Source organism: Myotis brandtii, unplaced genomic scaffold, assembly GCF_000412655.1.
Source record: "Myotis brandtii unplaced genomic scaffold, ASM41265v1 scaffold678, whole genome shotgun sequence".
NCBI classification, from domain to species: domain Eukaryota; kingdom Metazoa; phylum Chordata; class Mammalia; order Chiroptera; family Vespertilionidae; genus Myotis; species Myotis brandtii.
Window position 1 is genome coordinate 200,644 of NW_005370648.1, and position 109,817 is coordinate 310,460.

A 109,817-nucleotide genomic window follows, 5' to 3' on the forward strand; every position below is an offset into this window, starting at 1 on the left:
GCACCCCTGGGATGTGTGGGGGGCTGGGGGAGGGGGGGCTGGAGGAGGGGGAAACCGCAGGAAACCGGCGTGAGCGCTTCCTTCTCGGACTGGGGGTGCCGAGGAATCCTGCCATCTGTAGTTAGTTGGCGGAGTGGGGGCGGGGGCATGAGAAGGGGTAGTGGATGAGGAAGTGAGGAGCGAGAGAGGTACAATGGACGGGCTTGGGTTCCCCTGAAGAAACTGGGTTAGAACCCGTGCGGTCGGGAGACACCATTCTTTCAGAGTGGCGTAAGGACCTTGCCCGGCGGAGGTAGAATGACGCATGGATACAGTGTGCGAGTATGAGATGTGCCTGGGGTGGAGTGAGGCGGACGGGGGGCGATTGATACACGTTTTAGGAGGCGGGGAGAAGATGCAGGCACATTGGAAGCAAGTGTATGATGGCGAGAGCATACTGAGTGGAAAGACACCAGCTATTTGCACCCAGGAAGGGTCCATGGAAGCTGAATTAAGACCTTGGAGGTAGAGGTAAACAAGGGTCAGAGTCTTGATGGCAGAGAAAAGTAAGGTGGTTACCCCCTGACATTAATTGGGGGGCTGCTACTGTTTAAAAGGGGAAGGCGGGCTTTAAAGTTGGGTCCCTTTGTCTTTAGGAGCAGAACCAAGAAAGGCAGGCTTGTTACCACAAAGTGGTTTCATACCTTGCGGAGGAGGAAATGGGATGGGGTAGACGTCTGAAATGAGCAGAAAAGTCACTTAAGTTGTTTAGCGAAGTGAAAGTATTGATGGGTTGAATGCCAGAGTTTAACAGGGACAGGGATCCGCACAATATGTGTGCCCCATGACTTATAGGGTATTTGGAAGGATGTATATCAAGGCCCTTTTCTTCTCCTCTGATACCTGTTTATTGTTTAATATGTCAGATAAACAATACACCTGCGGGAAAGATCTGTGGTAGATGCTGTAGAGGGGTGGGTATGGAAACTGGTCATCAGGATAGTCCTTTTTAATTTTAAGGAATTTGCAGTTTAGTATGCATTAGGCAAGTAAATAAGTAACAGCACAGAGTGAAAATGGTGTCATAAAAGATGCCAGGCGTTATAAAAGTCCAAAGGCAGGAGATTACTTGAGCACTTGGTGGGAATCAGGAAAAATGTCCTTTCCTCATTTACTCATTCATACACTCATGAGTCATCATCAGTCATTTTGTTGATCACCTATATAGGAGACCTTATACCAGCTGCTATGAAGAGAAAAGGAAGAACTCCACCCGCTTCTTACAGAGTTTACAGTTTGTTAGGCTTCAAGGAGAAAATGGCACTTACAATGGTCCTGAAGGATAAACAGTATCCAATAATTTATCCAAATTATTTATCTAATATTAAAAGTATGGGTTGAGAAGAGTGGAATCCAAATGAAAGGAAACTGAGCAGAGATATGTAGATAGGGAGGTTGGGGGCTTGGAGAGGTGTTCAGTCCAGTTATATAAGAACATAGAGCAATGCAGCTGGAAAAACATAGTTTTATAAGTTAAGTTTTACACCTTCCTTTTACAGATGAGGAAATATAGCCCAAAGAAGTTAAAATTGTTGAGGATTATATATACACTGGTATGTGGAAGCTCTGTAACTCAAATGTAGGTCTTTTTAAGTCCAAATCAGCTGCATTGTGCAAAATGTCTGGGTTCATCCATTCTTTCCACAAATATGTATTGAGGCACTGAGGATATTGTGGTGAGCAAAATGAACAGATGAATAGGTTTATCAGGTGGTGACAATACTAGGAAGAAAAAAAAGCAAGAGAGGGTGACCACTTGATAAGGGGCCCATATTTGAGAGGGTCTTGACTCTCATGATATATAGTTTATAGTTAAAATGAATGGGCAATAGAGAATCTGAGTTGATTTGTTTAGAAGGAAATTCACATGTTCATAGCTATATATTAGAAAGATGAACCTTTGTAGTGTAATGGGCAGTTAAGGCCAGAAATAAGGTGGTGGAAGTGGGACTAGAAAGATACGATACAAAGCAGATCGGGAGAGTGGGAATATTAATGGGAAGATCAATTGGCTTTGAGGGGCTTCTGTGTTAATATATCTTATATCTTATATTTTGTAAGTCATCATGGTCCAGAAGACTTATCCTTAAGATGTGAAATCAGTGGTCGGCAGCTGGAGATGAATTGAGTTCTTAGAAGAAGGGAGAAAGAGTAAGAGTGAACGCAGTGTTTGAATAACCTTTATTTTCCAGCTAAAGTTGAACAGATAAAATGGAGCTGGAATAAGACCTGGAGTCCCTTAGAGCAGCAGTCGCCAACCGGTGGTCCGAGAGGTCTGAAAGGTTGGCCACCGCTGCCTTAGAGGTTTCTGGGAGCCAATCTTTTCTCAATCTTGCACATCTGTCCTACGTAAATAAAGCAAGTCTTAGGGCTAATAATAGTCTGGGACAAGCCTTTCTAATAAAGAAAGGCTTCCACCAGCCCAAATGTCCCCTCTCCCTTTAAGGTAATCATTCTATTAAAAGTTTGGTGTGGGGAGACTAGGGAATGTCTTCAGGGAAGCATTATGTTCACTTTTCTTTGATGAAAAAGGAACCGTTGGTTTTTATAGACAACTCAGGGAGGATGCTGGGTAGTGCCGAATGAGTATAGTTGAGGGTATAGCATTTATTCATTGTGACCTTGACTTTAGGTCTTGTCTACCTTTGTCAGTATAAGACCATGACTGGGCAACTTTTAAACTGCATAGCTACTGATCTTCCCCATGTAGATGAAAATTAGTTTTGTCTCAGCTGGATTAATTTTTAGAGCAAGTGAGCTCGGTGTCTCACATTGAAATGGTGGGGTGGTGGCAAACCAGGAGCAAGATGGTATAGTTTCAAACGTAAGAAATGAGGATATGAGGTAAGAAGCAGCAGTAAGACAAGGAAAGAAAAGGGATTCAACATCAAGTGGACCGAATTGGTTTGAGTTGGTAGAAATAGAGCAGATTTGAAAGATAGGAAAAACTGTTTTCTGTATGGGAAAGGAGGTGGTGATCTGGGCAAGAAAACATGAAACTTTTTTTTGTTAGAAGGGATGTGTCATTTAAAAAAAAGTAGCGACTGACAAGACTCCTATCCAAATGAATAAGTTGAGAGTACTTTCCTACACTTTATAAAATAAGACATGGTCTTAAATATAGGGGTTCTAGACTGTAATTGGAAATTTATTACCCAATTTGAAAAAAAATGTCTAACACCTGTTGAGTAAAAGAAAAGGGTGTATTGAATATAGTTGATATGATAAGGGTGGGAGAAGGGTGAGAATAGGCCATAGATAAGATAGTAGGTGAGGTATAACGTCATGCTTTAATAGAATAGCATTTGCAATAATAGAAATATAAAAATTAACATGTCAGATTTGGAGAAAAGGGATTCAACATCAAGTGGACCGAATTGGTTTGAGTTGGGAAGACAGGGAAGACATCATCGAAGTTGTTTTGGAAGGTGAGAAAGTAGGACAGTCACAGCCATAGGGAACACCGGTCACATAGGGCAAACCTTGTTAGAAAAGGCGGCACAGGTGCCACTGAGTGACATCTGCTACCTTTGCAGGAGCCAACTGTTCATACTCTGTACCCCTCTAACTTTCTTCCTCTCCTTCACTGTGCTCTTCTTTTTGTCTTTAATTTCTTTCTGTGCTGTATGTTTTTCAGTGAGATCTACTTGAAGTTGATCCCTGGTGTTAGTCCCCTTAACGCAGTGGTTCTCAACCTTGGCTGCACATTAGAATCACCTGGGAATCTTTTTAAAATCCTGATTTCTGGGCCTCATCCTCCGGAAATTCTGTTTCTTTGTTACTAATGTTGTGGCCCCACCCCATAACAAAGAAACAGAATTTCCGGAGGATGAGGCCCAGAAATCAGGATTTTAAAAAGATTCCCAGGTGATTCTAATGTGCAGCCAAGATTGTGAACCACTGCTTTAACAGGAAAGGTCTACAAATTATCTGTTGTATTGTTGTCGTTTTTTTTATGATACTTTAGTGAAGAGGCTGCATTCCAGTGGCACTTTCTTTGTCAGTAACTTTGTTTCTTCCTCTAACCAGAGGTAGAAATAATATAACAGCAACAAGGTTGATGTTTAAATACTAATTAAAATATTCAGTATGTTGTAAGAGAAAATATATCACTGTAAATCTTGGAACAGAGGGAGATGAAGGGAAGGGATGAGGTTGGATAAAGCAGAACCTTAACCTAGCCTGGGGAGAAGAACAGGGATGTTAGTATATATATTCCCCCATTTGGCCTGGCTATTCACCATCTCTGAAAACCAAGAAATCCTATAGCACATACTGATAATTCATGTGGTGAAGAAGTCTTACCCCTGACCCATTCACCACCACCTCTCACCATGTACAGGATTTTAGCTTTGGTCCCAGAAAATCAGCCCAACATGGCTGATTTATCAAACATGGTAAAATTGTTTGAAGAAGAAAAAAAAAAAAAGAAACTCTCTTGAGGCTTATAAGTCTATTTTTTGTTATAATGGTATTAATAGAATTTTACCTGCTTGAATATTGACGGGCTAAATTATTTTGGCAGTTAATTTCTGCTTCCCTTGTGGTTTCAGTTAGACTCAAAATGTATACTTCCTGTCCTAGTGTATGTTTCACTGCTATCCTTCAGCTGTTACAGTTTACCTTCATGGTAGATGAAGCAATTGCTGAGTTTTTGTTTTGTTTTTTTAAGATATATAGTGAGCTCTGGATACATTATTATAGTAAGTTTTTTTTTAAGATTTTTTTTAATGGCAGTTTTTAAAAAAAATATACTTTATTGATTTTTTACAGAGAGGAAGGGAGAAGGATAGAGAGTTAGAAACATCGATGAGAGAGAAACATCGATCAGCTGCCTCCTGCACACCCCCTACTGGGGATGTGCCTGCAACCAAGGTACATGCCCTTGACTGGAATCGAACCTGGGACCCTTAAGTCCGCAGGCTGATGCTCTATCCACTGAGCCAAACCAGCTAGGGCCATTTATTTTTTTAATTGGTTGCATGAATGAGTACCTGAAAGTTTAGGTGGGTTAGTTTAACTGATTGCTCATGTTTAGAGCATAAATTATTAAGGAGATGTCTTTCAAATAATAGATTGCTCTGTATGTGGGTATTTTGATAAATGGTCATCAGATTGCCATTTAAGATTTTAATCAAGCTATATTTTAATTAAGTTCAGTTGTGTGGATAGACTTATCAGTGGTCCAGGAGATTGTTTAACTAAGAAGGGTTAATCAGCAATTATAGAAAAACACAGGGATGGAGTTTTGGCAAACATGTCACATAGTAAGTGAGAACTTGTAACCAACTCCTGTAGAGGAGGAAAGTTAGAGGGGAGGAGGAAAGTGGAGCTGTGTAGGAAGGTTGTTTTCTCTGAATCTCCCTTAGACCCAATTTTTGCTCAGTGGGAAGAGTAGGTAACTACTAATTGTTTAAGAAAATTTTAGGAGTCTCAGGTAGACCACGTAGCAATTTTGTTCCGAGTCTTTTTTCTTCTTCTTTGCTTCATTTACAAGGGTTTCTTAACCTTGACACATACTGGCATTTTGGGCCAATTCTTTGTTGTGGGGAGCAGTGCTGTGTGTCGTATGATTTTAGCAGCATCCCTGGCATCTACCCTCTAGATGCCAGTATCATTCTCGTCTATTTGTGACAACCCAAAGTGTTTCTACACATTGCCCAATGTTCCCTGTGGGTGCAGATTCATTTCCAGTTGAGAACCACTGATTTAGGAAGATATATATGCACAGCATAGATGTATTATTTTTTTCACCTCCTTTAAGCCACAGATTACTTCTTAGGCTTCTCTTTACAGTTTTCTCTTAGGTAGTAATAGGCTAGTTACCATGTTTAGACTTTACCCATAAAAACTTGCACATGTTTAAGTGTATTTTTTAATCTCTGTTTTATTTTATGGGAAATCATTGAATACTTACTATGTGGGAAGCACAATTATAGGGGTTTCGCCTTTGGGAAACTCAGAGATACCAGAGAAAGACATTTAAGTCACTAAGAGCAGATGAACTGGTAAGTGCTATGTTAGAGGAACAGAAGTACTGTGTAAGTATAGGGAAGAACTTCCAATAGAGGTAGAGGTGGGTGAGGAAGTGAGGTATCTTGGAGGAGGTGAGATTTGATCTGGGTTTTGAAAGATGGATGGACTTTTAAAAGTAGATATTGGGCAAATTGATATTTTATGCAGGAGGAACATCTCATGGTTCCTTTATTCCAAATACATTTTTAAAAAATTCATTCACTCCCATGTAATACATTCTGGCCAGGCCTTTCTAAGTTTTTCTTAGAAAAGATAGGTTATGGACAGAGTAGAGATGTGGAAGTGGGAGTTCTGAAGACTGTGGGTGTCGAAAGGGGAAAGTGGTTTGATTAGAGTCTGCAGAATCTCCTCATTGTCTTCTGAACCTGTGTAGCCATTCCTCTGTAATGCCACTTCCCAGGCCATTTCCCTTGTAGAGTACCATCCTCCTCTATCTTACTTCAGCTTCACTTTCTCTGAAAACTTCTTGTGCACACCAGTGATTTCTGTATTCTTTGAACTTTGTGGCATTTTCTGTCTCTTCGTTATTTGGTACTTAAAATTTCCAAGTTTGTAATGATCTCTTTTTTTTTATACGTGAATTATCTCTACAGCTAGACTGAGTGTGGTAGAGACCATGTCTCAGCATTTTTTAAATATACAATGTACATAATGGTATTGAATGAAGTTTTTATGCTTTTGTTTTTGTAAAACACAGAATACTTAGAGATACTAGTACTAGGCTCTGAGAATATAAAAACAAATAAACAGATTTTTGTTCCTGGGGGAAATGGATGTTGCACATGTATTTCAAATTCAATATAATGAGGCAACTACTATGTTAAATGTTTTCATTTTATTTCATTTAAGAGATGCCGTTACTTTACTGAGGGAAGTGGAACTTCTGTCTGGGGAGTGCAGAGAAAGCTTCTGGAGTTGAACCCCTAGCTCAGTCTTAAAGGATGAGTAGGATTAGCTAGATGAAGACAGAAGGGAAGACTGTAGTAGGCAGGGGAACAAAATGAGTTCAATGCTTGGAGCAGTGCATTTGAGAAACTCTAAAAGGTTTGGTATTAGGAATTATAGTTCTCTTGATGTAAACATCATGATTAGATCAGACTGGCAGTCATGTTATGTCATAAATTAAAGAGATTTTGATTAGTCACTCTCTCATCCTGTGTTTCCTTTGGGAGTCTAAGGTTCTTTCTACAAACCTGGTCATTAATCTTATGGGAGCAATTTATGTTTGAATGGCTGATGTTGATTGTACATGTTCCTATTGGAATAGGGAGGCACAAAAGAAAGATATGTATGTAATGCCTGCAGTACTTCCTTTGAAGCATATAAAGATTTAAATTTCCTTACCTTACCTTTGAAAGTAGCTTCATCTTTGGCAAAACTTAGTTATTTGGAACATTATTAAATTATTATGTAGGAGATGAGAATTTTAGTAAATACATGTAATTCTGAAAATATCTTTGAATTGATAGGACTTTATACAATCTTCACCAGTTGAGATCAGACATGGAATGGAGGTAGAGGTGAGATAAGGGGGGAAAGACATTATTAAGTCTTTTTGGATTTAACTTTTCAAGTCTCATAAAAAATTTTCAGACCCTTTTTGATGATTAACATCTTCACAGTTCTTGATGGCATTTTTTTCTTTTGTAGTGTCGGTTTTAAGTGAAATGTGTGATTCTAAAATCTATATTTAAAAAACTGCTGTATTGGTGCATTAATATCCTGTTTTCTGAAAACTCCATTGGTTCACTAACCACATAAGTTGAATCTCCCCCCCCCCCCCCCCCCCCACACACCTGTATTAGTTAGGCTAATTATTACAATGTGTTTTACTAATAATGCCTCTTAGAAAGGTCATCAATTATTTATGTAGTTTGTTTTTAATCAGGTGCCAACCTAACCAAATTTTCTTTGAGATACTATGAAGTGATGAGATATCTGTAATAAGATAATCAGTAAAGTGATGCTGTCAAGTAGTGTAATATATGTAATTTAGAGGGTTTCCTAGCAAAGCAGCATGTTTTAGTGAATTGAATGAGCAAGGCCTGTGAGTTAAGATTGGCCTAATTTGTAATTAGGTTGTTCCAAGTTCAGATTCCAGCACTGTATAGCAATGTGACCTTGAACCCCTGCTCTGTATTTTCCTATCTATAAACTGACAATGATAGAATTATTGGGAAAATTACTTGAGAAGATGCATATATAAAAGTCAACATAGTTCCACGTTGGTAAAGAGCCTAATTTATGCATTGTATTCATTTTCTGCATTTCTGCATGTATCAGTATTTAACTTATGAACTTGTTAATGTATCCTTTAAATTGGGTGGGAGCAGTTGTGTCTTAAATAGTTATAGGGTGGTGGAAGGGTCTTTACTGTGAAGTGATCTACTTTATTCTTCAAGGGTACCATTTTACATTTTACTAGTACTTTATACTTTTCACACGTTTTAATATAATTTTCTTCTTAGCTCTCCTGTACAGTAACCTTATGTTACTGGATTGGCATTTTGTAGAGAAGGAAAATGATATTCAAGGTACCTAATTAGTGGCAGAGTTGGGATTGGCTTTTATTTTATTTTTCATGGACACTGTACATGTCCTGCTGGAAGGATTAGCTTTAATCTGCTCCCCTTTTGACCACTGTACACATTTGGGCAGTGCTCTTAAAAATGAACTTTCCATTTTGTTATCTGTGTTTGCCATTGGCACTGTCAAGTAGTATAATTTATGTAATTTATATGGCTCACAATTAGTGGTTTCAAATTCATGTATTAAAAAGCATATTTCTTAAAAGTTAATTTTTTAAAATTTCAAGTGCTGACATAGAACTGGTTCATTATTATGAAAATGCTATAATGAACATTCTTGTACACACATATCCTTATGTACACTTGAATGACAGGGTGTGTACATTTAAAAATACTTCCGTTAAGTGTGGTAGGCAGAATAATGTGCTTCCCATACCCCCAAAAGATGTCTACATTTTGATCCCCAGACTCTAATAATCTATTATGTTACATGGCAAGGGGGAATTAAGGTTGCTAATCAGCTGAGTATAAAATAAAGAGGTTATCATGGATTATTTGGTAGGCCCACTGTAATCACAAGTATCCTTTAAGTGTGGAAAAGGGAGGCAGATGGGGGTCACAAGCCAAGGAATGCACACACCCTCGAGAACCAGACAGGTAAAAACTGGAATTCTTCCCTAGAGCCTCCTGAAAGCAACATAGTCATGGTGACACCTTGATTTGACCTTACTGGGACCCATTTAGGCTTTTGACTTTCAGACCTGTAAGATAATAAATTTGTGTTGTTTTATGCCACTGAATTTGTGGTAATCAGTTACATCAACAGTAGAGAACTAATACATGGTAGATGTTGCAGAAAATTCATACTGTTTATTCTGGCCTTAGCACTATTTAAAAAGTACCTGTATCCTTATATCCTCACTAGTACTAAAGGTTTCTTGCATCTCACTTTTTTTTATTTATTTTTTGAGGCAGATTCAATGATGTTTTTATTTGTCTAGCATTTCTCAGAATGCTTTCTACTGAATGTTAATTCTCTGGGAAATTCATAGATGTTAGGATTCTCAATATTGTCATGGCAAAAGAAATGTAAGAATCCTGGGTTAAACTGGATTCTTACTTAGGGCTTCTCATAGTTTGTAACATGCTAATGTGATTAGGAAACTTTCAAGAGGGAAAGTTCATTGTTTTCTGAAAGTTATGTCACATCTGACAAAACTGATACTTTTTGGGGACACTTCTTTGAAAATGTGGCTCTCCTTTTTTTTGGTTCTTTTATCTCTTAATCTTTGTCTATAATACAGTGACCTTCACATATGCCCATATCATATCTTAGACCTTGTCATTCTTTAGAATTCTTCTACCTCTAATCACTTATTACATGCAACCTTTCCATTTTGACTACAACCTCATCCCCATTAGTCCAACTGCTTCTATTTAAGTCTTCTAGTATATTGGAATCAGAGGGAGAAAGATCACACTAGTGAGTTGAAAGAGGTGATTAATTAGGAGGTTCCAGTGAGAAATGATGGGGGCCAGACTGAGTGACTAACATACATGTTCATCTTCATACAAGAACCCCGTTGAAGTAAGTGCTTTTCTTGGTAAGGCATGAGTTACTTTCTTTGGCTTTAGACCCAAATGTGGACACAGTTTCTTTAGGTTATTCATTTCAGGTTCACAGATTCCCAAGTAAGGTAAGATGGAAAGAAGAGAATAATTTGGAATCTGAGAATTATGGCCATGTACTGTAAAGTGAGTTTAAAAATGATATAATGCAATACCAAGCTAATAAAATAACCTTCCAGCTTTCTGCTTTCCTGTTTGTTACCTTCACTGTTTCTTCATACCTGTAATAACAATTAGTCTTTCCTCTCCACTATTTTTGGCAGCTGGTATGAAGCTAGCTACAAGGGATAGCAGCACTTAGAAATGTGTCACCATGAGTAATTCTCTCTCATTTTAAATGCTAACAGGGAATTGCTTTCTTTTGTGTGAGGATTTAATTGTTTGTTTGTTGCATTTGGGGGATGTGTGCAGTATATCCTGATTTTGTAGCCCTACAGGTATAACGGTTAATATAAATCTTTGTGAAACTTTGAAAGGGAATCATGAGTTAATATCCTTTATTTTAAATTGATTGCTATGTTATTTTATGATTTTATAAAAAATATTTTTAGGAATCATTTTGACCTGCTTGTTGTCTAAAGCAGCGGTCACCAACCTTTCGGATCTCACGGACCACTGGTGGTCCTTGGATCACAGGTTGGTGACCGCTGATCCAAAGGTTTCCTTAAACCAGCGGTCGCCAACCTTTTGGACTTCACGGACCACCGGTTGGTGACCACTGGTCTAAAGGGCTTCTTAATGTTAATGCTCTAGAGCAGGGGTGGGCAAACTTTTTGACTCGAGGGCCACAATGGGTTCTTAAACTGGACCGGAGGGCTGGAACAAAAGCATGGATGGAGTGTTTGTGTGAACTAATATAAATTCAAAGTAAACATTATTACATAAAAGGGTACGGTCATTTTTTTTTTTTTTTTTAGTTTTTTTCTTTTCAAACCGGCCCTCGGGCCGTAGTTTGCCCACGGCTGCTCTAGAGTTAGACCTCTGCCATATGGGTCCTGGATTAGCTTCCAATCACCTGTAATCTATTACCTATAAGGCATTTAGTTATTTATTTTTAATGTGTTAAATAACTGGATTATATTATCTTATTTATTTTTGGGAGATACAGTGGTTGCAAAGAATGCTTTTAAAAAAGTATTGAGTCTAGTAGTGTTGAAAACCATTATTCTGGTATACTTCATCTAATGTTAAATTTTAGTTGAAGAGAAATAGTCTTCCAGTTGTTGATAGCTTAATCTAACTAATGTAGGTTGTTGGACTTACCCATGTTCTGTTTGAGGTTTCAAGTTTTGTATTTCTGTAGGATTATATAATATACTGTATATACTAGGTAGATCCCAATGTGAAGAAAACAAAATCTGACTAAGAGAACCAAGTAAATGATCATGGACTTCTTTAATTGACTGTGTGAAATGGTAGGTTTTCTGAACTTAAAAAGAAGTATGTTGCCTAGCCAGTGTGGCTCAGTGTTTGAGCGTTGACCCATGCACCAAGAGGTCACAGGTTTGATTCCCAGTCAGGGCATATGCCTAGGTTGCCAGCTAGATCCCCAGGAGGGAGGGTGCAGGAGGCAGCCCATCGATATTGATGTTTCCCTCTCGGTGATGTTTCTATCTCTCTCCTTCTCTCTTCCTCTCTAAAATCAATAAAATCATATTTTTTAAAAAAAGAAGACGTATTCCTAGTTATCGGATGAAAAATCTTTTAAACTTTTTCTGGAAGGCCTTTGAAACTATTGCCAGTTTGAGAAACCTTGAATTTTTAGGGTCTTAGCCTTTAGATGCTGTCTAGTCCAAATTAATATAAGCTTATTTGAGCAACTTGTAGTCTGGCAGGTGCTGTTAGGCACTGAAAATACAAGGTTGAATGGGACAGTCTCTAGAGGAGGAAATGTGTAAACAAGTAACTTCATTATAGTGCATACAGTAATACAAGTGGGCATTAAGATGTACTGGGAGTGCTTGGCTAAGCCAAGGCCCCTTACTGAAGTTGCTGAATCTTAAAGTATAAGAAGGGGTTAACCTGACAGGAAGGGAAATGGGCAGATTGAGTGAAAAAGCATGAATAAGCAAGGAACTAAAAAACTAATTTAGTTTTATTGGGTCATAAAGTATAAAGTGGGGAGTTGTGGGACCTTACATACTCTGTTAAAGAGCTTGGGTTTTGTCATAAGTTATTTTTTGTCAGTCTTTTTCACTAAAGTACAACTGAAGTCACAGGCAATTGGATACATGCTTTGGAAGTGTGGAGATAAAATCCACATAAACCTCTTGTATGCTTGAAATTTCTCTTAAGACTAGTGTTTATTGTTTTAAAAGTATGAATAACTTTGTCTTTTATTCTATAATTGATTATTAGTGTATCTAGCTCATAGAAATTACCAAATCATTGTTCAGTGAGTGAAAATTTAAAAATCTGCCATTACCAGCTGATCTTAGGATTTAAGCATTATTCATACCTCCTGTAATTGCTTTACATGTTGTTGTGGTGGGTTGTTTTTTTTAAGTAATTAAACCTGTGCTTTAATTGCTTTACATGTTTTTCCTTCAGTAAGCAGTCCTGCTTGGACCAACCATCTGCTCCTGTGTTCCACAGGGCACTCTCACCTTGGTACTACAAGAACCCTGCTGGGTAACTGGTATCTGTTCTGTAGAGATCACTCTGCTTTAGACACAGTGGGAGATTTTTTTTTAATCTAAAATAAAAAAATCTAGGATCACATTTTTATCTAAAACCAAAATGCTGGAAATACACAGAACAATTTAAAAATGTGTTTTTTAAGAAACTAAATTTCAAAAGGAAAAAAGCTTTGATATTCTTTACCTTTGACATGAAATCATTTCAAATAAAGAGAAAATAATTTAATTTTCATCATGTAGTTCTCCATTATGGGTTAACTCATATTTTCCTCCTCTCCTCTATCTAGAATGTCTTAAAACCATTCTACCTTATGAGAAATTGGATGTTCTTGCAGATAGTGGGAGGAAACGTTTCATTTAAGTCCCAGATGAGGACCGGAAACTTGAAATCAGAGGAGCATCTGAAATCAAGTAATATTAGGTAGGATAAAAATTACAAGGGTTTCTACATGTTTGTGTTCCTTTTAGAGATGGGTGTATTTTAAAGTACTCTTATTCTAAAGTACTCTTCTATGAACACTAATAGAAGAATTAGAGACTTTCTGAAGCATTTGGTATTAGCCAAGATGGGAGTGGGAAGTGCTAAAGACATATTTTTTTTTACTTATGTGATTTCATTAAGAACTTCGGCATATGTTTACTTTCTCATGAGCATTTGTATCTTATACTCCAAGGAAGTTTTCAAAATATTTACTAAATTAAATTTAAGAAATCTTTGTGTTTATGTATGTCTGAATATTTATAAGCTTAAGGACATGTGCTTCGTCTTGTAGATTATCCTTCCTACATTTTGGGTTACATGTGTAGCAGTTCATTTGAGTGTAGGGAGCATCAGCTCTTGGTTCTGTTTGTCAGCATGGATGCAGTCAGTGTGCAGATAGAGAAGCCCTCTCTAACCACACGGTGAGTAGTAACTTGTCCCAGTAGCTTGTACCAGTGATAATGACAGAATGTGTGAAGGTGCTTGATCTCAGAGATGTGGCTTTTAAGTGAGAATTGATAGTTGCCCCTAGAAGTTGATACCATGACAGTGACACATGTAGGACATTTCTCCACCCCACACTACTCCCAAATTCTCCTAGCATATTTCTGTCTAACCTTACCTTCCTCTAATTCATCCTGCCTCTTTTTCAAAGCCTGTTCTCGCTTCTAGCCTTATTAAGGACATTCTCGCCCTAACCGGTTTGGCTCAGTGGATGGAGCGTTGGCCTGCGGACTGAAGGGTCCCAGGTTCGATTCCGGTCAGGGGCATGTACCTTGGTTGCGAGCACATCCCGAGTTGAGGGTGTGCAGGAGGCGGCTGATCGATGTTTCTCTCTCATCGATGTTTCTAACTCTCTATCCCTTTCCCTTCCTCTCTGTAAAAAATCAATAAAATATATATATATTTTTTTTAAAAGGACATTCTCATGTCCTTTATCTTTTCCAGAACCATGCTCTATCAATTTTGTTCTCATTTTCTTATATCTTCAACCTTTCTTTAAACTTAGTACTGGTTTAAGTCAACTTAAGAATTGACTTAAACTTCTCCCTCCCATTTGTTCCTCAACCCCCTTCAGTTTGATGTTTTTTCTGGCAAGGCTATTGTTGACCCGTATTTCACTAAATCCAACACTTTCCAGTCCTTATAGTACTTTTCCACTGCTTTTATTTTGTTGACTTCTTTTTATTTTATTTTCCACACACCACTCTTCTCTTGCCCTCATATATGTATTTGACAGTTTCTTCTTCTTCTTCATGGGCTCTTTCTTTCATCTGCCCCTTAACAATGAAGATAGGGAGCTAGCTCCATCCCTTTGCCTTTCTGGGCTATTAACATTTACTCTCATGCTTTTCTTTACCATCAATGTGCTGTTCACCCCAGCACTGTATCTCTAGTCTTGCCATCTTCCCTGTACTTGACACTCTAAGTGCCTGCTTAACACAGCTCCACCTTTTCATACCACCAGCTGTCCAATCTGGGAATGATTTTAGACTGTTTCTTCTGCTGATTTTACTTCTAGATATCTTTTTATTTTGAAGTTTTTCCATACATCTGTAGTCTTCCTTCTAGTCTTACCCTTTGAAAATCTATCTTCCATGTATCCTGTTGGAAACTTTTAAAAATGCAATTCTGATAATGCTATGCCCCTGCCTAAAACCTAGTACTGGTTTCCTATTAGTTAAGTGGTTCCCAACCTTTTTTTGGCCATGCCCCACCTAAGCATCTCTAAAGTCCTGATGCCTCACCGCCCACCGCCCCCCCCCCCCCACATAGAATTCTTATTATTCAAAAAGTGAACTCCTATTCATATGGAGGAAGCCTAAAAGGCCATTAACTTGGTCTAAACAAGCTTCCAAATACACAAAACATGGCATTCATGAAAGAGTAAAATAAAAGAACGAAAGGACAGTTGAAGAACTAAGGAAGAGATCACTAAGAAATTGTCCTAGCTGGTTTGGCTCAGTGGATAGAGCGTTGGCTTGTGGACTGAAGGGTCCCAGGTTCGATTCCAGTCCATGGCTCATGCCAGGGTTGTGGGCTTGATCCCCGGTGGGGGACATGCAGGCGTCAGCCGATCAATGGTTCTCTCTCATCGTTGGTGTTTTTAGCTCTCTCCCCTCTTCCTCTCTGAAATCAATGGAAAAAACACAAAACACACACACACACACACACACATACACACACACACACACAAGCCTAAGCGACTGTCCGACCATTCGACCGTTAGCTATGAACGCACTGACCACCAGGGCACCAGGGCTCAATGCACAGGCATGGAAACATGGAACAGACTGATGAATCTCAGAGGGATGAGGGGAGGGAGGAAGAGATTAACCAAAGATCTTATATGCATCTACACCGATGGGGTCCCTCAGCCTGGCCTGCGCCCACTTGCAATCCAGAACCCCTCAGGGGATGTTGGACTGCCGGTTTTGGCCTGATTCCCCCAGGCCAGGCGCAAATAAAGTTTTAAAACATATAATAGAGAACTGAAATGCATAAATATGTCACAATATATATTTCTATACTGTATATGAGGCCCCTAGAACCATAGAAATACAAACAATTCACTCTTAATAACTCATTCTTGAATTGCCCCCCCCTTAAAAATCAAATTGCCTCTCTGTGAGGCATGTGCCCCATGTTGGGAACCACTGTATTAGTTGAAAGACAGAATCTGAGCTCCGTAATATGTCATGCAAGGCCTCACAATCTGCTGTCTGCCTTGACTCTCTAGCTCACCCCCTGTAGCCTCCTGCTTTGTGTCTACCTGCTTTACTAGCTTTTTTTCCCCCCCTTTTATTGTTGTGCTACTTCCTCTGCCTGGAAGAATCATTCCTTCTCATCCTGTGAGATTTCCAGACCAGAATAGGTCCTTAATTAAACTAGTTACATATTTTTAAATAATATAGATTATAGATTGAATATTGTAGGGTATTGGAGTGTCAGGAGATTAGAAAATGCATGACAAACTATAAAGTGCCATAGAGAGAAAGCAAGTTAGTATTTTTATTACCTTTTACTGAGAAAAGCTCCTTTAGGAGCAACATTTTCCCTATATGTTCTTTTCTATGAAATTCAACAGCACATCAGCAATACAATTTATTTTTTAAAAATATATTTTTATTGCTTTTTTACAGAGAGGAAGGGAAAGGGATAGAGAGTTAGAAACATCGATGAGAGAGAAACATCGATCAGCTGCCTCCTGCATGCCCCCTACTGGGGATGTGCCCGCAACCAAGGTACATGCCCTTGAGTAGAATCGAACCTGGGACCCTTCAGTCCACAGACCGACGCTCTATCCACTGAGCAAAACTGGTTGGGGCAGCAATACAATTTATTTTTTTCTGATTAATCCATGAGATTTGATGTCTTAGACACAGTGGTTCTCAACCCTCCTAATGCCCCTACTCTTTAATACAGTTCCTCATGTTGTGGTGACCCCCAACCATAAAATTATTTTTGTTGCTACTTCATAACTGTAATTGTGCTACTGTTATGAATCGTAATGTAAATATCTGATATGCAGGATGTATTTTCAGGGGTCGCGACCCACAGGTTGAGAACCGCTGTTAGAGATCTGTAGATTATGTATGCTGTGTACCTGAGTGTATGAACATACTTGATAATGTTTGGCCTATTATTTTAGGTTATTATGCTTATGATGATAAATTACGAATACTTATTATCTCAAATACTCCTTAGTACTGTATGGAATTAAGTAAATAAATTAACTTGAAATAAAACTATAGCTTTTATTTAAATTTAAAAAAATTGTCTAGCCTTGCCTTCCCAAACAAAAGAGGATTATTCACCTTTCCTTAGCAATTGTGAGTTTAGAGGATGTTGGCTTATATTTCTATGATCTGCTCATAGGAGAAAAGGGGGTTGAGAGTTCAGGTAGAGGAATCTTCATTGTATCTACCCCTGATTTGGAACTATCTTCTATTTTTAAACTGAGAATCTTAATATGTGTCATAATAATATGTTATTATCCTATGTTACCTTGCATTGTTATATAAGTGCTCTGTATAATCAAGGTATTTGTCAAAGAAGATAACCATTAATTTTAGTGTTTTTCCTTTAGTGACATTTTTAAAAATGGTTATAAAATGCTAACTATTGAAAGCTCCAGTTCTATGAGCTATTACTAGCAAACATTCTAGATTTTTTTCTTATAATCTTGTATAAGAAAGGGACTGTGATATAATGGTTAGGAATTCGCTTTTGGAACCAAACTGAGTTCAAATGCTATCTGTATTACATACTTTCTAACTTGATGACCTTGGACATGTTATTTAACCTCTATCTCCTTGCATTTCTTGAGCTATAAAGATGGCAATAATAGTTTAGTGTGGATTAAATGATTACTTTATGTAAAGCACTTAGAACAGTGTCTAGTGATAGTAGTGCTATTCATAGCGTTAGCTATTTCAGTACCTAGTACATTAAATTGCATTAAGTGTATTTATAGATCTCGATGATCATATCGTCTCCAAGAGTATTGTTTCACATTGTTAACTCTCAACATATTTGGTTATCACTGAATGTTTCAGATTTTATTTAGTTTTTAATGTCTTTTTCTTAGTATACATGCTTAATTTCCCATATTGTTTACAAATTGAGACAATATATTGAGTATTTTGAAAACTTTATCTATATATATAAAAGCCTAATATGCAAATTGTCTCCTCGGGAGTTCAACTAGGAGATCGGGACTTCGATTGCTTGCTATGATGTGCGCTGACCACCAGGCCTACGGACCCTACCTGTGCACAAATGTCATGCACCAGGCCTCTAGTATTTTATAACTATTTAATAATGCTATTTTTAAAATTATTGAAGGCATGATGATTTTAACTCTTAGATTCTTGGTTTATTCATTTTCTTTATTGATTCCTTCAGCTTAAAGTAAGAATATAAAGGAACTCTAGTTGCCACAAATTCTACCAAGAGAAAACATTTTAAAACTCTTACCTCTTTTTAAAATATATATATATTTTTTTATTGATTTCAAAGAGGAAGGGAGAAGGCGAAAGAATCATTGATCAGCTGCCTCCTGTACACCCCCTACTGGGGATCAAGCCTGCAACCCGGGCATGTGCCCTTGACCAGAATTGAACCCGGACACCTCAGTCCACTGGCCAACGCTCTACCCATTGAGCCAAACCAGCCAGGGTGAAACTTTTACCTCTTTAAGCATTGGCTATAGGCTATTAACTGTAATATTAGTCTTTAACAATATTGGTTTTTAGCAAGAGCAGTAGGTCAATTGAGATGTAGTACTTTTTTCTTTATAAAGTAAAATATAATCAAATAACCAATTTTGTGCTAATCTTTATGAAAGTTTGAATAAGCTAATCTTTATGAAAGTTGGTATAAGATCACATATCTGTTGACTTGGTTTCTTGTATATTATGCACTGTAAAATAAGAAAACTAATGCTTGTGATATAAACAATTCTTAGTTTAACCTTTTTTCTCACCTGCCTAAATGGATATATTTGGTACACAGTAAAAAGGAAGAATAAGTGGATAATCCTATATGATAAAAGCCTAATATGCTAAGTGTCCGGTTGTCCCTTCAACAATCAAAGCATAATATGCTAATGATATGCTAAGGCTGCTCAACCGCTCGCTATGACATGCACTGACCACCAGGGGGCAGACACTTCGACTGATAGATTAGCTTGCTGCTGGGGTCCGGCCAATCGATACTGAACAAGAGGAACCGGACATACCCTGGAGCCCTCCCGTGGTCCTCCCCGGCTGGCCAACCTCCCATGTCCCTCCCCCAGCCCTGATGGTGCACCAGTGGGATCCCTTGGCCTGGCCTGCGCCCTCTCACAATCCAGGACCCCTCGGGGGATGTCAGAGAGCTGGTTTCGGCCTGATCCCACAGGCCAGGCAGAGGGACCCCACTGGTGCATGAATTGTGCACCGGGCCTCTAGTAGTATATAAACCCAACCTGGTTGGGCTCGATCTCCAGTGGCTGGTAGGAGGCAGCCAACTAATGATTCTCATCATTGATGTTTCTCTCTCCCCCCCCCCCCCCCCCCCCCGCCTTCTTCTCTGGCATCAATTAAAATATATTTTAAAAAACAAAACAACAACAAAAAACAATTCACAAATTATATTTAATAAAAAAATATGACATGGCCTGTAAACACTAACTTTCTGGTTACATGAAACTATTTTTTTAAAAATATATTTTATTGATTTTTTACAGAGAGGAAGGGAGAGGGATAGAGAGCCAGAAACATCGATGAGAGAGAAACATTGATCAGCTGCCTCCTGCACACTCCCCACTGGGGATGTGCCCACAACCAAGATACATGCCCTTGACCGGAATCGAACCCGGGACCCTTGAGTCCGCAGGCCAACGCTCTATCCACTGAGCCAGACCGGTTCTGGCAACATGAAACTATTTTTTAACAGTTCTCTTTGCCACAGGATTACAATATTAACTAATAAAAAGATTTCTTTGCTCTGAGGAAACTATTATTGATTATTCCTCGTGTAGGAAAACTATTTGGTGTGGGAACTTACAGATATCTTACTTCTCACTTTTTTTTTTTTAATCAAGTAATCCCTAGAGCAGGACAGGCAAACTTTTTCTGTGACGGGCCAGATAAATGTTTTAGGCTTGGTGGGCCGTGTGGTCTTTGTCTCCACTACTCAATTCTGCCCTTGTAGCAGAAAACAGCCATAGACAGTATGTAAATGAATGGGCAGGGCTATGTTCCAGTAAAATTTATTTACAAAAAATAGATGTAGGGTGAAAGAGGGAATTTCACCCAAGGCTGACCACTGCACTAGAATGAGTTTTACTTGTAGTTCTTCTGATTAAAACTTAGATATTTATTTCCTAATGTGAATAGGTATCTATAATAATAAAAGCATAATATGCTAGTTAGACCAGACGTCCTTCTGGACGAAGCCAGGGCTGTGAGGGAAGCCCTGGTCTCGGGTGGCTGGGGTGCCTGCTGGCGGCAGCCGGAGGAAAGCCCAGGTCCCAGGTGCCAGAGGGAAGCTGGTGCTGGCAGCTGGGGGAAAGAAGGCTTACTTTTGCACGGATTTCATGCATTGGGCCTCTAGTTTTCATATAAGATAGTTGACTTAAATGTTAGTGTTTAGTTGACCGTACAAAACTGAAACTAGATAAGTCTATGTCAGCTTTTTATGTCAGAATTTTTATTCTAATTTGAAAGAAATAGAAATAACTTGGACTTTGGTGTCATAAATAACTAGGTTACACTTAATTGTGCCTAATTGCTTTGTGATGCTGGACAAATTTGTTTTACATTTCAGAGCTTCAGGTTCTTTGTTTATAGATTGGGAATTAATAGTAGCTATCTCCGAGGGTGGCTGTATTTTTCATTAAGCTTTCTTTTCATCATTTCAGTTTAGCAAGACTATTTTAGTCATTAGCTTGTGTCTCTTCTAGAACCTAGTAAATAACTCTGCGCAGAGTGAGCACCTCTACTCTTGTCAACTGAGGAATCAGAACTCCTGGGATTTCAGAATGATTTAACATTTTATACCATGTTCTCACTTTTGTTAGTGCTTGAATTTTTTACTTTTACAGTTCTCCTTGGACAGATTACATTATATAAAAATACAGTGTGAAGTTCACTGGAAGCCTGGATCAGAATCTCTTGGAATTATAGATCTCCTTTTACTGACAGCCTATAAGAAAAGCAGATTATTTGTAAATAGTTCTTGTTATATATGTTCAATATAATCTTTGTTTGACTGGAAGTTGTTAGCATACTGAAATGATATTGTTCATCTTTACAGGCAAATCTTGTTTGGAATGAAAAAGCAACCTTTAGGCACATGATCCTAAGTATAAGTTATCTTGTACATGTATGAACTTTTAGCTAACATATGGAAGCATAGTAAAATACATCATCCTTTTCAGTGCTAATTCATAATTAGCACCAGCCTTTTCAGCATAAAGTTCATAAATTAGTACTCCTATAGGGTTTCAGGGGGAGGAGAGGAGGCTATTGTGACAATCATAGGGATAGGATATGTATTTTGTTAGGGCATAAGCCAACCACCTGTGGAGAAAAAAGTTTTAATGGCAAAAGTTTAATATCCAAAGCAAACAGTGAAGCTAGGCTGTGTGGATAATGAAATTTGATGTGATGTTATATTTTAGGACTAAGTGCAGCTGTTTATTTAGTATTGTCTATTTATACTGATAATTCTCATATGTGGTTAACACTATAGCCCTGTATTATGATTCCATTGTTTGAAAATGTAATTTTAAGAAACCTATCTTTTTAAAGGCTAAGAAAATAAAAAGGTTTATGTTACATTTTGATAAAACTAAAATTCATAATTGATATTAAATACCTAAAAAATTATGTAAATGAATAATTTTAGTAAATTTTTTAGAATCTCTGAATATTCTCTAGCTTTATGTCATTTTATTTTTAGAAATGGAAATCTCTTAAGTTTATGTACTTACCTGCTTAAATAGAATATATGAAGTGATTTATTTATTTTTTTCCTTTCTTCACTTACAAAATATTTATTGAATGCCCACTGTGTGCTAGGCAGCTGTGCTAGTAGGCATAGGGGTTGTGATGGTGAGCATTCTTAAAATCTGATGCGTACTATGAAGGAAAAAATAACCAGTGCTTTGAGAGCATAAAACAAGAATATCTATGTAGGGTTCAAGTAAGGCTTTCTGAGGAAGCCAAAGATGAGTACTAGTATGGAACCAGACAAATGGTGAGGAGGTATGCTATGCCCTGAGAGTGTGAAGGGAGCAGAGCACACCTACTATACTAACCAGAGGTCCAAGGACTAAGCACAGAGATGAGGGAGAGAAGAGAGTCATGGTAGAAGTAGAGCACATAGAAGGTTGTAGGACACTTTAATGATTGTTTTTTAACCTGAGAGCAGTGGAAATTATTAAATGAATTTTAAATGAGTAGTTGATAAGATCAGCTTTGCATTATAAAAGAACCCTCTGACAGCAGTGGGGAGAACAGAATGAAACGGGGCAAGAGTGAAATGGAGAAAACACTTAGGTAGGTGCCTTTGCGTCCTCCAGGAAAGGGGGATGGTTGTAACTTGATTGAGTGGCTGAGGAGGAGGTAAAGGGAAGCCAGCAGATTCACGGTATAGTTAGCAGGTAAAATTCTCTGAAGTTGATAGATTACCAGGGATTTGGAGGATTTTGTGATGGGTGACTCCCAGGTATCTATCTGCCTTTCACAACCAGAAAGCTGTGGTACATTTACTCAGGTAGAAAACACTAAAAAGAGAACCAGGGATGAGGTGGAGCTAGGTCAGTGATGGCGAACCTGTGACACGCGTGTCAGAGGTGACACGCGAACTCATTTTTTTGGTTGATTTTTCTTTGTTAAATGGCATTTAAATATATAAAATAAATATCAAAAATATAAATCTTTGTTTTACTATGGTTGCAAATATCAAAAAATTTTTATATGTGACACGGCACCAGAATTAAGTTAGGGTTTTTCAAAATGCTGACACGCCGAGCTTATTTATGACTGTCATTTAGAGCTACGTCATGAGTTCAGTTTTGGATTCTTGAATCCAGAAATTCTTGAAGAATTTGGGAGAGAGAAATGAAACAGCAGTTTAGAGGAGAATATGGGATAGAAGGTTTTAAAATCTGGGAGACTCGTGCATGTTTAAATTCTTAAGAGAAGGAAATATTCAATAGAAGGAAGTTTTAAAGTTATTGAAAGAGGAGAGGGAGTAACCATATGAAAGGCTGGAAAGAGCATACTTAGGTGGAATTACTGGTATTAAACAAGAGGTGCAGTCATCTAATATTTTAACAAGAGGAAGGAAGAAGAGGGTTTTGTGAATGTAGTTCTTAGTAACTGGGTATTGTTTTTCCTGAGGTACAGGTCTACCCTTTGCTGAAAAGAGTTGAGGCTAAGGAATGGGACAGGACTCAGCAGCCTGAGGGGAATGGATATTTGAAATAGTTACAGTGGCTAGTGAATTGAGAAACAAGATTTTGTGGCCCCGCCCATTTAGGGCAAATTTTTATTTATGACTGTCATTTAGTGTTATCTTAAATCTATCCGATTTATATGCAAACAGCAAGAAAGTGGACTCAATAAAAGAGTTTATGATGACCTGTAAACTTAAGTAATGGCATCAATTTGCCAAGACCTAGTGCTACTCTGGATGAGAAAGCAGAGGGACTGTTTGCAGTGCCACAAATAGAGCTGCTTACATCCTTATTGCAGTAGATAAGCTCACTTAACTGAGAACTCGTAGTGTTAATTTTGCTGGGTACACCTGCTTTGTTTCTAACTGCTCTTCTCTTTTTCCTTTTTAGGCAGGCAGAAGTCCTGAAGGCTGACATGACAGGTAGTGGCTGCTCCTTTGTTTTCTAGAACTTACTTTATACCATTAAATTAAGCAAAGGGATCTTTATGACTTATAGCACTTATTTGCTTTAAATATTTATTGTTTTATATTTTGAATTCTTACTTAGATCATGACCAGTCAAGAATTTTATATTAGCTGTACTACAAAGGATTGAATATTACCTAATTTACTGCATAGAATCATTTAATTTTTATGAACTATTTATCAATGATTTCAGACATACAGAAAAAAATTCACATCCTATATAAAAAAAGCCTAATATGCTAAGTGTCCAGTCATCCATTCAACCAATCAAAGTGTAATATGCTAATGATATGCTAAGGCCACTCAACTGCTCGCTATGATGTGCACTGACCACTGGGGGGGATATTTGAAATAGTTACAGTGGCTAGTGAATTGAGAAACAAGATTTTGTGGCCCCGCCCATTTAGGGCAAATTTTTATTTATGACTGTCATTTAGTGTTATCTTAAATCTATCCGATTTATATGCAAACAGCAAGAAAGTGGACTCAATAAAAGAGTTTATGATGACCTGTAAACTTAAGTAATGGCATCAATTTGCCAAGACCTAGTGCTACTCTGGATGAGAAAGCAGAGGGACTGTTTGCAGTGCCACAAATAGAGCTGCTTACATCCTTATTGCAGTAGATAAGCTCACTTAACTGAGAACTCGTAGTGTTAATTTTGCTGGGTACACCTGCTTTGTTTCTAACTGCTCTTCTCTTTTTCCTTTTTAGGCAGGCAGAAGTCCTGAAGGCTGACATGACAGGTAGTGGCTGCTCCTTTGTTTTCTAGAACTTACTTTATACCATTAAATTAAGCAAAGGGATCTTTATGACTTATAGCACTTATTTGCTTTAAATATTTATTGTTTTATATTTTGAATTCTTACTTAGATCATGACCAGTCAAGAATTTTATATTAGCTGTACTACAAAGGATTGAATATTACCTAATTTACTGCATAGAATCATTTAATTTTTATGAACTATTTATCAATGATTTCAGACATACAGAAAAAAATTCACATCCTATATAAAAAAAGCCTAATATGCTAAGTGTCCAGTCATCCATTCAACCAATCAAAGTGTAATATGCTAATGATATGCTAAGGCCACTCAACTGCTCGCTATGATGTGCACTGACCACTGGGGGCAGACAGTCAACTGGTCGCTATGACATGCACTGACCACCAGGGGAAAGATGCTCCAACAAGTAGGTTAACTTGCTGCTGGGGTCTGGTAGATTGGGGGCTGGACACGCCCTGGAGCCCTCCCACAGTCCTCCCTCTCCCCTCCACTGGCCAACCTCCCGCATCCCTCCCTGGCCCCAGTCGTGCATCGGTGGGGTCCCTTGGCCTGGCCTGCACCCTCTCCCAATCTGGGACCCCTCAGGGGTAGTCGGAGAGCTGGTTTCAATCCGATCCCGCAGGCCAGGCCAAGGGACCCCACTGGTGCACGAATTCGTGCACCGGGCCTCTAGTACCATATAAACACTAATATCCTTTGGTATTAGGTTCTTATCTTCCTATTTATAATTCCTCAAATTGGAATAATAGGTAAACCTTCAGAAAAATATTTGCAGGAAAACTGCTGACATGTTTGAAGTTGAGTGAACTGTCTCGCCACATTCCTTTTTTATCCCTTATCTTTTTTATTTTGGATAATAGCCAAGGTGTTTTTGAAAAAAATAACTGGACTTAGTCACTGAACAGAGCAGATGACTCTAACCCCCAAATGAAGAAATAGGGGAATACTCTAGTGATAAGTATGCTCTCCATAATAGCATACGCCATCCAAAAATGTAAGAGAAATATGTGATAATGGACCTTGTTCTAATTTTGAGGAATTTAGTTCTGTAATGAAACCCACAAAGAAGAGTTAAACTATTGTGATAATCAGCATATCTGCCAAAATTTATAATGAAAAGGAAATGGACTGTTTTGATGTCTTGTTCTCAATTTGTAGAATTATAGGTTAATGTTCTCTAAGAATTTGTGGGTAATCTCATTGTCACCTTGTTCAAGGGAAAAAGAAGAAAAAAGTTCCAAACACTTGTTATAGGTTTACTTAGTATAGTACTTCAGTTCTTCCTATTGTTAACATAATTGTCATCATTTCCCATACTGTGGATATCAGTTTCAACTCTGAGCTACTGTGTTATGCTCTTGTGATAGCATTATAAGTACAATCTTAAGTATTAAACACCCTTAGTAAGAATGCCTGCCCAGTAAGATATTAAGTCTATTCATTTAAATAGTAGTCTCTTTGATAGATGAGATTTAATTATCCTTTCCAATCATTTCCCTGCCATTGACGAATTGAAGCAGAGCTGAAAAAATGTATAAATATTATTGATTTAACCATTAAACATTTAATAAGATCAAAAAGCTGATATTAGACCCTAATTTTTTTTTTTTTTTTTTTAGTAGCCAACAAACTCTTGTGAGGATTAACTCAAATATCCAGAAGATTCTTGTAGAATAGGATTATGGTGGCTATAGAAACTAATAGCAGACCTAAAAACAAGAGTGAAGATTATGCCATTGCACAGCAGCAAAATATTAAATTCAACCAGACAGCCTAACAGGCAGTTGGAAATATATATTGAAAAGTCCATTATTAAGTTCTACTGAGGCAGCTCACTGTCAATTATTGCACTCATAAGCCTACTTTTCGGAAAGGCTAATGTGCCTTTTAGGACTCTGGCAGACAATATGGCCTCAATTTGAAATTTTGTATAGTAATAGCCTGATTTTGTGATTTCATTTTGCAATGTCTCATTTGGGCTCTTGAGCAGTTTAATCACTGTCTGTCCTCGTTTACATTAAATAGCAAGTATGGATTGCTCACAAAAGTGTCTTGGCAAGCATCCTACCAATCGTTAAAATAATGCTCACTATCCTGGTTTTATTGGATTGACATGTATATAGTAGGAGTAACAGCAGAATGCCCAAACAGCTGCTGGATTATGAGCTGATATGAAGATTTCATAAGGACAATTGTGAGAATGATTAAAAAATGTTTTTAAAAAGCTGCTTTGGGCAAAGAGAGGTATAGTTGTGAGAGTAAACAGACCAACTTGGCAGTCCATCATTTCAAAGAGGGTGGCTAGTGTGAGGGATATGGCTTCCTGTGATATGAATACATAGAAATCCAAGCCCAAAACAAAGGGCATACCATTCTTTTTTTTTTTTTTTTTAGCCTTTTTCATTTCATGGTATTATTTTAAAGCTAAAAGACAAATACAGAAGCATACAGATTTAGTCAGTCAAAAGGGGAAAGTCATTTGAAATGCAGTAGTATAAAACTTCAGCAACCTATGGTACATACTTGTACTTACAGCAGGTTTTTACTTTGGGGAATGGGGAGGGGAAGGAATCATTGGTGTGGTACAATGGTCTTAACTGTCTATTTACCTGTCTACTGTTCTGTTTTTGTTTTGTTATTCAGATTCTAAGCTGGGTCCAGCTGAGGTCTGGACATCCAGGCAGGCTCTGCAGGACCTGTACCAAAAAATGCTAGTTACTGATTTGGAATACGCTTTAGACAAGAAAGTAGAACAGGATCTGTAAGTATTATCATTTGGGATGTCCCTGTTGAGATCAAGGATCTCACCAAGACTTTAGGATAGAAAAGAACAATTTGGTTGTTTCTTTTTAACCTCTCTCAGAGTAAGCTTTTTCAGTGAAAATAAAAAAGAAAAATTTATAATACTTTTGGTTTTTTTTAGGGGGGAAGGGGGGATATTTGACCATTGGTATTACCTTCACATAGAGTCTTAGGTGGCAAGAGAGATGTTCCGAATTGACTCTTATTAAGATCTTTGGGGCATTTCATAAAATAAATAGGTATTTCCTTTTTTCCCCCTCTTAATAAGACTAAAGAAAGATTTTGTATATTTAGGCTATCTCCACCCATTTTTTTAAAAATACGTTTTTATTGATTTTAGAGAGAGAAAAAGGGAGAGGGAGAGAGAGATAAAAACATCAATGAGAGAGAAACATTGATTGGCTGCCTCCTGCACACCCCCTACTAGGGATTGAGCCCAAAACCCTGGCATGTGCTCTGACTGGGAATCGAACCGGTGACCTCTTGGTTCATAGGTCGAATGCTCAACCATTGAGCAACTGACCAGGCTGTCGCTCAGTGGTTGCTCCTTCTTTCTATGAGGGGTGAAATGGCAGATGACCAGATTCCCAAGTGAGTAAATAAATGCCTTTTGTGGAAGGCCTTACCTTTTAACCCCTAGAGTGCCAGGGAGCGCGATCGCGCTCTTCCTGTCTTTCGCCAAAAGTGCCGGGAGTGCTATCAAAGCTTCGAAATGGTGTCCAGTTCTAAGTCTGCTTTTATTAGTGATGATGATATTGCTAAATATGTCAATGTAACAAAGGTTTCCTTAAGTTTTTGAATATGTAACTTCATTTACTTGCGATTCATAATTTTTTCCCTAAACTGCTGTAAAATCAGCAAAAATGCCTTGGCAATTTTAGCATAGTTCCTAGGATATTGGTTGGCACTCAAAGGGTTAAATTGAAACAAGGACATTGGCCTGATGAAAAATTTAAAATTAGTAAGAACATTCTATTTAGTAATGCCCATTTCCCCAAGTTGCAGTGAAGATTTTTTGAGACCTAGTAATAGAGCTTAATCACAACCACTCAAAATCCATATCTATGATATTAGAATCAAGGATAAGATGTCATCAAAAATTCTAAGGGAATGATTGACCTCATAAATCATTAAAAAACCCCAGTGCTCTAGAGTCTTAAAAGTTGACATTGATAAGAGTTAGGTATTTTCCAGGCAGGCTGTAAACCCTTTATCTGTTTGCTTCCTTGAATCAAGCCAGTAATATCATCCCTTCATCCTAGTTCTGTTTTCCCCCCCTCATGTGATTTCCAGGTTAGAAGGTGGCTGTATTTCACCATAACTGAATTTAAAATGATTCTCTAAACAACTCGATTAATGAAAGGCATTTTATAACAGGATTTTAGTATGCTGTATTTCAGTGTTGTGTTGTTTCTTATTTTTAAATAGCTAAAATTAAAATGTAAAAAAATGACCTTATATTTCAAGTTCTAAAGAAAACAACTCCAAGAGAAACAAACTATTAATTAGAAATAGAACTGTGAGTAATAGATTTTAGGGAAATAAGGGATATAGCTTAATATTTACAAAACTTTTTCCCCCTCTTTATATGTCACTTGTTAGGGTACACTCAATTATTTTTGGCACAGTGTATGCAAATTTGTTAATAGCTTATTTTTACTTTGGTGTTACCACTGTAGTTCTGATTTTGTACTGGGATTCCTAAATAGGCTCTAACTTTAGTAGCTCTAAAAGATTAATAACTAAAGCCACAATCTGATTATTCAAATATTTGGTTAAGTGTTTACTAAGGCCAGTTGGATTCTACTGCGTGTCTAGTCTTGTTCAAAGGGGAGCCTAAAGTTGTTTAATTAAGTCACTATCTTTAATGCAGGTTTACTATCTAGTGTGTTATAATTATAACAAACAGTTCTTTCTTGTTCTCAGGGGGACCAGTGTCTGCCCAGTGAGTCACTGCTATACAAATAGAATTACATTTTGTTTTCAGCTGGAATCATGCCTTTAAGAATCAGATCACAACACTACAAGGCCAGGCAAAGAATCGAGCAAACCCGAATCGGAGTGAAGTTCAGGCAAACCTCTCTCTGTTCCTAGAGGCAGCTAGTGGCTTCTATACTCAGGTGAGTTCTACATTGTATAACAATTTTTCTAGAATTCTCTTTGTACACATCTTGTTGTTCATATAAACACTTTGTGGCCCTGGCTGGTTTGGCTCAGTGGATAGAGCGTTGGCCTGTGGACTGAAGGGTCCCGTCCCGGGTTCGATTCCGGTCAAGGGCATGTGCCTGGGTTGCGGGCTCGATCCCCAGTAGGGGGCATGCAGGAAGCAGCTGATCAGTGGTTCTCTCTCATCATTGATGTTTCTATCTTTCCTTCTTCCTTCCTCTCTGAAATCAATAGAAATATATTTAAAAAGCAACACACAAACACCCACTTTGTGTAACCACTATGTGGGCCATCCAGTTGATCACATATAATCTCAAGTGAATAACAATGCCCCAAATTGTATACCATAAGAAGCCAGATCATAATGGATTAAGGAATGAATAGGAATTGAGAAAGCAGGTATAGCACGTGTGGACTCGTTTGAATGAGTTCGGCTAAAGTCTTTTTTTAAAAAAATATGTTTTTTATTGATTTTTAGAGAGAGGAAGGGAGAGGGATAGATAGAAACATCAATAAGAGAGAAACAGTATTGATCGGCTGCTTCCTGCACACCCCCTACCGGGGATCTAGCCTCTAATCTGGGCATGTGCCCTGACTGGGAATCGAACTGGGGGCCTCTTGGTTCCTGGGTCAGTGTTTAACCATTGAGCTACATTGTCCAGGCACTGAAGTCTTTTTTTAAAAATGCTGCCATTCCTTTTAGATGCACATCCTAGATTGCTCAAATACTTACTTGAGAATTCAAGAGAGATGATTTGTAATGAATGCTTCTAATTACCATATGAAGGGTTTTACCATATGTACAAGGGAAAATGAAAATAAATGATTGTATCATGTATAATACAGTATTACTGTTGCTGTTGTTATTTGCTCCTATTAAAAAAGAAATGATTGTTAAAAAAAAGAAAAGAAAGGTTACCATAAAATTTTCTTGAAGTCCTTGCTCACGTCTCAGCAGTATGTGATATTAAATGCATATGTTGAAGTATACAAGTTTTACTATAGAGCACTTCTGACTTGCCAGGTCTGACTTAATACTAAATCTTGCTATGTTTTCCTTTCAGTTATTACAAGAACTGTGTACAGTGTTTAACGTAGATTTACCATGCCGTGTGAAGTCTTCCCAGTTGGGAATTATCAGCCATAAACAGACGCATACCAGCGCCATAGTGAAGCCACAGTCCAGCTCCTGCTCCTATATCTGCCAGCACTGCCTCGTGCACCTTGGAGACATTGGTGAGCCTTTGGTGTGAAGGAATTGATCATACATTTATAATACATTTATCCTTTTCTTTGGTGTGGTCATAGAGGGAAGCTCGATTTCCCTGTAAACTGAGCATGCAAACACAATTTAGATGTGGTCGTAAGAGGAAACTATAAAATATATTTTAAGGTACTTAGATTGTCTCATTGTTTTGACATAGGCAAGGGATCTTGAAGGAAGTAACTTTCATGTTAAGATTTAAATTTTATTCAGATTTGTGCAGATGTAGGCAAATGATAAATAGCAAAAATGTAATCAAAGCTAAACTTTTCAAAGTGGTGCCATAATATTTTCTAAATTAAGTCTGTACTGTTGGAATTGTGAGGTTTATGAATTATACCTTCTGAAACCAGATTGCCTTCTTTCCTTCCTGCCAGTGCATTAAAAGCTCATTTCTGTTTCCTTTTAACAGTTAAATTTGTATTCCATTTTATATATATTTAAATCTGGGAATGTTATGTAACTTATTTCTTGTTCATTCCTTTAAGGTGACCTAAAAAAATGGTTGTAAAACAAATTAACTATAGGATTATGTTTGCTGTCCTCAAATAACAGGGAATTGAGAACATTACTACTTTAAGTTCAAAGATTTTAAATTTCTTGATGTCATAAGTCACTAACTCCATGAGGGGTCACATCAAAGTAAGCACCAAGTTCTGCAGGAAGATTCAAGGAATAGTGTATTTAGGTTGTTTTGCTGTCAGTGTATTCTTTGCACACACATACTTAATATTGCAGTAGGTATGAGCCATTTTTCAAAATCACTTTATAAATAATTGAAAGAAATACATAATTTTCAGATCATCTTGTATAGTGTTTTTTGTTTTGTTTTGTTTTTAAGTGCCATATAACTCACCCCTTCTTGGCCGGCTCCAGGTCACCAGCATAGTCCGTAGTGAGAGCTGGTGATGCATGACACTGGAGGACCTGAAAGTGGGGGCTAGGTAAGCTTTAAAATTGGTTACATGCTGAATGTCCCAAATAGGCAAGGCTGGATGGACACTTCACACATAATCCTATAGTTAATTTGTTTTAAAGTCTTTTTCTGTCTTTAATGCTCTTAAATCAATTTTAATGTGTTTGTTATCTTTAGAATTTAAAACAATAGCCTGTTTTGGAAATATTACCCTAGTTATTGCTTTATTTGTTTGTTTGTCTTTAAACTACATTCTTTTCTTCCTCTTCTCAGCTCGATACAGAAACCAGACCAGCCAGGCAGAGTCCTACTATAGGCACGCAGCTCAGCTTGTCCCCTCTAATGGTGAGTGAGTCTCTCCTGTCAACTGGTGGACAGTGACACTTCGTTCAGTACAACAGTATGGTAAATAACTGAAGGCTTATCTTGCATGTTTTAGGAGTTTTGGTATTGATTATCATATTTTCCCTTTTAACTGTACATTCTATATAACTGGAAATGAAATTTCTAAAATAACTGTTGTAAATTAAAGCAGTATAAATAGAATATCCCCTAATATGATCTAAAATTATTTCAACAACTCTGACTTCCATAATTACTTATAGATTAATTCTCTCTTTAATACCACCATTTCGGTCCCAGGAAAATTATCTCATTATCTAAAAGGTAGTGTTCTTGTATTTTGATGGCCCCTGAAATATGTGTTAGCAGTGATTCTTGAAGTAGAGAAATTACAACAGATGTGTGATGATATAAGTCATTCTTGTTAAGCCACATTAAAATTCCTCCAGATTCTAAAAGGAGCCCTTGAGGGAGCCTCAAGCAGGGATGGTAGTCTGCAAACTGTTTCGTGTTGTCTGTGGCTGCTTCCCCACAGCAGTGGCAGAGCCGGGTAGTTGTAATAGAGACTCTGACTCCCCAAAACAAAACATATTTATCTAGCCCTTTCTATCAGTTGTATTTGAACTTATAGTGCTGTCCACCGTAATTATGTGGCTTTTTAACCTAAACATTTTATGTTTCATTGCTGAGGTGTGGTGGTTTACATTATGCCTATTTGTAATGAGGTGGTCGTGACATTTACTTTATCCAATACTCCACCCTATTAATTTAAAGGCTTGAAAACTGATAATTTGTTTTCTGATAGCAAAACTTGGTGCATCTTTAGTTACTTTAGAATTTTGACTTTCTCCTCTAGGTCAGCCTTACAATCAGTTGGCTATCTTAGCTTCTTCCAAGGGAGACCATCTGACCACAATTTTCTACTACTGCAGAAGCATTGCTGTGAAGTTCCCTTTCCCAGCTGCCTCCACAAATCTACAGAAAGCACTTTCTAAAGCACTGGAAAGGTAGGGCTGACTTTCCCAAGAGGACTTAGTGTAACCTGGTAGACTTCACCCCTCAAATTTAGGCATATAAGAAATAATGGCCAGTTGCCTATGCTTCTCTTGTACTTGCCTGATTTATAAACAATAGTAAATAATAGTTTTGTATGTAGTTTTTACCAAATTTTGACCAATCAACAACTGATTTGTTCCCAGTAGAGGAGTACAGGCTGCTGATTACTGCCTCCACCTGTGGGTGTCACATTTGAAAGTCAGTGAGGTGCAGAATCCTCTCTAGGTGTTCAAACATTGTAGTTTTGCAAACTGAAGCCGCCTTTAAGAGATTTTAGCCATTTTGCTGCTTAAGATTCATGGAAGTTTTTCTTTCATTTCAGCCGGGATGAGGTGAAAACCAAGTGGGGTGTTTCTGACTTCATCAAAGCCTTTATTAAGTTCCACGGCCATGTGTACCTGAGTAAGAGCTTGGAAAAGTTGAGCCCTCTTCGAGAAAAATTGGAAGAACAGTTTAAGGTTAGATTTCAAAACCAGAGAATTTATTGTCTTGTTTAAATAAGCATAAGATTTGGAGGAAGATGACTCCCAGTTTTCACTCCATTACTTAACTGTGAACTGTTGGTAAAAATTAACTTTGAAATTAAATATGAAAGTTTTGCATACAGCATCCTCTTTATTTAAACTAAGGCGCTGTTTATACAAAGAAATACATGCAGCAACAATGGGCTAATAAGTAGCTGCGGTTTGGCAAAAAGTATCCAAGTGGAAACAACAACTCCTTTCTCAGACCAAGCACATTTATTTCTCAGTTTGGAAAGTACTGCTTTTGATGGATTAGATATGGTTTTGTTACCTCCTTTATAGATATTTCCATTCTGCAAATGAAGCTCATTTCTCTTGTATTTTGATCCATCAAGATTTGTGGTAGTTTGAAGGAAAGGAATAAGAAATTTCATTCAATTATTTTACTCAATTATTTCTAGTTACATATGTGAAAATTATCTTGGGTTAGGTTAGTATATTAAATTAGCAGTTTAAATGTAGTGTATGATATGTAAAATGTGAAAGGAGTCAAAATTAAGTATTAACTTTATTTTTAATTTATTCAACAAATATTTGATTGTTATATACCTGTCACTGTTTTAGTCATTGGGATCAACGTTAAACAAGACATTCTCAATGAGCATTTTTTATTTCTTGGTTACTTCTGGGTATCTTTACATTTTGGAATTGTCTATAACAGCTGTCGCCAACCGGTGGTCCCCGATGTCTGAAAGATTGGTGACTGCTGGTCTATAACTTCTTTATAGTTTTACAAATATTATAAAAGTCTCACAATTCAGAGATTGTAGAACTTAATTAAGAGACATAAATTAGCCAAATGTAATAAATGTGAAATGGTTTTTACAGATAATCAATTTTTAGTTGATACTTTTACATAAAGTATAAAAGTTAATTGATTTCAGAGAGGAAGGAAGAGGGAGAAAGAGATAGAAACATCAATGATAAGAGAGAATCATTGATAGGCTGCCTCCTAACACTGCCCCCCATTGGGGATCTAGCCCACAGCTCAGGCATGTGCCCTGACCTGAAATTGAACAACAACCTCCTGGTTCATAGGTCAACACTCAACCACTGAGCCACATCAGCCAGGCATAGTTGATACTTTTTGTGTGCAAGAGAGTATAATAAATAACTATAATAGAAATAGTTTGTTTTAAAATAAGCTTCTAAAATAAGAGTCCCTTGCAGTTTTCTGCACCTCTTAGTGGTGGCATATGTAAACTTAGTCCATGATTTATAGAGGGGGGTGCATGAAAGCAACCACTTACTTTGTAATGCCCTCAGCTATTCAGCCTGGAAAGAACAAACAAGTCTCAATAGCTTCATTATAGGTTTTCAGATATCTGAAAGATTATTTTAAGATAACATATGTTTGTCTTTCCTGGAATCAGAACTAAAATTAAATCTTAGAATTTGAGTAGAGATATGTAGGGTGTTGCTGAGGACTCTCTTTTGAGAACTTAAAAGTCAGATTGACAGCTATCTTCTTGGATGGTGTAGATGTAGTCCTGTTACCTATCGGGATTGGACAAGATGACCTCGTGAGATTGCTTCTAGCTCTCTTGTTCTATGAAAGATACACTCTCCAAATGGGGAGGGTGTGGAACCTACCTTAATGAAATCCTCTCCATGTAAGTTATTCTAGTCTAGAGTCTAGTCAGTTTTGCATTTGGTTCAACCTCAAACACTAATATTCTCTTCAAATATATAATTCTGTATGTGAAGTTCTGGTGGGAGTGTGTGGGCAATTGCGAAGTATCATTCCTACACTCTAAAATTAAACACAGGATGAGGCAGATCTATTTTAAAACTTACCCAGTACTAAAATGTCAGAAGAACATTGTGGAGTGAAATTTTAGCATAGTTGAGTAAATATTCAAAAGTATTTTAAAAGTATCCTATATAATAAAAGGCTGATATGCAAATTGTCCCCTCAACTAGGGGTTCGACCGGGAGTTTGACCAGGGGGCAGGGCTGCCTGCCCATGGCCCCTCCTCCCAGCCAGCCCCGACCCCCCCCACCCATCCTGATCCCAGGCTGGGCCAGCCAACCAACTTCCCGCGTCCCCTCCCCCTGGCCGGCTCTCTGATTGGCCCCAATTGGGGCCAGACAGACAGACCCCACCTGTGCACGAATTTGTGCACCAGGCCTCTAGTTTGTAGAGAACGATGTAAACTTCAGTGTGTCTGTCTAACAGTCATTAGCTACTAAGAAACATTTACCAAGTTGAGGTTCATTGAAGGATTAAAAGGCCTGGAATTTAGGAACTGAGATATAAGGTTTTTTATATCTGTCAAATGTATGCTGTTTCTTAATGGTATTTAATTCAGTGTTTTCCTCAATTGCTGTTGAAAGTGTCTTTTAGGCCGAAACCGGTTTGGCTCAGTGGATAGAGCGTCGGCCTGCGGACTGAAGGGTCCCAGGTTCGATTCCGGTCAAGGGCATGTGCCTGGGTTGCGAGCACATCCCCGGTGGGAGGTGTGCAGGAGGCAGCTGATCGATGTTTCTCTCTCATCGATGTTTCTGGCTCTCTATCTCTCTCCTTTCCTCTCTGTGGAAAATCAATAAAATATATTTAAAAAAAAAAAAAAGAAAGTGTCTTTTAGTAGCAATATGTCTGTTCCTATCTGATTTTGTCCAGGGGAGACTCTGCTTACTTCAGTACAATCTAAGTTTTACAAAAGTACAATTGAATAATTACACATTGACTTCCAAAGGTGTGAATTATTCCTTCACTAAGTATTTATTGAGTACCTGTTGTGTGCCATGCACTTTTCTAGGCCTTTGGAGATACAGAGGGAGAACAAGACAAAGTCTGTGCCTTTATGAACTTAATCTTACATTTGCTAGTACCAGGCTACACCATATGCATCAATGCTTCTGTGCCTACACTAGAAAGTCCTTTAAAGGGTCAGGATTCTGTAATGTAGGACATTGCCTTCTAAAATGAACGCCACATTGCTATATTGTACTTGTAAGAAAAAATGCTTTTTGAAAAATACAAATTAATATTCTCATTTTATGCCAGTATCATGCATTTGTGTAAAGGCTGGATGCAGATATTGAAAATTTTGTGGGAGGATTTTGGAGAAGAGCTAGGATTTCAAGACATTTTCAGGAAAGGAAAGGAAAATGCTTAAGGCCTTTGGGAAAGAAGTGAGCATTCTAGATGTATATATGGGAGTGACAGATGGCAAGGAGGCTGAGAGATCTGATAGGGAGAGTAGAGTTAAAGTGGAATGGAATTGTGTTTTTCTCCAATGATCATGTGAAAGGTCTTGCTAATGAATTATAGATCTTATCCTGTATCTGTTTCCCACCATAAGGCAGTGAGTCCCCATTGTCTGCACAAATTTTCCTTGGGGACAGAGACAGGTTGGCTATAGCTAAAATGTAGGGTGAAGTCAGGATGTCATCTTTGTTACCAACTTTGTTAGGAGCTTGTGAGGCCACCAGCTGAGTGCATAGAGGTGAATTCTTCCCTATAGTGCTGGTTAGCAGGTCTTTGTGAACACATGGTTATTAAGTAAAAGAAGTTGATAATGAAGGTCATGGATGTACCTTCCTTATAGGGGGAAATGTCAGTGTAATAATTTGTAGAAGTACCTCTAATATATTAATGATTGCTTTAGATATCATTTGCCCTGTGTTCCAAAGTATGTTCTTGCTATGTACCTCGTTTATCAGTAAGCTTCTTTAAGTATGTCAGGCCTTTGAAAGAGTAAATTTTATAATAAATTTTGGAAGTCATACATTATGTACCAAGAGTTCAAAAACATATGTTTTGAGTCTCTTTATTTGAAATTTTGTTTCTTACTATATGCATGTACTTTTTAGTCATTGGTCCCAATTTGATAATTTTAGTGTGTATGCATCTCTTATAAAACAGCTTCTAATGGATGGAAGGCATGTGAATTTGTAGATGGATACTGAAAACTTGTGAAAAACAGTTCAGTGGTGTCTGGGTTAATTTTTTCCAAGATGAATGGTCAGCATGAGAAACATCAGACCACATTAGACTCGATTAAAATACTGGGATTAAAAGTGGAACAGTTTACTCATCTGTAATTTACTGTAACCCATGTGGCTCTAAATGCAGACTGACAGTTTAATTCTTGTGTTGAAGATGGCTCCTGTTCTCGATAATAGTATATGCAGTGTTCCCTGTCTTCTTTTACAGAGGCTGCTCTTTCAAAAAGCTTTCAACTCTCAGCAGTTAGTTCACGTCACTGTCATTAACCTGTTTCAACTTCATCACCTTCGTGACTTTAGCAATGAAACAGAACAGCATAGTTACAGCCAAGATGAGCAGCTGTGTTGGACACAGTTGCTGGCCCTCTTTAGTAAGTATTAAATCGTTTTAACTTTCTGTTCCATCTTCTTTGGCCTTTTCATCATAAAGTATTAGTGCTATATAAAGAAGTGTCTTGTATGTCTTAATATTGAATCAAGAGGCCCATACTCTAAATTCTGTTCCTTATCTGCTGACATCCATCGTCAACTGTATCTGTAACAATTTTTAACTTGGGAAAGAAAATGCCCTTTTAGAAAGAAACTGTGAGACTGATAACACAGTTTCAAATATCTTATGCTTTCTGTATACATTTTTTCTTTTGAGTGTCTTTTCTTGGCATCCTGTGCAAGTGTCCTCTCCAGAACAAATCTCAGGAGGAATCCCACAATGCCTATCCCCTTCCTGCAGTCAAGGTCTCCATGGACTGGCTGAGACTCAGACCCAGGGTCTTCCAGGAGGCGGTGGTGGATGAAAGACAGTAGTGAGTATCTTAGAGTTTCATGTCAGCTTTTGTGCTTTGTTTGTTTGATATTCAATGATATGCTGAAACCACCTTAGAAAACACAACATTTGAACAATGGAAGGCTGTATTTCCCACCCACTCTTTGGAAATTGAACTGAAGACCTCTTTATGTGCTTTCCCTTTATTTGTTTGAATTCTTCATGTGAGGCACAATCTTAAGGATTTCTGACTTTTTGATCCCCCTGTCCTTGGTTGCCATCCTGGGGAAGTGGCATTTTTCACATTCCAAAGTGAAATGGAGATAAAACCAGTTTGTTTCTTATCCACTACAGTATGCTCCAATTTTTGTTTAGGAATTAAAAGGAAGAGATTTTTTACTTCTTTCCATTATTTTCTATACATAACCTGTTTTGTGTTGCCTTATAGTGACGCCCAATTTGAGTTATATTTGTTTGTTTTAAGCATAGAATATTTTGGTCATCGCCATTTTCTCTCTAATCTCTACTTAGAATAATTCTGACAGTTCTTAGGAACTATTGGTTTTAGAGTGACAAATGAAAGCCTTCAGCTTACCTTTGATTGTGGGAACATTGTCAAGAAGGCTTTTCAGTGAGTAGGAAGTTCCTCCCCTACATGTTTTGATGGTGGATACAAGGAGAAGCTCTCTGACATTTCTGCTTTGTGTCCTAGCATCTACACTTTGACCAAGGGCACAACCTAGAAAATGTCCAAGCCACATTTAAGACCCTGTGATCCCTTTACTTAATTCTCTTTCCTTTCCCCCTTAAACCTAACTATAAGTTCATTAACTCTGTGAATAGAGTTTAGTAACATAGCACAGCATACCACACATCTCCTTTTCATGTCAGTGTGAGCATTGTAAGTAATGTATATTTTTAAACATTGCTTCCTGGCACAAAATTTTCATTTCTTTATCCAGAGGCTTTATCATCCTCCCCTTCTGTACTTTAAAACCCAGAACTTGTGTTTGGTATAGGAAGTTGTATCAGTGACTCTATGAAAGAAGAATTCTGTGTTTTACATTTACTTGAGAGTTTTTATGTTTATGGGCAAGGATTGATCTGTTGTGTTTTTGTTCCTGCAGTGGCCCTTTTGGCCCACTTTGTGCATCCCCATTTCAGAGAGGAAGGGAGAGGGAGAGAGAGAGATCAATGATGAGAGAGAATCATTGATCGGCTGCCTCCTGCATGCCCCCTACTGGGGATCAAGCCTGCAATTTCGGGCATGTGCCCTTGACTGGAATTGAACCCGGGACCCTTCAGTTCGCAGGCCACCACTCTATCTACTGAGCCAAACCAGCTAGGGCTGCATTCCCATTTCTTAGCATGGCAAAAAGGTTATTCAGCCAGAGGATATTTACAAACCTTTTTCCCCCTCTTTCTTTCGTATCATTTACTCTTCCCCCTGCCTCCTATCAGATATATCAGGATTTTTAGACTTATGCCCTTGCAGGTTATTTTATTCTATTGTAAGTTGTGTTACAACTCATTTTAAAGACAAGTGTGGGTTATTTCTCTAAAACTGGAGATTTTCTTTATATGTTTCTCTATATATCCTTTTGTACTTCTTTAAGTGGCATATTCACATATTTCAAAGTGCACAAGCATTAGTAGTTGTTAACTTCCAGCTTTTCTCCAAGTTGTGATTACTTAAATCTAATTTCTGTAACCTGGGCACCTTGATCAAGCCTTTTTATCACACTTTTCACCAATATTGGTTATAACACATTCCAAGAAAAGCTTAATGTTGCCTTAAGTAGAACATGATTGTTTTAAATATTTTTAATATTTTAAGTAAACATTAAAATTTTTAAAAATATTTTACAAACTTTCACAAAAATAGTTTGTGTATTAGGAAACAGAGTTTAGAGGTAGGGATATTGTATTGTCAGCGTGTATATTCATCACGTTGACTAGAAAATGTGATTTGACTGTTGTAACCATACCCTGTTTCACATTAAGAACTAAAAAGGGATTCCACTTTTTAGTGATGATATAAGTGAAAGCTCTATAAAAATATAAAAGCGTGTTGCTTCTCTGGTCAAAGTTTTCTCAGTAAATACCAATTTTCAATGTTTAAAACGGAAAAATTATTAAACTTAACCAGCTGTTAAGTTAGGAGCCTGGGAAACATCTGCAGTAGTATCTCATGGAAATGTAACACTCTGGTGTATCTTTCATCTAGACATCTTTGAAAATATGTTTTAGGAGTCATACAGTCTTTAAAATGCTGAAGCAAGGAGAAAAATGCATGAAGTCTAGGTCCTCGAGATAACATTTTCATGGCTTATTAGTGTTCTGCTTTCTCTTGTGTGAAAATAAAGTGTGCACTATCACTTTCATTTTCAGCATTTGGCCCTGGCTGATTTCTCTTCTAAATAGTTTCCATCCCCATGAAGAGGATCTTTCAAGTACTAATGGTAAGAGCAACCTCAGCCTTGTGCTGTTGACATTGTTCTCCATCGCTAATGGTGGGCTTAAGGCCACAGAAAAGCAGGTTTGTGTTTGATGTTAAATTTAATATATTGAAGTGACTTTGAACTCTATCCCGATTGAGTGGGTGGAAGTAGAGGTGATGTTCTTCCAGCAGCTTATTCTCCTATTTAGTTGCATCTGAACAGGAGCCCAGAGAGTGCAGTACCTTCAAATTCTTTCCATCCTCCTCATTCTCGTAATTTAAAAAAAAACAACACAAAAAACTAATGTAAACAGCATTACTCTGTCAAAGTAATGCCTGGTACCATGAAACATTTGAGAGATACAAATATAAGAACACAAGTCACCTATGGTTCTCTCACACAGAGATATGGGATAGTGTGTTTTCTACGGGCCTTTTTTTATGTGTACATACACAGCCTGCATGTGTTTGGTATCAAATTCAGCTTTGTACTTGCTTTTTAAATTTAACATTATATTGTTAGCAAAAGCTTTGTCATTTAAACATTTTGAAACATGATTTTTACTGGCTGCATAATAGTCCATACTATGGATATGCCATAATCTATTTAATCATTGTCTATTTGCTTTAAAAATTTCCCTGTTATAAATAATTATACACTGGGGGGAAAAAGGGGAACAACTGTAATAATCTGAACAATAAAGATTTATTAAAAAAAATAAAATAAATAATTCTACACTGAACAATCGGTAGTTGACTTCTTTCTGATTATATTTCTTCCATTAGATCTATGCTCCTCAAGCATTAATTTGCAAATGAATCTCCTGGGACCTTGTTGAAAATGTAGTTTATGATTCAGTAGGTTTGGGATAGTGCCCAAGATTTTACATTTCTTACAAGCTCCCAGATGATGTCAATTTTGTTATTCAATACTTTGGGATTACTGCACTGAGGCTGTGAAATTTTAAGACTGCTGAGGAAAAAAAAGGCATCATACTGCAACTCAGCACTGGGTATAGGTGAATGTTAGGGCAGTGTGCAGGGCCCAAAGGCAACATGCTGGGCTTTGACAGGTAAGTTACTATAAAGAAGAGCAGGGCACTATGAATAGCCTATAGTTTCTCCAGAGACTTTTTTTTTCCACTTCGCAGTATTCTGCTAAACAACAGGATTTTAATTAAAATATTTACAAATCTTGATTTCTACCCTTCTCTAGCTACACCACTTCCAGAGGAGTTTGAGTTACAAGGATTCTTGGCTTTGAGACCTTCTTTCAGGTGGGTGGCAGCTGGAGGAGGCGGAGTTCGTTGCTAGTGGTTGCCCTATTAAAATTATCAAGAATCGGGCTTGGTTGTGGAAGCTCTTAATCTTTCTTAGCTTTTCCTAACGGCAACTGAGAGTCAAAGTTTTGATGTAAAATGGATTTGTATATGTTGTGCCTTTACTGCCTATGTAATACCAATACTAAGTGCTTAAAAAGTATGGAGGAAAGGAAAGAGAATTGCTTCTTCCAAGTGATACTTATTTCCGTTTATACTTCCCTTGAAATCAGAGGGAAAGTCTCAAAATGGCAACAAAATGGAAACCAAAGGGTATTGCTTGACATATTTCATATTAAAATAAGAATAAAGCACTCTGTTTTCCCAGTCATTTTGTCTCTGTTCCTTCTCTTTCAGAGGAATAACTTCTTACGCCTTTTCAAGTCTAGCCCTTTCATCTGTGTCCTTGATCTCATCCTTTCCTACCTTCCTAAGAACCTTGTTCCATCTATCCATCTCTCTCTGCATTGTATTTTCAGTATCTTATTTTTTAACAACCAATTGCTTCCTTTTGGCCTAGTAGCATTTAAGTATGCCCTATTCTTTCTAAAAAAAATAAAATTTATGTCTTGGCCGGGTGGTTCAGTTGGTTAGAGCGCCGTCTCATGCACCAAAAGATTGCAGGTTCAATTCCTGGTCAGGGTACATGCCTAGGTTGTGGGTTTGATCTTAGGTCAGGAAACGAATGGGAGGCAACTGAACCAATCGATGTTTCCCTCTTGAATTGATGTCTGTCTCTCTCTTCCTCCCTCTCTCCCTTCCTTTCTAAAAATCAATAAACATATCCTTGGATGAGAATTAAAAAAAAAAAAGTAAAAATCACAACCTCAGCTTTCTCTTCATCATTAAACTTCTAAGAGTTGTGTGCACTAGTCTTGCTGACCTGCTTCACAGCCAGTTATTTCTCAGCCTGCTGCAACTGTAAACTCAGTGCTCTCTCTCCTAGTTAGCCAGTTGTATTGAGTTCTGTATAATTTTCATCCTATATAATTTTTTTTTAGCATTGAGTCTGTTAGTCCCCTTCCTTCATGAAACCTTCTTTCTCTTAGCTCTGGATCATCGTTCTTCTCCTTCTACCCTTAAGAGACTCAGTTGCATTCTTTCTTTTGTATTACATGCCTTGGAATATTGGTATTCTCCAGGGTTCTTCCCTTGCCCTTTCCTTCCCACTCTACGTTCTTCTGGGTGATCAAATCCATCCTTTTGTCTTGAGCTTTCACCTCTGGGATACTAAGACCAAAATTTTCAGTTCTGACTTCTTTTAGAGTTCAGACTCATATTTCTAGCAATTTTAAACTTTGACATGACCAAAAATGAGCTAGTATTTTCCTGTTTGGTCAGTAAAATATGATCTTTCTAAATTTATCTGTATGCCATTGTCCAACTACATAAACAGTTCTTATTTCTGTTTATCTTTCTCACCAAATCTTTGTAATTCTGTGTCCAAAATGCCTTTTAGATACAACTCCTCCCATTTATTTCCTCATAGTTCAGGCTTTTATCACCATTTACCTGGGGTAAAAATGTTTCCTAGTCACCTTCCCTACTTAGAGTCCCTCTCTTTCTATAGTTTATTTCTACCCTGTTTCCACATTATATTTTTAAAGTGTAGACCTGATGATGCCCTTTACTAATATAGAAACAGTTCAAGTGGCTTGCTGTCCAAATGCTTAGTTGTTCAGCATATTTTCTATCACTATGCAGTGTAAGTTTTCAGCCTTATTTTCTACTTAACACCCTCCTCCCCACTAATACCTACCTATACATACTCTACATTCACTCTGTTATCTTCTTGAATAGCTCTGTGTTTTTATTCCTCCAAAACTTTTCATACTATGTCTAGAACATTTCCTTTTCCTCTTTGTCCTTCCCTTACCAATCTGTAAGTGCTCACTCATAACTAGTCACGCTCCAGCTCAGATACCAGCCATGTGAAACCTTTTCAGAGCTTATCAGAAGGAACTAACTCTCCTTTTTCACTCTGCACTCTAATTCTTTCCATAGTGTGTTTTCCGCTTTGCTTCATTGGATTTAAATCTTTGGGAATATAAATTAAAACAAATGTAGTTAATTACATCAAATAGTTAACCTGTGTGGAACAATCTGAAGCCATTTCAGTTAAGTAGATGCATTTGGTTGCCTGGGAAATATCTTTTATAACTTGCTTATATTAATTTTAGGAACTTGGATTTTTCCAAAGGCCACCAAGGTATTACAGGAGACAAAGAGGGTCAGCAACGACAAATACGGCAGCAGCGCTTGATCTCTATAGGCAAATGGATCGCGGATAACCAGCCAAGGTATTTCATCAAATACACATACACAGCCACCTATGTTTTAGTCTTTGGTATAATGCTACTGATTATAAACTCAGAAGACAAAATGATGGTAACATAACAAATTATAACCCTGCTGATCATTATACTCTTAAATCTCTCTTCTCCCCATTACCTACCTATTGTAGAGGAATTGGCCTCACCCCCTGTTTATCATGAGCTTCTGCTTTAATTCATAAACATTTATGTAAATCTAAGTTGTACATTCACAGTTATGGTGCTTAGTATTGATTGACAGGGCCATGGTGATCAGTTTCAATCTGAACAGACCAGGATGGAGCTACTGGCTTATTAAATACAAAGCACATAGGGTAGTTGGTGTAGTGGAGGGCACAGGTCTTAGAGTCAGATCCGTTTAAATTCAGCTTCTAATTCTGCCACTTCCCCTGGTCTATGTCATTGGGATCCTCTGCTTGATTATAACCTTTCCAAAGTCGGTCACTATTTCATAGTCATTTTGTACTGAGGTTCCCGTCATACTGTGAGCATTTAAAGTGGTTGCATGTTTGAGTGAACTTACTACCTCTTAGCTTAGTTTTCACACCTATAAAATTGGAGTTATAAATAGCTACTTAAAGGGCCTAATCTAGTACCTATGTTTAAAACATGCTCAGTATTTTTAATTGCTGCAATTATTGGAAAACATTAAAAGGGCACAGATATGTGTTGTAGTGTTGAATATGATCATGAGAATCTGAGTCTCTACATAACTACTTTTTGTGTTACCTGAATCCACATTGTTATTTCCTGCTGTTTCCAAGTTTTTAGGGCTGGGAATCTTTTGACTGTTGGATCCATACACAATTCAATTGTACTGTTTTTTAGGTTTATGTTTTTCATATATGGATTTATTTTTACTTTTTTAGGCTGATTCAGTGTGAAAATGAGGTAGGGAAATTATTGTTTATCACAGAAATCCCAGAGTTAATACTGGAAGACCCCAGTGAAGCCAAAGAGAACCTTATTCTGCAAGAAGCATCCATAATAGAGTCACTGGCTGAGAACGGGAATCCAGGACTGAAATCGGTGCTGTCTACGGGCCGAAATCTAAGCAACAACTGTGACACGGGAGAGAAACCAGTGGTCACCTTCAAAGAGAACATTAAGCTACGAGAAGTGAACAGAGACCAAGGAAGAAGTTTTCCTCCCAAAGAGGTGAGAAGGGACTATAGCAAAGGAATAACTGTAACTAAGAATGATGGAAAGAAGGACAACAACAAGAGGAAAACAGAACCCAAGAAATGCACCTTAGAAAAGTTACAGGAAACAGGAAAGCAGAATGTGGCAGTGCAGGTAAGCTGTATTTGAACTATAAAGCAGGTAGAGGAAGGCTCACACAAAAGGCAAGATTTTTCATTTTGTTCCTAAAGCCTTGACAATTGGCTATTCTAGAAGCTTGAATGCATTCTTCAAATGCTTCATAGTAAGTCTTGTAAAGAGCTGTGGTAGGTGGTTACTTCATTGACCCTTGGGAATTATCATATGAGTGAAAGAGTCTTAACTTGTTTGACATGTTTATCAGTTTTGTTCAATTTACATTGTTTGAAATGACCAGTTGCAGAGTTGTCAGTTCCATAAAAACTTACATTTTCTTTTGAAAATGTAATTGCCATTTGTTAATGCTGTAGTGAGAAATTGGGGGTCTTTGATAGATCCAATAGAACTAAAAGTAGAGTAAGGCTGGTATAGGTGGTGTTGTTTTTTTAGAGTCACTGTACAAGATAAAAGATGAAGATGAAGCTCTTTTCCTTGACATTTATACCTGTTGCAGCCAGTAGCATTATTAGCACTTCAGTGTTACCCTGGCCATGGGAATTTGTAAAGCAAGAACCCAAGTCTCCTGCTGGGAAAAGAGAAACACCTCTCAGTTATTTGCATCTTTGGGGTGTATGTTTGTTTTAATACCTTTCCAAAGCGGTACAGATTACTTTATGTAAAAGGAAAGGGGTCCTTGTACTGGTTTTATTAGTACCATTAATGTTTGAGTAAATGCCATTTGTTTTGTTAACACATTTTGGCAAATATATTTGTTGGTAGTAGGCATGAGGAACCTTACATTATTGGAGGCCTCTTGCAAATAAACTGCCTTCAATGTGTTTCTCTTGCAGGATTTGGGGGCGGGAGGGAAAGGGAGAAGTAAGAATATAATAGTTCCATTTTAAGATTAGTAGAGGGAGAAACAGAAAAAACATGGTAGAAATTAAGAAAAGAAACGGAGTAAGACAGGTGCAGCGGAAAGGTAAGGGGAAACCCAAATGAACTATAAAACTGAGGTCTCAGTGCTTTAGGGATAGAGCCCAGCATTTCCTGCCTGCTCTGCCTCCATTCTCTATAACTGCTTCCCAGCACAGTTCAGTAGAAATAAAATCTCTTCCTGATCTCTCATCCCTCTTACATCTGCCTGTAGATGAGTAAAGAGAGCCTGGTAGCAGTCAGTGGATCACCACCCTCTGTACCTCATCCTAAGTTTTCTGTAAACGGTGCCTGTTTTCCTGCCTTTTACTCATCTTTTTATTTATTTATTTATTTATTTATTTATTTATTTATTTATTATTTATTTATATTGTCTAAAGTTTTACATATGTCTCCTTTCCCCCCTGACTGACACCCCCCACCTTTTACTCATCTTGAGCAGTGCCTGGGGTGTCCACCTCTTCTGCTCCATGTGCAGGACTCAGGGCCTGTTCTTTAGAAAGTATCCTATCTATTCTGAAGGGTGGTAAGGTGCAAGGTGGAGGGTGAATGCCTCACTGGTACCCTTAAGGCTGCCCAGATGAAATTAAACTGAAGGCCAAAGTGGGTCATCATTAATTTATAGTTTATGTAAGTTATTTAATGAATTAGAGTAATTCATAAAGGGCCCTGGAACCTATAACAGGCAACTTAAGATCATAGGCAAGCTTTTAACCTGTTGGCATTAGGTGTCTCATTTGTAAAACAAAGGAGCTCTCATGTCCTTTCCATATTTAATATTTTTATGATTTTGTGAGGGCAAAATAATTATATGAATAAAATGAAGGCATGTATCTTTTATTGGCAGTTAAATCACCTACTTTGATTTCCTCTTTGTAATTTAATCTTCAGCATATACTTTTTTTTTTTTTGACGTAGTGGTGTTTTAAATACTTTCCTAGAGTAGATGCTTCTTTCTGACACGTTTGAGTTTCAGATTATTACAGTTTTGCTTCTGTTGATCACAGGTAAAATCCCAGACAGAACTAAGAAAGACTCCAGTGTCTGAAGCCAGGAAAACACCTGTCACTCAAACCCCAAGTCAAGCAAGTAATTCCCAGTTCATCCCCATTCACCACCCTGGAGCCTTCCCGCCTCTTCCTAGCCGGCCAGGTAAATATGCTTTGTAACTTCTACTTAATACCTCTGTGTAGGAGTTTCTATTCATTCATTGAGTAATTCATACTCTATTGGAGTGACATTACTAACTATAGTGTTAAAGGTAGGAGGAAGGAAGGTAAAGTGGGAGACATCTGTAATACTATCAACAATAAAAATATATATATTTATTTTTTAAAAAGGTAGAAGGAAGTTAGGTTTTCCCTAATGCTTATGAAATTATTTTGGAGCCATTTCTCTGGTAGTTTATATACAAAGGCAGGTTTGTTATGAAGGAATTCCTGTCACTAAACATGATGTTTAGAACACTCCACTTGCTTAAGTGGATAGAAGTAGCAGTCAGTAGTCTATGTTTAATTTTTGAAATGAAATTAAAGATTTTCATTTGATCAGTCTTGATGGTTGACCCCTATCTTTTAGAACTTATGAGAAGACCCCCTCCCCACCTTATCCCAACCCAAATGACTTATTTTTGCCTTTTTTTTTTTTTTGCTAAGTTTCTTTAGAACTAAAGCTGTGTTCTTTTGTTTTGAAGGGTTCCCGCCCCCAGCATATGTTATTTCCCCTCCTGTGGCATTTCCTATGGGCTCAGGTTACACCTTCCCAGCTGGTGTTTCTGTCCCAGGAACCTTTCTTCAGCCTACAGCTCACTCTCCAGCAGGAAACCAGGTGCAAGCTGGGAAACAGTCCCACATTCCTTACAGCCAGCAACGGCCCTCTGGACCAGGGCCAATGAACCAGGGACCTCAACAACCACAGCCACCTTCCCAGCAACCCCTTACATCTCTACCAGCTCAGCCAACAGCACAGTCTACAAGCCAGTTGCAGGTTCAAGCTCTAGCTCAGCAACAACAATCCCCTACAAAAGCCGTGCCAGCTTTGGGGAAAAGCCCTCCTCACCACTCTGGGTTCCAGCAGGTAGGTGACATTGTACCGTCCAGCTGACTAAGGAGGGGAAGGCTGAAGTTAGTCAGTATTCAGTTATTTGAAAATGCTAGTTATGCTTTCATAACACCTCTTAGACTTGTAATGATGATGAGAATATAAAAGTATTCTCTTCGCTGATTAGGAAAGTGTAAATGTTTTCCTTTCCACTTTTGTAAAGGATAGTAGATCTTAACTACTATTTGCTGCTACTACTTGTTAGTTTTATTGGAAAGTATTTTCTAGAAATGTTTCCTGTGTGAACATAAACTATAGAAGGGAAGAAGAATCATAGTCTTGATGAGATGTTAAGAAAGCTGTGACACCAACCTTAAATATTGTCCTCCACATAGCACTTGAAACCGGAGGGAGACAGACACACTCACTAAACCTCTTAAATGATTGAATTGAAAGAGCGACTATGAGTTCAGTGTCCATAATCTGTACCTAGATGGCTTTCTGTGTATTGAAAAACCTGAATGGTAGAGGAACGCGCTGCATTGCCGAGAGTGGTGTTGATTGTGAAACCAAGTGCATTCTGTGATTCCTGAGCACTGAGTGTCGGGGACATTGCGTTTCATCCTCATCCTGATGACAGGCTTCTCTTTTTCAGTATCAGCAGGCAGATGCCTCCAAACAGCTGTGGAATCCCCCTCAGGTTCAAGGCCCATTAGGGAAAATCATGCCTGTGAAACAGCCCTACTACCTTCAGACCCAAGATCCCATAAAACTGTTTGAGCCGTCATTGCAATCTCCTGTAATGCAGCAGCAGCCTCTGGAGAAAAAAATGAAGCCTTTTCCCATGGAGCCATATAACCACAATCACTCAGAAGTCAAGGTCCCAGAATTCTACTGGGACTCTTCCTACAGCGTGGCTGATAACAGAGCTGTGATGGCTCAGCAAGCAAATATGGACCGCAGGGGCAAGCGGCCACCAGGAGTCTTCCGTCCAGAGCAGGATCCTGTGCCCAGGATGCCCTTTGAGGTGTGTGTCCTTTCCTGTCACAGGCGCTTGAGGGAGAGGTCTGGGGCTGCAAATCTTTTGAATTTCCCAGTAGCTGTTTCTAAAGGTCACTGATGCATAAGTGTCACAGAATGCTACTGGGCAGTGGGCACAGCGCCTGGTCTCCTCTTCACAGTTGCACAGTATGTTGGATTGGAGGAGCTGAAGGGTCCTGTTACTGAGTTTAAACTTGACAGTCTGGCAAAAATGTCATGTGCGGGACTCTCTCACCCACATGTTGGAGAATTCGGAGACAGCTCCCTGTGTTGGGCTGAATCATCTAAGTTTAAAAATAGTTCACTGCACATTTAAACAAAGTGCTTTCTGAGAGGAATAGTCAGCCAGTTATCTTTAATAGTGGAGTTCCCCTTCCTTGCCCTTCCTATTCCTGAGACACAGGGATGTGTTTGTAAGTTGGTCATTAGCACAAGGTAAGTTAGTCACTTTGCTCCTTTGCAGTTTGACTCATGAGCCACTTTCACCTTTTATGTTCTGCTCCATCAGTATTTGCTTCTTTGTATTGTCTTGATCTTTGTCGCCCACTCTGTGTCAATTTGCTTTTGTGTTTCAGAGCCTTTTCCTTTGCATAATCCTGCTTCACTATTAATGACTTCATCCCCCAATCATGCCACTGCTCCTTTGTGCTTTTGTCATCCCTATGGCCTCTCACTGTGCTCCTTTCTGTCACTAGGACCCCAAGGGCTCCCCTCTGCTTCCTCCGGACCTGTTAAAGAGTCTGGCTGCCTTGGAGGAAGAGGAAGAGCTGATTTTTTCTAACCCTCCTGATCTTTACCCAGCTCTGCTGGGGCCTCTCGCCTCTCTCCCTGGAAGAAGCCTCTTTGTATGTATTTAACCTAATTCTTGCTCTAACCCCAGCTGCTTTTCTGAGATTTTAGAATAGGTGATTTCTTCTTTTGGGGGGCTTTTCTTTTTTACAGAATTGTAAAGTTTATTTCCCAACAGCCCAAACTGGCCTTCAAATGGTAGTAGAAATAGCAAAATGTTTCTGACGGCCTGGTTCCCCAAGACCTTACATTCGTGACTTTGTTAAGACCATCCTGAGGGCTGGACACACACAGGTTGTGATGCTGGAAATTTAACTTACTTCTCAAGTGGCACTTCCATCTGGACCCAGGAATGTCCAGTGTCATTAATCTTATTTAGAATAGTGAGATTTTTTTCTCATGAACTCAAAATAGGAAATGAAATATGTTCTAGACAGTTTACTGATGCTTTTGAATGCTATGTGGCTCTTTTCTGTTTGGTTAACTAAGAGCCGTGATCAGAGCCAGAATTGTATAAACAGAATGCTAAAAAGAAGCGTCAGAGTGCCATAAATGAGTGACTACAGCAATAAATAACTACAATGACAAAGTGTAAGACTTCATTAGTTGTATCTTTTTAAAAAGTCTTCTAGATCCTAGTCTGCATTGCAGAGGATATCATGCTGTACCTATGCCAGTGTTTATATTTACTAAGATGGGGAAGTAAAAGAAAAGTGTGTGCTCTGGTTGTTTTTTTCTGCCCTTCACCCCATCTTAATAAAATGTGACACAGTTCTGAGATTTACTTTCTTCCCCATAGACATTGGGCAAGAAAATGTAAAATTAAAATACGTTGATTTTTGTACTAGGAGAAATAAAAGCTTAATGGCACTGGTGACAAGCTGCCGTCCCTGGCACTTGAAGTTCCCTTAAGAATTTGGCTTGGTGAGTGGCCATAGAAAGCTCCCATTCTACCCCCCCCCCCCCCCCCCCAAGTTAGGAGAAATAAAATCTCCTGAAAACTGAAGTAGTGGTGCCCTGACTGCGCCTAGAGGTGTGGAAACCCCAGTTGCTGACCTGCTGTCGCTACATGTCGCCTTGCTTGCTTTTCACGGGTGGCTGGAGGGTTTGTGGGAGTGTCTTCCTCTCTGTCTACCTGCTTCCTGATCCCTTGTTGCTATTGCACTTGCCCCTTCCGTAGGAAATGAAGCTCATGGAACAGTTGGGGAGGGGCATATTAGTGTTTATTTGTTACATGTTTTTCAAGAAAAACCTTGACTATAACCCTTTCTGTATTTAACATTGTTAATGATACCATGTGTATGAAAGTGACTTGTGTGTAGTAGGTGGTTAATAAATGCATGTTGATCAACTATTCAATGACAGCAAGCATCAGAGATTCAGCTTTTTTCCCCAATAACTTTCTTGTAGCTTGACTTTAGCAACTATGTATTTCAGTACAGGGTGGGGTAAAAGTAGGTTTACAGTTGTTTGTATGGAAAATAATACAACAATTAATAATAATACAAGAATAAACTCTGTGTTTAGCACACTCACTGCTGTAAACCTACTTTAGTCAACTGCCGATAAAGCTGCGTAGGGACCATGTTCACAAAACCTGTTGTCAAATGGATTTGAAAGGCTTTTTCTTCAGTCGTTAATGTTCATGTTTTTAAAAACTTGGGGAGAAAACAGTGCCAGATCCGTTCAGCATCTTGAGAGTATTCCAGGGTCACTGGTCTCTGCCGGGATCTCTGTGCTGGGTTAGAGGGCCTGGTCGAGGAGGAGAGTCTATAACTCCCTGTGGCCACTGGCACTGAGCTGGCGTCGTGGCCTTAACAGATTTGCACTCACATCTTATGAGCCTCATGCTGTACACTACGGTGGATACAAGTGCGCTTACAGTACATTATGGTCTTATACTTGGGCTGTATAGTGTCTTAAAATTAATATTAAGGAAATGCAAGGCATAATCTAACTACCATTTTTTTTTTCCGGGATTGTGAAGAAATCCTTATTGGAGAAGCCCTCTGAGCTCATGTCACATTCATCCTCTTTCCTGTCCCTCACTGGATTCTCTCTCAACCAGGTGAGTAAACAGTGAAGAATCCTGCTTTGCACTGTCATTGTGAGCTCCCATGTTCCTTCCTGTCCTATTTCAGTATGTCTGCTTTTCTCTTTCATATATTGGCACCTTTTGGATTCTTTATTTTATCCCCTCTCTCTCTGATTGGGTACACTGGAGACTTGTATGTTACAGGTTTGAATCCTTTGACTTCTCAATATTGAAATCCTTAGGGCTCTGTTTCACTTAATAAATTATTCATACTTTTTAACGTCGGTGGTTTACATAGATAGAGCAAAAGTGTGAGGGAAAGCAAAGGGAAATTAACAGGAAAGCTGAAAGAAACAAATAAAAGCCTTCAAAAGTTTGCCTTAAGAAAAGCTTAAGGTGTCCCAATCATCTGTGAACCTGAACGTGGCATTTTCTAAATACTTTTCCTTCCTTGACGTGCTTCTGTAACTTGACTGTCATTTCTTTCAGGAAAGATACCCAAACAACAGTGTGTTCAATGAGGTATATGGGAAAAACCTGACAACCAGCTCCAAAGCAGAACTCAATCCCGCAATGGCCCCCCAGGAAACATCCCTGTACTCCCTGTTTGAAGGGACTCCGTGGTCCCCATCACTTCCTGCCAGTTCAGGTATTAACTAGTCTTCAAGGAAAGGTAGACCTTGCATTACCAGTAAACTCAAATTGATTAAGAGTTAGAATGATTTTGTCATTGTAAATATATTGTGTTGATTTTTTTTTTCTAAGTAACTCCTGAAAGAAAATAGAGAAAAAGTCTGATGAGTTAGTTTACATAACAAATGCCATTGAAAAAGCTTTTTCAGCCCCTCCAGTGTAGCTCAGTGGTTGAGCATTGGAGGTGAAGGTTCAATTCCCAATTAAGGCACATGCCCAGGTTGTAGGCTCAATTCCCAGTATGGGGCGCGTGCGCGCGCGTGTGTGTGTGTGTGTGTGTGTGTGTGTGTGTGTGTGTGTGTGTGTGTGTGTGTGTGTGTGTGTGTGTGTGTGTGTGTGTGTGTGTGTGTGTGTGTGTGTGTGTGTGTGTGTGTGTGTGTGTGTGTGTGTGTGTGTGTGTGTGTGTGTGTGTGTGTGTGTGTGTGTGTGTGTGTGTGTGTGTGTGTGTGTGTGTGTATTTAAGGCTTTTTCATATCCTCAGTAACCAGCAAAACAGCAGAGTTGTAAGGGAGGAAAAATACGAGTTCCAAAGGATGTCAGCTGTTTTTTAGTTTTGTTTGCAGACATTCATTCTTTGCAGGAAAACTGCAATTTTTAAAATAGAGGTTTTTTTAATGCCCATTTTATAAATGGAGTCTGATTTAATAGCAAGTCTTAAAGTTAGACAATTATATTTCTCATATAGAAGACCAATGGGTACTTATGTGAAACAGGTGGTTTGCATTAGTGGGTGCACTTGACAGAATCGTCTCCTGCTTTGTTTCGTTCTGTTTTGGGCAAAGAATGTGCCTCGTTATTTATGTTTAGAGAAACAGATTCCTACATCTAGCAGAGTCCTTTTGGGGGCCCTTATTTTGCCTTTCCTCCAAAACCCTCTAATTGCTTTTAGTAGAATTTAAGTGACCAGATCTACAGGAAACTTTAGTTCTTGGCATGTTTGTGAAACAACTTATCTATTGAATGTCCTCTTTTGCTCTTATTTAATAGATCATTCAACACCAGCCAGCCAATCTCCTCATTCCTCTAACCCAAGCAGCCTGCCAAGCTCCCCTCCAACACACAACCATAATTCTGTTCCATTCTCCAATTTTGGACCCATTGGGGCTCCAGATAACAGGGATAGGAGAGCTGCAGATCGGTGGAAAACTGATAAGCCAGGTGAGACCCAAACTTCACAAAAGTAAAATAACTTTACTCTGTCTTTCCCTGGTTTGGGGCTTTTGGCAGTGATAAAACGTATTCTTGAATTCCAATCTCTTTTCATCCCTTAGCCATGGGTGGGTTTGGCATTGATTATCTCTCAGCAACATCATCCTCTGAGAGCAGCTGGCAGCAGACCAGCACTCCAAGCGGCACCTGGACAGGCCACGGCCCCTCTGTGGAGGATTCCTCTGCTGTCCTCATGGAGAGCCTGAAGGTGAGTGGATTTCAGGAATAAGAACCACAAGCGATGTTGCTGGTTTCATTCATATAAATAGCTAGGTTATTCCTAAGGCCCCTACACTTGATTAATTAATAGCACATATCTAGCAGAGTTCTGGAAACATGGCCTGCCTTATGAGGTTCTTGAATGGGCTTTTTGTTTTTAATTTGTGAATTCACTAGTGACAAAGCATTATCTTCAGGGGCAGAAGCACAAAGGTCCTAGTTGCATTCTAAGTTTAAGAACATTCTGATTCATCTTGGAATGTTTGATTTAAGCCTTTTCTGAACAAGTAAAAGAACAGCACCTAACAGTAAATACTCTGGTCCCCACGTGGAACTGAGTTTAGTAAAAGACTTCATCTCAAACTACTTTCACCTTTTCTGGTCTAAAATAATCTTCACGGGGGCTAACTGGTCCTGAGGACAGTCTTTTCTAATGGCTGGGTTTTTTTAGGGGGTGGGGATCTTGGGACATTGTGCCTTTATGTTTGGCTGGGATTGAAGAACCAATCCTTCCAGACAACCAGGCCTGTGAGCTCTACTGACAAGCTCTGGGCTGTCTTTCAGTCCATCTGGTCCAGTTCCATGATGCACCCTGGCCCATCCGCTCTGGAGCAGCTGTTGATGCAGCAGAAACAGAAGCAGCAGCGGGGACAAGGCACCATGAACCCTCCACACTGAGGCTGGGGTGGCAACCTGGCAATGAGGCTCCATACACCATGGCATGTTGGGTTTGCAGGACTGGCCCACAGCCCCTGCAGGTGGCAGCCCTCTTCTCTGTGTCTTGCCGTTGAGAGGGTTTAAGTGTTCCACCGGCCCGCTGAGTGTGCACGAAATGTCCGCAGTGCAACCAAAAGAAAAACCATCAGGAACTCTCCGTCCCCCCGGGCCTCCGGAGGGAGAGAGGAACTGCTGTTTGTCTCACTCAGTTACCTGATAGCACCGCCTCTCGCCTTCTCCATCGTGCATGTCCCCAGCCACATGGGAAGTGAAAGCTGAGAAGGGAAGGCAGGTAGGAGAAGCCAGTGGGAACTTCTCAGTCCTTTTTTCCTCTTTGGGGAATAAAATAGGAATCCATTAATGATTGCTTTGCTGACTGAGAATGTAGTTGAAATTATTCCTAAACATCTTTTATTATTGTTATACTCTCAGTAGTAAAAAGTCACACTGAATTCTTCCATACACAGATGTGCTGCTTCTAGTCAGTGTGCAGCAAGGGAAGCCCCGTTCACTGCTCCTTGAGAGGTTGGTGGTGACAGGATGGGGAAGCGGACCTCTTCGGCCAGTGGCAGTGTTCCATAGGGAGAGTACAAGGCCTCGCCTTCGCTCAGAAGGTTCCGGTAGGCCCTCTTCTGGCCTGGAGACTCCAGCAGGAAATGCCCTTCACTCTGTAGGTGCTCGAGCCCCACTCGAGGGTGCAGTGTGGGTGGTGGTGCTGGGCTGGACCAGCAGGTGGCTGCTGTAGGGTTTAAATGGACGTTTTTGATTCCTGTACATTTTGCAATAGCAGAGCAAGCAGTCTCCCAGAAGGCAGGCTAGTCCATTCATGGCCTGGTGTTACTAGGTAGAAGCTTTCAGTGTGGTTATTTTTTGTTTGGTTGGTTTTTGTGCCCCTATCTTATCTATCCCCACCCCCTCCCATCCTACCTCCATCCCTTTCCTACCCTATGCTACATGCTAGTCATTGTTTTTATTCCTAATGTGTACAACATCACGCCAAGAAGCAACAGAAGGGGTCCAGCAGCTGGGGCCCAAAAGACAGTCTGAAGAGGAAGGAGTGGCGGCTGTGTAGCCCAGAGGGGCCAGGCCCCCCACCAGCTGCAAGCTCCCAGCCTCCACCTTCAGAGTGAAACTCGAGGCAACATGGACACATGTGCATCATGCACAGAAGAAAACACAACGAAGTCCATTCTGGAAGAGGTGGAAGAAAGGAAAATAAGCTTTTATTTGATATTTATTAGAAGGAAAGAGGACTGAACATTTTCTTGGGTAGAAACAGGACAGCATTTCTGTTAGTCATTTCCTGGAAAAGTAATATTTTAAGGGGAAATTATGGAAACAATCTAAATGTCCAATTGCTGTGCTAGTGGTAGGGTTTATTTTCCAGGAGGTCTCTCCTTTGTGCACGTGAGAGAGTGTGCACGCACACGCCCACCTGCTCTCGGAGGGGGTGGTGTGTGGTTAGTGTGGGACTTGAGAGCTAGAAGGTGGCTACAGAACAAAGCACATCCCAAGCCCGGCTCACTGGAGTCTGGGCAGCCCCAGCAGTGAAAGGGGCGGGGCGTAATGCTCATGGCTCTTCAGAGAGAGTGGGTGGAGTCCCGTGTGCTTACATTATTGCTCTCTCAGTTTGACATGGTGTTTGGGGTTTTTTGTTTTTTCTTTTTTTTCGAAGGTCTGAAAGGGTGAAGCCCCCCCTCCCCCGAATCCAATGGCAATATGAAACCCTTTGTGCTTCTCTCCTGCCCCTTCCTGTGTCCACCTTCTCCGGTCCCTCCCTCCCAAGCCTCCTCCCTGCTGCCTTTCCCCACTCTGTGTGTTTGAGCCCCACATTCAGGCAGCTGCGACATTCCAGTGTGTGAACTGTCACCCATTCTTGCACCCTAGACCAGCTCATCAGGTTCGCCGTCGCTCCCAGGAGCGCCCACGTCCCCTCTGCAGCCCCATTTCTGCATGAGCATTTGGTGTTTGGAATGTTTTCTGATTCTCGGGCGGGTTCCTCACCTTATCATCCTCCGTGTGGAGTAATGAGGAGGGAGAGGAGAATCTTCATCAGAAACTGGTTTTGTGTAGTAAACCTTCTTTTGTGTTTTGTTTGTTTTGGGTTTTTTGTTTGTTTGTTTAGGTCTGTCTGTGCAAGACCTGCAGCTGCTGAAATCAGCTTTGCCTTTAATTAAACCATGTTCTCTCCAACCAGATCTGTGTACAGATGGTTTCTTTTCTACCCTAAAATCAAGACTTGGGAACGACTCAGAAGTCATATAGAGGAAAGCAGAGGTGGTCAGAAGTTGGATATGCTTCAGGGTTACTTTTGCTTTTAGTAGCTTTCCAAACCAGCATGCATTAGTATGGAAAGGGATGAGTAGAAAGAAACTATCAAATTCTTTTATTTAATAAATAAAGAATACTTATGCAAAGGAGTTAACATATCCACCAGTTTTATCCCTAGTCTCTCTGTTAGTAAGGCAATTCACTATAGAAGTCACTACGCCTGACTGGCAGCAACAGTAATTAATAATTATTCTTAGCTTTGGGGTTGCATTTCTTCAAGTTGTGTCCAAAATGTCCAGTGGCAGCCTGCTGGGCCTTCCGCCCTAGGTGTTGATTCTGTCTGTACCTCACCTACACACTTGAAAAATTATTAAATTATGGACACAGGAAGGGGCAGGAGAGAAGCACAAAAAATTATACTCACAAGAAATGGGCGGATTAAGGCCAGGCCTAGTATCTATGGAATCCTTCAAGTTAACCCTGAAAAACAGGCCACTGGTTTACATGATAACCAAGGTAAGGCCACAGCATTCTATCGTTGTACGGAATGTTAATAGGATACTGTTAACCAACTGGCTGCCTGAACGTGGCTTCTTTTCTTCAGTTAAGTCTCAGTGGCAAATTTTCCTATTAAGCTCTTAAGTGTTTCTCTGAGAAAACGTGAAGGGATGTAATTCTAGTCATTCCATGGGAAACTCAGTCTAGCAACGAGACTTAAAAGTTAATTTTGTGCGCGTGCCTCCTGAATTACCTGTAGGTTAGTCAGGCCCCAGTAGTCTGTCTGATGGTGAACAGGAATAATTATTTACAGTTAGGCCTTAGGCCTGCATTCTGAGTGTCTTGGGTTTTTATTTCTATCACACATAACAGAGAAGTGCAACAATGATAACTGCAACTCAGTGCATTTTTCACAAAGTGAACACATCTGGGTAGCTGTACTCTGAGCAAAAAACAGCACCTGGGACGCCCCCTCGTGCCCTTCCAGACACTTCCAACCACTCCCCCCTCCCCCCGCCTGCCCCACCCCAAGGTGTTCATAATCCTAAATTCTCACATCATTGTCTAACGGGAAAGTAGATTAGTTAACACTGGACCGTGTACCACAGAGGCGTCCTAAACCTTACAAATGAGATGGTAGTTTTTTCCTCCCGCTCCATAGGTTGTGAGGCATCCTAGACTCCCCTGGGAGTGCTGTCCAGGTCTGTGGCTGCACGTTCTTCAACAAAAGCCTTGGGGAAAATGCCAAACTTCCCTTTGCACTCCCCTTCCAGCCACTCGTCGTTCACTGGTGAAGGGAAAGCAGAGACTGATTTCTAAAACCAGTACAGGAAAATGGCCTCGCTTACTGCACTTTAAGAAGCACTACGAACACTTACTGTTTCAGTTTTTAATGTGTTTGATTCCTTGCAGAATTAGGGAAGCCACCAGGGACACAGAGTAATTCTGAATAGCTGCTTGTAAGACAAAATGTACCCCCTTCTACTCTCATCTTCAAAAGTACATACATCCAAAGAACTACGGTATGCAGAAGATGGGTATCTTACGGCTTGGTGCCAAGGCAAAATGGTGCCAGCCACCTTCCAATCTGTTAACTCGGAAGGATAATCCGTGGCTTCTGAAGCGTAGACATCTTTAAATGTGAATGTACTGAAGTGCCATTTACTAGTAAGTTGCCGTTTGTTGCTTCCCTGCCCATTAGGGCACCAAACGGAAAAGATGAGCACTGGGTTTTGCTCTCTCCAGCTGAGAGCAAAGAAGGAGATTGGGACCACTGGCTCAAGTTTCGTTTGTAGGTGAGTGATGTTTTCTGCCTCTGCCCTTACGTTTATTTCTGCTAACATGGACATTAATTTCTATAATCCAGGAGCAGCACTTACCCATGGACACAACCTGGATTATGTCCCCTTCCAGGAACTCCAGGTCTTCTGGCTGGGTAGCCTCGTAACTGAAGATCGCTACCACTTGGCTCCCTTCCTTCAGCTGAGGTTCCAATGTCTGGCTATTGGCATCCGATTTCTCACTTTCCTTGGCCTCATCTGGAAAGCCTTGGTCACCCTGAAATAATAAAGGGCCAGTTAGTTTTCCTAACTTCCTGCACAGTGAACAGTGGACATCATCCCTGAAGGATTCGGTCAGAAATGTCAGTAGCACCTGGATATAAACTCAGCGGCAGATTTGGGATCGGTGTCTAACAGACCTAACATGTACTCTATGAATACTGGCCGGTTGGATAAATGAAACAAGGTCTGCAGGACCACAGGTAGTCGTAAAATCTTACCTAAAATGTACAGTAATCCTGAATAGGTACTATTCTTTTCAGATAGAGAAACAGGTTGAGTGACCAGTAAATGATAGAATGCAAAGTCAAACCTAGGTCTCTGAGTCCGACACCCTCTCCCCAGCATTCCTCACAACGCGGGACCTTGAAATGCACATTTTCAGCTCCATCCCAAGCCTTTTAGATCAGATGGGGCTCAGCAATCTGTTTTCACAAGCCCTCTAGGGAATTTGGGTGCATGCTAAAGTTTGAGAAGCACTGCATGGCACCATCCTATCCAAGGCCAAGACCATTATGGTCATTTTTGTCCCACAGGTGTTGAGGGAAGGATGTAGTTTCTAGAGATGTGAGTCATAGGATTTAAGGAATCAGCGTTAGAAACTGCGAGGCTCAGTGCTGGGCTGTGTTAGAAGTTGTCGTTTCCTAGTGCTATTGGCTGCAACCCTGGCAGGTCCTTTGTATGGAAAGGCAGTACCATAAGGTAGAAAGGGCCAGGAGTCCAAAGACTAGGCTTGTATCCCAGCGCCACCGCTTCCCAGCAGTGTGACCTCTCTGGACCTGTTTCCTCACCTGAGGTTGAGGCTAGAAGAATTAAATGAGGGCCTGCTAGATGTTGAATTGCTGCTGAGGACATGGCCCATGACCTACCGCAGTGCCCTCAGGCTCACTGCACTCACCACTGTGTTCTCACACCACAGAGTCAGGCAGTAGTTTCTCACTTGGCCCCAGGCAGCCTTCATGCTGTCCTCCGAAAGGGGTACTAGCTCCTGGCTGTCCCCGGGCCGATAGCTGGGTGGAGATAATGAGTAAGAACCAAGTCAGAGAAGTCAGTGCAAAACCATCCTCTTCTGTCCTCTAGGCCAGCGCCAGGTCCCCAGCTGTCCCCTAACGGCCACCTGCACGGCGCTCACCTCAGCTTGGTGTGTTCTGGCGGGAGCTCCAGTTTCTTCGACACCATGTCCCGCACCTGGCTATAGGGGAGTCCGGGCTGGGTCTCCATGACCACCGTGTACTTGTAGTGCACCTTGAGTGTGTAGAGCATGGGAACACTGAGCTTTATTTCCTGAGGGGAGAGGAAGCAAAGGGAACTCATGAGTGTCTGTGCTTCCTCTTAGCAACCTCCTGGCTCGCCACAGCTTTACTGTAGCACAGGGAGGACTATGTAGCCGGGAGAGGCCAACACGTAACTGGTTTCAGTAAGTAATGTGAAGGGTCTTCGGAGGTCATCTAGCCCAGCTCTTGCTTGGACAGGAATTCCTACCCAGGGAGATCCGGCCCACCAGCTACGGGCCAGCAGGAAATGTGTACGTGGGATGGGGCGGGAGGTTGTGGAGGGGTCCCCAGGGCATGGCTGTGAGCGTGGTGGCACTGGTCGGCCCTTTCTTTGGGGCTATTTTCTATCCAGGGACACATGCCCGTGGTGGACAGCCCACACTCTCCCGTTCTCTACCACTTGAAATAGTACAAGGCAAAATGTTACCTTGGGCTCTTCATTTTCTTTCTGACCTAAACGGAGAAGGGAAGGAGTGAAAAGAGAAGATGAATGGACACTCTTGACCAGCCCCTTTCATACTCAGAATGAAACCTCTTAGAACAGGGCACCCAACGTCATACCCTTTCATCTCTAGGGTAACTATTAACCTTATTGTGGGGACATGCGAAGAGCAAAGCCATGAATGCACACAGGAACCCAGTCTCTGCTTCCAGGGAGCTATGGGTAATTATCAAAGGACTGCCCATCCTCACCAACCCCTGGGGTCAGCAGGGTGGAACCAGGGCCTCCAAAGCAAAGACAAACAGGGAATGGGAGGTGAGCCAGGGGCCACAGAAGAAATGTTAGATAGAACCACTTATTTTTACCTTATCCTTTATTTTTGTGTATGTTTTCAATGTGTATAATATATTGATATGGCAAGATGCATATCACTTATATACAAGAAGTATTCATAACTACACTATGGGGGATTCATAATAATAATAAAAGACCACTGATCTCAAACCAAGCTTGACTTAAAATCACTTGGGAAGTTTTTTTGTAGAAATACAGATTCCTAAGCTAATTCCAGGTCTAAAATATCAGAATAAAGAAACCTAGGGATTTATACTGTTAAAATCTTCCTAGGTTAATAGGTGATCCCTGATAGGCCCCTAGACAGAAAGAGATACCAAAAAGCTAGCAAGGATACTTTGGAGGATAATCAGAGTAATTGAATATGCAATATACTAGTACATTCTATAAAATTAATGTTAAATGTCCTGGGTGTAACAGTTGAATTGGGGTTATGGAGAAGAATGTCCTTAATCTTAGGAGATACATGCTGATGTGTGGGGTGAAGTGTCATAAATCTGTAAGTGGCTCAATCACTCAGGGGAAATATATGTGTGTGTGTATACATACATACATATATATAGAGAGGGAGAGGGAGAGAGAGAGAGAGAGAGAGAGAGAGAGGAGCAGGGCAAGTGTTAACAGTTGGTGACTTTAGGTGAAAGGTATTCTGGTATTTTTTGTACCATATTTTCTGTGGTTTTAACATTTTTCTGAATAAAAACAGGTGTGGGGAGCATCCAGGGGATTCCGATGACCTGGTGGGTGTGATGATCACTGGATCTCTACCAAACACTCAGAATCTGCTTAAACTGCACTCGTGGCAGAAAGCAAGCCCGTTCCTCCGGAGGCAGCAGCGCTCTCCACTCAGCGGGAGGGTCTCCCCTGCCCGTCTGCCCCTGGGTCCTTTGTCGTCCCCGGAGGCTCTGCAGAGGATTTCTTTTCCAGATAATAGAGCTCCTGAGGCCTTTGAAAAGAACCATCCCGACCCTCTGTGGTAAACGAGCAGTTACTTCACCGTGGTTTCAGTGTTGACTGAGGGGTTTGGTGACGACTTAAGACACTCACTACCCCCGACCCCCAAACCAGCCCCATTTACCCAGGCCCCGTGGGTGTTCTGCAGCAGGCAGGGGGAAGGGGCGTCTCTTTCCTGTGTGCTGGGCGGGTGGGTGGCTAGAGCAGGAGACGGGGCTCTGGGGCTGAGTGGCCATGAGCTGAGTGGCTTGCTGAGAGGAAAAGAAACCAGAATTTCCTGCAAGCAGCTTGGAGGGTTCCTTCGTTGCCCTGGATGTCGCTCCAAGGACACTCACCTGGTGACAGCTGGGGTCTTCCTGGAGCACTGGAACTGGGCGGAGCTGGGATATCGGACTCCGGGGAGGCATCGTCCTGCTCGGGACAGGAAGAGATGGTGAGAACTTTCATCCTGACGCAGTTCTTAGGCCAGAGTAGGAGTCGGGGAGGGGGAGACCTGCAGACCCCAGGAAGAGAGCCAGGTGCAAATGACTTCCTAAAGGCAGGGGTGCTGGTGACATGGAGGGGACCGGGGAGACGAAGGAAAGTGGGTTAAAAGGGGAGGCAGGGTGGGCCTGGTGGAAACAAACCACCGTAGAAATAAGAATCCACCCCTCCTCAAGGCCCCTGCTGCCTAATCGCCCTCATTTAAACCTTTCCAGTCATCTGATGCCACGATTCCAACCAGGGAGGACCAGGCCCACATGGGACGCCTGCTGCACTGCCCAGCCATCTATACTCCGCTCAGGCCCAGCAGGAGGGTGGGCCCTTGAGGGGCAGTGGAGGGGCTGGTAGCAGCTCCAGAGCAGTGCTCTAAAGCAGATATCTCTATCTCCCCCCTGCCTCTCTTTCCCCCTCTTCCTCTCCCTCTCCTCCCCCCTCTCTCTCTGTGGCATTTCACCAAGCAACACTTTGACTATTTTTCCAGGTGAAGAGGACATTTCTGGGAAGACCTAACCTTCATATGTTGTGGGCATTGGGTCCTGTGACCAGGAGGAATCACAAGGTGGGTGGGCCCAATCAGTCCCAAAGACCTCCTACTCAGCACATCTGGATTTTCCCCTCATCCCAGGTTCCACTCTGGGCAGCTGGTGCCACTCCTTGCGCTCAGGACCCATGACTCTTTCTTCAGTGATGGTGACGTTTCCAACACGGTTCTTCCCCCTCCATGGGGAGGTCGTCAGTGGTTGGGCGGGGGTGGAGGGGGTCAGGCCTTGGTGCCACTTACCTGGGGCTGCTGCTGAGGTTGGATCCGCAGTTCCACGGGTTCGAGGAAGTTGCAGGGAACAAGCCCCTTCTGCAAAGAAGGTAGCAGATAGGGGTTCTCAGAAAGCTCTGCCGTTTGCTGCCAGGATTCCATACCCCCAAGCCACCCCCAGGTCCCCTGAATACCTGCCCGTTGAACATGACCGTGGCCCAGTTGTCACTGCCCTTCTTCAAGACAAAGACGATGTTCCCGGGCTGGACATGGAGCTCCTCTGGTGTCTCGGGCACAAACCCGAACAGCACACGGTGCGCCTCCCCTTCCAGGGCCCTGAGGGGTAGACACGAGATCCTGTCCACTCTCTGGCCTGGAGCACATCCCCTCCCGGGAGACTGCTCCAGACACCCTCCAACTCCACGTCCAACTGTCTGTGTGACCCTGAGCAGGCACGTGCCTCCCTGGGCACCCAGGAGGGCGCGGTAGGGACTGTATGTGAACCTGCTTCACAGCCATCTATGCAGTGGGACAAGAATAAAAGAAAACCGTGTGGATATAGAGGCCTTGCGGTCCTTGCCCTCCCTTCCCTGGGAGGAAGGCTCCTGGTGTGCCTGGCCAGCTCCCATGTCTGGGCCCGGGTGGACCAGGTGAGAGCCAGCTGGGCGAGCAGAGAAGTCACCTGGAGCCAGTGAGGGGTCAGGCAGGCACACGGACGGACGGGGATGAGGTGCCTGCAGAGGGAGCTGTGAGGAGTAGGGGTGTGTGTGGAGGTACTGAGGCTGCCCACTGTGAGCTACACAAGGTCATTTCCTCCCTTCCTACTTAGCTCTTCAGGGCGCTGGGGCGCTTCGGCACATGTGACCAAGAGGCCGGGTTCCGGTGGCGATAGTTTCACGTTCCTCCCCTCGCTCCCCGCTGGCACTGTCCCCTCGCCCTTCTTTTGTTCCCGACCCTTGTGTCTATTTACACAGACGCCTCCAGCAGACAGTTAGGAATGAGCTCACCCAGGCCCCCCATTTTTATAGCTGCTCTGGAACTTTTTTCACTCTGTTTTAAACCTCTTTTGGGTGGGGAGCGAGGCTAACTTCCTCACTGAGACGCAGTTCTTATGAAAGCTGTGCTTCTCATCTTACAGGAGAATGACTTCTTTTTCTTGAGTCCTTCCTCTTCTTCAGAAAACATGTGCCAATAGGGAGTGAAAACAGCCCTTCTGGCTCCCACGCTGCTCGCCAGACTCCAGAGCTCGGCCCCCTGCAGCCCTAGGCCAGCGTTCCCCCGCTGGGAGGGGTGGCTGCGTCCCATGGGACACTCCTGCCATTCAGCAACAACCTCTCCCTGTATGGTGGCTGTGCACATGGACAGGGGACACAGGGACACCACGTAGCGGTAGCCAGGCCCCCAGTGTCCACCCCCGCCACTCCCATCGGTCCAGGCTTGGAGCTTGGCTGGTCGGCCTGTTGATCTAACCCTAACTTACCTGAAGATCTCGGGGGTTTTGGGTCTGGGTGGAGGCTCCGCTGCCTATTGAACATCAAAGAGAGATGAAGACGGGCAGGACACGAAAGAAAGAAAGAGAACAGACTGTTAATGGTCACTGCAGCCTTCTTTCCGACCAGAAAACCAAAGACGGCATTTGTGGCTCCATCAGAACACCGTCCCGGGAGAGGCACAGTGCACCCGGACTAAACACTGGAAAGGAACGCCCTCCCGCTCCCAGGCCAGCATCACCAGCACAGCAGCTCGTCCTGGGCCAGACCTGGTTCCGGAGAAGTTGGTCTGTCGCAGAGCAGCATGGCGTCATGAGGATGCCTTTGACCTTGAGCTCTGCCCTTTGTTGGGGCGGTTTCCAAAAGCTCTGTTCTATAATTAATGTCTGCGCTGTCACATGACACTGGTGGGTGTTTAAAATCGACTCCAGAGCCACCGACCGGGCGAGACTCTCCTTTCAATGTGCATTTCCTGTTCTACACCGAGCACCACGGAGTCCAGTTACCTGGCACCTGCTCCTCTTGGAGCCGTCTGGCTGCTCGAAGCCCAAGGGCCTTCTGAGAGGTTTCTCGCAATTTAGTGTGAGAAAGATCAATGCATCTGGACTCTGTTCTCCTCTGCTCATCTCAGCCTCTGAGCCCCAGCACTGGTCACGTTCGGGGCCAGCGGTCACCATTCTGACCCGGGCAGGCTGTCGGCAGTGCCCTCGGAGCCCCGGCCCTGTCAGTGCTGACCAGCGCTCCTGCCCATCATGGGTCTCTCGCAGCAGAGCCCGACTCCTGCTCGGCCTGTCTTACCCTCCTCCCTCACAAGGAAGCTCTGCCTTCGCATGGACCCCTTGCCATCCAGTCCACTGTGGGCACCCTCCCTGTGTTCCCAGGGGAACCCCCTGCACGCAGGCGATAGGTGCCGCCAGGAGAGCTCAGGGCCTCAGGCCCCAGCCCCCGGGAGGCCCCTAGCAGCCCCTGTGCCTGAGAAGAGGACTCGTTCAAAGGCCTCTGGCAGCTTGCATTTCAGTCGAAGCTTCAGGAGAGACAGCCCTCAGCTCTCCTAGACCTTGAGAAGTGGAGACTGGCACCGGGGGCAAGCGGGAGGGTTTGTTTCTTGAGGACTTGAGGCTGGTTAAGCCTCCAACTGCTTCATGCCCCACCCTGTGGGCAGGCTCTTTCGACCAAATGAGCCTGGAGCCTGTGACAGGAATGGCCAGCAGGACCCTCAGCAGCACTGTGAGGCCAGTGCAAGGAGCCCTTGAGGTGAGGCAGTGGAAACGCCCTCCTGTGGGCAGTCCCACAGAGCCCTCCCCATGGGCAGTCCCACAGAGCCCTCCCCGTGGGCAGTCCCACAGAGCCCTCCCCCCTCTGGGACCTTGATCCACGGAGCAGGAAGCACCCTCACCTGCGGCTGCAGAGGGGCAAATCCCGAGAAGCTGTCTTGATCCACCACAGAAGCCACCACCTGAAATCGAGGAAGCGGGGTGAGGGCTCTGCCAGCACTGTTTCCCTATCTGCCTATGGCCCCCGAGACTCCCCCTCCTTCCTCCCAGCCCGATCCATTCCCACTGGCTCGGTCCCCGAAACCAGCATCCTGCGAGTCACCCTGCGGCCCCCGCCCAGGGGCAGGTGGAAGGGAGGAACAAGAGGAGCCTGGAGAAAACAAACTAGAAGCACCTTTCAGCAAGACCCCACGCTATAAACGGTCTCTCCTTGCCATCCCAGGGCAGAACCACGTGGGGTGTCCTTTCCAAAGTCCGCCCCCCCCACCCCCCACCCCCACCTTGCTCTGCATGGCCCAGGCCTTAGAAGACGCCAGGGAAGCTGAGAGCCACCTACCGTAGCCTTGCCCAGGTAATCCTTCTTCACCAGCTGGGCCACCTGCCTCTCATTTGGTCGAAAGAGCCTGCCCACAGGGATCACCACCGGCTCGTACAGCTTCTGCTTCTACGAGGCAGAGAGCACAGTGTCTCCTTACCATACAGCCCAGGTCACCAGGCTTGCCCTGCTCCCTCCCGAGTGCGCGCAGGGATACAGCCAGATAACCTCACAAAAGCACCTTTTCTAAACGTGTAGGGATGGAACTTGTTACTGTTTCAGGGTGTCTCGGGTAGGCGTCACCTTTCCTGAGGGATTGTGTGGACCTGTTGGTGTTATTTGCCCAGCACCCTTTCCCCAGGGGAGCTGCCCCTCTCCCACTCTGTGGGACTTGGATGGGGCTGGCACTCGGAGTGTAGGAGGCGCCGCCACCACCACCACCAGACTGGCCAGAACAGTGCTCTCCTGGGACCAGTGTCTGCTGACTTGGGCATGTTTGTTATTATTTTTTGTTAATCCTCACCAAGGACACTTTTCCCACTGATTTTTATAGAGAGTGGAAGGGAGGAGGAGAGACAGAGAGAGAAACATCGATGTGAGAGAAAGACATCGATTGGTTGCCTCCTGCAGGCTCTGCGACCAGGGCCAGCTCGGGTAGGCTTTCCTGAGGGATTGTGTGGACCTGTTGGTGTTATTTGCCCAGCACCCTTTCCCAGGGGAGCTGCCCCTCTCCCACTCTGTGGGACTTGGATGGGGCTGTCACTCCGAGTGTAGGAGACGCCGCCACCACCACCACCAGACTGGCCAGAACAGTGCTCTCCTGGGACCAGTGTCTGCTGACTTGGGCATGTTTGTTATTATTTTTTGTTAATCCTCACCAAGGACACTTTTCCCACTGATTTTTATAGAGAGTGGAAGGGAGGAGGAGAGACAGAGAGAGAAACATCGATGTGAGAGAAAGACATCGATTGGTTGCCTCCTGCAGGCTCTGCGACCAGGGCCAGGGATTGAGCCTGAAACCGAGGTAGGTGCCCTTGACCGGAATGGAACCCATGACCGTTCAGTGGCAGGCCGGTGCTCTAACCTCTGAGCCAAACGGGCGAGGGCAGGCAGGCATGTTAAGACAGACCTGTGCTCTCTTGTTCCTGGTGTTTTAAAAATCTGATTTAAAAGGAGTTTCATCCCAAATGTGCTCAGACAAGCTACGGATAATTTTCAGCATTTGTCCATATCATCAATGCATTTTTGTTGAGAGCCATCTCATGTGCCTGGCATCACACCAGGCTGCCAGGACTCAACGGTGAGCAAGCAGAGCAGGCACAGCCTCTGCCCTTGCTTGGCTCCAGCCTCCTGGTCCCCGCGTGTGCCACGGAGCCCCACTTGGGGGCGGCCTGGGCAGGGCTCTGCTGTCCTATACTCCAGGCCTCTGCTTCTGATCACTTCCAGATTCAGAATCCTGCGTGGAGTTACACCCCCAGACGAGTGTTCCCCAGGACTCAGAGGAAGTAAAAGCACCACATCCACAGTTTCTCAATCCACATGCCCACTGGAACAAACCCAGATCCAATGACGTCCTCCCCGCACCCACATCTCCAGCGCGCTTACCCACACACACTCCATGGCTTTGTCAATTTTGGAATGTCTCGGCTCAGACTTCATGCTCATAGCCAGTGCTAAGTGTTCTTCGGCCTTTTTCCATTCCTCCTTCTTGGCGTGCATGAAAGCAATGTTATATAACACCTAGGAAAGCACAGGCCACACCGTAAGACCAGGGGCTGCTCCAAACCCAGGCACCAGGAGGAGCTGGCATGATGCCTGGGGACATTTCTCCCCCGCCCAGCTCTCCTGGGAATGTCTGAAATAGACATCGATCTTGCTACAGACTCATGCCCAGCACACGGACGGGGTTGAGTGAACATCATCACATAATGCATACATCCAACATCGTATCGTGTACAGGTTTTGACAGCCAAGTAGGTCCGGGGCGTAATGCATACATCCAATATCGTGTACAGGTTTTGACAGCCAAGTAGGTCCGGGGGAAACAACTATTGTGTTGCTTTAGTATCAAGAAGAGTGACAGGCTCAAGACCCCTTGAAGAGCTGGGAATAGAATACATGTGTGCGGCCTCTCAAACACCTCCTGCCGCTGAGCCTGGCCTGAGAGACTGGACAGGTGCAGGGTGGGGAGGAAGAGGGTTCCAGATGCATCATCCTGCTCCAGCACCCGCAGACCCTGCCTGGGACACGGCACTAGCAAGACTGAAACAGTCATATGGGAATGAGGACGCTCTATGGGCCACAGCTGGGAAGAGACTCGGCCCAAGCCTAGGGCAGCGCCTCACCCGAGGCGGGAGGGAACAGCCCATTCACCAACAGCCATACTTTTCCAGGTCTTGAGTTGTGTGGTAGGTTTATGAGTTTTATTATTATGCTTCACAACTTACACATAGAATCACATCTTTTAGATGCATCAGCAAGATAAAAAACAACCCCCCCCCCAAAAAAATACCACACACACACACACACACACACACACACTAAAAAACACCACCAAACTCCCTTCCCAGGTTATTTCTGGGCCTCAATGAGCAGTTGCTCCTGCATCCACACTTGGCTGGCCCGGCCCTCCCTTGACCGTGTGTGCAGGAAGAGAGGAAAACTCAAGGCCCTTTAAAACTCCCTCTTCCATCTCAGCCCCCTTCTTTTTAGACCTTTTCCACACCAGGTTTTTATGACTCCATTACTGGAAAAGGTTGGGCCTCCTTTTAAAAAGGATGGTGGGGTTTCTCAGAGCCAGGGTTCTACCCTGGGGAAGGCAAGGGGGGTTATAAGCAGGGGGATGACTGGAGGGTCCCAGGTGGCAGAGGGGCCTTGGACCCTGGAAAGCCCAGCGTCCCTTGTAGAGAGGCCCATACACACCCAGCATTTCCTGCCCAGGTCACCTCAATGCCAGTTGCAGGAGGAGCTTCCTCCCATGGAGCCTTGCTTCGATGCCACTGTTTCATGGTCCTCTCTAGAGCAGTGGTTCTCAACCTTCCTAATGCCGCGATCCTTTAATACAGTTCCTCATGTTGTGGTGACCCCCAATTTCATTGTTACAAATTGAACATAATTAAAGCATAGTGATTAATCACAAAAACAATATGCAATTACATATGTGTTTTCCGATGGTCTTAGGCGACCCCTGTGAAAGGGTTGCTTGGCCCCCAAAGGGGACGCGACCCACAGGTTGAGAACCGCTGCTCTAGAGCTACTTGGTCCCCCAGCCCTTAAAGCTATATAAGTGGTTCTCGCTCTGGGGCGATTGGCCTTACCTAGTAATGTTTTAGGTTGTCACACTGGGGGTGGGGGACGACTGGCCTCTAGTGAGTAGGACCAGGGATGCTGCTAAATATCCTACAATACACAGGACAGTGCCCTACAGCCAAGAACGACCTGGTCCAGCATGCCCACGGTTGAGAAACCCTATCGTAGCAGCTGGTCAAATGGCAGGCAGTTCCCACCGCAAAGCCTCATTGCCCTGGCCTGGGAGCAGTGAAGGAAGCCACTAGCCTGCCGCAGGGCTGGGTGTCCCCAGGGGCCTGGGCAGCTGCTGGCGCTATTATTAGCCCCGGGCGACCCTGGAAACACTTGGCTTCTCCCGCTGGAGAAACTAAAACAGGGAGACTTTCTCCAGTGATTCTTCTAAATAAAGATCTGTGACATTTGCAGGGATTGTAGTTTTCAAAGCTAGTGGAGTATTTGAGATTTAAGAGGGGCGTGGGGAGGGTGGGTTGGGAAAAGTACGCCAACTTTTGAAATCCAAGTCATGTTTCTCCCTTTTAGTGGGACAGAGAATAAGTTCTCCTTCTATGGAGAACTTTCCTAAATTGGTGCTTTGAGCTGTTCTTTGACCGAGAGGGGACAGACTTGTGTGAAAATATCCCCACGTTCTCTTTGGGTATCAACCAAGTACATGAGGCCAGAACCATTAATAGCAAAGAGCGTGGTCTGTACCTCTGGAACTGAGCGAGGTCACGGCAGGTCCTGCACGGATAGCGAACCCGAGATTTGGATTTGTTAGTATAATGCCGGGCGAACAGCTTGTCCACCTGAGTGATGCAAATTATCCTGGATACTTTCACAGGCCCACACGCTCCTGCCCAGGCTGGGCCCTGCCTCCTCACCTCACAGGCAAACAGCTTGAACTGCAGCCCCAGGATCTTGTAGTCTATGAGCTGGTTGCCCCGGAGCTGAGCCAAGGCCTCCTTCAGGTCTGTAATGGCTGAATCATACCTGCAGGGCAGAGGGAGAAAACAGACCAGTCCCGGGCCTGGAGGAAAAACTGCAGAATTAAATGTGTCTGTGTCCCGTTCTCCATCCGTCTCCCTGGGACGGAGCCCTTCTAATCCTCTAGGTTTGTGCCAACCCTGAGCCCTAGTTTTCTACAGAACTCAGGGTGCAGGCACCCCCTGGGGTTGACACAGGACGCCACTCAGAGAGGCCCCTCTCACAGCCGCTGGCATCTCCCTCCTGCCCAGAGCCTTCTCCTTGGCTTCTTTTGAGTCCAATTTAGCTCTTGGTTTTGTGGTTGCTTAGTCTCTCCCACCCCCTCTTTGGAAAAAGAGAAACCACCGTGGAGCAGAGAGCATGTCTAACCCTGCTCTGCAGGTCCCTGTACTTGCTCGGATGGGCCTTGGGCTGACAGCTCAAGGTGTCTCAGGGCTGCGGTGGTGGAATCGTGGCAGAGAATGGGGTTGCTCTCGTGAGTAGAGACCAGGGATGCTGCTGTGCCCACATCAGCAGTGCCCACGGTGGTGTGGCCAGGACCTGGACCACATCTCCTCGGCCTGCCCCTGACCTCCCTGCCCTGCGGGGAGGGAGCTGTTGCTGACCTGTCGGGTGTGGGGTCGGGGAGCAGGGAAACAAACAAGCTACCCACACCCCTCAGGCCCCTGGCCTAGAAGGAACAAATCCGGCTGCTGGTTGTGGCTCCCACGGGGCAACGGAACCACAAGTCCCCAGGCCATGACCTAGAGCAACCATGTGTGGCTTTTCTTGGAGGCAAGCCTGGGATTTGGCTCCGGCTGCTGGGGACTCGCAGGAGGTGGTATGGTGTCGTGAAGACGCCCTCGGACAGCGGCCAGGAGACTGGGGCCAGACCCATCAGCTCTGCCACCAACCGGGAGACCCTGGCAACTTCCTGCCCTCGGGCTCCCAGTCCACAACATAAGGAGTTATTGTGTACCGGCAGCATATTATATTCAAGGAGCATAGAGTATGAGGAGCTTGCTGGTAGGTGGTCCCGGATCTAACTTCTGGAGTCAAAACCACATGGACTTGACTCCTGGCTCTGCCACTTACTATCTAATGACAAAGGGCAAGTTGTTTAATTTCTCCAAGCCTGTCTCCTCATCCTCAGAGCGCCCAAACGCTGGCAATTGAATTCACATGCCAGCCATTTAGTATTTGCTTTGTTAACACCTGGACTGTAGTAAGTATTATCAGGAGGTGAAAATACACCGTTGCAGAAGCTGGAACTCTGACCTCAGGGAGCCAGAGCTGACCAGGAGGGTGGCTGGTCAGAGAGTCCTAAGGGAGGTGGTTGGGGAGAAGCTCCAACATGCCCTTGTTTTAAAGAGGAGTGTAAAACCTATGAAAAGCGTGCAGGCCATTCCTTACAAAGCAAGACGCATTTCAAGACCTTAACACATCCTTCCGGGATTCCTGTTCCTTCTTTCTAGGCTGGAAGATGGGTGACTGGCGCCGATTCCCTGAGCCACGGAGGAGGGGCAGACGGAGACGCAGCTGTCCTGTTCCTCCGCACATGCTGTTCCAGGTGTCCCCTGCCTGTGCCAGAGGCGCCCGAGGTCCTCAGAGGGCACCCTACGGGCACCGTCAGCATTAACCTACAACGAGCTTCCTCCTAACAAAAGCGCTGGCGAAGTGGATGGATTTCAGCTGGGAAGTGACACCATCGGGTCACCCGGTATTGAATGATCCCAACAAGTCCAGCTCACAATTCTCCAGCCCCTGGGATGTCTAAAGATCTGGGCCCGTGGGAGGAAGAGGGAAGGAACCCACCCATTATTCAAAGCGCTTGTTAAAAAAACAGGGAGGGCGCCCTGCTGAAATGTCAGTGTTTACTTTGAAAGCAGCACCCCACTGCCCGCAGCAGGCCTCTGCTCCGCCCCCAACTTGCTCGGCTTCCCCTGCACGGGGTCTGAATCAGCTCAGTGTGAGGCCCCAAAACAGCGTGCAGCCCCCGCCCGCCTCCAGCTGCCTTCAGTTCTCTTTGGTGCCACTTGGAAGGCACAGTGTCCCTAGGAAGCTAAGGTGCTGGCAGCTTCTGCGGGTTCCCAATGACACCCCAGCTGGGTGCCTTGGCTGCGCTGTCCCGAACCCCCCGCGCCCCCAGGCAGGGCTCACCCGCCAGGGCAGGCTTGCCTGATTTCTGTAACACCCCCTGGAAAGGTTTCTTAGTAACTGCTGTGTTTCTCATTGTTCCCGTTCTATCCACCCCCAGGCCATCAAGAGTCCAGGATAAAGGAGAGGTTTAGCAGCTGAATAAAGTAAACATGTCAAACACCTCCGTGAAGGTCTGGAGGTCACAGTTTTCGGTGTCAAAGACTGACTGCAGGACAAAGATGGCTGCGTCAGCAACATCTAAAGCAGCGGTTCTCAACCTTCCTCATGCCTCGACCCTTTAATACAGTTCCTCATGTTGTGGTGACCCCCAACCATAAAATTATTTTCGTTGCTACTTCATAACTGTAATTTTGCTACTGTAAACAATATGTAATTATATATGTGTTTTCCGGTGGTCTTAGGCGACCCCTGTGAAAGGGTCGTTCGACCCCCCAAAGGGGTCTCGACCCACAGGTTGAGAACCGCTGATCTAAAGGGTCTCACTGTTGCTGTCCTAGCCCTTCAGATTCATAAGGCCGGTGGTCTGACCACCTACAGCTTCCTCCCCCTTTCAGATAACAGGCTGAGGGGAGAGAAGGAGACTGTCTGGCCAGGGCCCTCCCTGAGACACCTGCCTTCTCAGACATGCGCCCCCATGTTGTCCTGGTGGCTGGGAAATTAATGTGGAAGTGGTTATGTGGTAGGCAGTTAGACAGACATGAACAGAGCAAGGACGGTGGGCCAGGTGCAGAAGGTCACCAGGACTGAAAGCCCTGGGTGACTAGCAGAGGACAATTGTAGGGTGGGACCTCCCTCCCAGGGTGACTTTTCCTCCCCTAACAGCTAGGCTAGCCTATAGCTAGTCATGCGGTTTGGACCCCCTCACCTTTCCTCCCTAGAGACAACATCTAGGCCTCAGTTGTATTTCAGCTCCAGGCCCAGAAAAGCAGCAAAACCAGACCCGTGACCCATGGCTGACCTCAGGACCAGCTGCACTGAATAATGACCCCGTGCCCTGGAGCCCACCAGCAATCAGTGGAGGCTCAACCCTGAAAGGACACACCTGGAAAACGGTTGAATACGGAGATCTTCCCCCAGGATCTCCCCTCAAGTGTCCACCCTTAAAACCCTGGAAATGGAGGACCCTCCCGGAGTATGCCCTTGCCTTTCCCTTTCCCCCAGGCGGGTCACCTTGACTTCCTCACTTCTAAGCTCCACGGGTCCTTTCTTTAACTCTATAACTTGTTTCCTACGCCCATTTCTTCTACAAATTACCTCTTACGTCTGTGATTTTCCATATATTTAAGTCTTGGCTCTGAAATCTTTCCTCGTCAGAACTCAAGTACTGAGGTTGCTGAACCCCGGTCCAGTCTGACCCCACCGGCCTAACACCTGGTGCCGCGGCCGTTCTCACCACCCCCAACAGTTACAGCAGTTCTGGTGAAAAATGAGATCTAAACCAGCTGGTGGGGATGGAGAAGAATGGGTGACTTTAAGAGATATTTAAGAGGTTGGCTTGACAAGGCGTAGGAGAGGAGACATCCTGGGTTGATCTCAGGTAGAGATTCAGTAGCCTGTTGGCTCCAGGTGGAGGCCGACGCAATGGGAGAAGGTGGGGTCCCTAAGAGTTCGGGTATGGGTTTTCAGGGGACATTGACCCCCCTGAACCTGCCGTGTGTGTGTGTTTCTGGGAAGATAACCCACGCAGTTTGCCATTTAACAACCACTGCTATAGGGATAAAAGGGAAAAGCGTCAAGAGCAGAACCTTGGAGAGGAGGACACCAAAGCCTATGGACTGAGCGAAAGGAAAGGAGGCGACTTAAGGTGAGAACAGTGCCTCGTTTATATTATTTCCTCCCCTCTTTGCTGTTGAATTAAAGATCACATTTGGTAGATTTCTCTCTCAGATTTGACTGCTATCAATCGCATGCTAATTAAATCCCGGGTCTTATTTCTAGATCTTTCTAAGATCTTTCTGACTCTCTCGGAATCCAAGCCTTTCGGGCTCAGGGATTTCTGGGCATTTTCATGTAGAAATTTCTCCCGGGAGCATTTCCTCTCCTCATTATAAGCTGTTGGAGCTAATTAAAGGATGGCCTGCTAGTTGGTCTCTTAGGATTAAAGATTCGCTGGAGGGTTTGTGCTCAGGCTTCCTTGAATCTGCTGTCCGCCTCAATCCCAGGCTCTGTCCCCAGAGGGCCTCTGTGTGGTCTTTCTCTCGGGAAGACCTTACTTCCCTTGCTGATTCAGATAACTGACTGCATCTACATCTTGGAAGTCTGAGCTGCTTGTAGTTGCCCCTGGCGATAGCTGAGCACAGGGGCACGACACCACCCACATCATGCTCCGACCATTTCCCCTGGAAGTTCTTCATTGGCCTGAGCCCAAATCCTTTCCCCTAGAGCTGTGCCCACTAATGGAATGAGCGATTTCTACAAACCTTCTATGTTAACGCTGAGAATATTTTTCTTTTGTTATTTGCATATTTGTTATTGGGGTACTTGGGGGAGGGGAATGACATTGAGATTAACTTTGATTTTCTATTTAGTTATCTTTTTTTACTAATTATTTTTGTGGTGACTGTAAACACACCAAAAAAATACAGACAGGCTGATAGAAGAAAATGGAAACCCCTCCAAGCTCACCCCCCAGAGAGAACTGCTGACCCGTTTTGGTCTACGGCCTTCCACAGACACTCTTCGAAACAGAAGAGGGCTTGCGCTATCCATACTGTTTTGAAACCTGTGTTTTAATTAAGATAATCTATGAACTTTCCCCTACATTAATATATGCTACTTATTTACCTGTATTAACATATTCTTGTACATATAATGTTAATAGTTTGTTTTCTCATTGTGGTGGCTGAATAATATTTCATTGAATGGCTTAAACTAGGCTTTAGAAAATACATTCTGCAGGAATGAAATGAGAATCCTCACAGTGTGACAGCTCAGTGCCTCCCAGCAGGGGGCCAGCAGAGTCTTCCCTTGATGGCTGGGGCCATTCACAATCAGCACCATAGGGATGCTTGTGCGGTGCCACCGCAGCTGCATCCCCAGCCTGTGCTGGTTCCGTGGGCCCACTGTGAGCTATGACACAGCTGACCTCCTCCCTGGGGAAGCCTCATGCTGACAGATTGCGTAACTGCCCAGGGAAGGTTCAGCCACGCTCCCCACCAGAAGCTGGGAGACACTGCTCAACTTCCCAGGCCAGCAGCCCCGAGACCCCTCGGGGTTTCTCTGCGAACTCCCCCAGCTTGTGCAGCACCGGGCCACTTACTTCTCCATCCGGTGGTAGAGCATCCCTCGCTGGAAGTAGGCCACTGCCAAGTGTTTGTCTCGGTTAATGGTTCTGGAGAAGGCCTGTGGAGAGAGGGAGGTTTCACCTGGGTGCGAGGAGGAGCTGGCCGTGAGGAGGTGTGGGACGAGCCAGAGGGCGAGGAGGCAACCAGGGGCATGAGGATGGTGGTGTCTTTCCAGTGACGCCGGGATCAGAGCGCCCTGTGCCGTCACTTCCTGATGGCGTGAGGTGAGGCAAGTCACCTAATCTCCCTGGGCCTCAGTGTTCTCCTCAGTGAAATGGGGATGTTCATATCTTTCAAGAGCACTGACAGGATTACAATCGTAAAAGTAACTAGATATAAAAATAATTAAAATGTTAGATAGTGTTCTATTTGTGTATGGTATACACATTTATCACATAAGTATGACACAATTAAAATAATAACAAATATGAATGCATATAAAATGCCAGGAGTAAGGACTCAAGCAGGACATCAGAGAGAGGGAGAAGGGAGAGCAGAATGTAGGGAGCCATCCAGAGCAGGGACAGGAAGGCATGGAGGGAGCCCAGAGCTGAGGGGTGGCCTGCCCAGCCGTGCCAGAGCCCCTGTTGGCATCACTGCCAAGCTCCTCCCCCTTGATGTTCACTTTGCTTCCAGCAGCTCTTAGCATCTGTGGTGCTATTTGCTCAGCCCCCTGGCAGGCCCCTGAGAGGAGGTGGGGGCCCCCCCGTGTGCTCCGGTCTGCCCACTCTGGACCTGAGATGGATTTGTCAGTCTACAAGGTCTTCCAAGAAGCTTCTCTGCTCCCTCTTCTTTGCTCACTTCTGGTCCCAGTGAGGATGGCTATGGGAGGAACAGGCTCTTGAAGGAGCCTGGGGAGCCAGTTATCTGTCCTCCAGGCCTTACAAAGTCTGGCTAAAGGTAAAAACAAGAACTAATATTCACAACCTGCTACAAAGTATCATGGCATTTCGACATGTGGTGCCTCACTTAACCTCAAGATGTTCAAGAAACAGACTTGCTGAGGACCCAGGTCCAGAAAGAGGCAGAGCTGAGGTCTGATTCTCTGTCTTCTGCTTCCAAACTCCGTACCCTTCCAGCTTCCCATCACCAATCCAAAAGGTGATGCTTGAATGTCCAACCCCCTACCCAGGAACATGAGAGAGGAAACGCATTTGAAAAAGATGCTAAAACACCCAGCAGGGGTGCCCCGGGCAGACATCGGTAATCAATCACTGCATCATTCCCTTCCACCAGCCTCAGAATCTTTACAAGAGTGCCCACCTCATAGTCCTGTAGGTGAGTGTGGTCACATAGGTGACACCTGTTTTACTTCAGGCCCTCCCCTCGACCTCATGGGCAAAGCTCACCACACACGTGGGTAAAGCTCACCACACATGCAAAAGTCTTGGATACAAGAGTGCCCACCTCATAGTCCTGTAGGTGAGTGGTCACATAGGTGACACCTGTTTTACTTCAGGCCCTCCCCTCGACCTCATGGGCAAAGCTCACCACACACCTGGGTAAAGCTCACCACACATGCAAAAGTCTTGGAAAGCCAGCAAGAGGCGTTTTTCAGCAGGTGCGAAGCCTTGAGATGCTGAGTGTGGACAGCAGGAGTTCATAGAAGAAAACATCACCAGGGAAGTCTTCATACAGGGGTTAGAGATCGATTCCAGAGCGAGTGATGTGGAGTTAATAGATGGAGAAGAAAGGAGAGCGGGACCCACGGTGGTTCCCAGCCTGGCCGCCCCTCTGTGGTGGGGCCTGCACAGCTCTGGTTCTTACAAAGCTTCTGAGAGGTTTCTCAAGGGCAGCCAGGGTGAGAACGCTAATCGCTAATCGCAAAGGCTGGGAGGAGGCGGGGGAGGGGGGCGAAGCACCTTCACTGGCTGGCTCACTCACTCACTCACTCACTCACCCACCTTCTCTGCTGCTGCCCAGTTTCCCAGGACTGTGTGCATGCAGCCGATGTTGAAACAGATCCTGGAGTGGGGGTCCTGGACTGCGGAGAAGGAGTCCAGGGCTCCCTTCCAGTCCTTCTTGTCGGCTGCCAGCACCCCTTCATTCCAGAGTCTGATGGCCTCAGCCAGGGACATGGTGTGTCCGGGGAAGAGGAGGCTGCGAGCCGGCAGGAGACAGGGAGAGGGTGGGGGGCTCTCTCCCAGCTGGGCGGCCCCAGGCCTTCACTTCCCGGCCTGGCTCTCCAATGGGGCCCAGCCTCCCTTAAGACAGCTTCGCAGTGTTGCAAAGGCGGCAGGAAATGTCCCCACTTTTCAGAAACTGACGCACAGCCCTGCCACGAGAGAAAAGGAAAGACCAGAGAGACGGGGCGAGTGGGGGCGGAGTGTGGGAGAGGAAGTGCATCAGACACTGCCCTGATGGTTCAGTTCCCCAAAATGCTTCTGCCCTGTTGCCCGGCTTGTCCTCTCGGTCTTCCGCCCCCTCCTGCCGCAGCTTCTTCGGGTCAGGGCTCTGGCCCGGCTCAGGGCAACCTGGGCCAGTCCGGGCACCTCCCTGGGTCCTGGTTTCCACACCCTTGCTGAATGAGGGTGTTGGCTGGGAGGACCGTTCTTTCCACTCTTGCAGGAATGCCTTGCTCACTTTCTCATAACCTCATAGGCCGTCTTGAAATATTGGTGTGTTTATCTTGAGCTAAAATGAGCAATTAGCACATTTCTGTGGCAGACTGGTCTTGGGTGTCCACATGGGTTTGAGATAACTTTTAGGAATGCATAGGAAGCTCAGAAGGGCCAAAATGAAGAGCCATATATGAGGGTAGTTATGTCTTCTCCCATCCTAGTGTGAAAAACAGGCGAGACCAGGGCTCTCGTTGATGACTGATGCGTTTACTAGTCTCCAAAAAACAAAACAAAACAGATTTAATATTCCTTTCTTTGCTGACCTAAAAAAGTAAAAATCAGTAAAACCTCCCAGAGGAACAATTGTGAGTAGGGAGCATAACCCATTTGCCTTACTAAAATCCTGGCTTCTTGTTAATATTAGAGAAAATGTATGTCTAGGAGGGTCAAATGTTTACTCTTGTTCTGTAGCAACAGAAAGAACTCACCAATGATCACCAAACTTCTCTGAGAGCCAGAAAATACAACTTAAAAATGTACATTCTCTAGGGTTTATGGGATTGAAGGTGTGAGAACTGAGAAGACACGCATCTGTTCCCTGTGTTCGGAAGGCCTTCCCACCTCACTTCTTTGCCTGGCAAACTCCTATTCATCCAGGAAGGCCCAGTGAAACGCCACCGCCTCCCTGAACCCTAGCCCCACACGCCAGGTAGTAGAGGTCATTTTCCCTCCTTTGAACCACCTCTTCATCCTAGACTCCCCAGCTCCAATGCTCAGTAAGAGATGAAGGAATGCATTCCAGAAACAAGTGAGAAATCAATGACCAATGCCTGCAGGTGGCAGTGATACCAGGAAGAGATATTGCTTGTCCATCCAGTAAGGAAGTAATCAAAACCCGATTAGCACATCGATTATTCCTAGGAAAACGAAGTGGTTGTGTAGCTAATTGGTGAGTTCTTTTGTAGCTAAGCTACACTTTATTTAAACTTTCCCCCTTCTTTTTATGTTATTACCTTAGCCTGCCACACTGAACCCTCCTTAAACTGACACCCATGACTTTTCCAGCCTTATTTCCCCAAATGCCTCTTCATAAACCCCTACAAACTCCACTACTTGCTTCTCTCCCTCAGGCCTTCATTTCCTGCCTCTCTGCTTCAGCTCCTGATGGTTTCTCTCCCAGGACTGCCCTTCCCACGTCTGCCCCTTCAAAGCCACCTTGCCCAGCTTTCGGTGCCCTGTCCAAATATCCCCTTCCTTCAGCAGTCACTCTGAACTCAGGCTCTCCCTCAAGCTGCCACTCCTGTAATCTCACCTCTGAACTCCTATGTGGCACCTAAGTGGAGTTCTGTGTGTGCATGTGTGTCTTAGAACAGGCTGTGCCCACCCTGGTATCCCCCAGATGCCATTCATACTCAGTTCTCATGTGTGTCTTAGAACAGGATACCCTGGTATCCCCCAGATGCCATTCATACTCAGTTCTGTCCACTTTCCCGCCATCTCTCCTGTGGCCAACCTATCAGATGGACATATAGACTCCTAACATCTCTTTGCCTTGCCATCCATTCATTCCACAACATGACCAAACTGATCTCTTAAAGATCACGTCATTCCCTTGTTTTAAAGCCTTCCGTGCCTTTGCATTGCTCTTCGAATGCAATCCTTCCCATGGTACGAGGAGGAGCCTGTGTGCTGCTCCTTCCGTGCTATTTCAGCCCCTCCCAGGGCTCCGGGTGCCCTGATCTCCGTCCATGCTCTCGAAAGAGCTGGCCTGTTCCCTCTGCCTGTACGGCGCACCTTTCACTGCCTCTGAGTGGCCTTTCCTGTTCCATGACCTCACTGAGCTCGCCCTGCTCTCTCTCTCCCAGCACGAGGTTCTCTCTGGGCACGGTGCTAGTGACATTCTGTAACTGTATACTCTCCGCGGATTGTTTCTGTCCCCCAGTGCAGACACAGTCATTACGACTGGCTTTGATTGCAACACTCCTGGAGAGGGTGGCAGCTGACCTTTTCAGCTGCCCTTTGCTCCCCTTCCTCCTTTCGGCAGAACCCAAGTTCTGTTCATGTCTCTGCTTTCCTGAGGCCAACACTGCCTCAGGGAGTGGGGTTCTGATTGGCTTAGGCACAAACATGAGATGTAATTCGGTTTAAAAGAAATGGGCAAGGGACCTAAATAGACACTTCTCCAAAGCAGACATACAGATGGCCAAGAGACATGTGAAAAAATGCTCAAAGTCACTGATCATCAGAGAGATGCAAATTAAAACGACAATGAGGTACCACCTCACACCTGCCAGGATGGCTACCATCAACAAGTCAACAAATGACAAGTGCTGGCGAGGATGTGGGAAAAAGGGAGCCCTAGTACACTGCTGGTGGGAATGCAGACTGGTGCAGCCATTATGGAAAACAATATGGAGTTTCCTCAAAAAATTAACTATGGAACTGCCATTTGACCCAGTGATCCCACTTCTAGGAATATATCCTAAGAAAACTGAAACACCAATGTATGCATGCCTATGTTCATAGCAGCACAATTTACAATAGCTATGATCTGGAAACAGCCCAGGTGTCCATCAGTAGATGAGTGGATAAAAAAGCTGTGGTACATTTATACCATGGAACACTATGCAGCAGTAAAAAAGAAGAATCTCTTACCCTTTGAGACAGCATGGAGGGACCTGGAGAGTGTCATGCTAAGTGAAATAAGCCAGTCAGAGAAAGACAAGTATCACATGATCTCACTCATATGTGGTATCTAATTAACAAAATAAACCGATGAATGGAGTGGATCCAGAGACATGGAAGCATGGAACAGAGTGCGGAATCTCAGAGGGAAGGTGGGGGAGGGTGCGTAGGTGGGAGGTGATCAACCAAAGGACGTGTATGCATGGGGCAGGGGCAGGCTGGAGGGGGTCAATGGGGGGGAAAAAGGGAACATATGTAATACTTTCAACAATAAAGATTTTAAAAAAGAAAGAAAGCAGAACACCTCAGCTCCTGCTTTGTTCCCGAGTTACACAGGGAATGAAGATGTAGACAGAGGGTGGTGAGAAAGCTGAGAGCTTCTTTAGAGAAATTCCAGTTATCATATCCATATATTAAACCCCAGGAACCGAGCGATTTTGGAAGTCTGATCCCTAAAACCTTATCAATCTCTGAAGTTCCGTGAAGAGTGGGAATAGATACTAGAAAGCCAGGATGCATGCGTAAGTGTGATTCTAGTTTCCTAAAGGCATGGATTCCAAAAAGGACATCAGAGATTTACCAACTCGCCCGTGGGCAGGATTCTAAAATGTAGAATATTAAACAAAGGCACTTAAAAACAAAATGGAAACTGGGACCTTTGGAACAAGCATGTGTTTACTAAAATCAAGTCAGGTCGAAGCAACCACTCTTTTCCTTTTTTGAGAAGACTTTCCTGATAGGTGGACCAGGAAGGTGCCATATGCAAATACTGGAAAGCTATGTGGCCCAGGCATTCCTCAGACAAGACAATTTAGATGATTTGGTTGGTCGAATATTTTCGACCAACCAACTTCCACTTTTAACCTTTTTCTAAATAACTTGGGTCAGCCCTGACTGGTTTGGCTCAGTGGATAGAGAGTCAGCCTGCGGACTGAAGGGTCCCGGGTTCGATTCCAGTCAAGGGCATGTACCTTGGTTGCAGGCACATCCCCGGTAGGAGGCAGCTGATGGATGCTTCTCTCTCATCGATGTTTCTAACTCTCTTTCCCTCTCCCTTCCTCTCTGTAAAAAATCAATAAAATATATATTTAAAAATAAAATAACTTGGGTCAGATTTACAAATTATTTAAAGCTTGGAGGGGGAGAGTCAAGATGTACAAAACAGAATCAGATTTAAAATATTGCCTGCTTCCTACTGATTGACCAAAACCCCAAGTGGAAATTTGATAGGGATAAATGTAAAGGTTTATTCCTAGGTGAAAACTCAACAGCCAAAACTCAGGAAGAAGACAACTCTTAAGAACAATGTGCTGGGAGGAGTCTATCCATTTGGGTTGACTGCAAGCTCAACAGGAGTCAACAGAATCATGTGGTTGCCCACATAGCTAATGCAATCGGAGGCAACCTGAACACAAATGCAACCAGCTCTCATGTCAGATGGTTCTTGACTCAATCACTCACCCAGTGACCCGAGTGATCTCTTTATTGGTCAGCGCAGGCGTCTGCCACCAACTCCCCAGCTCAGAACATGCTGGCACAGGACCGGCCGTCTGTCACCCTGGGCTCCCATCCTGACCTTGCTGGTGTTCATACCTCTTTCCCCATAACTCTTAGCTGAGATGAGAAAACACTGTCTGGAAGGCCCCAGGTTCAGTCCCTGTTCTTGCCTGGTCACGATTCAACTGCCAAAGCAGACGGAGCTCAGGCATTCTTCACAAATGCTGTCTAATGATAGATAAACACTGCCCTCACGGGAAGCCGTCCGCATCCCTTCCGGAAGACCCTAACCTCTCCGTTTCTTGCAGGGTTCAAAGTTGGAGGCCATACACAGAGTGGGGGAGATCTGGAGTCCTGGGTTCAAATCCTGCCTCTTCTCCAGCTGGCTGTGGGTCTTACAGCCTCCTGCAGCCTCACTTTTCTTCTGTGGGAAGGTGTGTTGTGGGGAAGGAGTCATAATACTGTCAAGCACCTGCCTACTTGATCACTGGGACTGTTAAAATTCAGCTATTTTGAGTGAATTTGGGGAAGAAGGAGAAGTCAGAATCTTTGGTCTGCCTAGTGCCTCTCCCTTTCGGCACTTCTCCTCCAGAAAAATATGTGTAATGGCAGCCAGAAGGGAAGCCAGATACAGTATACAATAGGGTGTGACCTGTGCGGTGACACAGGGCCGCAGGCTCGGGAGGCCTCCATGCCTGATTTACTTCTCCGCTGCCACCAACTCAAGGTTCATAATAATTCTGAGCAAGAGGCCACCTTTTCATTTTGCACAGGGCCCTGCAGATCCTGTACCCACAAGGCCTGTATGAAATGTCACACACACACAAGGTCTGGTCCTTTCTGCCGCCGTCCCTGACAGACTGTGTCCTGCTGCTCCCGAAAGTTGCTGAGTGGAGCCCAGCCCACCGGGACTATCTTTGGAGCCTAAAACCCGGCCCTCTGTGCTGACACCTCTGTCTTGGTCCTGTCCCAGACGTCCTCTGGGGACATCATCCCCAGTGTCACTCCAGAGGAGAGCATCTGAGAGCCTTGCTCCAAGTGCCCCTAGGACTTCTGGGAGCCTTAACTGCTCAGAGCCAGGGTTTGGAGGCGCCTCAGTGACTTCTGCCCCCATCCCTGCCCTTGAGTTCCGTGGATACACTTAACCATCTGTGGTCCCCTCTTATCCTGTGTTTTAACCAAGAAAGCATTGTGGGGTCAGGAATCCTGGAGTCAACCCCCGCCTCCGTCAATGTACCCCTGAGCGAGCTTTCATAAGCCACTTCACTTCTCAAAAGCCTCAGTCTCCTCATCTGCAAAATGGCTACAAGAACGGTGCCTAACTCGATGGTGTATCTCGAGACTGAAACAAAATGTTATATAAAAGTGCCAAGCAGCTGCTGAATGCAGTGGGTGCTTTCGGATTCCAAATATGCGGGCAAATGGACAGGCAGTCTTTGTTTTCTTCGTGGGGCTCTGGCCCTCGGTTCTGACATCCCCCCCGCAGCCCCCTTACAGGCTGAGTTGAGCAAAAGTCTCAGTATGGGGGGCGCCACCTCCTCAGCCAGACCCTCGGGCGCTCGATTCCACCTCTGTCCAAACGCCAGGCAGCTTTCTCTGGGCTCCTGGTTGGTCTGCTCTCAGCTTTGTAGCCCTGTCCTCCTTAGAGTTCCTAGCACATGAACGTCTGCAGGATGGTTTGTTAGACTGGGGTACCATTAAAGCCACAGAATGCAGGACACCCAGTCTGGGGTTATTAAATGGTGGAAGTCCCCTTTTACACAAACACTTCCTGCTTTAGAATCTAGGGTAATGTTTCACTAACCAGAGTTTCCTACTTCCCTCTCTCCCTCTTCGGGTTGTCTGCTTCTGGGAGCCGTAGCTAAGACATCCCTTTCTCCCAGCCTGGGTCTCCCAGACCCTCTCCTGCTCTCCCCTTCCATCCCTGTCCACTGGGACAATGACTTCGGGAAGGCACATGGGAAAGCAAGGTGGAGATGTGGGTCTTAGCAGAACAAGGAAACATATTAAGAAGCTATTGTGCCCGGCCGGTGTGGCTCAGTGGTTGAGCATTGACCTATACAATTTTGATTCCTGGTCACAGTTTGATTCCTGGTCAGGGCACCTGCCCAGGTTGTGGTTTGACCACCAGTGTGGGACGTACAGGAAGCAGCCAATCAATGATTCTCTCTCATCTTGATGTTTCTATCTTTTTTTTTTTTAAAAAAGCTATTGCAATATTTCAGGCAAGAAATAATAATGCTAAGGCAGCCGTGGGAAGAGAGAGTATGAGTAAATGCCCGAGATGAGGAGGTCTTACCCATGGACATAAAGGAGAGGAGAAATCAAAATGAAAGAGTCTGGTGCTTCCAGCTGGAGTGGCTCCTTGGCCTGGCCTTGAACTCCCTCTCTCCCTATCTCTAAAATCAGTAAAAAATATATATATATAGCCGAAGCCGGTTTGGCTCGGTGGATGGAGCGTCGGCCTGCGGACCGAGGGGACCCGGGTTCGATTCCGGTCAGGGGCGTGTGCCTTGGTTGCGGGCACGTCCCCAGTGAGGGGTGTGCAGGAGGCAGCTGATCGATGTTTCTCTCTAGAGTGGCTGCTTGCACTGGCCTTGAACTCAGCAGGTTCTTTCAGAATCTTGGTTGGTTTGTAGTAACACCTGCCACTGATGAAACGTGTTCTTTCTTCTCCTTTCTGCAGTATATTTTTAAAAAGCTATTGCAATATTTCAGGCAAGAAATAATGCTAAGGCAGCTGTGGGAAGAGAGAGTATGAGTAAATGCCTAAGATGAGGAGGTCTTAAAGGATAGGAGAAATCAAAATGAAAGAGTCTGGTGCTCCCAGCTGGAGTGGCTCCTTGGCCTGGCCTTGAACTCCCAGCTGGAGTGGCTCCTTGCACTAGCCTTGAACCCAGCAGGTTCTTTCAGAATCTTGGTCGGTTTAGTAACCACTGATGAAACGTGTTCTTTCTTCTCCTTTCTGCAGTGAGCTCTAACTGCCTTCCTCCTGAACAGAACTGAGCAGCCAAATTAGACGACGTCCCCAAGTTCGGCAAACAAGCCAAGAAATGCCTGGGGTCCCAGAGCTGAGGTCAGTGTCAAGTAGCGGGGACCCCGAGTTCTTCAGAACCCGCTGCAAGCGCTTGAGGTCTGAGGCACATGATTTCCAGAGCTTTCCACATGCACTTCCTCTCCTCTGGACACGAAGTTTGGATGAGGGATGTGTCTCGGGCAGGGCAGCCCGAGGGCAGGGAATGGATGACTGCAATAAACCAGGAGTCCCCCTCCAGGCCGTGTGCGAAAGTGGGAAGGGCACGGGTCCACCCACGTGCTCACTTTCTCATGGAGAAGGTTAGGGAACAGAGGAATGAAACCCATGACCAGCTGGGAGTATGGAGTTCTCAGACCTTCATCAAAGATTCGCTGAACCTGCCCAGCCCCTTCACCTACAACCTCTCCTTCTCGGTGTTACTACCTATTGGCCAATGTGGTTCCCTAAAGATGAGCCCGTATTTGCAAGCTTCACCCTGAGGACGATTATGTATCTAATTGCTGTAGCCACAGAGATGGACATCCTTCAGGGGTCGGGGGTTGGGGGGTGGGGAGGCACTGGCAACGAACTCTAATTCTAACAGTTATTCTCTATGGAGTTCCTACTGTGTGCTGAGGAAGCTTTAAATACCTACTGTGTACCATTTCCTCCTACAGACATCATAAATGACCAGGGGTAAACCCGTGTCTTTCTGACTCCAAAACCAATTCATGCTCAGCAAAGAGGGAAAGCAAACTCGCCACCTCAGAAGCATTTCAACTATTCTGAATACACTTTGGCGACTTTTCCCTTTCCCTGAATCCAAAGATGTCAGAGATATTTCAGCTGTAAAATTAGTGTTTTATTTTTCCTGGGGGGAGGGAGAAGGAAAGGCATGGGGATTTTGGGGGAGGTCCCGAGGTGGGGGGAAGATCTCTATAGAACAGTGGTTCTCAACCTTGGCTGCACATTAGAATCACCTGGGAATCTTTTTAAAATCCTGATTTCTGGGCCTCATCCTCCAGAAATTCTGTTTCTTTGTTACTAATGTTGTGGCCCCACCCCATAACAAAGAAACAGAATTTCCGGAGGATGAGGCCCAGAAATCAGGATTTTAAAAAGATTCCCAGGTGCTTCTAATGTGCAGCCAAGGTTGAGATCACTGCTCTAGAATATTCAGCCATTCTCCAGGTGTGTCCTTTCAGGATTGAGCCTCCACTGATGGCTGGTGGGCTCCAGGGCACGGGGTCATTAGTCAATGCAGCTGGTCCTGAGGTCAGCAGTGGAGTGGCTTGTCTGGTTTTGCTGCTTTTCTGGGCCTGGAGCTGAAATATAACTGAGGCCTAGAGGTTATCTCTAGGGAGGAAAGGTAAGAGGGTCCAAACCGCATGACCAGCGATAGGCTAGGGGAGGAAGGTCACCCTGGGAGGGAGGTCCCACCCTACAGTTGTCCTCTGCTAGACACCCAGGGCTTTCAGTCCTGGTGACCTGCACCTGGCCCACCGTCCTTGCTCTGCTCATGTCTGTCTAACTGCCTACCACAGAAGGGTAGGCTTTTTGAAAAAATAAAAAAAGCTGGCTTGTGGAATTTCCATGGCAGGGTACGAGCAAGGGGTTAGAAGGGAGACAAGACGTGTTTCGTCGGGAGTGGAGGGTGGTTGCATTCTCATGGTGGGCTTAGCCGGCGTTTGGTTCTGGCCATCAGGCCTCCTTGGGGTCAGGCTGGGGCAGTGGGGCAGCGCCAGCTCCACGGTTCTTCTTATCTGGTGTCCTTGGGACCCTGGGTCCAATCTAGGACCCTCCAGTCTATCAGAAATTGAGTCTCTCCTGATATGAAACTCATTATGGGAGAAGCAAGCCCCCAAGAAGCAGCTGGGCTGTGGGGGCTGAGGGCAGAGGGGAGTAAGGCCGACCTCAGGAGCTGGGGAAGAGGCGGCTGGGGGTCGAGAAGGTGGGGGGCTTCCCACTCAAGGGCTGCCCAGGGCACTCTGCTCGGCAACCTTGACCTCAAAACTCTTTAAAAGCTTAAATCAACTGGACATGTTTCCTCACCCCCTGATCCCAAACAAGTTCCTGTAAAGGCAAATAAATATCAATATAAATACAAAACAGCCAGCTTTTAAAGAGACATTTGGAATCTGGGAACCCCTGGCATAGTCTTTGTCAGCTGTGGTGCTTTTGCCTGCAAGGACCTGGCCCCCTGGGCTCAGCCTCCAGCACATTCACTGCAGCTGAAGGGGGCAGAGCCTACCACTCCCTCCATCCCCTCAGCCATCGCTCTGGGCCCAGCACCTTCTCAGGTCCCATGGAGCCACATGACAGGCCTCAGAACTCCCCTCCGGCTCAGGCCCCAGGTGTCCTTGGGATCCTGGGCCCTGCTGTGGGACTGGGGGTTGTGGGTGACTCCTCGCTTTCCTGAGATGCTTCGTGAAATGACAAAGTATTGCTGAGGTCATTTGTCAAAGTCAAATGGAGACAAGCTCTTAATTAGATTTTCTCTGCCTGGGGAAGAAGTAGGCGAATCCTTGCTCCCTGGGGCTTTCATTTTAATTCTGTGTCTGGAAAATCTGCTCCCACTGAGCTGTTTTCAGGCTCCAAGCGGAGTCCTCAGACAAGTGCTCACTCTGGAATCAACTCCCCGGGTCGCTATAGCAACCTGGGCACCAGCTGGGAGACCCAGAAACTCAGCAGAGTCCTGCTTGTCAGGCCTGAACGGCCACAAACAGGAAGCGTTGTGTTTTTTTTTGGTAAAGATTGAATTCAGAGGAATAAAAAAAAAATGTGTTTAGTTGACCATAAAGTAGCTTTAAAAATCAGATGCTTGCCCAGGCAGTGTGGCTCAGTGGTTGAGCGTTAACCTATGAACCAGGAGGTCGAGATTCAATCCCCAGTCAGGGCACATGCCCTGGTTGTGGGCTCAATACCCAATGAGGGGCGTGCAGGAGGCAGCTGATCAATGATCCTCTCTCATCATTGATGTTTCTATCTCTCTCTCCCTCTCTCTTCCTCTCTTAAATCAATAAAAAAAATGTATTTTTAAAAATCAGATGCTTTCTGACCCAATTGGGCCTTTGTTATGTTTTGATGTCACATGTTTATGGTTTAAATTTAGCAATTTAGGGTCCAGCAATTCACTCATTTCGTTCAGGCAAAAAGTCACAAGGATGAATCTCTGAATGAACTGTCTGCTAAACCTCAGGATAATCATCTTCTTATCAATCTGGATACGTGTTGTTTTAACTGAGAAAAGGGAAAGGAGAACTGAAACCCGGGGTTGGTGTCAAGCTTAGTGAAGGCTTCAGATAATGACAAAGCCCCAGTCTGCATACTCCAGTGGCTTCTTACGCACAGGGGAGGTCAAGATCCTTGCCCCCAGAAACTTACATGTGGTTGGAGATGCTAAGAAGAGTTAGTGTGAACCGATCCGAACAAGACCAGGCCGTGTGAAAATCAGCTCTGCCTGTGTGGGCTGCTCACCATTCCCAGCAGATGAAAAAGGCTTCTGCTTCAGCTCTGAGGACTCTGAACAAATAGATTCCAATAAATTCTGCCTCCTTTCGGAATTAAAGTGTTCCATCAGGTCGCCTGCTCCAATGTGTCATCTTAGGTGAACCAAAAGGAGCCTTTTTTCGTTTTTGGCTGTTGATCAGCCAGCTGGCTTTTAATAAGATTTTCTCTGCCTCACCCTAGCTGGTTTGGCTCAGTGGATAGAGCGTCGGCCTGCAGACTAAAGGGTCCCAGGTTCGATTCTGGTCAAGGACATGTACCTCAGCTGCAGGCTCAGGACCCTGGCAGGGGGCATGTGGGAGGCAACCAATCGATGTGTCTCTCTCCCTCTCCCTTCCACTCTCTCTAAAAAAATCAATGGGAAAAATATTCTCGAATGAGGATTAAAAAGTAATAATTTAAAAAAGATTTTCGGTGCCTCTTCTAATGCCTGAAAAAACTGCAACAACAGCTGTCTAGCTCTCAAATGACTCTTCTCCATTAGGTTTGCTAAATCTTGAGCCAGCATTTGATTGGTTATCATTATTGCTCTTGATGTAGAAACTATTTCCCAACCATGGCAGCATCTAAGATAGGGTTTCTGCACTTTAGATTACTTCATCCTTCCGTTCACCAAGCACTCATTTGAGGAGGGAAACTGTAGAATCTTAAGTTCATTTGTTCCCCATGAACTTGGAAAAACCACACACCAAAACCTACCTTTGATCCCCCAGTTCAGCTCTCAGAACCAAACCATCCATGCTCAGGATGAACAAGAGGGACATTTCCACATATGGGGGAGCCCCAGGTTAGGCTGGGGTGTGGGGAGGGGAGACAGAAAAGGGACCCAGGTGTCCAAGGGGTAGATCCTGGCCCGGGGAGGCCCTTGTTCCTAGTTTCTCCTTTTGGCTGATCTGTAACAGGCCCCAGGCAAACTGAACCCTCGTTCACCCATCTGGTTCCTGGGTGTCCCTGCGTCACATTCAGGGATGAGGAAGTAAAATACGAAATGAGCGTCATTGCCCCGAGGTTCTCTTTTCCTAATGTGGTGTGGCCGGCCTGGGCCAGGGGCCTGGGAAACATGTCTTTCTTGGCAAAGGGGAGAGGGGGAACCTTCGATTTTCCCATTCAGTGTCTGAGCTGACACTCTGGACGAAAATCTCCAGGGGACTGGAGCCAAGCCATAACTGTCTCAGTTAGAACACACATATGATTTTAGGCTTGCAAGATGTATTTTCATGGTAAGGGTGATGCAGAATGCAATAAAAAAAAACCCCATCCACTCCAGAGAATTGTACTTTTGTGGCAAATGTGCATTTTCCACTAATATAGATATGCGAAAATAAGTCTGTAGAGAGTTCCTCCAAACTCTCTCTTTTTAGTTCTCTGAGTTTGAGGCACATGTAGATACTTGATGTTGAAAGCTTCAAACTTTTCTGAAATCCCCAAACTTTTCCAGGGGTGTCTTTCATTTTCTTCCTCGGAGACATGGCCCTCAGCACCTCTCCAATGAGTCCCCATCCAGCTGGTCTCTCTCCTTTCTTTATCTTCTTCTCAGGTTGGGGGGAGGAGGGGCAAGGTGGTGGAGAGTGGAGAAGACTGGCTCAGCCAGCACTCCCCATCCCTCCATCCCATCCCTCAGAGTTCCCGAAGGGCCACTGCTTTTGAATTTAAAAGCCAACAATTTACTGTCTTTCTTCTCTGGCTCCACCAAGCCAAGTCACCTATGGGACAAACGGCAGCCTCCTGTTCCTCCACAGGCTTGTGGGGGGAGGTCACAAAATAACTGGGAGGGTGAGGGGGGTGGGGATCATCCATCAGTAATTCACAACATCACAGCAGCAGATGTTGTTATTGTAGAGATGCTTGTCTCCTGTGACTCCATCCCTTGTACTGTTGACTGTCAACAATGGATGCACCATTGTTGGGCAAAGGGCTCCCGGCCAACACAGCAGCTCACTGGTACAGGCTGGAACTCAGGGCAGAAGGTCCACCGTCCCTTGTTCTCCGAGGAGAGGTGTGCGTGTGTGGGGCAGGTAGGATTGACTATGATAGGACCTGTCCCCTATTGCCTCTCCCTCCCCCTCTCTCTGGAAGCATGATTTACATGTAGTGAAGTGCACAGCTCAATGTGTGTACACCCATGTCATCACCACCAGAGTGCTCCCTTTTTATGGGAGATCGTAAGTACTGTCTTGTAACTGGGACCAATACAGCCTGAATCTGTGCACAAAATGGTCTGACCTTGGGTGTCAGCTGTTGATTGGGGTTTTTGGCTCTGAATTCCTCAGCTCCTCCCGCCCTGATTCAGGTTGCTGGGTTGGAGGGCTGCCTGCACCAAGGACCCTTCCAGCCCAGAAGCCCAAGGAACCTTCTTCCCCTCCGCCTGCTTGGGAAGGAGCTCTGTAAAGTCCCTGATGGAGTGTCGGTGGGTCTGTGCCCAGCTCAGCAGTCACATGAGTGTCCTGCGGGGATGAGGAGTCTTGTGGGCATCTCAGTGTGTCCCTGCTGGTGGTGTGGGCTGAGCTGGTGGGCGAGGCTTCATTTCCTGTCAAGTACTGGCACAGAGACAAGAAGCAGAATTGGAACCTGAATCAGTTGAGAATTGATGGGAGGTATTTTGACTGCGGCCATGGCCTTTGATAGAGGAATTTTTCTTCTGCTTTGAGATGCTCCCACAATTTATAGGATCTTGGGTCCCCTCAAAAGGCAACAAGACCAGTTTATCCAGGGACTTCACTCTGAAAAAGGGCTGACTGTCAGCTTTGGAAAAGTTGACATCGGTACAACAGTTCTGGAGAATAATAAGCTTTGATTCAGCATTCCACTTCCAGAAACCTGTTCTGCTGAAATACAGTGGGGCCTTGACTTATGAGTTTAATTCGTTCTGAGACCGAGCTCGTTAAGGAGCTCGTTAACTCAAATTACTCTGTCAACTCAATGCAAAAAATCAGCCGAGAGACAGCTGGTATCTCAAAAAACTCGTTAGTCGGGACACTCGTAAGTCAAGGCCCCTTTGTACTCAAATTTGCAAATACCATCCTACACACACACACACACACACACACACACACACACATTGCAGCACTCTTTATCATAGGTAAGACGTTTTCTAAAAATCAAATGATTAAATAGATTATGATATGTGTATAGGAAGAGAATGAGGTAGATCTGCATGCATGTTAAAAAATGTTAAAAAATGGCTAGCCTACTGTGTTAAGTAACACAACACAAAACCAAAACCTAAAGAAGAGTTTGATATCTTTTTGGTAAATGAATAAGAATATGATAACAGCACATGTGTTGGAAGTATTGACATTGCTTATCTCTGGGAGATGGGAGGAATGCTAGGGGACTTTTATTTATAGCCTGTATGTGACGGTACTGTTGGAATTGCCCAAGGAGCTTGTATTACTTTTGAACTCAGAAAACTATAGTTTTTGTTCTCCTCGCTAGTTCCAACCGTTCCAGCCCACATCCCTGTTCATGGAGCAGCATTGACAACTTGGATGTTCTATTGCTGACCCTATTGGAAGACAGCAGAGGGAGGGCTTGTGGGGCAGTATTTATAAAGTTCACAGTAGTGCACAGTAATATACACTTGACACTCACCAATCACTTACACACTGACTCACCCTAAGCAACTTGCAGTTCTGCAAGCTCCATTGATGGTAAGTGCCCTATACAGGTGTCCCATTTTTAAATCTTTTATATTGTAATTTTACTGCACCTTTTCTATATTTAGATACACAAGTTTTTACCACTGTATTACAGTTGTCTACAGTGTTCAGTACAGTAACCTGCTGTACAGGTTTGTAGCCTAGGAGCGGTAGGCTATGCCATCTAGCTTAGATGTGTAGTGGGCTATGTCACCTAGGTTTGTGTGAGTGCATTCTCAGATATCCATGCAATGACCAAATCGCCTAATGATTCACTTTTCAGAATGTATCCCTGTCCTTAAGCAACTATTGACTGCATATGAAATACACACTTATTGTTTTGTGTAAAAAAGAATCCCCTATTTCTAAAAGCTTCTTTATGTTCCATCCACAGGGTTACACGGAAAGTTTCCATATTATTAAGTGTGGTCCACAGATGATTGATCCAGAGGTTGGGTCTAAACTCAAGCTGAGCCAATCAGAATCGTTCCTTGGGATTCTGGACATGAAACTGAGAAAGAGTAGTCCGTCTGGTTCTGGTGCCTGAATTTCAAGACTGAAGGGGCTTCTGGTGGACATGTGACTGATGGAGGAGAAGAAGTTGGCTCATAATAAACACAAGAATGGAGCAGGCCTGCAGAGAAATGTAGGTATAAGTTTTGGGGGGTTGGCATGTAAAGTTAAGCAGAGCTTTAGTCAATATTTGTTGTTCGGTATCAGAGAACAACATTTACTTACACTGATTCACTTTGAGTGGCACCCCTTAGAGCATGACAGAGTGGCATGGGGTCCCCTGGAGTTGTGCTATAAGACAGTCTTATTTTCAGTTGGGAATGGGGTTGTAGATAAAGGCCAGGTCCAAATAACTCAGGTATTGGCAGTCAATATTATGTTGTACAGTATCAGGGAGCAACATTTACACTGATTCACTTCGAGTGGCAGTGAACATGACAGGGTGGCATGGGGTCCCCTGGAGTTGTGCTATGAGACAGTCTTATTTTCAGTTGGGAATGGGGCTGTAGATAAAGGCCAGGTCCAAATAACTCAGGTATTGGATATAATTGAATGGTATGTATGCCATAACTTTACCCTTATAAAACCCGGCCTTCTCGCTGCGCCTCACCGTGTCCTACTCAACACAGCACCCCAGAATCTCACAATCAAGCAGCATGTGTCTTGCCTAGATACTTCCTGGCCCAACATCTGTAGCATGTCACTCGTAAGTGGCTGTGTCTCAGCAGCAGATGTTGTTCCTCTGGCTAGAATAAACACTAGGTATTATAGCCGAGTTTAGGAAGCTTGTTTTTTTTTCCCGAGGACCAAGAAAAATTGAAAGCAGTGCTCAATCACTTAATGGTACCATGGTGGTACTTAATTAACTTGATTTAATACCAATAAGGAACAGGATTCTGGAATGCTGACTAATTGTGCGATTTCTGATATCATGTTGTTCCTTTTATCTGGCAAACTCCTATGTAGCCTTCAAAACCCAGGGAAATGGGTTTTGCAGCTTTCCCCTCACATTCAGTCTTGGAGAGGTAATTACTCCACATCTGAGAGTCTACCTGACTATTCCCTCCTCTACAATAGCTTGTTCCCTACAGAAGAGCAGTTGCTGCTTTTGGGTCTGTCCCCTAGAATCTAGGTCCTGAAAGATAAGAATTGTATGTTACACACTCTATCTAGCCCCTGGCATGTAGATATTTGATTGAATGACATTAGACTTGTACCTTAACATAGAAAACATTTTGGGTAGTTGTAGCCAAATATCTTAAGAAAAATACCCTCAAGTCCTGAGAAAGGCAGCCAAACTGGTCAATTAGGAGCTGTGTGGGACTTTTGCATGCGGACAAACTAATCATGACTTGAACCCTAAAAGCTATAAAAAGATAAATAAATGTAATTATGTAAAAATAAAATAACTTTTTCTTCATAGCAAAAACCATCATAAAGTCTTAAGACCAACTTAGAGAAAATATTTGACATTTCTATTGCAAACAAAAGGCATATCCCTGTGATAAAAGGAGCTCTCACAGGTCAGAAATGAAAAGGCCATCAAATGGCCAAAGAAAATACAGAAATAAAAATACATAGGAATACATATACAAAGGAAATATAGAAATACAACCAGCTCATAAACATATGAAAACATGTTCAACCATCATATATATATATATATGTGTGTGTGTGTGTGTGTGTGTGTGTATACATACAACATACATACCTTGTTTAACCTATCAGATTTCTAAAGACAAAAATGTTTGATCACAAACACATAGGGAAGGCAAAGAGATGGGAAAACAAACATTCTCCTACACTGACGGAGGAAGGATAGTTGATATGACTTCTAAGGATGGCAATCTAGCAATATCTGTCAAAATGATAGATGCACGTCCTTTGACCTAAACACTTTTAGGAATTAATCTATAACTAGGCTTACAGCATATGTGAAAAGGCTTGTGCAACGTTGTACAATGTTATTCATTTGTAGCATTGCTTGTAATTGCAAAAGATTAGAAATCACCTAAATCAACAGGGAAACGGTGAGGTAAGTTCCAGTACATTTACTTTTTACAATAGGACATTATGCATTCATAAAAAGGAATAAGGATGTTCTTTATGTACTGATAGGAAATTATTGCCAAAGCATACTGTTAATGAAAAAGCAAGGCACAGAACACTATGTATAGTATTCTGGTATTTATAGAAACAAAGGGGACAAGAATTACATAGGTATTTGCTTATAAATGCATACACAATAGCTGGGAAAACACCCAAGGATTTACTAATATTTGTTGATTATTAAAAGGGAAACTGGGGTGGGAGGAAAAATAAAAATAAAATATTGAATCATATGAACAAATTACTTATTTGAAAATAATGAATAAATAAATAAAATTACAAAATTATATGCCCGTGAATACACTGACCTTTAACTTGGTCATCAAATTGAAGAGAACCTTAATGTAGAGGTATTTCTGGAGTCTTGGTTCAATTTTTCGATAAACAGAAAAAAACATGATATTATTCAGTGGCCTTGTCCATTCCTGGCATTCATTACCCTAAGAATTGACATGATTAAAAACTTTTAAGTATAAATGGAGTAAAGAAAGGTGATATAAGTTCATGGATACTATTTCATGATTTTTACACTTAAGGGAAACAAAAGGTATTGGGACATATTTCTGATCTTAGAAGGTGATGCTGAATCATGAAATGGTGAAAGCTGTTTGTTCCATGTAAATACCCATGATGCCACCGTCAGCCAGAGGTAAGCTGGAATTCTGCTCCTCAGCTACGTTCTCTGCTGACTTGCTTATAGCTACACAGTATAAAGGCTGCACATGCTACCCCGCCTAAATCTGTTGAATTCTCTACCTAAATGTCCACATTGAAGTGAATTGGTTTTTGACTAAACTTGATTGGATATAAGCTGTTTGAACCCAAGTGGAATTATTTTATTCTTTGTTTAGTTTTCAATTTGTGTTTTGATATATTGTCCTATTCAGGCATCCCAGGATCTGTGCATGTAATCATTATTATACAACCAATCGATATTTGTTGAGCATCAGCTATGTCAAGGGACTGTGGAGAATGAGTAAGACACAGCTACTGTGACTTCAGGAAGGCTGTATAATCTAGCAGAAGGGTCGAAAGGGTATGTCCTAGAGCAAACATGTCAAACTCAAAAGCTAACACGGGCCAAATTACGAGGCATGCGGCCCGCGGGCCACGAGTTTGACATGCTTGTCCTAGAGAGTATTAGCTCAATGCTGGGCTGAAACATGGGAGTCAGCATGCTGGACTCAGATTCAGGGGAGTCACGTACTATTCAATCTTTGTTTGATGTATATGGTCCTTACGGAACTGTTACGTAGAGAAATGAGATGTAATCATAGACAATTTATGTTTATGATTTCTAAACATCCAAGTGACATAAATGGTGAAGGAAAACGGAAATGTAAGCCTGAACTCTGCGTCCCATGTGGTGTGGTTGGCTCGTCCATGTGGGGAAGTGGCGCCACCTTGAGGCGGATGACGTGCTGTATCTTGATTAGTACAAGAGGCACCTGCATTTCGGTACACACAACATTTCGACCCTGTGGTCCTCACATAGTCTATCAGTGGGGTTGGGCCAAGGTGGAGAGGGGAGTGGGGGAAGGTCCATGGCAGAGCACCCCTTTCTAAACCGTTTTCGAGTCCATTCTATTTGCTTTTTATTGGACTTGTCTTCCCATTCCCAATCGCTTTGCCACTCTCTAGCTCTTCCTGTCTGCAAGGTGAAGTTACTGGTCAATCTAAAGGGAAAGTAATGTATTGAAAAATTAGTCTTAGATTTTGACTTATTCGCTCAACTGCTAGCCAAAGCAACCCATGGAAATAAAAACCAGTATTTCTTAGTTTAGAAAGAAACAATTTAAACATTTCGAGTCCATTGGAGAATTGTGGGAGGGCTTACCTTAAAACTGTGGTTCTCAACCTTCCTAATGCTGCGACCCTTTAATACAGTTCCTCATGTTGTGGTGACCCCCAATTTCATTGTTACAAATTGAACATAATTAAAGCATAGTGATTTTTTAAAAAAATATATTTTATTGATTTTTTACAGAGAGGAAGGGAGAGAGATAGAGAGTTAGAAACATCGATGAGAGAGAAACATCGACCAGCTGCCTCCTGCACATCTCCTACTGGGGATGTGCCCGCAACCCAGGCACATGCCCTTGACCGGAATCGAACCTGGGACCTTTCAGTCCGCAGGCCGACGCTCTATCCACTGAGCCAAACCGGTTTCGGCAAAGCATAGTGATTAATCACAAAAACAATATGTAATTATATATGTGTTTTCCGATGGTCTTAGGCGACCCCTGTGAAAGGGTCGTTCGACCCCCAAAGGGGTCGAGACCATAGGTTGAGAACCTCTGCCTTAAAAGAACCTGCCTGAGCAGCGCATAGTTAATTAGCAGGAATGACTCTGAGTGCCTGGGCATGAGCATAAGATGAACGAAGGGGAAAACGAGGCAGGAGGAGTCGAGAGAAAAAGAGGGAATGAAGGCAGCAGATGAAGGGACTGAAGAGGGAAAAAGAAAGATGAAAAGAATTCAGGAAAGGAAAGGATGCGTAAGAAGTGGGAAGGGCAGAGGGGGACAACAGCAGGTGAGAACCGATCCAAACCCATACAAGCCGACCACAGGCTGGCGGCACATGACGGGGCCACACACAGAGAGCACAGGTATGTGTTGTTGGGTGGGTGTCTTGGGTCCTTACCCACACAGGTCTATGATTTTGAACCCAATTTCTTCAAGCCCAGAGTTATCTCAGGGGTCCTACCTTTCTCAGGATTTCCCCTGCAAAAACTCTAATCAACTGGTTTTGAAACCAGAATGTGAGGGCACTCCAGGAGGATGGTCAGAGGTAAGCTTCAATGTGCGGTGCCTCTAAAATGAAGCCCCAGACCATTACAGTGAAGGTGGCCAGAGTGATTCTGAGGCATTAATTATGCAAGTAATTTTCAGTTATGGCCAATAATCTATTCAGCTTGGCTAATGAAATGAGAGATGGCAGCTCTGGTTCTTGCGAAATGGAATTATGGCGAAACTAATTAAAATAGAAGCTTGAGTTAAAATACATCATCCCTGGAAACATGGAAAAACAGAGACCCTATGAAAAATATTGGGTAAAGAGCAAGACACAAGAGAAACTGCATGCTTTGAGAAGCCAAACCCTCAGTCAGTTTTCTCTTTTCCAGTGGAGTTATGAATGGTATGGGTATTGACCTCTAACCTCACCACTTTAAAAATCATCAAAAGGCAAGTGAAACTCGGTGAACAAATTGCTATGCTGAGTGTGCCTCAAGTTGTTGTAGCACCTCTCCAAAGCTTTCCTCTGACTTCTACACCTTGCCTCTCGGAAGGCCTCTCAACAGCACCCTGCAAGCATTAAGGTTTCTAGAGAAAGCCCCAATCTTCATTTGTCCCCAAGCACTGAACTTGAGAAAGAAGCGTGGTGTAACCTTGGAGTCAGACAGATGGGAGTGGAGTCAGGTTCTGGGACCCATACACTGTGTGATCTTACATATATTCTCTGAGCTTCAGTTCTAAAGATAAAATATACAATGGGACTGGCATGGTGCTCAATAAAGGGTGGCCTTTGTGTTTAATTCACCTGCCCGCACTCAGAATCTTGCTTTGGAAATGAAAAGGCCTATTACTATCTCATGCCAGGAACTGGCTCTGGTTGCTGCTAATTGTGTTATATTTCATGAATCTGTGTAACTTTGGGCCACAAGGCAGGACTGTTGATGTTTCAATGTTAAAGAACGACTTTTAAGCATTCTCAACACAATGGACATTTTAATAAATGATAAAAAATAGTTAAAGGATAGAATGATTCGGACCCGTTTGTTATAAGTGAGGCTCTTTATTGCTAATGTATGATGCCTTCCTTCTTATAAAATTAAATTTCCCATTCTTTTACTACTATAAAAGGGATGAGACTAGTGACCATCAATGTGTTTCAGCTAAAAAAAGGATTTTCTATAATCCCATGACTTTCTTGAATCTCCCATAGACATACACTTTATTAAAACATGGTCTTAATAACTTTCACTGTCTAGAACTTCATGTTAAAAACATTAAAACCATAGGAAGAACAACAATTTGCTTCAACTTGCTCTTTTTCCCCCCTCTGTCCACGTCAGTTGCATTCCTTCTGCCCCTCCAGGCCTAGTTCAGACTGACCCATCTCACTTTACTCCACTCCACCCCGACTTCGCTGTTCCCCCAACACTAAAGTCAAATACTAAATCATGACATTAATTTAAAAACATCTTTATTGTTGAAAGTATTACATATGTTCCCCTTTTTCCCCCATCGGCCCCCTCCAGCCCACCTCCACCCCACACCCCAGGCCCTCACCACCCCACTGTCTGCTTCCATGGGTTATGCCTATATGCATACAAGGGCATGGCATTAATTTTAAAGTGCTTAAATCTTCTCAATTAGGCTGAGAGCAAAGCCCAGACATTATTCTTCTATCATGTCCAACACGATCCTGGGAAACACAGTAAATACTGAGAAAGGAAGCATTTTGCTAATTTGCACCATCTACAGATTTCACTTGTGTGTTAGTGGATTTTCTTAAGACATACTTCCTATCAAGTGTGACTGTTACCTAAGTGGTGCTGTTACCTAATGACCAAAAAAGGGTGTATGTGCCATTTCTCCCTTTATTTATTTTTTTGAAATATACTTTTATTGATTTCAGAGAGAAAGGGAAAGGGAGAGATACAAACATCAATGATGAAAAAGAATCATTGATCAGCTGCCTCCTGCACACTCCCCACTGGGGACTGAGCCCACAACCCGGGCATGTGCCCTTGGCTGGAGTTGAACCTGGGACTCTTCAGTCCACAGGCCGACAATCTATCCACTGAGCCAAACCAGCCAGGGCCATTTCCTCCTTTAAAAAGTGGCAAAGACAAAACAAATAACATGGCTAACATGAAACAACAAAACCACCGAGACTCAAGTAGAAGAGAATGGGAGGTAAAGGACCAGTTTTGGGCAGAACGTGCTCTCTAGCATTTCTATCTTTTTTCCACAATTCATCCTGACTATCCCCCCTCTTTCCCAGGAGTTACTGTGCCATGGTCAGTGTAACCCGGGCCGACATCAGATGCAGTGTGGAGCCAGTTGGTTCCAGCTTTTACTATCTCCCCCGAGTAAAGTTGATTGGTAGATTTTGAATGCACGCATTCTTGTGACTATAAAACTCCAGAATTTTCCCCAAAGTGCAGTCTGGAAAATGGTATGGAGGAACTTTTGAAAAAGTGTTGCAAAATCACTCTTCATTTTAAGGTTTGTAAGTGGTTTGGCTGTACCCACTTGACTACCTCTAATACCTATTACTTAGCTTCTCCTAACTCACAGCCCTCTGAATTGCCTGTACGTTTCTGAAGCTTTGAAGCAAAAATCCGGTGCATTGGGAAAGCAGAGGTTGCTGTGAGTAGGTAAGAGTAAGAAATAGATTTGAGGCATCAGGAACAGTTTAGAAGCTGGAAATAAATGACTGTAGCTGCTAGGCTAATTTGCACGTTGTAGTCTAAGTCTTTTTTTTTTTTTTTTCAATTGCTGACACTATTGCAGATGTCCCCCTTCCCTCCTGCCCCCCGGCCTTCACCACACTGTCGTGTCCATGGTCTGACCTCGGTCTCTGGGCAGTAGTAATATGGTGTTCAACTGCATCGAGAGCTTTGGAATCACTCCAAAGGCTGTGCTCTAAGTCATTAATGACTCTCTTCTCTACTACCTTATATTTGAACAAAGTAGCTTTGTTTTTATTTTATATCTTTATTGAGTTGAGAGAGGAAGAGGGAGAGATAACATCAATGATGAGAAAGAACCACTGATCAGCTGCCTTCTGCATGTCCCCCACTGGGGATCGAGCCTGCAAACCGGCCATGTGCCCTTGACTAAAATTGAACCCGGGATACTTCAGTCCCCAGGCCAATGCTCTACCCACTGAGCTAAACTGCCTAGGGCTGAACAAAGTAGTTTGAGAAACATTCTGTACCAAACTAGTTCTTGTCAAGAGTACAATAACCTGGTGGTAAAATAGGAAATCTTTCCCTTTAAAAAACTATACATTCTTAAGTACTAAAGTAAGAGTTAGAAAAATAAATTAATCAACACTGACATTTTATTTGTTTCAACTTTATAATTTTTACAAAACAAACGGCAGTATCAAAAACAGCAAAGAGTTTACAGGATTTCTGCACCAGTTTTCACAGAAGTCAGTGATTACGGTGTCCAATGTAAATACGAAGCGCAGGCTGATCTCCCTCTTGGTCATATGCATTCAGGTGGCTGGATTTGGAGCTACTGAATAACAACTTTTTATAAGCACCGGTCATTTTTTTTGAGAACTGATTTGGTTTGTCCAACAAGTAAACACTTTTTGCTGTGTGGCATTTTCGTCTTTTAAAAAACACTGAGCTAAAATACACAATGTGTATGTGTTTGGATCTGAACCAAATCTTTTGAGATCCTAATTACCCTGAAGAACACTAAAGACATTTATAGGGCATATTAAATACTGGTTCTATACCGCATCAGGTTAAGGCAGCTACTATGGTTCTAAGGAAAATAGCATTTCATTCAGAGGCTGCCCAGAGTTTGTACAACATCATAGTTTCCATGTCCTTTCTGATGTGAAGTAGTTTTCCCAAGTAGGGCCACATAATTGGAACACAAGTTTTATGCTCTGGTATTTTATGGAACATTAGTGTCGAGCAAGACTCCTTGCTCTGGACCCTGGTGACCATAAAGAAATCGAGAGGCCATGATCGCTGGGTGCTGAGGAGAAGCATACTTAAACTCACATAATCTGGAGGCAGACACCAAGCTGGAACTTGGGAGTGGTGTTCACCTACCTGTTCCAGAAACACATTTTGCTTAAATAAGGGAAGTATGGTCCAGTTTTGTAATGTTAACAGCTGCCAGTCTCTCAAACATATTTTTATGAGGATATTTCCTGGCTAGCAATGAGTTAAGAAATCGGCATCAAATTCTCATCAAATTTATCACTATTAGTCAAAAACAAAAACAAAACCCCAAAAAACAGAAAAACAAAAACCACCAGCCAACAGAGGTGGTTAAACCTGGATGTAAATTATACTATGTACAGACTGGTATACATATCACTGAAACAGTTCTGACAGCATGACACCTGTTGAAAAATTGCCTATATATTACCCCAATTTTCATGAAAGGAAAACGGATATGTAATTTTCTTCTTTACAGATATGAAAGAGGAAGCAAGAAGGCAAAGCTGAGAGAAACAGATGCTACCCAAAGGGCAGTGGTGGCATTTGGTTGTTTTGGTCTTTGTACCAGCAACTCCCACACCCACAGGAGAAGCCCAGTTCCTGCTGGACTACACGGTTCTCCGGGCAGTCAACACCCGAACAATGGACCCCACTCCTCCAGCAGCAAGTGCCTGAAAACAAACCAAATGTAAGTGTAAAGAATCAATTCTCATACTGAGTAAAACATTTTTCTTGAAGAAGGCTGAGTGCAGCTATTAATTTTGAACTCACTGATTTTCATAAATATTTCTTGAGCACCTATCATGCACCAGGCACCATTCTTGGCACCGGGGAAGAGTAATAAAACCTTTAGAGGCCCTGACCTCATGTTGAGTGCAGCTATTAATTTTGAACTAACTGATTTTCATAAACATTTCTTGAGCACCTATCATGTTCTTGGCACTGGGGAAGAGTAATAAAACCTTTAGAGGCCCTGACCTCATGCACTTACATTCCAAAGAGATACTAATTCACATTCTAGTGTGTTGTTTTCAAATAACAGTTTGTTCTTAAAGATCTACAGCAGGGGTCCTCAAACTTTTTAAACAGGGGGCCAGTTCACTGTCCCTCAGACCGTTGGAGGGCCGGACTATAGTTTAAAAAAAACTACGAACAAATTCCTATGCACACTTTCTAGTGTGTTGTTTTCAAATAACAGTTGGCTCTTCAAGATCTACAGCATAATGTTCTTTCCTAAACAGGTGCTCACATACAGATTCTGCTCTTATTCTCGGCAGAATAAACGCAAACTGGGATAAACCAACCTCAGTCCCATTTAGTCAGTCAGGATTTGTCAGCTTTTTCTTCTCCCAAGCTAAGAGTTACTATTTAAGAGCTAAGAACTTCAGAACTTTGACTTCACCTTGACGAATTGGAAGTCATGATTAAGCATTAGAAATTTGAAGCTCTAGTTTACTTGTGTTCAGAAAACACTGAGAACCTTTGTGTTTGGGGTACTGTGCTAGATGCTGGGGATACAAAAGTGAATAAATACAGCATCTTCTGGTCTACTTGGAAGAGACAGATATATAAACAGATTATTATAATATAATAAATATAATATAATATAATTAATGTAATGTAATGTATGAGGTGACAGAGCTATGCTTTGGGTGCTATAAAAGCAAAGGAAGGCACATACCTAGCCTGAGGGTATAGAGAAATGTGGAATGGTCCAATAAGGCTTCACGGAGAAAATGATACATGAAATGGCTAAGTAGGTGGCAGACTGACATAAGGGTAAGGAGGCCCTCAGGCAGAGAGAAGATCATGAGCAAGGCACAGAGGTGTGAATCATTCCGGTGTGTTCAGGGAAAAGGTAGGTCCTGCTGGAGCATAAGGGGAAGAATGACATGTAAGATGAGGCTGCACTGGGAACCTGGACTTTATTTTTCAGGTGACTGGCAAGGGTAGATGTGGGTTCTAGAGATTGCATTCTGGTGACTGAGTGGAGAATGGCTATGAGGGAGGCAAAACTGGTAGCTGGCAGGCCAGTCTGGGAAGGGATAGCAACAGATTGGGAAAGATGCCGTGAACAGCTGCATTGAAGATGTATCTGGGTAGATGATCTGAGAAGTATTTAGGAGATAAGCCTGGCAAAATACTGGTGACTCATGTTAAGAAAAAAATGAAGCCTTACTATGTGCCTCAATGCCCTGGCCGGTTTGGCTCAGTAGGTAGCGCGTCGGCCTGCGGACTGAAAGGTTCGGGGTTTGATTCTGGTCAGGACACATGCCCGGGTAGTGGGCTTGATCCCCAGTAGGGGGCGTGCAGGAGGCAGCTGATCAATGATTCTCTCTCATCATTGATGTTTTTCTCTCTCCCTCCCTTCCTCTTTGAAATCAATAAAAATATATTTAAAAAAATATGTGCCTCAATTTCCCCACTACTAACAGGGAATAATAATATCAAGCTTTCTCTCCGAGTATTTTTATGAGGATTAAATGAGTTATTATCTATAAAGCACTTGGCAGAGTGCTTGGATATAATAAGTGCTCAAGTAGTGTTTGCTATGATCCTGAGGTGAGACTGGAATTAGGTTACTTAGGTTTTTTAAAGCTGGCTCATTTTCTCTAAACTGAGGATGATAAAGAGGTTTACAGACCTCGTAGAGTTGTTGTAAGGATGCAATGAAACGTAATAGTACAGTGCCTGGCAAACAGGAAGTGTTCCATGAACAGGATGACCATACAAATTATTTTCCAAATCGGTACCCAGAGTAAAGGGGAACTATTCATATTTATGCTGAAACAATAGGTATAAACTGGGGCTGTCCTGAGAAAACTGGGAGTTATGGTTACCCCATCCATACATGTTAGCACTTTTATTTGAGAGTGTATGAGGGATAAAGTGACCAGAGAGAGGCTAAGCAGCAATTTTTACTACCTTTTCTTACCTTACATGTGTGTATTTTCACTCAGAAAAAAGCTGCTGAAAAACTGAGTTTTGGGAATTGTAAGATATTAGAGAATATACACCCCTATTTTTTAAAACTGTGGTAAAATATATAACCCAAAATGTGCCACTTTTAAACATTCTTAGATGTAAAATTCAGTGGTACTAATTACATTCATAATATTGTGCAGACATCACCACTATCTATTTCCAATACTTTATCAGCCCATTAATCACTAACTCTTTATTTTGCCTTCTCCCCAACCCCTGGTAACCTCTAACCTACGTTCTGTCTCTGTGAATTTGCCTATTCTAGGTATTTCATATAAGTGGAATCACACAGTATTTGTCTTTTTGTGTTTGGATCATTTCACTTTGCATAATGTTTTCAAGGTTCATTCATGCTGTAGCATATATCAGGACTTCCCTTTTTTTGGATGAGAGCATTTCTATTTTATTCCACTGTATGCATGTACCACATTTTGTTTATCTGCTCCTTTTATTGGCTTGTTTTCACCTTCGGCCATTGTTAAATAATTCTTGATTTTTATTACTTATTTTCTTTTCAAAGATTTAATTCCAAGTTCCAAGATTATGTTTACTAAACAATAATCATTAAATAAAAGTGCTGCAAATCAGACTCTCTTAAGACCAACGCTAGTAAGCATAAATCTAAATTTTCATTTTCAGGCATTTATTTGTAATAAGAGATATATAACCAAGAAGTCAGAATTATTTTTAGGCAAGAGGGGTTGTCATTGAAGGAACCAGTCATATGGATTTATAATTCATAACTTACCTTTTCGTGCCACTGCAATAACACAGCGCTGCTATTGTCAGAGGGGCTCTCAAAGCCTTTATAGATATACTTCATTAGGAGATCCACACCATTCTTGTCCAGGGACTGAACTGCCTTTTCAATATCATTAGCTTTAAACGAGATGAGCACCTTCAAGACAATGCTGCCTGCCCGATCCTGAGGGTAAATAAGTAACAGAACAGTTAGACATGTGTGTGGGGTTACAGTTTTGCAAAGGCCGCCCTGAGGAGGTGACATGAAAGAGGAAACCGTGGGATGGCTGAGGAAAGTATTTCAGACAAGGAAAGAACAAGTGCTGTTAGTGTGTGTTCAAGGAATAGCATGAAGACCTAAGGTGGCTGGGGCTGAGCCGTGAGAGAACAGCAGGGCAAAAAGTGAGAGGATGTGGGGAGACAGATGATACAAGCCCTGCAGGCTACCGTGGGGAACTTTGTCTTTCAGTGAGGGAAATGATGTTGGGTGGTTTTGAGAAGAACAGTGGTATAATCTGTCTTACATTTGAACAGGATCACTTGGCTGCCATGTTGAGAATAAGCTGGGGGTGGGGGTGGTTTTGGGGACAAGGCAGAAGCAGGAAGACCAGTCAGGAAGTTATTGCAGTAACATAGGCTGGTTCTGACTAGCATGGTAGCAATGGAGGTGGTCAAAAGTGGTCAGATTCCTGACATAGTTGGAGGTAGAGCTGAAAGGATTTGCTTATCGATGTGATAATCTACCAATTTATTCTATCCAGATTTTTAAAAAAAACTTTGAACCATCCTTCCGAAATAGGTTATTAATAAAACGTATTTTAAGTTTTGTGTTTATAGGTAAGAGACTCTTGATGTCAGATATCAGCAGAGATCACTTGTCTGTGACTTACCTTCACCGCCTGACTCTTGGTGTTGATAGGGGGGTTTTTCAGGGCTGCCTGCAGGGCAGCTGTCATGTTTCCTGTGATGGAGGTTAAGGAGACAGCAGCAAAGGGCGACCCTCAGGGAAGCATTGCAACTACCAGGAACCATTTGGGTCTTAAGACTGGACTTTATGTACAGAAAGAAAAATCACTATGGTCACTATGTTCAATACTGGAAAATTCACCATTTTGTTTTCAAGTATGTCAATCAAAGATCTGATACTGAAAAACAAAAAAGGACATTAGATTTGTTTTTTAATAAAGCAAAGACTTTCCTCCTTGGTTCTAATGATCAAATGAATACCTTACTAATCTCCCATTTTCTAGTAAGACACATATGGAAATATTATTCAGTGATATTTATAAAAAACTCTAAACTATGCATCAGAATTATTAGGCCCCAAAGGGAAACAGCCTAACCTCAACAAAAACATGTCCATTTTATGTGATTCTAACTGGAAAAACAAAGATCAAATTTTTTTCTAGAATTATGTTCTATATTAATTGATATGCTGGTAGAAAATGCTGGTAGATTAGCAATCTGAGTGACTTACATTAGTAATCTCTCAATATGGATGAAAAGAGGCATTATAGAACATATCCAATGACCCTTGGGTGACAACTTAACTCTGGGATATTTTCTCTCATATTTCATAAAGGCTATTCAAACTGTCTCAGGCCATACCTACTAAATGTAGTCTCTCTTTGAAAGCACCCGTGAGTGAGCTTGTATGAGACACGGAAGGCCAATCAGACTGTCAGAATGTACAGTCATTCCCCTAAAAGGAAAACCACACAGAGCTCACTTGTTCCTCCATCTGTGAGGGCCTGACCAGCATTTGTGTCTTCTCTTTGTAACAAGAGCAGAAAAGACGGTGTCTTTATAAGCAGATGCACCATCTGGATAAAGCAGAACCACTAGGGGTCATCTCCTATCATCTAAAATTAATTTCGCAAACATCATTCATTCATCACAAAGAATGTTTTTAGACAGAATAATGTTCACCACTTATTTTCCAAAGAAAGAAAACCTATGGTTGGTGGCGGTAAGCTGTTATTTTCAAGGTTTAATTTGACTTCTAGGGAAGTAGCCTTTTGCATGTAGACTGGCTCATTAAGACCCCAAACACTTAAATATTTAAATAACTCAACGTAGCAACAGCTGATTGTAAAAGTTGTGGAAATGAAAGGAACATCTGTATGCTGATACATGTTTAAGGCTGTATTTTAGGTGCCTTTAAGACCAAATGTAGTTCCTACCAAATATTGTCACTCATCTATTTCCCCCTTAGAATTAAATAGGACATTGATGAGGAAAGAGTCTACAAAGCCTTCCTTATGAATACACCCAATAATAACTAGAAATGAGTGGATTTAGTAATTGAGAATCTCTAAAACTACAACTTGAGCTATTGCAACATTTACATTTTTCTGAAGAAACGCTGATGTTCAAGGTTATGAATATTCAAATATGCAAAAATCCAAACCCAGGAACTGACAGCCAAATTTGAACTAAAATGGTAAGGATTTCATGATTATAAAAATGAGCTCTGCTTTGTACAAATGGCCCATCTTCTTCTATCCCATTCACTGGGGTTTACTTGAAATATTTTCAGGGATTCTCATTCCGTCTTCTTTCTATCGTCTTTGTGCAGCGGGCAAAGCCTCCAAGCTTCCTTTTCGGAGTTTTGGTTGTTGTGTGCTCCTACCCCTTCCCCAGTTAACAAATTCTGTGCCAAATACCTTAAATAAAAATAAAAATAAAAAAGCCCCCAGGCTGGAAGGACAGAGGGCCTCCTGCAGCAACCGCCCAATCTCTGCTGGCAAGGAATAAACTATCCTAACGCGACCAAAACAAAACCATCACAACAGACACAAAATCACGAAAGAAAGATGCCCATCCCTCCCCGTTGGAAATTTCTGGACCTAACGTGACCCCAGGAAAGAGCGTTCCCGGAGGAAAACGTCGCCCCGATCAGCCCCGG

General features: G+C 43.1%; 3 protein-coding genes across 11 annotated transcripts in view; 1 reads left to right on the top strand and 2 right to left on the bottom strand.

Annotated features, from left to right (window-relative positions):
- The first annotated feature begins 13,163 nt into the window (after nucleotides 1-13,163).
- Nucleotides 13,164-57,570, top strand: SMG7 (SMG7 nonsense mediated mRNA decay factor). Of its 8 annotated transcripts, none has more exons than XM_005881316.2 (23): nucleotides 13,164-13,292; nucleotides 23,695-23,726; nucleotides 27,200-27,317; nucleotides 29,346-29,478; nucleotides 30,589-30,760; nucleotides 31,978-32,049; nucleotides 32,903-33,053; nucleotides 33,425-33,560; nucleotides 37,789-37,951; nucleotides 38,227-38,383; nucleotides 40,735-40,805; nucleotides 42,000-42,060; nucleotides 44,283-44,402; nucleotides 45,305-45,593; nucleotides 47,639-47,783; nucleotides 48,325-48,707; nucleotides 49,327-49,698; nucleotides 50,408-50,557; nucleotides 52,489-52,569; nucleotides 53,026-53,185; nucleotides 54,217-54,387; nucleotides 54,501-54,646; nucleotides 55,222-57,570. In XM_005881316.2, the coding sequence occupies exons 1-23, from the start codon at nucleotides 13,183-13,185 to the stop codon at nucleotides 55,333-55,335; spliced, it is 3,507 nt and encodes a 1,168-aa protein (XP_005881378.1). In that variant the 5' UTR covers nucleotides 13,164-13,182; the 3' UTR covers nucleotides 55,336-57,570. The 8 variants fall into 8 exon arrangements, with proteins under 8 accessions (XP_005881378.1, XP_005881376.2, XP_014384754.1 ...); XM_005881314.2 differs by having other exon boundaries at nucleotides 13,187-13,292; nucleotides 45,305-45,731; XM_005881315.2 differs by lacking the exons at nucleotides 13,164-13,292; nucleotides 23,695-23,726 and adding an exon at nucleotides 24,467-24,517 and having other exon boundaries at nucleotides 45,305-45,731.
- On the bottom strand, nucleotides 57,504-79,261 carry NCF2 (neutrophil cytosolic factor 2). Of its 2 annotated transcripts, none has more exons than XM_005881323.2 (15): nucleotides 78,859-79,261; nucleotides 76,930-77,012; nucleotides 71,429-71,537; nucleotides 68,865-68,999; nucleotides 67,281-67,388; nucleotides 66,847-66,906; nucleotides 65,441-65,484; nucleotides 64,155-64,296; nucleotides 63,991-64,059; nucleotides 63,062-63,137; nucleotides 61,404-61,429; nucleotides 60,835-60,986; nucleotides 60,601-60,712; nucleotides 59,523-59,700; nucleotides 57,504-58,930 (listed from the first exon to the last, which is right to left on the bottom strand). In XM_005881323.2, exons 1-15 carry the CDS (start codon nucleotides 79,030-79,032, stop codon nucleotides 58,818-58,820), a joined length of 1,581 nt encoding a protein of 526 aa, XP_005881385.1. In that variant the 5' UTR covers nucleotides 79,033-79,261; the 3' UTR covers nucleotides 57,504-58,817. The 2 variants fall into 2 exon arrangements, with proteins under 2 accessions (XP_005881385.1, XP_014384756.1); XM_014529270.1 differs by having other exon boundaries at nucleotides 63,062-63,140; nucleotides 78,859-79,240.
- Nucleotides 79,262-102,533: 23,272 nt separating this feature from the next.
- ARPC5 (actin related protein 2/3 complex, subunit 5, 16kDa) overlaps nucleotides 102,534-109,817 on the bottom strand; it is a 7,727-nt gene continuing 443 nt past the window's right edge. The window contains exons 2-4 of the mRNA XM_005881324.2: nucleotides 107,800-107,872; nucleotides 106,917-107,093; nucleotides 102,534-103,854 (exon numbers count right to left, since the gene is read on the bottom strand). Coding sequence (XP_005881386.1) covers nucleotides 103,792-103,854; nucleotides 106,917-107,093; nucleotides 107,800-107,872 — 313 coding nt within the window. The 3' untranslated portion in view covers nucleotides 102,534-103,791. The remainder of the gene's footprint in view (nucleotides 103,855-106,916; nucleotides 107,094-107,799; nucleotides 107,873-109,817) is intronic.

Excerpts from the sequence above, each read along its gene's own strand:
- SMG7 (XM_005881314.2), top strand. The coding sequence starts at position 13,195 with ATGTTCTTGCAGATAGTGGGAGGAAACGTTTCATTTAAGTCCCAGATG. Across the intron at positions 27,318-29,345 it reads AAGAAAGTAGAACAGGATCT|CTGGAATCATGCCTTTAAGA; the intron begins GTAAGTATTATC and ends TTTTGTTTTCAG. Across the intron at positions 29,479-30,588 it reads CTAGTGGCTTCTATACTCAG|TTATTACAAGAACTGTGTAC; the intron begins GTGAGTTCTACA and ends TTTTCCTTTCAG.
- NCF2 (XM_014529270.1), bottom strand. The coding sequence starts at position 79,032 with ATGTCCCTGGCTGAGGCCATCAGACTCTGGAATGAAGGGGTGCTGGCA. Across the intron at positions 66,907-67,280 it reads ATTACCTGGGCAAGGCTACG|GTGGTGGCTTCTGTGGTGGA; the intron begins GTAGGTGGCTCT and ends CCTCGATTTCAG. Across the intron at positions 65,485-66,846 it reads TTGCCCCTCTGCAGCCGCAG|GCAGCGGAGCCTCCACCCAG; the intron begins GTGAGGGTGCTT and ends GATGTTCAATAG.